Source organism: Periplaneta americana, chromosome 11 (assembly GCF_040183065.1).
Source record: "Periplaneta americana isolate PAMFEO1 chromosome 11, P.americana_PAMFEO1_priV1, whole genome shotgun sequence".
Classification (NCBI taxonomy): domain Eukaryota; kingdom Metazoa; phylum Arthropoda; class Insecta; order Blattodea; family Blattidae; genus Periplaneta; species Periplaneta americana.
Window position 1 is genome coordinate 81,335,067 of NC_091127.1, and position 144,179 is coordinate 81,479,245.

At 34.9% G+C, this 144,179-nt stretch overlaps 1 protein-coding gene across 3 annotated transcripts; it reads left to right on the forward strand.

Annotated features, from left to right (window-relative positions):
• Window positions 1-5,889: 5,889 nt before the first annotated feature.
• Window positions 5,890-117,453, forward strand: LOC138709148 (bromodomain adjacent to zinc finger domain protein 1A-like). 3 transcript variants are annotated; one of them, XM_069839683.1, is made up of 25 exons: window positions 5,890-6,318; window positions 15,844-15,982; window positions 22,237-22,376; window positions 22,462-22,533; window positions 22,733-22,946; window positions 23,406-24,094; window positions 25,443-25,632; window positions 27,855-28,032; window positions 29,734-29,832; window positions 43,975-44,173; window positions 47,285-47,400; window positions 47,504-47,669; window positions 49,700-50,570; window positions 69,013-69,189; window positions 77,340-77,594; window positions 78,939-78,981; window positions 79,545-79,721; window positions 79,804-79,908; window positions 83,460-83,599; window positions 85,765-85,904; window positions 87,015-87,178; window positions 99,642-99,758; window positions 110,964-111,139; window positions 115,760-115,923; window positions 116,010-117,453. In XM_069839683.1, the coding sequence occupies exons 1-25, from the start codon at window positions 6,206-6,208 to the stop codon at window positions 116,119-116,121; spliced, it is 4,956 nt and encodes a 1,651-aa protein (XP_069695784.1). In that variant the 5' UTR covers window positions 5,890-6,205; the 3' UTR covers window positions 116,122-117,453. The 3 variants fall into 3 exon arrangements, with proteins under 3 accessions (XP_069695784.1, XP_069695785.1, XP_069695786.1); XM_069839684.1 differs by having other exon boundaries at window positions 22,751-22,946; XM_069839685.1 differs by lacking the exon at window positions 99,642-99,758.
• Window positions 117,454-144,179: the final 26,726 nt, after the last annotated feature.

The window sequence follows — 144,179 nt, forward strand, 5'->3', positions numbered from 1 at the left end:
ATTATTATTATTATTATTATTATTATTGCCGCCACGTGGTCTAGTGGCTAGAGCGCTGGACTAATAATCCTGTGGACCCGGGTTCGATCTCCGTCTCGTGGTCCAAATAATGCAGAGGTTTTCTCCGGGAGCTTCGGTTCCCCAGTTACATCCCACCAAAAGAAACTCCAACATCTCATCTCATTTCATCTCGGATGTAACAGATCAGCCTCCTATAGTGCACCCTGGGCAACGACTCCGTCAGTAAATTGGTCTTCAGAACTGGCTTCATATGGATGAATGAGGAAAAGTAAAGTATCTGTCATTATTATTATTATTATTATTATTATTATTATTATTATTATTATTATTTACTTACTTACAAATGGCTTTTAAGGAACCCGAAGGTTCATTGCCGCCCTCACATAAGCCCGCCAGCAGTCCCTATCCTGTGCAAGATTAATCCAGTCTCTATCATCATACCCCACCTCCCTCAAATCCATTTTAATATTATCCTCCCATCTACGTCTCGGCCTCCTTAAAGGTCTTTTTCCCTCCGGTCTCCCAACTAACACTCTATATGCATTTATGGATTCGCCCATACGTGCTACATGCCCTGCCCATCTCAAACGTCTGGATTTAATGTTCCTAATTATGTAAGGTGAAGAATACAATGCGTGCAGTTCTGTGTTGTGTAACTTTCTCCATTCTCCTGTAACTTCATCCCGCTTAGCCCCAAATATTTTCCTAAGCACCTTATTCTCAAACACCCTTAACCTATGTTCCTCTCTCAGAGTGAGAGTCCAAGTTTCACAACCATACAGAAGAACCGGTAATATAACTGTTTTATAAATTCTAACTTTCAGATTTTTGGACAGCAGACTGGATAATAAGAGCTTCTCAACCTAATAATAACACGCATTTCCCATATTTATTCTGCGTTTAATTTCCTCCCGAATGTCATTTATATTTGTTACTGTTGCTCCAAGATATTTGAATTTTTCCACCTCTTCGAAGGATAAATCTCCAATTTTTATATTTCCATTTCGTACAATATTCTGGTCACGAGACATAATCATATACTTTGTCTTTTCGGGATTTACTTCCAAACCGATTGCTTTACTTGCTTCGAGTAAAATTTCTGTGTTTTCCCTAATCGTTTGTATTTTCTCCTAACATATTCACGTCATCCGCATAGACAAGAAGCTGATGTAACCCGTTCAATTCCAAACCCTGCCTGTTATCCTGAACTTTCCTAATGGCATATTCTAGAGCGAAGTTAAAAAGTAAAGGTGATAGTGCATCTCCCTGCTTTAGCCCGCAGTGAATTGGAAAAGCATCAGATAGAAACTGACCTATACGGACTCTGCTGTATGTTTCACTGAGACACATTTTAATTAATCGAACTAGTTTCTTGGGAATACCAAATTCAATAAGAATATCATATAATACTTCCCTCTTAACCGAGTCATATGCCTTTTTGAAATTATTATTATTATTATTATTTATTTGTCCACACCTGTGGAGTAACGGTCAGCGCGTCTGGCTGCGAAACCAGGTGGCCCGGGTTCGAATCCCGGTCGGGGCAAGTTACCTGGTTGAGCTTTTTTCCAGGGTTTTCCCTCAACCCAATACGAGCAAATGCTGGGTAACTTTCGGTGTTGGACCCCGGACTCATTTCACTGGCATTATCACCTTCAAATCATTCAGACGCTAAATAACCTAGATGTTGATACAACGTCGTAAAATAACCCAATAAAAAATTATTATTTATTTATTTCCGTTTTTTTTCAGTTTATTGTCTCATGTTTATCACCGTTACTCAGTTTATAATACATAAGCAGTGAACGTTTGCTACGACTGTGAACATTATTTCATCGACACACACTTGTTATAAAATTCATTTACATCAGGGGCGGCTTTCGAAGGGGGGCTGCGGAGCTGCAGCACCCCCAGACATTTGTGGCTCTTGTCTCGTTTTATGTTGTGAAATACATTTATTATACAGTCTCTATTTAGCGGCTCGGATTTTTTTTTTTTAATTTCGCTCTCATTGACATGCACGCAATCGTTAGTAAAGTCACTTCCTCCCCTGGTGCTGCCAGAGCGAAACCAGAGACAAGGACTGTAGGGTGAAGCCACTTCCTCCCCTGGAACTGCCAGTCTCGTCCAAAGACGTTATAATAGTATACTAGACTCACACAGAGCGCTGGTGTGCTGTCCAAAATTGAAACCAGTCTGCGCATGTTTACGCCGCCATGCTACTGGTAGAAATAGAGCGGTAAACACGATTGTCATACTTGTCCTTTGTTTTGTCTCGGGTGTTTTTAGTGAATAGTGTGAAAGTAATGGCAATATAATTTTGAAAGATGATATATTATCGCCGCGGACTCATGCTTAACATGTCGGCATCATACAATAACGTGCGGTGTGGTTTAAAAAAATAATTTTGCCGACCGATTGTTGCTCTGTAGGTTTCACTCTAAGCGTCACGTTGTCACGTCTACTTTCTCGATAAGAATAAGCACTAGTTTGTTATATTGTTAAATGGCTATTATTATTATTATTATTATTATTATTATTATTATTATTATTATTATTATTTCATATACGAGTACGTTGGCTTTCTTAACTCTTAATAATAACTCTTTAATAATAATTTTTAATCACATACCTTAATGTTCGTCCTCAGCACAAGACATTGCAACCTCGGGTTTAGTCTACGTGGATTAGACAAGTAAGTGTCATTTAATAATAATTGAAGCAGCTTATTGGTTGCATTATTGAAATTGAGGCGAGTGATTGGAGCGCGACACAAGAAATTGAAAACAATAATACAATTAAATTTCAAAGACCTGCCGAACGCATGAGGCCGCTCAAAGACCTGCCGAATGTTAACCATGAGAGCGCGGCGATAATACCATCCCTGTTTAATTTTCCAAGCTATTTGCAAAAGGTACGAATAATACTATCTCTGTTGTTACAATATCAATATCATTAAAAATCAATCAGTAGTTTACGACAATAAAGAATACTTAATTGTTAGTACAGGTATATCAGACTGTAGAGAAATCCCACTGAGTAAATTATTTAGACTTACACATCAGATGTTAAAACATTAGTGGAAAGATAACTTTTTGTTTTTATTATGTGAATGAATTTATCTGCAAGATAATAAACTTTCATTCAAGATCCATATATGGATAAATAAATATACAGATAATAAATAAATAAATAGCTATAATAGCTAAGCCTCCTTTGTGAATTTATGATTCAGAGTTCACCTATAAATAACTCTTTTACATTTTTCCGGATATATTTTATTAACAAAAGCAAGGAATAGCATCTTATTGATATTGCATATGTGCATAAAAATTATGTACCATCACTCCGCAAGCAATGATAATATATCTATTTTATTTATTTAAAATAAAAATACAATATGTAAAAAATCCACACATAAAAAGTATGTGGTTTTTTATCTTGCATAAAGTGATTGTTTAGTTTTTAGATCTTCACGTTACCTATTGTTTGCAATGTATTAGGTACTGATACTTTTTATAATTGATAGCATTCCCTTTATTAATTGAAGAATGAATTCAATGTAATTTGGCTACCTTCGCACATTATATTTTGCCAGATTATCTATGTCCTGTGGTCTAAAAGTACCGGTAATATAATTTATTTTTGATTCTCTAAAACTTAACAAGTCTATACTGATTATCGCATATTTATTTCACTTAGGAATTTGATTATAACAAGAACTTGTGTAATCAAGGTGCATATATTTATGTCTTGTGATCTAAGAGTTAATATGTTAATATAATTTTAGATTCTCTAAAACCTAACAATTTTCTGATTATCGTAAAATTATACAATCTATAATGTGTATTGTGTAGGCCTATTTATGGATGTATCAGTATGTTTTCTATAAATTGCTGCATACGTATTTTCTTTTCTTTAATGTTCTAACACATATCAATGAAACTTTGAATATGTTTATTTCGTCCTAATTTTACGTTAAACGTCGAAAATGGCCATAATATGTCAATTTTAGATCATCACAGCGTTAAATTGCATGATTTACGCACTGCTATTATTTGTCTGCTCTCCAACAATATGGCGGCAAGCGCAGCGTTCAATTTGCCCCGGTTTCCTCGTTTCGCGCAGCCGAGACTGTAGGGGCTTGGTCTCGTCTCGGAAGCTTTGCGCGTTAGTTTTACCCTCCCCCTGCTAGCCCCTTGCCGTGAATCCAGAGTTTCCTGGCGCTGCAAAATTTACAGCAGTTTGTCAGTAGCGCGCAGTTTTAAATACATTCCTTTAACGTTATGAGTATATTAACAAGTGCGACAATGTTTAATTCTGTACAATATTTACAATCTATTCAGTTCAGTACCTTAAGAATTCAGAAGAAATATGAAATTAAGTGCCTATCAATTGAATCTCATAATGGAAAGAGCCGCTAAACAAAATAGCCTACAAAGCTCGCATATTTTTTGCTAATGTATCCAGAATCCCTGCTTTCTTCTCTCGATCTCCACACAGTCTGTATTAAATTAATGTGTTTGGAAGACAATTCCATCAGCTGGGGCAACAAGATGGAGTTTTAAATAAGAACAGTAAATGTTGTTCATGAGAAGGAGCCATTGCTAGAATGTTTTCAAACCATAATGGAATCTGAAACATATAACAACATCACAATAAATGAGGCAAGCGCTCTGGTGCGTACTCTTGAAGATCCTGAATTCAATTTCTCGCTGTTTTTTTTTTTTCATTTATTGATGTATCATGTAGATATATTATACAACCAACTACAACATCGCCAGTTAGATATTTCTAAGGTTCAAATCTGCATATAAAAAATTAAATTATGGTTTATTTAACGACACTCGCAACTACAGTGGTTATATCAGCGTCGCTGGTGTGGTGGAATTTTGTCCCGCAGGATTCTTTTAAATGCCAATAAATCTACCGACATGAGCCTGTTTCATTTAAACACACTTAAATGCCAACGACCTGGACCGGGATCGAACCCGCAAACGATGGGATTCAGACAAGGGTTGCGGCAGCCAAGGAAGTGTGTGACCTCATTTTGACACAAGCCAACACCCGATTCCAGTTCATAGATCATCTGATATTATTTTCTCCTCTGTGCCAAGAAAAATTTGAGTGCTACAAAAGCTCATTTCCTGAAGATGACCTAAATGTATGTGTGAAGCTTTTCCCAATGTTCGATAAAGACAAACTAAAAGCGGAACTCACTGTGTTGCATCAGAGACAAGAATTCAGAAATATCAGTGGCGCAGTCAAGCTTTTGCAGTTTCTTCTTTCTGAGAACTTGCAGGCCTCATTTTCAGAAGTTGTGAAAGTACTATGCATAGCTATCACCATACCGATGACAACTTCGAAACCAGGACGTTGCTTTTCGTGTTTGAAGAGAGTAAAATCCTATCTTAGAAATACGATGAGAGAAGAGAGGCTGACCGCATTAGCTATGTTTTCCATTATAAATATTATGTTAAACGACATATCGGATTTTAATAAGATGATTCAAAAGTTTGTAACCTACAAGGCAAGGCGCATGGAACTAATCTTTAAATACAGTAAAGTAAGTTGCATGGTTTATTTTTGTATGCAGCCCCCCTTAATTCAATACCCACGAGCCTCCACTGATTTACATTGAAATCGACATTCATATTAACACATGGTTTTGTATTGTAGGCATCCGTTTGACATTTCTTTATAGCATAGACAAATAAATAGTGTTGCCGAGCCATCACTCCGGCTTTCTGTATAGATGGCTCTGCATGAAAACTTAGAATAATAGAGTTCACATTGACCGCAGAATTTATGAATTGCTCTCTTAAACATTCGTTACTAACTTCTATTTTAGAACGCTTTCCATTCGCCTCTGTGTAACCAACTGTGGCCGATTTACGGCTTTACATATGCATCCGTTGAGTTTCGCTCCCTTTTTCTTTAGTGAAGAACGGACGTTACTGTTTCCCCCCCAAGAATGTGTAATAAATTTATAAAAGTAGGTTCTTGTTAAAATATTGAACATTTGTATTCGTGTGAGTATAGAAGGACATACATAGTTTTATCTACAAGACTAATATGTGGAAGTGGTTACTAGATTCGGGAATAGATTTGTCCCGTTGAGAACTTTGCAGCAACCCTTTGGCCGTAATCATTTCCCTCCAAAGTAAGTAGTGTTGCCGATACCATGCCATTGCTGCGTAGAAAACCGTTTGTTAAGAAGAAACTACCTGAAGATCTTGACGAAGAAGAAGAAGTGTTCTACTGTGAACTAACAAACGAAGTTTTTAGGGATTACGAGTAAGTAGGTTACAGTTTGACATTTCTGTAATTAGCTATAAACCTTTACACAAAGAATATCTGTAGATTTCTTAACTACTAATAATCAGTGACCGCATATTTCATATATGTTAATATCCCATTTTAGGTTTGCCGTATATATGTATACACATAACACATTTTACACATTAATAATTATGAGTTTTATTACATCTCGATCTATGGCTTTTTGAACGACGTTATGCAATGATACAGAGCCTTGTTAAAGATGATACATGTTTTTTCTTTTGTTATTTCATTTCCTTTCCGTTGTACTTTTACTTTTGTTTTACTGACCATTGGATTGTTTTGAGGTGTAGTTATTTTGTAGTCATTGAACAAGAGTGGAGAAGGGCCTTTTGAACAGTTACTACCGTGTGCTGGAGAAATCAGATCTACACTGATTGGGTACTGACCAGGACGGTAGTTTTATGTGGAAGGGACAGAAGCTTCAAGAATACAGTACAACAGTCCTTGAAGAAAATATAAAGAAAAAGTGATCGTTATCCCTTCGTGAAACGCTTAAGACCCTCCCGAGTCCCTACTAGAAAAAGTTATCAGCAAGGTGTAAGTAATTACATTGTGTTTGCCGTAAAGTAAGCATAAGTAGAGTATAATGAACCTGAAGTATCTGAAATTAAGATGTTATTTTGAAATAGACTAATTAGGTAATTTAAGATTTTGGGAAAGATTTTCATATGGTGTCTACAAAGAATTAAGATTAATGCATTGTTTGGTAAGATCTCTTAACTATTCGAGGTAATCTTAGCCAAATTGGTTACTAATTATGGCTGCTGCGAAATTGGTAGAGTATTACGTGAATCAAATTTCCAATTGTGTTGTCACGATAGCTAACATTACAAAAGCAGTTATACAGGTAAAGAGTAACTTAATGGATAATTAATATGTCTATACTTAAGTGTATAGGAATGTACGAATTTGTTTTACATAGTAACCTCCTCGGTTTGAAAATGCGACATCCTCTTTCAGGGCCGCCGACAGGATTTATGGGCCCCTATACAATATTGTGCTCGGGCCCCGTTGAAAAAAAAGTTAAAAAATGACAAATTGTCAATTATTCTGACCATAATAATAATTATTTGCAAAATAAATAAAAGATAACCCCATACACAGATACGAATCTAAAAATATACACTTTTATTACAACGAAAACTTATAGCAAAACTTCACATTAGCACAATATATTATATTCATCACGCTTCTTTTTCAGTAGGGCCTACATATTATGTTTCGTGACGAAACTTTCGTCTTTTCGTTGTCGTTTGTTTCGTTTTGTTTTCAGAAAACATTATTCTTAAACAGCTTAATTTCTGACTTGCAGGCCGACATCAACAAACAACTCTCCTCAACTTTATTGATGCAAAATCATCAATTATATCATCAAAATTTAAAGACCTAGCAAGATCACTCTCCAGACTAAGGAGGTCAAGGCTACTCAGTCTCTCTTGACACATTGTTACTCTGAATACATTTTTATTTCCTTCATTCTGTTTGAAGTTGGTGTGAAATTGAGCGTTGCTAGTGAAGGCGCAGAAAATAAACCAATCTCAAGCCCGTCTGTTCAGGTTGTCAAAAATGAAGACAGTTCATGCTTATAATACTGATGGTTGTGGCTGTTTAGAAAAACATTCTAATAATAGTAGTATTGAATCAGAACAAGTAAACAATAGTAAAAATGATGTGTTAATATGTGCAAGTGAAACAAATTTACACACACCAGTTCCTAACTCTGAATCATTGAAAGTAACATGCAACCTTGGAAAATTAAAAAGTGGTAGACAAATAGTAAGTGTCATTGAATGTGTTGTTCGAAAAAGTACCCCGAGCCTGCCTAATAACCTTCTAAGTGACTGAACACGAGCCTTTCCAGTATTAATTTCAAAACTGAAGAATGGTGAATGTGTTTCCAGAGACTGGCTAGTGTGGAGTGAAACAAATTAGTCACTGTGCTATTTTCCCTGATTTCTTTCACTCCACACTAGCCAGAGTCTGGGAATACATTCTCCATTCTTGAGTTTCGAAAATACTGTAATACTGTTTTTGGAAAGACTGTTGTTTTCGAACAACACATTCAATGACACTATTTGTCTGCTACTTTTTAGTTTTCCAAGGTCGCTCAGTTCTACTCCCTTTCTTAATATCTTCCAATTTTTCTGTCTCTCCTTGCGCTTCTCAGCTCCCGACTTCTACTTGTCCATTGTCCACTGGTAACACTAATGAACAGAATTTACTAGAAAAATGACAACAAAAAGACGAAAGTTTCGTCATGAAACATACTATGTAGGCCCTACTGAAAAGGAAACTTAATCCTCCGGCTTGGATTTGAGAGAGTCCACTAGCATATTGTGGTGGGCTGGCAGGGGTTGGTAATTAAGAGGACAAGCCAATTGAACGCGTTCGGTACGACAGGAATATATTTCAGGCAAATCTCGGAGGCCTCAAGTGTCGTGTCAATGATTTTTAACTTGGGAAACCAATATTCTATTATATAAAAGTTAAACATTTACATAATGAAGTGATAATTTGTATTAATTCTACTATTATTGGTTAATATGTTAGATTCATGTAACAAATGTTTTTACAAAATTTTATAGCACCGGTATGTATCTGTGAATAATTATTCGTGATAATTAAAAGTAATCAGACTCGCTTAATCTGACGGGCCCATATGCACTTGTCCCCTTTCCCACCCCTTCTCGGTGGCCCTGTCCTCTTTTGTTGTATATGTATATAATTAAAAAAATGTAATTTCCGGTGTACCTATTGGAATTTAAAATCAATGTTTTCTAAAAGTTAAGAATGGAGCATATTATTCTCATTTGAATGCTGACGTATTTAGCAGCATGTTGGGACTGTAATTTATAAGTTTAAATTAATTTGTCTGCATGTTTTTTTTGAAAAATGATTGGAAATTCTCCAGAAGAACTACACCAAAGAAGGCACATCTCTCTTACTAATTATCAACATAACACGTGAGAAGTTCAACGGACATTTCCCCAGTATTGTGTCCAGAAAATCTAACCAACGAACACGTTAGTAACTGACTTTTATTAACCTTGTTTGATAAGCAAGAGATGACGTAATTGTGCTTGTAAAGAATCTGCGCCCACGTTTTAGGTTCGAGTGGATAGTATTTTGCGCCTTGTTGTATTTAAAATATTTACTTTCTATAGCTATCACGCATATAAGATTATCTTGAGTGTAGTCTTCAGTTTACATTGTTGTGGCAACAGAGAAATCGTGTTCATTGCTGATTGTTGTAGATTGCTATAGTCAGTTTTGAAGGAAAAAGAACTTTTTTTTAATAGTATGAAAGTTTGTAGTAGCTCAATTAAAGGGAACCGAGTTCAAACATAGCAGGACCAAGTGATTTCCATTTCCTCAACATAATCCTGAACATATACTTATATTCATATATGAGGCCTTGCCTGAACGTTGTGCTATGATACTGTATGTAAACTAAAGACTTATCAGGCTGTAAAATCACTTAACTAAATTATAGGTATATATGCTCTGGTTGATAAATATAAGGCTGTGGGAATGGAGTAATCATTGACTGTGGATTATGAAGCAAAATAAATCAATTTAAAAAGCTAAGTAATCAACTCAAAAAAAGAATGACAATACTTTTGTAGTTATTATAACATATTTCTTTAATTCAGGTGAGTTTTGTTACCACTTATATAGGACATTAGGGAGCATAGGTATAGGTTACAATGTTAAGTTGTAATGAGAAGTTAAAATAATTATTGGAGTAAAGAATTGAAGATTTGTTCTTAATTTGTCATTGGGTTGTGATTATCATACTGTAGGCCCATATTCAGTCATTTGGAACAGTTTTTTTTTTTAATAATCTTAGAGATGCAACAGAATTTTACAAAAAGCCGAAACTAATGATGATTTTATAGAGCAAGTTAATATGTCACTGCAGTTTTCCTCGGAATGTAGGGATAGGAAATTGTAACTATTTGGTCATCCCTTGAATTCATCACTGCCTCTAAGGCTGGAATTATTGGTTATAATGTGCAACTTTGGAATGATATGAGTTGAAAAAAAAAATTCGAAGTGTATTATAGGATTTTTTATTCAGAATATATGTTATTTCAAATTAAGTTTATAGATTATGCTGTTATATGTCATATCATCAAATAATTTCACACTCTCTAAGGAAAACTTGTTTATTGCAACATTGGAACACATCACATCACACACAGTCTGAGAATGTTTCGAGATTATTATAACTTACATGTTTGCCAGTCATTCAGTACTTATGAGATTAGACTGAAAACATTTTTCAGTGGACTAAAACCAGTTATTTTACAGTTCTTTTCTTCGAAAAGTAAGTTAAATATGATTAAAATATTGTTTATTGAAGATGACACATTCTTTAAATTTTTATGCTATTTATACAGCAGTTGAGTTCATGTTACCAGTGATATTTTAATTGTTCTTAGTCTCTTGAACTAAACCTACCCACATGATATAGAAATGAAAACATGTACCATGCACTTAAAAAAATTCTTCCTGTTTCCACATTGAACATAAAAGACATAGGCTATTTTAATAATTCCGAAAAAGGTCTTTGTAATTTATTCATTCTTAGGAACGTGTTACTTTACATAAATCTCATTGATAATATAGGCCTACCCTATATTATTCACTTCTAATACCCTTATTGTTTACAGAAATCGGAAAAAGGATGTAACATCAAATTATTTAAATATATGACTTAGATGGAAAAAGTAATTTTGAAGCATTCATTTATAACAATAAATTATTGTATTCAATAGCTGAATAAACTTGTATCTTTGATAGCCAAATGGATCTGCTAGTAAATGTAGGCCTAATGAAATATGCCTCTGAAATTGTTTTCCCTTTTTTTTTTTTTTTTTTTTTTTTGAAACATGAATTATAGTTTTGTTGATTACGTCCTTATTCTGAGGTGGTTTTCAATTATTGATAGAAATGTATTACGTGTAATTAATTTAGCATAAATCTCCTTGATACAGTTTTACGTATATTTTATATTTGCTGTTAACGAATATAAATAATTTTAATACTGATATGCTCATTGTCTTTGTCCACTTTTCTCAAAGATCAAGGAAAATTCATTCATTTATTGTATGCCTACTGGCTTATCCTTGGCACGTGTTCTTAATGTGGTTAAGTTTCGGGATTTATTTTTTTTATTTCGTTTAATTTTTATGTTAAATTGTTGTAATGATTTCAGATATAAAAAATGGGTTACGAATAGTTGGTGCGAGGGTCTAATTAAAAAGATACAAAATATTTGATTGCAAATTGCTGTCTATGCACGGAACACTTAGAGAACAGACAGTTCGTGGATTCCAATAAAAACTTGTTAATTAAAACTGTTATAACCGAGCTAGGTGGTGCAGACAGTTATGTTTGAGACTCGCATTTGGAAAATCCTGGGTTCAAACTTCGCGGCTGGTCAATCTGACTGGGATTTTCCATGGTTTCCCTTAGTCACAAAGGCAAAAGCCAGATTGGAACTTTACCGCCTTAATCACCAATAACATAAATATCAAAACAAAATCTAAAATCAGTTACATGAACACAAGCCATCTATAACACACAATAGAAACAGAATCTCAACAATAGTCTACAGCCTACTGATATACCCAAACAATCTACACACGAGATTATGACTATAGATTCTTAAGCGTAGCTACATTGTATATCAACAAAATATGGCTCCAACAGAAGAGTTGATATTGTTGCTATTGATACAAAATATCTGAAGGCCTATGTTTTTGGTTTGAAAAAAAAAAACTATTACACAAGTCGAAGAAGTAGATTGAGAGGAGAGATATTTACAGAGATTGTCTTCCCTACTTAAGCACAACATTTTTTTTTAGTTGGTTATTTAACGATGCTGTATCAACTATAGGTTACTTAGCTTCGATGAGATTGGTGATAGCGAGATGGTATTTGACGAGATGAGGCCTAGGATTCGCCATAAATTACCTTGCATTCACATTACAGTTGGGGAAAACCTCGGAAAAAACCCAACTAGGTAATCTGCCCAAGCAGGGATTAAGCCCGCGCCTGCACACAACTTCAGACCGGCAGACCGCCTTAACAAACTGAGCCACGCAGGTGGCTTTAAGCACAAAATATAAAATTCTTTTACCTAGTTGGGAAATACTGTATATGGGTTTACTGTTTGAAACCAGAGGAGATATTAATATATATATATACATAAAATCATAATAGAATTAAGTTTCATGGTAAATTCATTGCATGAAATAGTCATTGATATAAAATATACCTAAGGATTCTTCACTACCATTTATTCTTTTCTGATTAATTAATATTTTATACTATTGTTATTTACTTCATATATATATATATATATATATATATATATATTCAGACATTGAAAGTTTTATATATCTGAATTTATTATAATTGTTAAATTCATTGTTAACTTGTACAATTGTTGTACAGTTCATTTGTATTCTAGACCCTCGTGGTCAAGTGCAGTTCAGCAGCAGACAACAATTTATAAATTTTGTTAGTAGTACTACACATGAGATTCTGTCTTAATTAATTTGTCTGGGAACAACTGCAAGGAAAAATGTACGAGTGAAAATAATTTATCCTGATATTGTCCAATTTATGAAGCTTGGTCGATTAAGATTGGCTGGCCATGTACAAAGAATGCCTGATAATGCCATTCCAAAGAAGTAGGCATGTAGAAAAGTGGGACGACCAAAAGGAAGATGGTTTGATGGAGTGAATGGAGGTGCTAAAAGTTTGGGAATTCGGAACTGGTGGACTGTATCAATGGACAGACAAGGGTGGAGGAAAGATTCTTGAGGAGGCCGCGTCTCAGTCATGAGATGTAGCGCCATGGAAGAAGAAGTAAATAATTTATATAATCCCTCTGGAATATAGGTCTACAGTAAAGATCGTACTTTGGGTCACACTGAAGTTTTCTGTAAACTGATGTGTATTGCAACAAATTATTTCTACTTTTGACTTCATTGCTTATCAGAATATTCCCCTTTAATTCTTATACACTTGTCCATTCTATGAAACCAATCATCATAGGACTGCATCCACTTTCCAGAGGCACTTCATACACCAGCTCTTTGAAGGCTTCAGTCACAGCTTAATGGTGTTAAAAGGACAATCCACACATTTTCTTCTCATGATTGAGAACAAGAAGTTGCATAGTGCCAGATAAGACTGTAGGCAGATCAGATGAGTCATTAATTTCACATCTGAAGTGACTAAAAGGTCAACTGTATGTTCTGTAGTGTGGGTCACTCTTTTGGTTTTTCAGCTTAACTTCATCTGAAAAGATTCATTGTGCCGATTGCTGTTTATTTTCTGGCCCAACAGTAAATCCATGTTTTGTCACCGGTTGTGATATCGAAAACCAGAGTGTAACAGAAGTAACTGAAAAGTAACTAATGTAAGCAATTGATAATGAAAGTAACAAATTTGAAAGACATGAATGGTCGTGGGTAACAAAAGTACACATATTGTTCACTTCACTTATTTAACTTTGACACCATTGCCTGACCTGCATTGGTTGGTAGTCAGTGATTACATGTGCGAGTCTATTACAGTCTTGAAAAGGCCGGGAGAGAACTTGGATGCATGTCCATTGAAGTGAAGATCAGAGAACGACATTTATATGGCCACTTCCCGGAAAAACTAAAAGACCCATGAAAAAAATGTTTCAGACAAAAAAATTTAATTCGGACGATTCTCTACATTTTCTCCACTGACAAAATTTTACTGGGGAGGCTGGGAGGACCGAAAAAATTCTCGCTTATTGGTACTGAAAATTTCAATACACGATTTTTGAGATTTAAATTTACTTGTTCATGTTTTTGTATGTCATTTAAATAATGACATACAAAAACATGAACAAGTGATTTAGGCCTATATGGAAAATAATTATGCCATTGAAATCAGCAGTCTTTCCTGAAGCTAGTACCTGTAGTATAATTTGTTTCACAACAATGTTGGAGATATCAGGAGCTCGAGAGAGAGAACAAATTGCGTCGTGCTCGGAAATGGTGTGGTCAGTCTGTCGTTTCATTCATTCATTCATTCATTCATTTATTTTGTTCCATAGATCTTACATGAGCAATGAAGCTTTAAGATGTGGAACATGTCAACATTTTACAATATTACAATTACAATTTTTACAAATTTTTATAGTTTTACAATTTAGTAATTTTCTACAATTTTTACAATGTTGTACAATTTTTTTACATTTTTTTACATTTTGGCGAGATGTAGTGAGATGAGATGAGGTCCGAGGATTCGCCAAAATATTACCCGGCATTTGCCTTTTCGGTGGGGGAAACCTCGGAAAAACCCAACCAGGTAATCAAATCAAAGGGGGTAATCAAATCAAAGGTGTTGATGCCAAGGACTCGCCATAGACCATCCGGCTTCAATCCCACGTCTGTATTAGGTAACCTTGGCCTGATTTAATGGCTGCTAGTATAAATGTGCACAATCTAGAGAGAGAGAGAGAGAGAGAGAGCACTTGTACTTTTTGCTTCAGGAATATTAAAGAAAGATGAATTTGTGTCTGCAGACTCGACTTGAAAATAGTTATGAATATTTTTAATTTTACCTATTCAAATCGAAATTCCTTTCAAAATTAATTAAAACTGTTAAAAAAGAAAATTCTCTGATCTTAACACTTAGTACAGTAAGTACAGTTATAACAGAAATTTACCACTGAACGTAAAACGACTTTATATCTTTATAGCTGAATAATGCTGTAAGATATGTAATGTGTATACTATTGGAGAAGAAAATTTTGTTGCAGAAACTTCATCCTTTAAGTTTCACTGTCTCGTATGTTACATCCTTTGTGCTAAAAAAAAAAAAAAAAATATTGTTGCTGTGCCTCCAAAATCTGCTCTGTGCATTTAAACAGATTTTTCAGGAGAAAGAAAATTGAGTTATCAATTTTAATTCCCTTGACTTTCAATGCTACTTTCGGTATAATTTCAGTAATTATACGAGAAATGATGAAATTATAATACCGAAAGTAGAATTAAAAGTGACAATGTTTTTTTCTTTCTCCTGAAAAACTTTAGCGGATTTTGGAGGTGCAGCAATAGTATACATAAAATACGAATTTAATTGTATTTATTTGCTCTTCTCTAGATATAAAACAAATATTGATAACATGAAAATATTGTGATAAATATGAATAAAATAATTATGCTATAAGTATTATTGTGTTTCATTAGAAGTCGAAACAAATATTAAAATGTTTCAGCTGTTAAATGTTACATGCATGAAAGTACGCAACTTAGAATAGTTCTTATTTCTATATAATACTCATATTTTGCAATAGTAATATATTGATGCTGCAAAAGACTTTTTATGTAATAAAATATGTGTGTATTTGTTTGTTTGTTTGTTAATTTTTGTATTAATGTTTCATATTTTGAACTTAATTGATGGGATTATTTTTAGGGAGTTCTGTCAAAGAGTAATCTTATGCAATTCTCTGGTATGGTCCTGTTCTTTGACTGGAAGACCACAGTTGACATATCAAGAAGCATTGCAAAGTGAAGAAAACGCTCGTGCAATAATAAAGACTTTTCCAAAGAAGGTAAAATATGTTTTCAAATAGTTGCAGATCTTTCGTGTAACTACAAACTATTCTCGATAAATGCTTGAAAAATTACATTTGGTTTATCATCTGTATTTAATATTCTGAAGAGTTTTTGTAATGCTACAGCTTTTTTGTTTCTGTTAATTGGTGTAATATATGAGAAGAATGGTATGTTAGTGCTGTTTGTCTTCTATACAGTTCAGATAATAGATCTATTTCCTCATCAAAACTATGGATTTTTAAAGATTAATTTCTTTCAGTCCACTTTGGATAAAATTGTTTACACTGCAATATGTACGTGTTAGCATATTAATATAATTGTAAATACAAGCTCTGATGAGATTTGTAGGGAATAAGAATTATAATACGCATTGCTAGAAATGGGAGTTGGTTATTTTCTAAATAGTACATAGAGAAGATCTCCTAACTCTGTCAGAATAAATATATAAGTAATGTTATTCAGTGTTAAATTCCTTAGTGTAATAAATTTATGTCAATATACAGGAGTTAACTGAAGTTCAGTTACATGTTTCAGATGTGATGAGCATGAGGAAACTATTTTTCTTTTGTTTGCATAACAGCTAGAGTTACATTGATTTTAAAAGTAATTCGTGTAAGTATCTCTAAGCCATAAAATTTTTCCTAATGTTGTTTCCAGATAGAGGTATAATAAATTAAGCAAATAATTTCTCGGACACGTTTTTGGAGACATCTGTAAAACTTAATTTAGCATTGTATCTTATGTAAGAAACATTACAAAAAAATCATTACAGCCTATTTTGAATAAATCTTGACATGTTAGTGCAAAAATATATTGATCAGAGGGTGGTACATTTTAAAGTCTACTCTAGGTATCGTCTTCAACTATAATAACACTATGTAGTAACTGTGAATATAAAGTGTAAATTTTGTGGCTATCAATTTCTAAACGTGACAGTGTATTTTTTTTTTTTTTTTTAAGATTAAAATAGCCATAGCTCCTTAACTGTTTGAAAACTACCCATGATCATGCGAACTTTTTTACTCAAAATGATTTCAAGAACCATATTCTAAAATTACGACCTTTTCCCCATGAATTACTGTATAATGAAGAAGTAAAAGACAAGAAAATTACAACACTTGACAGAGACATTTTTTTTTTTTTTTTGTAAAGAATAAAGTAGAAAATTTAATTGCTTATTCATATTTTTATGAGAAGGTATTTGGATCTGTAAAGTTGAATTTGCACATTTATTATTAAGTAGTTTATCCTAGTGTATGTTGTAAGAGACATATTTATGTTGAAAGCAGAAAATGTAGATTTAATTATTAGAGTCCATTTATGTGTACGGGGTGGAAGTGAAATAACCGTGCAGATTTTCAGAGCGAATAGCTCATATTGTATGTAACGAAAAAGTGTAATACCATATTGGTGGAAAGTTCATAGTTTCCTCAGAAAAAAAAAATGTTCTTTTCCAAATGTTTCACACCCTCATTCAGTAACTATTGTGAGTAGGATCGTGATTTTTGTCCATATTGATAGAAAATGTAGTAAAGAATCTTTTATTCCTCTGGCGTATTGCCATAGCCTGGGCGGTTTTCCTGTAAATTTAATTTAAGCCACTGAACGATGCAAAGAGATTGCAACATTACTAGGGAGGGAGAGGTTCACCTATGTAGTGCAGTCTTGTCAAGGTCATTCGCCACTACAAAAGGGTTGTGGCTAGTGTGGCAATTGTAGCGGGTGTTTCCTATAAAAATAATCTACTACAAACTACAACCTCAGGATACTTGAAATATTACAACATTCTTACGTTAAATGATAAATTTATGGTCCTGTACGTAAGTCCATAACTCTATGTACAATATGTCCATATTAAAATAGATTCATATAAGCTGTTTATTCCGAAACTGTGATCTTAAAAATGCTTATTGAAAAATATATAATTATTTAATTACATAATATATTATTTTCCCCCTCACATAGTGCATAATACATTCTAAACTATTGTTATTTTTAATATTCTGAAGTATGGAAAACAGGTTCATAAAAATTCGATTTTTGAAATCACTGAAATTTAATTATCTCACACTTGAAATATTGCACAGAAAATGTCTACTTCGTTTGTAAGTATTGTAAGGCACGTAATTGTACTTAAAAAATCTTTCGGTATTCACAAGTCAGCAAGGTTGTACTTTTTTGCTTCCACTAGAAAATGGTATTATAAGGTTACAATATTGATACACCTTAAAAAAAATAAACTCAATAGTGAAACAAAAACAAAAAAAATACAATCTATGCTTTTAGTATTTTACTATGACGAGAGACTAGCAACTTACCTTTGAGCACTTGAACTCTGCTAAGCTGTCAATCATAATGGCCACTTTAGAAAAGATGAACCACGACTATGACAAATGCCATCCATGGCTCACTTTGGCATTTCTGACCTAGGAAGACAGACCTGAGTTCTTTGATCTCTTACATCTGTATTAATTTTCTAATTAACCATGTATTTAATCACAAAACATAGTATAGGTTTTCTATTAATTTAAGTGTACCCTATCGTCCCTTTCAATCTGCAGGGTTATTTCACTTCCACCATATATATATATATACACACATACGCGAAATGTGTTTGAAAGATGCACAAAGAACTATATGGAAGTTCTATCTATCTATCTATCTATCTATCTATCGCAAATTTTATTGGAGAAAAATCTTCATTTATGCAATAAAAATGAAAAATGTGATGATTCTTTTAAAATCTATACTAATAATAAATCTGTAGCCGAAATTTTTCTGGTAATTTTCGATTTTCCAAAAATAATTGGTCCTAACATATATAATTAACCACCCTGAAACCGAAAATAGCTTTTTTGAAATTTCTGTCTGTCTGTCTGGATGTTTGTTACCTTTTCACGTGATAATGGCTGAACGGATTTCGATGAAAATTGGAACATAAATTAGGTTCGTTGTAACTTAAATTTTAGGCTATATGGCATTCAAAATACTTTATTTAAAAGGGGAGTTATAAGGAGGCCTGAATTCAGTAAACCGAAATATCTCGCTTATTATTGATATTTGTGAAAAATGTTACATAACAAAAGTTTCTTTAAATATGATTTCCGATAAGTTTTATTCCAGGCAAAATTTTGATAGGACTGATATTTAAGGATATACAAAAGTTTTAAAATAACAATACAATACATTTCCACCGCCACCTCAGATTATAGTGTCGTTGTTCCGTAACTTCTATGTGCAAAATATTAAATTTTTTAGTAGGAAGAAAAACAAATTTATTCATTCTTTGGCAGTAGTGCATAGGAGATCGTTAATTCTTAACATTTTCGAAAGAAATAAATATAATTAAGTTATATATAGTAGATTGTATTATTTGTTGCATCACTAAGTTATTTAATAAAGCAAAAATCTGAAAATCAATATGTGACATAGGAGTTATTGCAGGAACGACGACGATGGCTACAATGATATCAAAACAAATGACTCCGTCTATTTAAGGCGGCCTTGACGTTTATCAATATTAATAGAGAGAGAATATTTTGTTTGTTTGTATGAAGTAATCTCAGAAACTAATTAACCTTCACTATTTGAAATTTGTAGTTTCTCTAGATGGATGTAATGCTACAAATGAGGACTGAGGTAAGATGAAAAGAAATCTGTACGCACAGAAAACTTGATATTCTGCGAAATATTGTATAACCTGATTATTGCAACTTTATTTGGTCCACATAAAATACTCTAATTTTATACACTCATTTTACCATAGAGATCACTGGAGCTGAGGTATTTTAAAAGGCGTCATGAAATGGCGTTCCTGTGCTCATAATTTACCCATATTCGTTTCCTGTGCTTCTTAAAATAATATTTATGTAGGGTATCTCATTTTTTTATTTGCATAAACAATGATATATATAACCGAGCGAGTTGGCTCAGGCGGTAGCATTTGAGACACGCATTCGGGGGTCCCGGGTTCAAACCCCGTGGCCGACCAATCTGACTGAGGTTTTTCATGATTTCCCTTAGTCATAAAGGCAAATGCCGGATTGGAAAGATACATGCCATTATTCATCACCGCCTCAATTACCAATACCAAAAACACTAATCAAAGTCTATAATCAGTTACATGAACACAAGCCGTCTACAACACGCAATAGAAACAGCCTACTGATATACCCACACATTCTAAACATGCAACATGACCACAGATGTTAAGGCGTGAATAAAATAAACTTAACAAATGAAAAAAGATGCACAGTAAGGTTAACATAAAAATGATCTTCGTACACAATCAGCTCTATTAATTTGGAATGATTTATTAAAGGATGCATTCAAGACTAATTTAGAAAAATGTTAAACGAATTATATTTGCACCAAATGAGTGGTCTCTGGACCAAAATGATAGCATTTTAATTATTTAAATACAATTTAAATTAAGTAGCATATTAAACGATTTATTCTTCTATCAAACACGAATGTTCCCTGGACCCAATGTTCTATTTTAATTATGTAATTACTTTATATTTATTTCTAATAAGTGCAGCGGAGTGCACTGGTACAGCTAGTAATAAAAATAAATACATTGTGTTAGATTTAATTTGTTATCTACAAAAAATACTTACTTATGGCTTTTAAGGAACCTGGAGATTCATTGGTTCATTGCCACCCTCACATAAACCCACCATCGGTCCCTTATCCTTAGAAAGAGTAATCCCGTTTCTATCATCATATCCCACCTCCCTCAAATCCATTTTAATATTATCTTCCTATCTACGTCTCAGCCTCTCGAGGTCTTTTTCCCTCCGGCCTTCCAACTATGCATTTCTGGATTCACCCATATGTGCTACATTCCTTGCTCATCTCAAAGATCTGAATTTAATGTTTCTAATTACGTCAGATGAAGAATACAATGCGTGCAGTTATGCGTTGTGTAATTTTCTTCATTCTCCTGTAACTTCATCCCCAAGTATTTTACTAAGCATCTTATTCTCACACACCTTCACCTTTGTACCTCTCTCGAAGTGAGAGTCCAAGTTTCACAACCATACAGAACAACCGGTAATATAACTGTTTATAAAGTCTATCTTTCAGCTTTTTTGAGAGCAGACTGGATGACAAAATGTTCTCAACTGAATAATAATAATCATTTCATATATTTATTCTGTGTTTAACATCCTCCCGAGTATAATTTATATTTGTTACTGTTGCTCCAAGATGTTTGAATTTTTCCATCTCTTCAAAGGATAAATTTTCAATTTTTATATTTCCATTTCGTACAGTATTCTGGTCACGAAACATAATCATATACTTTGTCTTTTCGGGATTTAATTCCAAATCTATCTCTTTACTTATTTCAAGTAAAATTCCCATCTTTTCCCTAATAGTTTTTGTATTTTCTGCTAACATATTCACGTCATCCACATAGACAAGTTGGTGATGTAACCCGTTCAATTTCAAACCCTGTTATCCTGAACTTTTCTAATGGCATATTCTAGAGTGAAGTTAAAAAATAAAGGTGATAGTGCATCTGCTTTAGCCTGCAGTGAATTGGAAAAAAATAGGGAGACAAATTATTTGGGAATTCTGTTCTCTTTAGTGTCCTACAGGACCATTGGAGATTGAGTTTTTATATAAAATGAATTAAATATGAATTTTTATATAAAACTGAGATAAGCAACAATAAGGCTGATTCACAAACAATTTAAGAAATTATTATGAAGAGCTTTATTTCGCCATGGATGTCCGTGTATAAGATTATTCCTATTTAATGAGTGTAGAAAAAATGATGACAATGTTATTGTCACGTTTTTAACCATAAATGCTATATTTTATTTATTTTTTCACGAAAAATTAGAAAAATGTTCTCCAAAGTAACCTGGTTCTGGTCATATCATGTATGTGTTCGTGCATATGGAATGGGACCTCTTGACGGTTTCTAGTTTCAGATATGATCTTAAAAAAAATCAATGAGAGGATTCAAACTCGTGAATTTTTTTATGCCTTTGGTATGATCACGTCCTAAGCAATAAACTGTATAAAAATTAAAATTCTGCATCAAATGGATCACACTCAAATCACTGTCTATTTGAATGTACGTAGAAGCTGCCAAGTGGTCTCTTTTCGTATGCATGCACACATATACAGAATTAATGTTTGTCAGTGTATTGGCATCTTCACTAGATTATTGTATTTGTAATTATACTATTGTTCTTGAACATGAGCATAATTGTGATACTTTGTTTTATTTTTTTAGTTGGTGGTTCCAGTATTGTACTTGGCATCACTTGCTCAGAAATCCTCTTTTGGTGATCTTGCAGACTATGTTTTTACTTTCGTAAGAGATCGATATTTTATTGGAGAAACGATTGAGGTTAACATCAATGATGATACATGGTATGTCTATTTTATGAGTATGATACAATATATATTTTCTTAACAAGTGTACATTTGTTTAATGCTTGTCATACTTGTTTTGTAGGTGTGACGGTTGTATTCTGCAAGTTACCTCCCCTACAGAAAGGGAAATTAATAAGTACCTGTCAGGAAATAGGTGCGTTCTTCTAATTAATTGAGATAAACATAATTGTTAAAGGAGCTTACTGTCTCGAAATAATCATTTAAAAATTTAATGTGGTAATTAAGACATTTCTTTCTTTCAAATATACACTAAGTGGGATATAATTCTGAAGTCGCCAAATATTTTATAAATCTTTTGTTATGTTTTTTATACTGTTTTTTATTTTATGTAGCCTATATTTTGTGTCCAGTGACTCTGAGACATCATTTCCACCTGCTACACTGTATAGTTACAAAGTGAGAAAACTGGACAAGTCTGAAGAGGGTCTAGTGGTAACAGCCAAGGCTAGTCATATTAGAAGAACTAAAGGTGTTTACACTAGGGAGAAGAATCGCTTAATATTGAAGCAGTTCACAGAACAGAAACACAAAGTTTGGGTTGTCAAGGTTAGTTTGATGTTTGTAAGTACAGTCATATTACAAATTAATGAAGCATTCTAATGGGTCCTATTTGTTTTGCATTCTACTGTTACCAGTTAGGACTTGAATGAGCAGTAGAATCTCTTTGCTTTTCATTTTCCATAAAGGTAATCAGTTGTCATGTTATGCTGTAATAACCTTAATCGTGAAATGTATTGTAATTTATAAATTGGTATTTCGTAGTAATATCTCTTGAATTTCAGTGAGATTTATTAAATGTACATATGCAACTAAAGTCACTTAGATCTTGTTTTGAGTTTTTTCGTGAATAATTTTAAATTAATATATTTTTCAAATGCAAAAAGACTTTTTGTTCTCTTGATGAATGGGTGTATAGTCATTTAATATCTCTTCTCATTTATTTTCAATTTCCATAGCAACATATGTTACGTCTCCTGATAATACTACTTTTTGCTTGGTTCACAGGATAAAATTTCTCAAAAGTACAAGATTCCAGAAATAAAATTTGGCCACATATTTTGTGATAATCTTCCAGGTTTGGAAATAACCAAGAAGGTTGCGAAAATGACAGTTACTTCACAGAAAACCGAGGTGATAAGTCCAAACAATTTAGTTAAGAAGGAGAAACGACAAGAAACAATTCAGAAATATTTTAAATCTCCTGCAAAAACAGAAGTTGCCCGTAAAAGAAGTTTATCTCCAGATAAACATAAAGTATCTGGTAAGGATACATCGTCACCAGGAAAAAAAGAGAAATCTGTGAGGAAGCAACCTGATGTACAGGCAGGAAAACAGGATACCAAAAAAGGAACATCAATTAATAAAAAAGATATACCTAAAAAAAGTGTAGGAATTGTGAAACAAGAAAATTCTGGTAAAAAATTATCAGCACCTCAACAAAAGCAAGAAAAATCACCAAAGAAGAAATTAACAGCAGGAACAGCTGCAAATTCTCAGAAATCCCCTACAAAAACTCCCAAGAAGTGTAATACAGATTCTGTTGTGAAAACACCACAGAAACAGCAGCAATTAGCCAAGAAAGTGAAAGAGAAATACAAGGATGCAGGCAATCAAAAGAAAAAGGACGCAACTAAAAATCTCTTGGAAAAACATAAAATGAATAAAACCTCTTTGACACAGGGAATTAATGATAGGTAAATTTTAATTCAGTTACTGAGATTTTTTTTCTATGCTGTATGTTTTTCTTTTTATTGCTATTAACACTTAAGGTACAGTCACACATCGCTACTTTTGCAGCGCAATTTTTGTACTGCAGCTGCAAAAGTTGCATGTCGTGTTCACACGTAAGCCAAAAGTAGCGCACTGCACGCTACTTTTCGTGCTGCGCAACCCGAGTGCTGGAAAAGTTGCAACTGGAGGTTGCGAGTCTGTTCACACACAAGGCGCTACTTTTGCAGCCACAGTCATGCTGCAGGTTTCCATCTCCGTGTTGACTTCTCAATGTACATTTTGTGGTTATGTTCGCATTATTAAGAAACTCATGAGAAAGCTTCCTTATCTATTATTTGCTTTTCTGTCGTATCTAGTATTCAGAAATTGACATTTTTACTATAAAGCTTTTAAAAACGCCTATATACTTAAATGATAACCAACAGTATATTCACGTAATCAATGTTGGCAACCCTCCCGTTTGGAACTACGCTACGGAAAATTAAAAAAATGAATTATATCGTCAGAAATTATGCTCAGACTGTGTTGTGTATTTAATAACTGTTACAAATAATTTATTTTCATCACATTTAACATTAAAATATATCCAAACAATAAAAGTATCATTGGCACATTTGGATGGTAACACTGGTTGCAACCACAGCAAAAGTTTCAATAGAACCGATATCAAAAATGCTGCGGCTGCAACCCTGAGAACCCTGTTCACACGTCGCTACTTTTAAACTGCGCGCAGCATGGAAAAGTAGCAGGCAGCAGGATCGGCAGGGGTTGCACCGTTGTTCACACGTCGCAGTACAAGAGTTGCACAGTTTTTTGTACTGCAGCGCTGCAAAAGTAGTGACGTGTGACCGTACCTTTAATTAGACTTCAGAAAAGATCTCTTGGAAAAACATAAAATGAATAAGACATTTTTGAAACAGGTAATTCAGTTACTGAGAATTTTTTCTATGCTGTATGTTTTTCTTTTTATTGCTATTAACACTTAATTAGACTTCTGAAAAGATTTGTCTTTTTGATTTGTGTTTATTTTTTAATTTTTAGAAGTTCAAATAGCTCATTATAAATAATTACAATAGCAGTATCATAAACTTGATGATTATTTTAGTAACATTATCTGGATGTCATTTGCTAGAGAAACAAAATTTTATTTTCTCCCATGTATTATAACAAATGATTACTTTTCTTCTTCCCTTTCCCAATCTTTTGTAAGGGTATTTTTTATGCCAACTTTCATTTTTTCCCCAAGTACACTATTTCTGAGACATTGATTGATATAATATGTCTTATAAATATCCATTTATATATTTATAGATTAACAGTGGAAGAGAGGAGAAAGAAGCTAAAGGAAGAAAGGAAAGAAAGAGCACAAGAAGAAAGACGTAAAAAGGTAGAAGAAAAATTGAAAGAAAAAGCAAAGTTGAAAGAAGAAAAACTGCGTTTAGCTGAATTCTTGAAACAATGGAATCGCCAACGTGAAGATTTGGAATGTGAAGATCTGAAGGTGTGTTAAAATGTTGAACCATAAGTGTAGAATTAAAGTTTGGGAAAAATTGTTAAGAATTTTAAATGAATAATTAGTATATGCTATGATGGAGATTTATTTTTTCTTTCAGGCCTTTTATATAACTCGTGATATTAGCTTATTTTATTACATATTTCCTATTTGTCAAATTATAAGTTTTCTTTTGTACAGAATTTTTTAAAATACACATGCACTGTAAAACTTTGTTATAACTTCATCCAAGGGATCTGAAGGTGACTTCCAATAAACCTGTATCGTCATAATCGAGATGTACAGGTATTCTGCTGTTAACCTACCAAGGTGAGGAATGAAACAGTTACGACAGCCACCATGGCGGTCCAGTGGCTAGAGTGCTGGACTCATAATCCTGTGGACCCGGGTTCGATCCTCAGTGTACTCCTAATATATGACTTGTGTTGGGCAAGCCTGTGGTCCAGGAAACACAACGGTTTTCTTTGGGAGTTCCGGTTCCCCTATGGTCTCCCAACAAATCTCCGTCATCTCAACTCATTGCTGGTGTAAAGAAGGGCAGTCTATTATGGCACACACTGGACAACAACTCCTTCAGCATATTGGTTTATACGACTGGCTTCATATGTGTGAATGATGGAAGAGTCAAGAACCTCCCATTAGAAAAAAATTGCCCTACTATTTAGAGTATTTTATTTATATCGATGTTATACTACATTCTAAATTTAAGTTGGGACCATAAAATTGACCAGACCAAATTTACAACACGCAACAGCTTTCTTTCATTTTCTATCTCTTATTACTTCCACTTTTTCTTCGATACTAAACACTTTCCATTTTTTAGTCATGTTCTCTGTACAAATCTGCTGTAGCCTACTGCTGTAATTGAACTATACAGTAAGTACATCAGTGTGTACTGTAAAAGGTGAGACTAGGAAACTTAATGGATATGCAGATACTATTTCTCAAGGGCAAGTGTGTGCTGAAATCTTAAAAGTCGAGTTCTTGAAAAATTGCATTGAAAATAAGAATGACAGTGACATTATATACAAGATAGATGTACTTATGTAAGTCTTATCAAAGAAGGCTCTAGCGCATGTGCTTTATGAGGAATTAATTGAATTATAGATGGTGTCATATAAACCAATTTCGTTATAACAGAATTCAATTACAATTTACCAAATACGACTGTCAAAAAATTATAACATTATACATGTAGAGTCTTAGACAAAAAAATGACTGGTTGCCATACGCTAAGTCCCCTTCGGAAGACTTCAATTGATTCCGTGGGAGCTTAGGTTTACACATGAAGGCATTTCTTATGCACGACTCTGCTCTGTTTCTTCTTCGTTTTGTTTGGTTTTTGCTTTTTCTGTCTGTTTATAGGTCAAGTGTTCATGAATAGAGAGAGAATTTCATACACTATAAAATCCCAAAATATGCATGCATTCATGCACTGTTAAACTATGGAATGTGCACAATCAAGCAAAAAAAATACATTAAAATATGCACTTTCATTTTTGTTCCAAATTTATTTCACTTCACTTTTTTGCACAGTTAACAACTAACAATAATTTCTAAATTGGTTTCTGTGAGGTTCCTGCACTTGTCAGTCAATATGTTTTTGTAGGCAGAGAGTGACCTCTCTACATCACAAGAAGTTATGAGTGCAAACTTGATTGAACATTTTTCTGTTATTTAGTTTTTTTCTTTCCCTTCTTCAATTCTGATTTCTGAATCTAAAATAAGGGACATAAAAATCGAGAAACTGATGTGTCAAAACCATTAAAACATGCATTCAAACTGAAAATAATGTGTATTATATGCATGATTAAGCTAAAAGTTGCTTAAATATGCATTAACTTATGCATGTTTTTATCACCAAAAAAAGGCACCAGAAATTAATGGAATGGATAAGTACTAAGTTTGAGCTATGTCCTATGTTTCTATAAAAACATGCGTTTGCATGGAATTCTCGTCTCTAGTTATGAATAATCTATAACGAAGATATATTCATGGAGTAAATTAAGTGCAAAATAAACATCTTTTCCCTAGTCATGTGAATAAGGTGCTGCCTGAAATGGACTTTGACAAGTTCACGCTAAAGGAGATCGATCATTTTTTGTGTCTAAGGCTGTACATCTAATTTACATCACTAAAATATAGATTTCCATGTTCTGGTGAAATATTGATTATTTTATGTGTTAAAACTAATTTTTTCTCATTTGCAGGCATTGCCAGTACCTACGAAGGTTGACTGTGCCATTCCAAATGAATACTTTGGAGATTTCATAATGGTATTGGAGTTCTTGCACTCATTTGGTGATATTTTATCTGCCAGAGCTTTCTTTCCTGGTGGTGTGACTTTTGAAATAGTAGAAAGAGCACTGTCTATTAGTGAAGTGGCTGGTAAGTTTTGAATAATTGAACACAAACTTGTGATTATTAGACTTCTGCAATTAATGCACCACAAGAACAGAGAAAGTTTCAAATTCAAGCTGCCTGATTTTTTCAGTCATAATTTAACTAAATGCCGTTTGCCACATGGTCATAAAATGTTATCTCAAGGTCTCACAATGAAAAAACCGATTTCTAACAGCTCTGAAACATCTGTTTTTGAACTGTCTTATACCCCCTACTCACACAGGGCAGCCAATAGTAGAAACTGAATTCATTGCTTTTCTTTCTGGCACCACAAGGCAAGTGAAGATAGCATAGCTACATAGATCCTTAGTACATTTGTCTTCGTATTGTAAACACTTATCAGTAATGAACACAACATTTCTGCCTGCCTCTCTGTGCCCTGGGTGAGAAGAGGGGGAATGCTGCTAGCTACAATGCTCTACTTTGGCCCTGTGTCGTCCACGTGCTTCACTACAGATGTCAGAAGTCTATTCTTTTACTGTGATGACAATATTAATGATGATGTGCGTAACCATGGGTTATGAAAACACGCTTAAAAAGTAACCATGGTTAAAAAGTAATTTCTCTGCACCATTCATAATCACCAGTTACTCAACATGATTAACTGACGCCTCATTTAACTAGGATAAAGATTGTGATGGTACATTGTTTCTACAAAGCAACTAACACAAGGATTCATACCGCTGCAAAAATGATAGTCATAACAGGTGATGTAGGTAGCTCGGATTTGAGAGTCTCAGATTAGCAAGGTTCTGCTGTATTAGGGCTGTTACTGGGCAGAAACCTAAACACGTTTCAACATCACATTGCTTACAAGTAACACCATGTATGAGCTCAACCAGAAAGCACTAAGATAGACTAGAAAGTTAACAATGAGTTAAAAACACTTTAATGCAAACATGTGATTTTAAACATTGGTGGAAAGTGTTGTTTGATTTATGTTACATACTAATCTTGTTTAGACCATTTTTGGTGTAGTGATTAATTTGCCTGATAGTCCAACAGATCCTGGGTTCGATTCCCGTCAGTCCCCAAGAAAATATTGAAAAGTATAGGATGGAACAGAGTCTACACAGCCATGTGATAGGAAAAATTGTGAAACCGTGGTAGATGGGTAATTCTGGTTAAAAAAAAACAATAACACATGTGCGAATTTGCAGCACTGGCCATGCAACCCTTTCCCATCTGGTACTTACAGACTGATTATTTAGTCCTGACAGCTCAGCGACGCGAAAGAGGGGAAGTAATAGGAGTAGTGGGGAGAGCTCCGGAGTAGAGATAAGGGCAAGCGGTCAGTAAAGAAATGCAGTGCAGCTTTAACGGTACTGGAAACACACCACTCTACCGCATGCGTTACATCCGATCGTTCTGAAGGCAAGAGACTGACTAACCTGAACACCCCTTAGTGTAACTTAATGAACTAGCCTGACCCAGGTGCACATTGTCGGCGACTGTCAGGACTAAATAATCGTACTGTACTCTATTCACTACTAGATGGCATGTGCTCAGGAATTTCTGGCCTCTCTTGCTATTGTAGTGCCATGTATCAATTTTGTTTGTGTTCTGCAAATCTGAAAGTGTTGATGTATGGTATGCTTAGTATGTATTAGAGAAATAGGTGGCTATATTGTAAGTTTTATATTATTTTTATATTTGTTTTTTTTTTTTTTTTTTTTTTAATTTTAGGTCCACTTAGTGACATAATTCAGCTTCTACTGTCAGCACTGTTTAATATGCAAGAGGAAGAAGATGATGAAATATTGGAAACCGATAACCAAACAACAGGTAAAATCATCATGTAGGATGTATATATGGGTAATAAAATGTGAACCATGATAGTAGGCTGGTAGTTCATTTAGAGTTGTAATTTACCGTCAATTAAGAGGAAGGTCAGCTGCCTCTCTGCAAGCACCTGGATCCGATAAAGGGAAAATTGAAATGCAAGAAATTGGTTCACAAGAGAACAGCTCATCATTTGAACATGTATAGGCTCACCATATTTTTCTAGTACAAATCCAGAACACTTCCGTGACTGACTTCAAACCCATTGTTTAGGTCAGGGCTTGCCAAACTTTTAATAGCGAGGGCCACATTAACCATCCGAGAAAGAATCGCGGGCCAAGTCACGTAAGTTCAAATTAAGTCTAATAAACAGAGCTCATAAACAACATTAGTATGGAAACTTTGTGTTTTATTGAGCTAAAACCTACACTTTCAAACTGTTTTCTTTTTTCATTCAACTGGCAAGTTAGGTTTTTGGCAATATCTTCCACTCTACGAGCAACTGTATGTACAGAAAGACTAAATAAATTCTTAAATAAGTGTACTTTCTCAGGACAAATCTCCTTTGCTGCTATTATCATTCACGATTTAATACTGTAAGTTCACCATCACTAAAAGATTTTGCCCTTTTCGTCAATTCATATGTTGTTGCTTTATTGTCTGATTTCTGTTTCTTGAAAATATTCTGTTGAGATAGTAGTCCACTTTTCATTGCTTCAAATTTATCACCCCGTAAATTGTGAAAATTTGAAAAAAAGTTGATTTCATAATGCTTGCGGATATTATATTCTTTAAAGACAGCAAATCAGGCATAATTACTTTATTTCCAGTTTTAGTCGTACTATTCCATTGCTGTTTAACTCTTGATGTCCCAATGTCACCTACAGGTGACGCTCCCTAACAAGCTGACCAAAATTACCAATAAAAATATTTAAACAAATCGCCGTCGATATTGCCTTATTAGACATTTGGTAACTGAATTTCAACCATTTTTGGCGACTAGCTCTTAAATCTGCAGCAGTAGAGAAGAAAACATCAGTGTGGATGCAGAAGAATCTCAACTTTGTGCGCACTTCACATAATGGCTTGTGAAAATAGTACTAAGAGTTAAGTAGTTTTATTTTTGTTTCCATATATACATTACTAAACTATTGACATTTTATATGCAATTTTCAGAAACAAGTAAAAAAGGTGCATATAGTGTATATAGGGACTACAAAGTGACATGTCACCTCCAGGTGACATTGGTCAGATACATTAAATGTCCAATATCATTATATTAGTATAGTTATGTTACTTATTTTTCTTCTATAGTCTGACTGTGTATGAAATACTAGAGATGATGGCCGAAGATACAGTTGGAGCTTCGTCTGTTATTGATATTACCATATTTCCACCGGCTGATGGACCAGTTATCGATGAGGAAAGTGGTGACGAAACAACCAGTGACATCAACCATCTTCCAGGAAGAATACTCAGATCTACATTTGAAGTCAATGTTACTTCTGCCAATGACCTACTAATAGATAATGATGAAGGAAGTAACCCAAGACTATCAACAATTGACGAGATAACAATGTCCAATTCTTATATTGATGAAATAAACACTGAAGTTTCAACAGACAAAAACAAACGACCGAAATCAGATATGAATATACATGGAAGAAATAATTATCGTCTACGAAAGAACACAGTGTTATTCTAACATTTCTCGTGATGAAAGACAATCTATTTCTAGTATTAGACTTCAGCAGAGAAAAAAAATCTACTTCTAATATTTCTTTTCGTAATAAAGAGTGGTCTGACAACGAAGAAATCTTTACTTGTAAATCTGGAAGAGGCAACGTAGATGAAACATTTACAGATTATAATGAATCAAAACTTACTCCTGTCTAATGTTTCGAGCTCCTGTTCAGTGAAGAAATACTCGCTGTCATGTGTAAAATGTCACAATTGTATGCCCTCCAAAGGAATCGTTTTATTGAATTGGACAAAAATTATATAAAAAGTTTATATTGCCATTCTCTTACTGACGGGCTACATATTTCCCCAAAGCATAACAATGTTTTGCGAAACAAAATCAGATGTACACAATGAACTTGTATCCAATACCATGAGGAGAAGTAGGTTTACAGAAATCCACCAATATTTACATCTTTCGGACAATTTCAATCTTCCTCCTAATGATGAATTTGGTAAAGTCCGAAGATACTTGGAGATTCTAAATGGCAATTTTGGCCAACAGTTTGAAAAGGTATGGTGGAGTCACAAATCTATTCATGAAACAATGGGTCCCTATTATGGGAGACAGTGACAATCAACATATTCATATTCATGCGTTTTGGATATAAACTATGGTCAGCAGCTACACGTCTTGGCTACCTCGCTAAGCACATGAAAAAGCGCAATCGTGGTGCAATATGTTTCGATGTGACACAGGATGATGCTGTTATTCGATGGCATGATAATAATATTGTCACTCTTGCTTCAAACTGACACTATGTAACTCCAATTTTGAAAGCAGATCGAGTCAGTGCTATTGCAGGGAAACGAAGCTAAATTCAAGTGGATTGCCCTTCGGTTATTGAATAGTACATCAAATACATGGGAGGAGTAGACAGATTTGACGAAAATGTACATTCTTTGAAAGTGAGCTTTCATGGAACGTAATGGTGGTATCCAATTTTGCATTTGATCTCGATGCAGCCTGTCATAATGCGTGGTTAGTATCAAGAAGAGATGCAATACAAAAAGACTTCACATATTGTGAATTCCGGCGAAATATCGTGCAAGTATGTTGTGGTCTCTATGGGAAAGCTCCATACAGACATCCAGCCAGCGATTCAGTCCCATCCAGTAGTATTATTACTAGACATCGGATTTTTAGGCACTAAAAATTGCAGTTTTAGGCGCCTAAAATAAGCTCAAAATTTGTAAAATTAGGCTCTATTTTAATGAAAATAGGCATTTTAGGCACATCAAGGTATCATACTTATTTCTTTCACTGAAATTTTTAGTTATACACTAAAATACGCACAAAAAAGTATGTTTAAACATTAAAAAAGAATACTATATTATATTTATAAACAGAGCTGCACAAATTTAATATATTGAAACTAATGAAATAATGATTATTGATATCAAGATTACTCATTTTAAGTTATTGAAATTCAGTTCCATGCTCAGACTTTATTATAATTATCTGCACAGTACACCACCAGAATTTTTTCTAAATTCTCCAAAGTTAACCTTTGCCTTTTGTCACTGAGAATCATTTTGAAAGCAGAAAAACTTCTTTCAACCGAAACTGATGTGAGAGGCAAATTTTAAATTAGGTACAATAGAAACATCAATACTTACTGGAACATTTATACTTTCCCCCGATATCACTCTTGATACTTTTTCCAACAATGAAAACCCTACATTCTTATTTAATACATTGTCCCACTTATTTTTAACTTTTTTCCCAGTTTCGCCCAAAGCAGAATGTATGTTCACTTGAGCTTCCTTTACTATTGCTATTTGGCTACAAAGAGATTGTTTTTCACGTTCTAATTGTTCAATGCTTGCAGGTATGAAAGAAAAGTTTGATGTTATGTAGGCAATATCGTTTTTCACTCGTGAGTCATTCAGACAATCTTTCACTGCTTTCACACACGCTGCACTATCAGTTTCAGGTAATTTATCAATAACTGTGACCACTTCTTTAAAATACTTAGAATAATACACCACTGACTGAATCCAGGTTCCCCATCATGTAACAACTGGCTGAGGTGGGAGTGGGATATCTGCAAAGTTCTCTCTGAATATTGAAATCCTGGATGGGGCTTTACAAAAACATTTTTTTGTGTTAGAAATAAACGAATTGACAAGAGGAAATTCATTCCGGATTGTTTCAGAAACCCTGTGAAGGCCATGTGCTAGACAGGTTAAATGCGTGAGGTTAGGATAAAATGTTTTAAGAAGTGGAGCTGCAGCAACCATGTATGAGGCAGCATCAGTACAAAACAACAGAACTTTAGAATCGTCTATATTACCTGAGTATAAAGACTGTAGGCCTTTATTTACAAAATAAGCAATGGCTTGGCTATTCACTTTCGAAAGTTCCTTAACACATACGAGGTGTGGAATCGAAGGTCCATCAGGACTAAGTTTTCCTACTACCATATTTGCTATATACCTATTCATAGGATCTGAGGTTTCATCCACAGAGACCCATATGTAAGAATCACCTATATCCTCCCGAATGGAAGCGAAAGTTTCATTGTATATTCTGTCTAAGTAATTTTTTCTTAGGGTCGACTCAGATGGGATATTTTGTTTGCAGTATTTTTGTAAGAACTGTCTTAAAACCGGATTTTCAATTGCATTCCAGGGAATGTTAGCAGCAACAAACGCTCTGGTTAAATCAGCATAGAAATTGCTGCTGAGATTGGATGAAGTAGGCTGTGTTAGTAAAGTTTGTTGCAGTTGATTTTTCTGCTGAACTTTAGCCTTATGAGCCGCTCCTTGCACATGCTGCTTTAGGTGGCACTTCTTTTCTTGCGAAATCTAAAAATGTAAAGTAAACTGAATTAAAATAAAATCCTAATTGTTGTATTGCCGTATTTCTATCACAAAGTTAGTGGGTTCGAACAATCAAAATTTTAATGACCTGCAAATACTTTAACTATCGGAATTTAAAAGGTTAAAGTGTAGTGGTCTTAAAAAGAATTATACCTCAGGATAGCTCAGTCAATGTATAAATATTATAGGCCTACTCATTAAAATTAATAGAATTTATATATTTCAACTATTGTTACATACCTGTTTGCTACAAATCTTGCAGAATATTATTTTTCCATCATAAGTGAATTCTGAATATTCTGTTAGCCATTGCCGGATCAATGTAGATTTTGCACTTATATTTTTCGGCATTATCGCGTTAAACTTTACAGGAAAACGTCCTACCGCTCAAAACTTCTCAACATAAATAAGGTGAGGGAAAGAGCAACTGTTAACGAGCATTCAAATGAACCGTTGTTATTGAGATTCAATTGGACAAAAATACACAGTTCCACTTATTGTTGCATTTCCTGGTAGTGTTAACACTAGGAGGGCCATTCTTTTAAATGTTTTGTAACGGTTTACCCTACTAATTCGCAGTTTTACGACTTTTCATAAATATTTCAAAAACACTCTTTCTCCAAAAATTGTGATTTTATGACACTCTGAAGGGCAGTACAGCTAATCGGTTTCAGACCGAAAACAGTCATTTTTATAGTATAGTATATCTCTGAATCGGTAGCAGCACATGTTGTGAATGTTGCCTGCTTCAAAACTAAGGTTGGTTCTTTGTCGGCATTTATGCCTCCAAACATGTTAAATTCGGTGAAATCTATTGCGAGTGTCGTGAGATTCAAAACATTTTGTTTCCTTTATCAATGGTTTCATGGCCGGTGTGAAGCAAACTTTCCACTTTTTAAATGCCTTAAATTTCGCAGTGAATGCATGTATAAATTATAAAAAGTAAGAGTAAAATGCGAAACTTTACAGTGAGTTAGGCATTTTTAGGCGAATATTAACAAATTAGGCTCTAATAACCGTTTTAGGGCATTTTAGGGCACTATAAAACTCTTTGAATACCTTTCAATTTCCATGAAACACAAATATTAATAATTATTTTTACTTTTCTCCTAAAGAAACAAAATAGGCATTTGCCCTAGAATCCGATGTCTGATTATTACATATATGCTATCTTAAATATTCTCCACTGAATAAAATATGATATTTCAGTCATTAAATGTGACAATAAGATTTATTGCCCAATGTCACCTACAGGTGACACCCCTACAGTGCGTTTGTAAACATGATTTTCCATGAATTCTCAATAAACAATACTCCTATAGGCTATAATAAACATTATTTAATCATTTATAAACAATTTGTACATCTGTAATGAGTTTGGGCTAAGACGGGTTAAACACAGAACATTAACTGTCCATTTTCTCTTTTTTTCTTTCCCTGCCATAATTGAAGTTAGGTTACGCTGTAAGAATTAATAGTAAATGCTTATAGATTAACTCAGAGTGCTAATATTATTCTTAACTGGACAATATTTACCACTTCACATTTCCACTGCTCTATTATGTGTGAGCGTGTACCGAAAGAAGTCGCTGTTGTCAGCTTACAGCGGTGCAATCTCTGGTTGCTCTGTTGCCACACTTCGCGCTTGGGCGGGACAACCCACAGTCGTCTGGCAGCTGAACGCTTGGGACAAGTAGTCTATATTATAGCAACATAATTGTTATAGTCGGAGGCACCGATTTTGGCAGACGACCTCGATGACATTTCCAGTAGGCGAGCCAATATTGTTTGTGTAAGCTGCGAGAATGAGATGCGATAACATTCTGAGTCGTTCATATTTTCATAACAGCACCTCATATCAATTATCCTTATTATGAAACACACCACAGTACAGTCCTATTCAAAGAATACCTTTAATAAATGTAAATGACTTCCGTTCGCAATGATTTTACAATACGTCTCCTACATTTTCTAAATTAAATTAATTCTTAATTAAAAGGAAAGAGCGTTGCATTGCGCATATATATATATATATATATATATATATATATATATATATAATCCTACCCTTACCAGATCAATATACAAGATTTGTCCAGTAATAATCTAGGGATCATCTACTGGTGGTGTGACAATTCAAGTTAATAAAATTACGATTCTTCTTAATAATCAAAATATAATTTGGTTAATTGGGTAAAATTGCATGCTGCGGAAGTTAGATTTATATAAGAGTATAATAAATAGGATTGTAATGGATATTACAAGGGCAATAATTTCTTCACACACACATTGTGAATAGAACAGAGAAGAAAGCATTTTAAAATATTCGAAATCGTACAAAATATCAGAGAAAGCAATTTTCCCTGCACAAATTGCACCAATTGAAAAAAATATAATTACCATTCACAATAAATACTGTATATTATGGATTCTAAAAAGTTGTTTATTAATGTAGAGGTATTGGCTGATAACTATTAAATTCCAGCACAACATTCATTCAGAATATGTAGAAATTACACTTTGGATTTTACTAAATGTATAGGCCTACTATCAAAAGGTCTTACGTACCTCCTAAATACTGTACATGTGTTAGCTGTGCGATATCCGATGTTTAATTTTTAAAAATATAATTCATAGTACTGAAACTGCCATATTGAATTCGCACAAATTGTATTATTCGTAATTTTTGTCTCGAAAACCCCTAAGATATCTAATTTAATTTTTCACCCATTTTTGTCCCACTCCACCACTTTAGGGACAAAGTCGGACTAAATAATACCTTATTTGTATTCTGTGATCGCAGAAATCCCCAGATATAGACTTTCATCGAGATTGGATGACATGAGATTTCCTTAGGATATGGTATTTAAAAAATCTAAGAATGTTTAACCAATATTGTAGAGAGTAACCGTCATTTTAAATTTTACGTCTCTAGTTATATATAGTATATATAGTTCAGTGAATTTTTAAAAATCGTCGACTTCTTTCTCTCTCCTCTGTGCTCGGAAGTAAAAAAAAAAAAAAAAAACAAGTTATTTCAAGGGAGTAGCCTACATGAAATTGAATTTTTTACTTTCCTTATACATTTTAGAAACAATTCTGAGAGATGAGATGAATAGTCTGACCCAATTTTATGAGTGAATCTTTGTTTTAAATTTAAAGGCTGCATGTCTGCTGATTAAAAAAAATAAATCGGTATAATTATTTTGATCATTACTGCCTCCCATTTTCCATCCCTTAATGTTCGTATTTCGTAAAACTCAGTCTTATCTATTGACTAAGGATTAACATATTTCCATATATATAACAGATTATATTTCCATTTCGTACAATATTCTGGTCACGAGACATAATCATATACTTTGTCTTTTTGGGATTTACTACCAAACCTATCGCTTTATTTGCTTCAAGTAAAATTTCCGTGTTTTCCCTAATCGTTTGTGGAGTTTTTCCTAACATATTCACGTCATCTGCATAGACAAAAAGCTGATGTAACCCATTCAATTCCAAACCCTTTCTGTTATCCTGAACTTTCCTAATGGCATATTCTAGAGCAAAGTTAAAAAGTAAAGGTGATAGTGCATCTCCTTGCTTTAGCCCACAGTGAATTGGAAAAGCATCAGATAGAAACTGGCCTATACGGACTCTGCTGTAAGTTTCATTGAGACACATTTTAATTAATCGAACAAGTTTCTTGGGAATACCAAAGACACATATAGACTACTGTAATATTTGTTTAGTTTTTGGAGGTGACTGTCCAGAGTGCACAAATACTCGGGCGTGCATGTTTACTCTTATGTCCTAACAGAGATAACAGCCAATCTTGCAGCGATGAGGAACTCACTCTCCAGTTCACGTTAAGAAAATCCATCTGCCAAAATCCCTGCGCGACCTATATCACAATATATGAGCAAATTGTTTAAGAATCTGGTTCATCGATCGAAACAAAAGTAACTCGCGGGCCTGATCCGCCCACGGGCCGTAGTTTGGCAAGCCCTGGTTTAGGTAGTTGGGAGTCAATTTATAAATTTACAATCACTATTTTGTTAATATATCAATATTAATTAACTGAAATTATGATAACTTTCTCAAAAATTGTCTACAAAAATAAAGAACAAGAATCTAAGTTTATGTTTGATGCTTTTCTGTAGATACATGTCTAATAAATTGTCTGTCAGTCTTTATCAGATCATAAAATTCACTGCGTATTTACTTGGAATTAAGTTTTACAGTTAGCAGTTCTTTAACAGTAGACACTAGAAGTCTTTTCCTTTCTGTTGACCAAATATCCTCCATGATGCTGAAAATCCTTTCAACTGGAGCAGAAGTTGCAGGCAGACCTGGCACAATCCCCAACTTAAATATGTTATTGAATGAAGACTTTGTCTTAATAAATGCTGAACTCTAAGAACCATTTTTCTGCCTTGGTTGGTGTTATGCTTTCTGATCGTGAGTTCCAGTCTGACTTTTGTTGGTCTGTTATTTGATTGAGCAATATACGCTCATCAAATAGATCATCAATATTTATGGTGTATTTCACAATTTTGTTGACCTCTGTACATTTTTTTCTAATGCAACCATTCTATTTCACCCTCTAAATTCATCCATACAAAAGAATCTACTTTGTCAAAACTTTGTGTCCACAGTTGTAAGCACTAGATGCAACTGTCATAAATCAATCTTTACAACTACATATTAGGATATTTGTTCTTTTATGACATTATTTTCAATAATTGTGTTCAATAATTGCTTAGCTGAATGTGACACAAAACTGAGAGATACTGTTTCTTTCAGTTGCTAGAATACATAATTCCTTGTATACTAGTAAAGCTTCTGTAGTGATAATGTTGTTACATTCTAGTTTTAAAACTGTATTATTAAAAAGGTAATGTGCCTAGCAAAAGCATAAGGTTCAGTTCCCTTTATGGGTTTGCAAAGAAATCTAAGCAAGAGCTTTGGACAGTACCTGAACTCTTTCATGTACCTAACAACAACTGGCACAAGTTTCTGATCTTTTCTATTACAAATATCAATGGATACAGTGACATAATTAACTAACTTCCTTCAATGAGTTTAACACATTGTTAAAAATAAATGGGGTAAATAACATTCACAATAACTGCTTTAGTTTTGGACCTAGCTGACGAGTATTTACTTTCAAGTTTTTAAGTTTTTATGTGCAGTCTGATTTATTGAAGCTTACACTATGATTTGCTGAATAGTACTGGATGTAGCTTCCATAGCATCGCAATCGAGATCATTAATGCTCAAATCCTTTGTCTTCAAAAATGCTGTGATATATGATTTAGATGCAGTTTTAACATATTCCTGTGGTGTTGTTGTCCTTGTTTTGTTTCTCTCCCCTCCTTTTCAGTTTCATTGCTACATGATTTAAAAAATTTGAAGTAATCTTGCAATTTTTCCCTGAATACACACTTCCTTTTTCCCATTTTGAATTTTCAATACATACATCAAATTACATTACAATTCAATACAAATTTCGTACAAAACAGATTGGAAACACGAATCACATGGGTGCCAGCAAACATACATGCAGTGCGTTTTTTGCTTTTGATTATGCAAATGGAGGTCACGTGATGAGACAAGTTTTACTCATACAGTGCATCAGTGTGGCCAACACCAACATGAAAATAAATTTACCACTATCGAGCACTTTCTATGAAGAAAGAGACCACAGAGCTTTAAGAAAGTCTTTGACAAAGCAGTAAAAATCACGAATTTAAGTCCTAACCACTGGAACTCAAAGTTTTTCGGACTCCTATATAAGAACATGGGAAATCTTCACAAATCCCTTCTCCACATAGAAATGAAAATGGCTTTCTCAAGGCAGAACCTTAAGTAGACTCTTTGAACTGAGAACTGAGGTGTGAACTCTTTTCATAGATTGTCACTTTGAGCCGGAAAATCTTCGACAGACCAGTAGTAGCTCTTCAGACTTTCCTATTTAGTTGGTGAGGGAGAGGCCGAGGGCGAGGGGGAGAGGGAGAGAGACCAGTCTATGTTTTAAAGGAAAAAGTGCAAATATGTTTATTGCTGTAGATAAAATCCAGATTTTTAAATGTACAAAGGGGATGTACAAAATGACAAACATGTTTTTTGGGGATAGAATAAGACCACTGATGATGTCCTAGGGAATTAGGTGCTTATTCTTCAGGATTTCACTCCAGTGCTGCTTTTCACTTTTGGTTCTGAAGTGTTTTTATGATTTTGCTTTCATTCTTTGGATTTTAATTTTCTGCTTCAAGTGATACTTCAAGGTTGGTTTTTTGCAAAATATTAGTACCTTTTTGGCAAGAAAGTCTGCATGTTCATTGCCAGTTATGCCACAGTGTAATTGAATACACTGAAACAATACTCTTTTCCTAGATTGTATAGTAGTTTCGCAGATTGAATTATTTAATTTATTCTACTGTTTTTATGTGAAGCTTTTGCTATTGCTAGTTGCCGCATGTTATATCTGGATCAAACTAAATGACCTATAAAATGTTCAAGATGTGTTTCAAAACAGAATATAAATCTGGAGTCAAAATAGTCCCTGATTCAGATCTCCAGTTGAGGACTACTTTGAGTAAACAAAATCATATTAAATAATATTAAAAGGAAAAATTGTCCTGGGATTGGGTATCAAACTCGGGACCTTTAGCTAAGCGTGCCAGTTCTACAACTGAACTATCCAGAAATGACACACGGTCACTGTCCAGTTCTTCCCTTTATGTCCACATACCTCAAATGGGTTGACAAACATCAAAGACCCAACACAAAGTGTATACTATACTGTATGACTTTAAATTGTGGTTTCATCCCACTTGGGCTGATTACCTCGTTGGGTTTTTTCCGAGGTTTTCCCCAACCGTAAGGCAAATGTCAGGTAATCTATGGCGAATCCTTGGCCTCATCTCGCCAAATACCATCTCACGATCACCAATCCCATCGACACTAAATAACCTCGTAGTTGATACAGCGTCGTTAAATAACCAAGTAAAAAGAAAAAAAATTGTGGTTTCATATTATAAAGCACATTCGCGTTGATTATGCGAATCTGGCTTCCAGGTTTAGCTTCCTGTGAAGCTGGTTTGACTAACATTAAAGGGAAAAATTGTTCTGCGACTGGATATCGAATTCAGGATCTTTGGCTAAGCGCATGAACACTCTACCACTGAGCTGTCCAAGAATGACACATGGCTATGGTCCAATTCTTCCTTTTATGTTCACATACCTCAAGTGGGTTGACAAATGTCAAAAACCCAACACAGGGTGCATACTATACTGTATGACTTTAATTTGTGGTTTCATGTTATAATGCACATGTGCATTGATTATACGAATCTGGCTTCCAGGTTTAGCTTCCTGTGAAGCTGGTTTGAATAATATTAAAGGAAAAAATTGTTCCGGGACTGGATATCGAACCCAGAATCTTTGGCTAAGCACATCAACATTCTACCACTGAACTATCCAGGAACAACACATGGTCATGGTCCAATTCTTCCCTTTATGTCTACATACCTCAAGTGGGTTAGAGTAGGTTATATGAGAGGGTAGCTAAGTGACAGGAGGCAGAGGAATGTAATCTGATAAGGTTTAGATCAGGGGTGGGAAACTCGTATTGTAAATAGAGCAGTCTGTATAATAGCAACTAAGGTAAGGGTAGAGGCTAAGCTCTCTGAGAGTGGCTGTTTCCCGGCCCTGGTTTAGTGTAAGATGAGGAGAGTGACATGAGGCTGAGGACTGTAAAAAGGTAGAGTAGATTATATGAGGTAGTAGTTACGTGTTAGGAGACCAAGGATTGTAATCTAATAAGGTTTAGATTAAGATGAGGGAGTGCTAAAGTGACATATGTTAGAGAGGTTATATAAGGAGGTGGCTAAATGATAGGAGGCCAAGGACTGTAGTCTGATAAGGTTTAAATTAAGATGGACAGCTTAATGATATGAGACTGAGAACTGTGACAAGGTTGTCAATTAGCAACCCCTCATCTAACCCACTCTAACCTGTTGCAATCCTTTGCTTTCTGTCACTTAGTGGTGTTGTGTTGTGGCCGCTAAGGGTAAGAGTTACCAGTGATTTTAATAAAAACCGTACATAGACAAAAACCATGTGTGCGTACATTGCACTAGTTGACGGAGCACATTACATGACAATGTTTTCACCTTAATTTATCACCTTTCCAAGTTCTCCACATCCTAAAGAATATTATTACTCTCCACTTTCACAAAACTCAAATCAGTGTAAATAAATATTGCAACAGTGATTTTTTTTTTTTTTGCACGTGGAGGTTTCAGTTGGTGGACACATTTAAATTCTAGAATGCTATTCGAATATTTGGAGTAAAAGAGCATTCTTGCAAAATCGAAGGCTTCACCACAGGTTAATGAGGGAACTGCATCAGTAATTAATATTTATTTACATTTACAATATTTTAACAGTTATTAGCTTTATTTATTACTTAGTACAGCAAATATGTATGTTGAAGTCTGATAGGAGCACGTAGCTCCTAATAGTAAAGGTGGATCATACGAGGTCGAACAATGAAGTAATGAGACTGATTTTTTCTCACCTGATGAGGCAATCTTGTAGCTTCCTACCAGAGATGTTTGAGCTTGGTCCTCCCTCCACCCGAATTCAAGTTGGCACCATCCTGCAAGCTGTCATTGTGGAGTAGCTGCTTGACTAGTTGAGTTGTGTGTTCACTCCTCATCAATACAACGGAATGCCACGAGAACGATGGGAAGCTTCAGCAGCCTTTTGAAAATGAAGTGATGTCAAGAGAACAAACTTTCTGATGGCATAAAATGTTTGCTGAGGGCAGAGGCAATGTTGGAGATGAACACTGGAGTGGGCGGCCAACAACTACGTGAACTGACGACAACATTGCCAGGATATGTAAAGTTTATGAACTGACAGGCCATTAACAGCCAAAATGATTGCACAAGAATTGAACATAAATCGAGAAACTGTTGACTTCATTTTGACTAAAGATCTGGGCATGAGAAAAATTTGTGCAAAAATGGTTCCAAAAAATCTCCCCAGGCAACAGCGAGATGAATGGAGAAATATGGCTGGTGATCTGTTTCAACACTGTTGCAGCCTCCATATTCACCCAGCCTTGCTGCATGCAACTTCTCATTCCTAAAAGTGAAATCAGTTGCGAAAAGACGCCATTTTCAAACAACAGAAGATGTCCAAAAGGCCGTAACCTAGGCGTTAAACAGTGTCTCAAAAGATGAATTTCACAGCTGCTAGCAGCAGTGACAGTAACGTTGGAATAAGTGTGTGCAGTCTCAAGGGAACTACAATACTTTGAAGGTGATCACATTGTAGTTGGTTAAAGATGTAAGTAAAAGTGTTTTTTAAACTAGTTCATTATTTTATTGTCCGACCTCGTACATAATGTTCAGACTTTCTAAATATGGTTTTAAGACATGAAGTAGACCAATGATTTGAAATTATAAGCAGTTAACTACAACAATAAAGTGTGTTACTGTAGTATGTACATGTATAACATTTATTGCATTCCTATTGTATTATATTATTTGTTACTTTGTTCTTGGTGACTTTTAGTGGGTTTGGTTGATGAAGTTGGTGACATTACAACATCTGAAGCCATTAGGTTGGCTACAGCAGCAGCAGGTTGGTGTCAGTTATATCAAGGAATGTCTCTGAACAAAGTGACGCTGGACTCAGTGACATTAACTGAAGTCCTGAGACTACACCTCTTGTCATCTGGAGGACGGTCAGGGGAAATGAGTTCCAAGTGGAGGTAAATATATTGGATTTGACACATGGGATGTGTATGAAGCTAGTGTTAATTATTTTCTGCACTGTTACATTTAATATTACAGTTAGCTAGTAAAAAATAATAGTTAAAGTGATAATGTTTTAGATCTTAATTTTATAACAGTTTTAGACCACAGAGATCAAACATTTGTAATATTGTAGTAAAGTTCATGGAGAAATGGTACAAAGACATTGGCAAGGAAAATGAAAAAATCCTGAGTAAACCTTGTGTGTGTGAAGAGTGTACATTTGGCTCTTATTGTTTAATTCGTCATATAAAGTTAAAGCAACAGTAGATTTTTCTTAAATAGATTAATAATAATAACCTGTGGCGCTACAGCCCATGAAGGTTCCAGACCGACCAGCCGCCTGCTGGTCTCACGCCCACATGCCAAAGCAGAGGTGGATGACCATCTAACCAAAATGGAGGTATCGCGTGGTTAGCGCGATGATTCCCCCTAGCCGTTATAGCTGGCTTTTCACAACCAGATTTCACTACCTATCGTAGATCCCCAAGTGCATCACGATGCTGGGTGGGCACCAGTCAGTGGCCGAAATTTCATGAGAAAATTTCTTCCCCCATGAGGATTCGAACCAGCGTGCATTCCATAACGCAAGTCCTAGACAGGATGCCTTAGACCACGACGCCATGGCATGGGATTTCTTAAATACATTACATTAAACGTTCCACATATATGTCCTCTCTGTCCCCAGAATGTAGATATTAACATCTTGTTAAAAATACTGACTTTCAACACTGCAATGTCTGAAAGCATGTTTTTGTTATATCTTCAGAATTGTAATGCAAAGTTAACTTCAGTATTTATTTTATCCTATAGATACATCAACAAAAAAAGAAAAGTTACCCGTGAATCGAATTACCATCAGTTAACACCAATGTAGGGGAAACATCATTGAATGTAAAAAATCTTCCCCACTGTACATTTTCCTAGTTGAATACCATATTAAGAGGTATTACCTATATTGCCTTCCCATGAGATATTTCCTATCCCTAATCACTATCTTGCGTGTTTTTTTGGTTTAATTTTATGTACTGGCAGTTAAACATTTCACAATACCTTTTAGTCGTGATGATACAAGAGTGATCACATTATTCGAAAATAGATCAAGCATTTGTTAGTGTTTAATGCCATCATTGCGTCATTTTAAGCATCCACTTGTCATATGACTTTGTATCAAACAGAAAAAAACTAAATGCCATTGGGATAATGCAATCCCCAAACTGTATGCTCTGCAATATCAATGAACAGATGGACCGTCATCACCTGGGAAAAAGTCCAGCCCTCGACTCCTCCTCCGAAGGGGACCGTTACTGGGAAGCCAGGATGAAGATGTGTTATTTTAGTTAGCTGCAATTTTCCTATTACTGTTTTTGTTGTTTGCTTGTAGTCAGTGACTCCATTGGTCATGTACTAGCCATTTGCAAAAACAAAATATATATATATATATACAACATGACATTAAGATATATGCATCATGTGCTAAAACTAAGAAGAAGCAGAAAATAGGAAAGATTGGAAAATGCTGGGTTTGCAGTGAAAGACCTGTCATTTGGCAGAACGTGTGGGGGGGTGTGTGTGCTTGCGTGCGTGCACGCGCGCGTTTTTTTTAATAGCTGGGAGCCCCCCGCAAATATATCTTGCCCCTTTTCTTACTGCCATTTTTTCCATATTGTCATAATTTTAGTTTTACATCTAATTTGAATAAAACAATTTGGCATAGCAAAATACTCCATTTTTAAACAAAATTAAGTGAACAGATATGAAAAAAATTTAAATGCTGTAACTATTATTTTACTAAGGCTATAATTACACAATAATACCTAAGATAAATTTAATGTGAAGCTTAGTTCAACAAGCGATTTTTCCTTTTGGCCTTTTGAGAAGCAAATTACTCAATCAAATCATGTAGATCAAGTGTTTGGGCCTTGAGAGCACTAAGTCTTACTTGAGTCATGGTACTGAAACACTGGGATTCGTTTCACCACAGATAGTTTGTGTTTAACTACTGGTCGAAATACTGAGTCTATTTTAGTCCATTTCGAAGCAGATTTTTCAAGTTCTGTTTTCCTTCTGCGTTTTTCTGCGTCACTTAAATGTTCAGTAATTACTTTTAAAAGGTTTCCTTGTCACAAAGCACAAGAAAAATGACGAATTAAATCTAGTAACAAGCAGACGAGTTGCTATACAAAACTTCTTTATTTCAATGTGCGTTTACTGTTTATATGCTGCGACTACAACTGCCAACCTGATGACATGAAAATACACCACGAGAAACAATGTCTCCATCCATAAAAATCGGTCATATTTTCAACCTTGGCATCACTAGAGTATAGTTGTGGGCGAGTCTACTGAGGCAATCGACGGGAGTGTATGATGCGAAGTACTGCCAGTTGGATCATAGTATGTGCATCCTCAGATCCAGTGATGGCGGTCATTACCACAGATTTCCAATGCCAGAGAGTAAAAAGAGTGCCTATGCCTTATGAAAAATACATAATGTAGACCTTGAACTGTAATTCGAACTCATTTTCAAATATGCATCAGTAACAACTGAATGTTTTCGGGTCCCTTGGCCTTGGGGCCCCCTTACAACACAGGGACTGCGGGTTGTAAGTTATGCCACTGTATATATATATATATATATATATATATATATATATATATATATATATATATATATATATATATTTATTTATTTATTTATTTATGTAATAGGAACAGCTGTTCCCTTTTCATAACTTGCATTGACATGAGACAGTCATGCGCTGCTTATTAAAAATTATCTTACTCAGATTGCTGATGTATGCCAGACACTAAAGATTATTATTAGAAGGCAATTGGCTCAGGTTATCTGCCTCACAGAGCTATTTCTTGGAGTCTCAAAAGAAGATGGAGCAAAATCACCTTGCTGCATACTCAGCCTCAACTGATCACTTTGTATAAAGAAATGTACACAAAGTTTAAATCTTTGAAACTCACTATTAGATGAAAGGAGTATTTGCCACCTTAAATATTAATATTATTGTATTTCAGACATAATGAAGATGGCATTTGACGTAATTTTGTTTCAGATACCAGCAACGTGGTGGCTATACCAGTCTGGATGACCCAGGGTTGCTACTAAGAATTCAGGAGCCTCATATACTCAGGTCTCTGAGTGTCATGAATGTATGTGACCTGCCATTGGGTATGTTTCACAGAAAAGTAAATTTTACTTTGCTAAAAAAGGTTGTGTTCAGTTTTTAAGATTTAATTCTTATTACCATGTTTAAGAATATTTTCTTTTCCAGGTGATAAATTGAAAATAGTAACATGTCTTATTAATCAAATTTTGACATATGCTACTGTAAGAGATGTAATTGATGAACGTTGGGAGAAACTGAAGCAACTTCGGGGTGAAATAAAAGTTCATCAGGTAGCAGAACTGAAAAAGGAAAGGGAAGCTGCAGCCTTAAGGTACAGTTATGTTGTGTGTGAACTACTCTGTGTTATATACAGGGTGAACCAGACAGGACTAGACCCCTAACTGCTCTCACGGCGACTGATTCATACATAATGACACTACCATATGCAGAGGATTCGTTTCGCACTTCTTTGGTTAGTATTGCATAATGATGTACTTACTGAATTCACAATTCATGTTCGAAATGACGTGCTTGTGATATCTGGCAGGCTGCACATCTGAAGACATGTCCATCAACTCACCGTCGTTTGTTCTCTGAAATGGCTTGAATTTCGTGACTGATATTTTGAGTTCCTCAGGTGAATGTGGGTTATTTGCGTAAGCTTTACTTTTAACCAATGAGGTGGAACCATGCTTCAACACTATAAAAAATTAAGGTAAGGTCAAATAGTCCATCATATACTGACTGTTGAAACAAGATGCAAAACCTAAGTCTGCTCTGGTAACCAGGTTCTGTTTATCCTTGAATTACACGAATTGTGTAAGGTTTTAATTTTAATTGTTTTGTACTGCTTATCACTGAAGATTTTGACCCCCTCCCCCCACCCCAATGATGTCGTAGAACTTCTCTCAAGTCAGTGGCCAATTTCATCTAACATCTCCTCAATGAGAACACGCTTCACACATTCGTTTCTTATCCAATACTGATCGTTGTACGAAATTTCTTCACTAAATTGTAAATCGTTGCTTTAGAAAGCTCTGGCAAATCAGGAAATGACTAATGGAAGTTTGTTACAACTGTTCTCCAAGATTCGTGACAGACGAAGTTTATTACAACTGTTCTCCAAGATTCGTGACAGATGGAAGTTTATTACAACTGTTCTCCAAGATTCGTATTTCACAAAGTTGTCGTAAATAAATGTTCGTTGTTCAAGGCTATATTTCATAATGAACACACTACTGCTTTCTAAATGTATGGCATAGAACTGCACCCTCACTGTGTGAACGTGTTTACATAACTGAATGCGAAACATACGTGAGCAAGAGGTCTGATCACTGCGATGACGCAGCAGTTACTACATATACGACTTTCCGCTAATGCCAGTCTAGCCCTGGCTGATTCACTCTGTATTTTTCCCGTCTGATGGTGTAATGGGATGACATTTTTTTTACACTTTGGCATATTGAGAAAGAGAATGATGAGTTGTTCCAAATTAATTTTCATAGATCAGATTAAACCCTCCAGAATCTTCGTAACTTAATACTTTTAACTTTTCAGCTTGATTAAGAAATTAATTATGATAGTTGCCAGTGGAAAGGATTGAAAAAAACTGTAATGTTCATTAGTTCTTTCTTCTTCCTTATCTTTAAGATTGTTTTTAATTTATTCTTACTAATAGCAGGACACTTAAATTGTTTATTTATAAAATTGTTAGTAAATTTTGTGGGAGGAATGCTATCAGACTTAAAACATTCCGTAATGCCCCAGTTTCGAATTTGTTAGCATAATGGCTTACCATTTGATTATGATTATATAGAAGTTTAATTTACTATCATCTATCTCGGTTTAGTGTCTACTTTACTTGTGTTGATAGTGGAGTGTTCAGACATGAAAGAAAATCTAAAATTGTGTTGAATGAAGTAAAATAGTGGGTTTTATGTCACACTAAATTTGTGGCATATATAAAGAGCCTTACAATTTCAATGTAATGTCAGCAGAATTCGTAATTTAATAGAAAAGATGCCTTTAAATAGGCCACTTTCAGAATAAATGGCTATCTTACAGAAAAGTAGTTATGAGAATGGGAACAGTGATATTATAAACATTGTAAATAATCGTAGCTTTATTTGTATATTGTGTAATTAGTTTCCTAATGGAACATAACACACACTCACATGCACACTTACAAAGAATACTGCTATATTTTGAATATCAGAAATTCATGAACTGAAAAAGAATCTGACAATGTTGATGAGGTATCTCACTTATGATTAGACAGGAAGCACACCACTTTATTTTATTGGTGACTACAACAAAATTACAGTTGTAAAACTTAATGCAGTTCCTTTTTTTTAATTTCAGGTTGAAAAAGCGAAAAGAAGCAAAATTAAAACTGAAGGAAGGTGATGCACCTGTTACTGCAGTTACAACTGCCATGCCATCAGTTGATACACCAATTGTACCAACTGCAGAAGAAGAGGAGGCGGGGGAAATTCGACGACAGAGGCTTGACCGGGAGTCTTCAAGAAGGAAACAGGAAATACAAAAGAAATCTCGTGAATTGTACCAAGCAGTATTTGGACACCAGGTGTTGCCACTGGGATCAGACCGAGCTTATCGGCGATTCTGGGTGTTCTCATCTCTTCCTGGTCTTTTTGTAGAACATGATGAACGGTGGGCAGGTTCTTGTCTGTCAGTGCCAACGCCGTACAACCCAACCCTGTCCCGTTCAGAAGATACTCTTACATACGTGCGAAAACTGTTTGAAGAGGAATGGAATGGTGGCAGTGGTAGTGACAAAGAGAATGACATTGGTGATGAGGCTCGCCCTGTAGCTACTTCTAGTAGCAACAAAAAGTTGTTAACTGAAAAAAACACAAGTGGTGATTCTGGTGCTGTGGCTAACATGAATAACAGTAGAATTGTTAGTGACAGGACAGGTTGGACTAGTAGTGACAAAATGGACGAGTCTGAAAAAGTGACAGTTACTAAGGAAGAGCTTTTGATTTGCACTGCAGATATCAACACATGTCCAGTTCATGGGCATTCCAGTTCTCTTCAAAGGACCAAGTGGGCTTTCTTTAGTAAAGAAGAAGAACTTAATCTCTTGATTGAATGCCTTAATCGGCGTGGTATCCGTGAAAGTGAACTTCGACAAACGTTGATACAAGAAAGGACTCACATAGTACAGAATATGAGTAACTGTCCAGTACATAAGTTGGATCCAACTCAAGTAAGTAACTAATAAGATGAAACATTAGCTGGTGTTATATATTGTGTTTTAAAAATTGAGATTGGGAAAACTTCACTTTTGGATCTTGTTAGTACATTATAAAAATCACAGCATACTTAGATCATGTGTCGAGAAAAAAAAAAGATGTAATGTAGGCTTTTACATGTCCAAAAATTGGCCCATTGATGTACAAAACAATTTTACGATTAGATGATACCATTTGATGCAATAGACATTAAGGACTATCCTGACTCTTATCTTGCTGGCTTGTTTGGTCTTTGAAGCCATATAAATTGGGGAGAGGGAGAAGGTGCAAAACAGGTGGTTCATAGTGTTGTTTGTTCTATCATGCCTAATGTCAGCACATATCATGAACGATTTATTGCATTTTTTCTGTCCTGTTAAATCTAATTCATTACATCATATCGCTGAATGTTAATGATAGCTGCTGTTGAAGTATAAAGAACAATCTTAAAAAAAAAAAAAAAATTCCGACTACTCTTTGCTTTAGTTGTCACTTATGTCTCTTCTGCTAACCACACATAATTCATATAACAGTGAAACCTTTCAATAACGGACAACATTGGGACTACAAGAAATGTTTGTTTCGGAGAGATGTTCTGCATAAGAGAAGTTTTGAAAGAGAAACTTTTTTCATTTAGAACTACTTTAGTAAGGAAATGATCATTCTACTGTCTTATCACACTACTGAATTGCATGCTGAAATCAAAGTTGTAATACATACTTACTGCCCTTGTTTCACTTCCTGAGCTGAGGACTCCCTAGTGCTTATAGCCACTTCCCTTATGTCTGCTTGGATCGTCACGGTAGCTGGAGCATGTGGCATAGTAGCATATTACATGTTTTGAAAACATCCTATGCCACTGCAGGAATCTTTACTGCTTATAATACTGGAGACTCTAACGTTGATTATCATTATCGCTATTATCTCTGATGGCGATTTCCGAAAAGGTATGTGCACACTAGGCCACTCTTCGTTCAGTCTGAAAAACTGCTGAATTACCATAGAGCAGCATTTCTCAAAGTATGTTGTCGGGATTCTGTGAGTGCTATATGACTTTAATTTTAATTTTATATATATATATTTTACTTGGTTATTTAATGAAACTGTATGAACTAGATTTTTTAGCGTCGATGGGATTGGTGATAGTGAAATGTTATTTGGCGAGATGAGGCTGGGGATTCGCCATGGATAAACTGACATTTGCCTCATTGTTGGGGAAAACCCAACCAGGTAATCAGCCCAATTGGGAATTGAACCCGTGCCTGAGCAAACTCTGGATCAGTAGGCAAGGGCCTTAGCTGACTGAGCTGCGTCAGTGGCTATTTTATACTTAGTGGGTACTATAAAAGTATATAAATGTTACGAAAATATGAGTCAATAATAACATGAAACCATCGATGCTGCTGCTGCTGCTGCCACTGCCGCCTCCCCCCCAATAATATGCGTAATAATATTATTTTTGAACATCTAAAACGAAAAATAATACTTACCACTTTCGTCATTGAATTTTCTGTGTATGTGTCCACTAAAATAAAATACCGAAACAGACAAAATGCAGAAGTAGAAATGAGACAACGTTTCGCAATAAAACCAGGCATAAAAAGCAAACTCATTCGTCCCACTGAACAGAATTATTGAGATACTACCTTTCACTTATCTGTTAATTATTAAATACTAATAAAATATTACAAGAATTCCACAGTTACACTTTAGGCTAAAAGGGGTTTCACGGTGGAAAAAGTTTGAGAAACATTGCCATAGAGGAAAGAGTTTATGGATGTATGCACACGACGACCACAGTCTACTATATACAGTCGCAAAGCTCAATATGTAGTAAAAATGCAAACATGGGTAGTTGCCCACCATTAGGATCGCTACTATCGCCTCAGCATCGCAGATCTCTCTCCTAGCAGACGAAAAATATGTTACACTTTCGTTGTCGTGTTCTTTTGGAAAAATTAACACCTTCCTTCCATTATTGAAATATTAAATGCATAAAGTTAATTTATTATTTTAATGAAGTATATTAAATTCCACCATAAACTCGAAGATACCTGCAAGAAGTTTTATATATAATTTTTGTTTGTGCAAAACGAATTGAAATTTACTATAATAGCTTCACTCATTCAATATTATAGTGATAATTAACTATGAAACCAATAAATATTACTTTGCATTTCCCTTTACAATAATAATAATGAAAATATGAATTAATGGAGTAACTTACGTGTACCAGTACTTGTAGTGTAGGCTTACGTAGGTAACAAAGTGGATGAGGTTAAGCAATAATAATCATACCAGAATTGGAAATGAAACGTGATCAATAAATTTTATTGTAACAGACTTTTTCTACGTCTCTAGTAAAGCAACAAATAAAAATAACAACAAAATTAACAGCTATAAAATTAAAAACATATCCTTTGAAAAAAAAGTAGGCCTAAGCAATAATAATCCCACCAGAATAGAAAATAAAACGTGATCAATAAATTACATTAAAACAAACTTAATTTTTCTACGCCTTTAGTAAAATAACACATAAAAATAATAACAAAATTAATAGCTACAATTAAAAATATATCCCCTAAAAAAAAAAGTAGACCTAACCTTTATTTCTCTGGAAATTTAGCAGCCTAAGTGACAGAACTTTAACCGGTATCTAATGTCCTTTCGGTTAGACTGAAACATTTCATTGTGAAATTTAAGGATATAATATATTCTAACAGTCACAAAGAACTTCAAAATTAAGAGTTTTGTTTTTGCACAGCATTCTTGTGGAAACCCAGGAACCTTTCTGAATCTTTCGGAAATCGGAAAAAGAATAACTCTGGCCTCTTTCTCTTTCTGTTGCTATAATTTATAGCACTACAAACGTCTACTCCTTGTCCCATATTATTATTCTAATTATTATATTTTAGCCATGAACATTTTCATTACAACCAATAACGAACATTTCACAAGCATCAATGTGAAATACGCAACGATAGAAATACGACACAGTCGAAAGTCGACCATGGACAGTCTATTGTTTCTAGTTGCTAACCGCTTGAAGCGCTTTATCACGAGATTTGCAAAAAAACACCTCAAGCTTCGCGACTGTATATAGTAGACTGTGCAACAACCGTGATCGCGAGTAGGTCTATATTCTCGAGTAGGGACTGTAGTCTACCACTGGTGTTACTATTTAGTTACAGAATTGATGAGAAGAACATAATTTGTTTTGTGAGGGACAGCCTATACATTCGCTTGTCAATGGCTGATCTTGCTCCATAGCTGACAAAAGCAATCCTGAAAATGCCAGTGTGTTGAATGTAGAATAGTAGGCTACTAACTGCATAGGACATCCCACTTTCCCTCTCTGTCTCACCCCGCAAAGAAACGGCTCGGAAAGCGAGACACGGGCAGTATTAAGTTTTATATGTTACACGCTAGTACTGTACCCACATGAAAAATAGGAATTCTAGCATCTATGTATATTTAATACATTGGCATAATACTCTCTGCAAAACTATGGAAAGGTTGGTGAACTCAACGTTAAACTGGTATTTGGAAACTCAAAATCTAATGTTACCAGCACAGACAGGATTTAGAGCCATTATACAGCTTCCCAATAAACCTTAAAATTAAGCCAAAAGCTGATGTGAATTAAAAAAAAATGTGTAAACTCAGGAGTCAGAGGTAGTGAGTGGATTGAGTGCTCAAGATCCATGTGATTAAAACTTGTTGAGTGAAGGAGATTCGGTCACGTACAGTGATTGAAGTATCTGCCACCTCCGACCTTGCATTGTCTAAACAGTCTGGTTATATTTTGGGGATTTAAAACTGTCAACAACTGTCAAATATTATAGATATTACAAACATAACTAATAAATAAATCGATTAATATTTATATCCCCATCTAGAGTACGATTAGTTTCAGCTAAACAGGAAGTAAATCAAATTATTAGGGAATTCGTTCTGGCTTTATATTAATTGGTTTTATATTAATTGTTGTGGAGATGAAATTAACAGCTCGCATCCCACACGTAGCCTGTAATGAGCAAATGAATGAAAAGGGGAGAAATGGGAGGAGAAACATTAAAAGATACGTTTAAATGCATCCTCGCAAGGGGTTTTGGGGGCTGAGCTCCAAGCCTGTTGGCCACTTGTTTCACTCCGAGTTTCGCTGTTCCCACTGAAGGAATTCTAGAGAATTTGAAAGGGAAAGCTGAAAATGAACATAATCTAATAGCTACTACATACAGGAAGGAGGGGAGAGTAGCACGACAGAACAGCAGGACAAGGAACACTGGAAGTTGTAAAAGGCTTGTACATTGAAAGGTACAGAATACTTTCATGGTGCTAGTGGAACTCTAGTAAACTCACCAGTGTACCAAAGGCAATATGCGAAATCCATGGCTCCTATTTCGAAGCCTTTAATTTGGGTAAATGCCAAACTTTCTTGGGAGGGGGAGTGGGTCTGTGGCCCATTTCTTTCGGGTCTCACCCCGACATTTGTCTTACTGCCTTAGGAAAGCCATGGAAAAACCATAGGCAGGGTGAATGTAATGTGTAAATTTGGAAAAATCCATTTTATAATTTTGTAACAGTCGAGCATATGGCACGGCAGGGTTCACAACTAAAATGATCGCTGCTACATACTTCTATGAGTAGATGTCAAGAAAGGAAAACAGAAAAAGACATATGAGTGTTCAGTGAACTGAATTAATCTTGATACCATACAGGAACAAAAAGACAGTGCAAAATCCTTCCGCACCCCAACCACTGATAGAGCAATGTATTCATGCCAGAAAATGAAACATTGATACTTGTGGAGCAATTACAAATATGACGTGATATAAGAGATAATTATTTTAAACTAACTACCTAACATAAAGCATAGAATACATTTGAGACTTCTATGAGTGTACTCATGTTATGAAGTATCCACATTACTACACTGCTTATAAAAGTTATTATTAATAATAATAATAATAATAATAATAATAATAATAATAATAATAATCCAGTGCTCCAGACTATTGGAACTCAGCCATCAGTCTTCTAGCCTCCCAATATATTTGTCCATTCGTCCCATTCCAGAATTTGTGAAGTGCAGTACATTTCCTAAGGTGGTCGCAGTTCATGATTGCATTTTTTCTGTACAGCTTACAGTTCGATGAATTGAGAAGCATCATTTTGAGCTGTATTATAGCCAGTTTGTAGGGGCATCAATTTTTATACTTTGGCGGTTATATCACCCGCCCACCTAAATCGGTAGGCGGAGGTAATGAAGAGAAATAGTTCCACAAATCACATTTTTATATCTCTACTCTATATAAATAATAATAATAATTATTATTCTTTTGTCGCAGTTTATTATGTTATATTATAATACTGAAATAAAATACGCAGGCAATATGGCATCTGAATAAAATTGGTGACATTAGGGTAGCTGTCTTTGCATGATAAATATCTCAAATTGTGCCAAGATAACAGTTGCAAAATTACTATTATGATATCTGTAACATGTGCGTACTTCAGAAGTGTTGCCAGTAGTGAAGTGAACCTGAAAGCTAGAAAATCACTAAATTTAAGCAGGTGATCAAGTAATGGGGGAAAAATGTTGGACGTTGTAACTTGGTATCTCAAGTTACATTGCACTAACTTTGCACATGACGTACATTAAAATGGTACTGTTACATAAAATTTGTATTTCTTTATCCATTTAATCACATGTACACAGTTAGGCATTAAGGATGACCCATTTTGCTGTAACCATATAACACTGAGTGGTACATTTGTGTTTAAATTCAATGGCAACAGGCAAATTATTGTAATTTAAAAATCAACAATCAAAATATTACAAACACCTCATGCCTTTCTTCACCCCATACCTAAGAATGCTATCCATGTCTATGTCGGAGTGTATCAGAGTTTTACTCTTTGGCACTCATACAGACAAAAGCAAAGATCAGTTTTGTGCATACACGGTTCATGCTATGCGAGACCACGAATTTGTAGCTGTGTCCTGAAGAACAAAACAAAATCTGAAAAGAAAAATGCGGTAATGTATTTTAATATTGATATCCTTTTTAAATTCCTATTTTCGTAAAAAAAAAATAAAAATAAATAAAATAATGAATAATAGCTTTATAGATATATTTATATTCATTTGGTAGAAGATAAAACAATTCTGAAGCTATTTTCGGTTTAAAAAACTTAGAACACTTTGGAATCCACCTCTTCAATTTTCAAGAGATTTAAGAAATAATATTAAAAAAAGTGGTAAGCCAACCACCCTCTTGCCCTCCCTAATCGTCATTACTCTTCATAAAATAATTAAACCATTTGATATTAAAATTTTAGGTGGGGGGGGGGGGGGAGTAAAAAGAGTATAATTAAACTCACTGGGTAGGTTTTAAAAAGGAAGTCCGAATTTTTCTCACCTCTGTAGAGTAGGTGATTGCTAAAACCGAATAGTCTAAAGATAGTGAAGTTAGTATCAAGCAACAAATTATGTAAGTGAAATTAATTAGTACTGTACTACTTTCAGACATTTGTTTTTTCGTTGGGAATTATGAAAGAGGTACATCTTCAGCCATAAGCAAGTAAGGGAGAGGTGGAGACCATCCTATTGTTGGAAGATAACAACTTGGTCGTAACTGCATTTTGTCATTGATTTTAGAAAATCTCCTGTGATCTATGTGACAGTACAGAAAATAATTTTTCAGGAGGAAAAAAAAAATTAATTAAATTAAATTAAATTAAATTAAAGCCTACACAGATCCTCCATGATGTGACAGCTTTTTATGCCAATTTACTTTATATTCTTATTTAGATCCATTGGTTTTTAATCAATTTTTTCTTCCTTCTGAAAAATTATATTCTTATTTAGATCCATTGGTTTTTAATTAATTTTTTCTTCCTTCTGAAAAATTATATTGTGTACTACCACATAAGTGGTTTCATAAAATCAACAATGATTTGCTACGTGAGTGAACCACTGAAGCAAGATCTTGAGGGTTTAGAAAAAGTTAGGAATTTGATCAGAGTTTCATTATGAACCAGTACTGTCGCGCGGGGTGACTTTGTGCCATTCGCGAAAAACGTATGGAAGTATTCTTTAAGACCGTAACAAGGTTTTAAAGTCTATTTCCTTACGTTTAGTAGTCTTTAAAACCTTGTGACGGTTTTAAAGACTACTTACGTTTCTTTATGAAATGCGCGAATGGCACAAAGTCACCCTCCTAGCACAAAGTCACCCTGCGCGACGGTAATGTATTTTAATAAAGGCACACAAATGTGTGCTTTCCACCATGGCGATCCTGGTTTGATTCCATCTGGGTCATGAAGGAATTTGTGGACAAAACAGGCGTGAGGGATTTTTCTTGGGGTTTTCCCATTTTCCCTCACTATTGTCATTCCACAATCACCCTCACTCTGTGAGGTTCCAATCCATGCCTTCAGAATAAATAAAAAATGGCTGAAAGTTGCACACATTATGCTTAGTAAAAACTACTATTATGAAGTTTATAGATGGAACCCAATATCTTACTTTTGAAGTGATAAAAGAATACCTTTTTGTGCAATCCAGGAAACAAAGTCCATTTTATTTGGGTGCATATTAAATCATTTATATGTGTCTTTCGAAACTTGTAACAGAGGTTAAGGGTGTTTGAGAAGAAGGTGCTTAAGAAAATATTTGGGGCTAAGAGGGATGAAGTTACAGGGGAATTGAGAAAGTTACATAACACAGAACTGCATGCATTTTATTCTTCACATAACATAATTAGGAACATTAAATCCATATGTTTGAGATGGGCAGGGCATGTAGCACATGTGGCCGAATCTAGAAATGCATATAGAGTGTTGGTTGGAAAGCTGGAGGAAATAAGACCTTTGGGAAGACCAAAACGTAGATGGGAGGATAATATTAAAATGGATTTGAGGGAGGTGGGACATGGTAGAGACTTGATTAATCTTGCTCAGGATAGAGACTGATCTGATGGTGGCAGTGAATCTCCGGGTTCATTAAAAGCCATAAGTAAGTAGGTATGTGTGTCTTTCGATTAATACCTGTAGTTCAAGATAATAAACTGTGAGCAGTAATATCATTGGTAAATGAATAAATTGTTATAAAATGCTTAAAATAAAAAATGAGAAACTGTCATGTTTCTTTTTTATGTTTAAATTACTGCCCGTGTCACATGTCCTGAGCCGAGAGTTCCCTAGTGCTTATAACCACGTCTTAGGTCTGCTTGGACTGTCATGGCAGCTGCAGCATGTGGCACGGCAGCATATTACATGTTCTCAAAACATTATCCTAAGCCATTGCAGGGGTCTTTACTTTTTATAATACTGGATACTGTAATCATGGTTACCACTATCGCTATTATCTCTGATGGTGATTTCCTAAAATGTATGTACACACTAGGCCACTCTTCGTTCAGTCTGGACAACTGCTGAATTACCATAGAACAGCATTTCTCAAAGTAGGTTCCGGGGTTCTGTGAGCCCTATATGATTTTAAATTTTATTTTAACTTTTTTCCCTTGGTTATTTAACGACATTGTATCAATTACTAGGTTATTTTGCATCGATGGGATTGATGATAGCGAATTTGTGTTTGGCTAGATGAAGCTGGATATTCACCAAAGATTACCTGACATTCGCCTTACGGTTGGGGAAAACCTCGGAAAAAATCCAACTGGTAATCAGCCCAAGCGGGAATCGAACCTGCGCCCGAGCGCAACTCTGGATCGATAGGCAAGCGCCTTAGCCGACTGGACTGCACCGGTGGCTATTTTATACTTAGTGGATACTATAAAAATATATAAATGTTACGAAAATATGAATCAAAACTACCGATGATGATGATGATGATCAAGAATATTCGTAATAATAATAATAATAATAATAATAATAATATGCGTAATGATAATAATAATAATAATAATAATAATAATAATAATATTCCAAGAATATGCGTAATAATAATATTCCAATAATAGGCGTAATAATAATAATAATAATATATTAGTTTAATGAACATTTAAAATGGGAAATACCCATAATACTTATCACTTTCATTACTGGGATTCTCTGCGTATGTGTTCACTAAAACAAAATACCGAAAAGAGAAAATGCAGAAATACAGTAGAAATGAGACTACAAATTTCCGCCATAAAACCAGATTGTAGGCTTAAAAGCAAATACATTCGTCCCACTGAACAGAATTATTGAGATACTAGCTTTCACTTGTCTGTTAATTATTAAATACTAATAAAATATTACAAGGATTCTGCAGTTACACTTTAGATTAAAAGGGGTTTCGCGGTGGAAAAAGTTTGAGAAACACTGCCCTAGAGGAAAGAGTTTATGGATGTGTACACATGACAATCATAATCACGATTAGGTCGATAATCTTGAGTAGAGACTGTAGTCTACCACTGCTATTAGTGTTTAGTTACAGGAATTGATGAGAAGGACATAATTTATTTTGTGAGGGGATAGCCTATACATTCGCTTGTCCAGCAATCTGAAAAGATTGATTTGTTGAACTGAGGTTAGTAGACACATGCGGTACCCAGGATCTCCCACTCTCCCCCTCTGCGTCTTGCCCCACAAAGAAACAGCTCAGGAAGTGAGACACGGGCAGTATACTTATCTAGGTGTGTTCAGAAAACTCACATCTGAGCTGCATTCGTGATTTCGCACATACATGCTGACCTCTCAGAGATGCGAGTATGAGAATATCAGATTATGTTTGTTCTGTGCTTTTAACATGCGTAAGATAATTTAGGGTCATTCCATATCAAATCAACAAGGCACTCAACCCGACCGACTCAGATTTCTTTCAAAATTTGAGGGTTTGTTTGACCTGCCGCGCTAACTAAAACTGCCGAGTTTCATATGTCCTGTGCTTTTCGTTTTCTGTCAGTGGCGTTTCAAACATGAAGAAAAATCACATTTTTGTAAGCATGCCACTTCATTTAAAATTATATATCTCAACAACGTCTCCAGATAAATTTACAAAAATTGGGTGATACATTCTTAATATGTGATAGTTTTTATTACTTATATTGTTTTCTGCATTGAATTCAATTACACTAAAAAAACATGGTGAAACAATTTTCATATATTCATATTTAAAAATGCGGGGGTTCTATTTTAATGAAAAAAAAATATATAGTACGCCTCAATTAGTGATATAATGAACTGATAAGTTTCAACTTGGAATCTTCATAGGTTATAAAGATAAAAATTATTATGTCACAGCAAGCGTAAGCTAACCGTATAAGTCGCGATAATTATGTCCCACACATTCGTTGTATTTAATTATATTTGATCATATTCTTGAATGTCGCTATGTAATTTAACATGTAGTACATAATTCGAATTTTTTTAATTATTACCTGAAATAAATTATTGTCACATGGATTTTGTTAAACCTGAAGTTCTGTAAGAAATGCTTACCTTTCATTGCTGAGATGAAATAGCCTGATCATCTTTCCGGACAGGATGCTGTGTTGTTTCAACTGCATTTTAAAACTGCTTAGCAAGTATAATACCCATCCTAAACAGCAGGACTGTATGAAACTTGTGTTCCAGGCACTGCGGTGGATTTTGCAAATCGAAGAGCAAGCATTTTTTCCTCTTCAGTATAGCCTTTTTTAGTCACATAAACAGTATTAATGTTTGGGAGATGATGCCTTGTCCAGTCGTACAATTCCCTAGGTGTAGTTATTTGTTTATCGGATGGCCTCTGCAAACTAGCACAAGCCGCAAACCTTTTAAGTGTCCCACCTACAATGTCGCATGCTCTTTTGCCATGTGATATACAAAAATAATGCAATTCTGTTGGAAATCCAAAATCTTCTTCATGTAATGTGAGGTTCAGGAAATTTTTTTCTATTTTTATACTGAGCAGAGAATCCATCGGAGAAATACATAATTTTTGTGGTGAATTACAGATGTTTGTTTTAATGACTCCATTAGATATTTTTGAAACAGATTTACAGCTGTAGTGTCATATTTCGGGCAGTGTGAAATTATTACCAGATTTTTAATAGAGACTGTATCGGATGACGATTCGTTATGATATATTACGAAAGTATGAATGGTTGTCTGCACATTAGTCCTGTGATATGACTGAATTTCATCTTGGATTACGAAATAATAGTTTTCAGCAAAGTCGCATAACACAACAAGCAGGCATGGCTGTAGAAATGATTTCATATCACGTAGAAACTTACTTTGTTCAGATGATATAAATGAGTGAGTCAGTAAATCACCAAGTTTGTCCAAGAGACAGTCGAAAAATTTGTCTGTGGGTTTCATTATAGTCTCAAGTGTTGATTGGTCAGTCGTCATCCACTGCTTGTAGGTCACCGATTCACTGCAGTTTTATACGAAACATTTCTCTAAACCCTCTCTTATTTTGAATGGTTCAGGACATTGTGTATATTTCCTGAACAAGCAATTTATATGAGGAGGATTGCACACCATAGTAGCCAAGAAATGTTAAGTTGGAAAGTATAAAGAAAAATTTTCTTGAAATCCACGTAGACCTGAAACTTTAATAAATTGCTTCCGCATAAGTTTTAGATTCTGATAGGACACAAACACAGACAGTATAGTCCACTAACTCCAGCTAGAATACAATTTCTTGGTCAGGGTTAGAATTTTTAAACACTGCATATAATTAATTTCTGCTCATGTGATTTACTCCCTGATTCTTTAATCACAACAAATATTTCTTACCAGGCATCATTCTGCTTATCTCGTCAGAACAACAGAATTCTTTAACTTTACCGGCAACAGCCGCGAGCAAGGGTTTTCCAGGTTTCGGATTTGGTGAACACAAAATTCCCTTTCCCTTTGCCAGGACTTTGGCTTTCCGAATTATGTATTCGAAAGCTGAAAGAAACTCTTTTTTATATTATTTACGCTGCAGCTTTTAGGTAGTAGTGTTAAAATGGTGATTTTCTCACTTTTACCTGAATTTTGAAAATTTTCCTGCAACTGAGACAAAATTTCAGAATCAGAAAGGTTCTGGTTTCTCGGCATCTTTATATCGAAGACTTTGTCTTTTACAATATTTTCAAATTTCTGTCTCTTATATTTCTCTTGTTGTAGCCATTCTTGTTTAATAAGGAACACACCTTGGTCAAAAAGACTTGTATTTAATGAACTTACATTTGCTGTAGAGTCGACGTATTCTTCCTTACTAGAGTCATTATGAGGATTCTGCGTAATAGCATCATATTATATTTTTATTTCTTTGCGACACATAGCACACACCTTTTGTTCCTGTTTTAAATCAGGAAATACATTAAGCATCCACGATATAACACTTCTTAAATTTTTCCTCTAATTACAGTGCCCTGATTTCTCAAAGGGATTGCAGCAAACATAGGCCTATAACTTAAAATGCGACTCCATTACATCCCACAAAACTACCACATACTACGAAAACTAACGACACTGCACTTGAAACAGATTGCACGTTTTGTATAAATTGAAGACTGTATTGTATAAACTGCCACTCATGACGGCCTGACAGATCGATGACGCAGCTTATCAGACAAGTAGGAACTCGTGCGCATGCAGTGTTGGTGTAAGATGGGGTTAAGTGCTACAAACCAATACATTGATATATTTTTTTACTGATATTCCTGAAACGTTTCCAAAATGAAACTTACACCAAGGCGAAAATACTCTTACCTCTATAACATACATTTTTCGCGAAATAATTTATGTCCCACATTTATAGATATTCAATGTTAAAATGTGTTTCGCGTGACTATTCAATAAAGAATTCATTACTTTGATGCAAACCTATTTTTATTGAAACGTATGATCCCTTAGCTTTAAAATAAGCCCAAGTTTAAGATTCTACCTCAATTAGAAGAGAAGTTATGAATTATTTTTGTTGACATAGTATGCGACATTTTTACATTTTTTCTCGTATTGACAGAATTGCTGTAGGGATATCGTGCATTATTGAGGGCTAAAATTTTACATAATTACTTAAGGTTCTTTACCATCCTACCAAATTTAATGAAAATCTTAGGTGGTCGGGTTGAAAAGTCCACTTTTTTGTGTTGGTTTGACATGGAATGCCCCTTTAGTGACCCACCAACTGTGAAATATGGTCTATTATCCATTTTTAATGCAAAAAATATGAACCAGGTGGACATTCATTGTCATATTTGTGAGGTTTACAGTCAAAATACCATGAGTAATGGAATAGTGAGGAGTTGGATCAGGTAGTCTAATGAAGGTCTTGAAAATGTGTATTAAAAGTTGCATGGCCATATATCGTTGGTGAAGATCTGATATGCATGGTCGATGCAGAAGTTTGTGAAAACAGATGGTTCACAATTTCTGTACTTGCATTGTATTTCCGACATATTAGTATTTCAAGGACCGTTCTGTACGAAATTATGACATTGTTTGGACATTCTTCAGAAATTGTGCTCCCAGTGGGTGCCCTAAATGCTCTCTAGAGATCACAAGAAGTGACATTTCATGTGTAATACATAAGCAAGGTGATGGGTTGGGTTATTCCATTCATTTAATATAGTTTGCTAGTACATTTGTGTGCCTTTATTTTGTTGAATAATATAAGCATTTGAACATAAACAGCTTATGAACGTGTACAGAAACCTGAAGAGATTTTACTGAACAGTTTATAGGATAAGTGAAGCTAGCTATTCAGTAAGCATATATGTATTTGAAATACATTTTTATACCATTTGATTAAAATAATTTTGTTAATTTGTTATATACAAAGTTTTTGTATCATGCAAACGAATTATAATTAGGTTCGGACTAATAATAATTAAATATTAGTAGTATGTGATGGCAACATACTGTAAAAATACATTCAGTTTTAAAACATTGCACTTATTGTATTTCCTACACAACTAAAGAGACTGGGTTCACAGAATGTACACGTCAGTCATTTCCAAGGAAAGATACAGAAATATTCAGTTCTATCTACGGTAGGTTATGCTGCTTTCTCTTCTATTGTTGGCCATTCACAATGTTTACATTTTCTGACTTCATGCCACTTACCTTATGTGTGTCAGCCCTTGAGCTTCCGGTCTTTTACCAAGTCATCATGGTCTTACGGATGGTGGTGGTCTAAACATACTGGTACTCAAAATGAAGTAACTCACAAAAACTCAAATATGAATGTTGGGTTGATCCAAAAGTTCGTAATGGTTTTTTTCTCTGACATAAGTTTTTATTTGATATGAATAGAAAACAAATTAATCAGTAATATATTCTTCTACACTATCTTTGATTCTTTAGAAAACAAATTAATTGGTAATATATTTTCCTACAGTATCTATGATTCTTTGCCAATGCTTGTGAAATTTTTTGATTCCACGTCTGAAGAAATCTGCTAGTTTGCAGTTAAAGAAGTCGTCAAGCAAAGTTTGTAAAGCATCTTCGTTATCAAAGGAGTTTCTTTGAAGATTGTTCGATAGAGAATGGAAAAAGTGGAAATCTGAGGGCACAAGATTGGGAGAAATTGGGGATGTGAAATCGCCTCTCAACCAAGTTTCTGGATATCTGTTTTTGTCGTGTTAGAGAGGTGCGGGCATGCATTATCAATTTACAGCAGCACTTGATGCAGTCTTCTTGGTCATTTTTCTTCAATTGCAGCTGCAAGACGTCTGAGTTGTTGGCAATAAATGTCAACAGTATTGTCCTGGGAAGTATTATGTAGTTCACGGTGCCTTCTTTATCACACCAGATGCATAACATCGTCTTCTGTGGATTGTACAGGGCATTACTTTTTTGTTAGAGCTCAGCCATTTCTTTCTTTTTTTTTATGTTAACATAAAAGCACCATTTTTCGTCACCAGTAACAATCTTGGATAGGAAAGGTCGATGTCGTTCACAAGCTAATCGTTGATGAGCAAGCAGAGAAGCATAAATGGCCACCTGCTGATTTCTTTTGTTTTCACTTAATGTGCGGTACCCATACACCCAATTTTTTAAACTTGTCCATGGAATGTAGATGTCGTATGTTGGTTAACTGGTCACAATTCATCTGCCAATTCTCTCATTAACAGACGTGGATCACCATGGATTAAAGCTTTCAGAAGGTCTCCATCAAAGCCCTATAGTCTTCCTGAATATAGCAAGTAACTCACGTTAAAGTGGCTGTTTTTGAAATGGCAGTACCATTTTCCTGCAGTGTTTTCTACAATTGCATTCTCCCTGTACACAGCACAAATGTTTGGAGCTACGAACTTACGCATGAACCTAATATTTAAGCCAAATTAAGATTATTATCAATTGTGATTATTGTCCATTTTTAATTGAAACAGTGACTGTAAATTGCAAAAATAAATTATTCGTTAGCCAAAAAAAAAAAAAAAAAAAAAAAAAAAGAGTAATTTTCAATTTTCACAGCTTGTAGAGTTTTCGACTGAATTTCATTAGGAAAATTACACTAAGCATTCAGTATTGAACATTTTGACACACCATATGAAAGGTGTCAGGGGGGGAAGACAAGAAATGTCGATTTTTAGCGATTTTATAATATATAGTTTATTGTATAAATGACTGTTGGGACTATAGAATGTCTAATCACAAAAAAATTTAAAATCGCGAATGTCCGTATAAGGTAACTTTAAACATTTGGTACACTTGTTAAAAACCAAGAATGTTCAGCAGGTATTAAAACTTGTTTTTCTCGATAATGATGTTTTGTGGCATTTCATGTTTTCCCCTGACACCCTTAATTTTTTTTAAGCGAGTTTCTGTTATTATATTATGTGTATGTATCAGTGCTCAAAAATAGCATTTTGGAGTCTATAAAAGTAGTGGGTTTAATGATCAAGGCGAGAGGTGCCATCACAAACGATTCTTCTAACGTCTGCAAACAATTCCAATTAGATGCCAAGTTTATAAGGGATATTGGGCTCTAAAAGGTTCACTAACAATATTTTAAAATCATTCATATTTCTTATAAGTAGGGAGCGGATTTTTATGTGCTAAAAAATTTAAATATATTTATTTTTTATGTGCTAAAAATTTAAATGTATTTATTTTTTATGTGCTAAAAAGTACGGAAATATTTGCTAAAAATAAAAAAAAAAATTTTTATATGACAAAAATACCTTACTTAGCTTGAAAACAAATGTTACTGATACTCACCAATCACACTTGAGTATCAGTTGCTAGTAGTTGTCCGAGAATTGTGGTGAACAACAAAGGTCTTCAAATTCTCCATCAGAAATGCATGCCGATTATCTCTGAAAAACGACATACTGTGAAAACGATCTTTCCACATCACAGGATGTCAGACATGCATATTTAAAGAGAGGAATGTCACAAACACATACACCAATTTCACCTACAGGCACACCCTCTGATACTTGAGCAACTTTACACATTTATTTATATCCACTGTTTTGCCGTGAATGCACACGTGAAGCAGCGGCAGTGTGCTTGTTTCCAGAGAAATGTTGAGTTACCTGAGAGCTTTGATCTGCACTTACTGATTTACCACATGGTTGGCAAAATAACACTTTTCCGTCGGTAGTAAAAATGTTTTTAAATTGATCTATATATTGCTGAAGACGCGATCTTAAACTCTCTTTGATTTTAGGCATCTTAAGAGGCTAGTGTACACACGTCTTAACGTAAATAATGTTTCTAGCTACTGACTGACAATGTCGGAGAAAGGCTTCCTATAGTGATGCCACTACATCTACACTATGCAGTTTATGCTTATGGCCCAATAATGGGGAATCACAATAAGATGTATAGCTTTACTTCATAGGCATGAGTGAGACGCGAGAGATTTGTTTAAATTAAATAATGTTTATACCCGAGCTCTTATCCGTTGTTTCACAAACAAAGTGCAGAATGAAATCATCTTCAGCAACAATAAACATTCCTAATTATGTGTTGCAAGATCTCTCCTTCTTGCCCATGTTAATTTATTCTCTAATAATAACACTGATATGCTACCTAGCTGTTCTCAGAACTTCAGGCGATACTATCACAAAAATGGATCACGGATACACCACACAGCACATAAAAACACGAAGCAACCAAGAATTCTTAAAAAGATAACGCACTTCTGAGTGATATAATTGATTTAGTTTAAAAATATTTTAAAGTTCTTGTAAAAAAAATTATTTAAGGAAAAAAACTCCAAGATTTATGTGTTTATAATAGATTTCCTGAAAATATGTATTTACATAATTTTTTTGTGAAAGTATGTGTTTTTATGTGAAATAAAATTCGGATTTTAAACTTGGAACTTCACATTCGAAATTTTTAACTTTGTTAATTGTGTTTTATCACATACAAAAAAAAAAAATATTTAATTACATAGTAATCCGCTCCTTACTTATAAGTTATTGCTGATTTATTTTACTACAGTCTCTTATGGATTTGCCCAGTCAAATATTTAAATTTTTTGGGGTTTCACTCTCTTGTTTAATTTTTTGTTCTTAAGATATGTTATGTAATCACTTGTATGAAAGGTTGTCTTTGGCAATCTCTGAATGGAGGAAGCAGAAATAAAATTTATTTAATGTATGCATCTTGATTACATAACTTTTAACACTATATCACTTAATGTGTATATATTAGGGACCTTGGACACTACCAGTTTTGTTAATAAAGAAGTAGAAGAAGATTAAAAAACTATGAGTTTACTGTACAAGGACTTCTCTTTGGTGCAAGAGTAACTGTGTATCAGATGGTTGTAGAATTCTTTAAACACCTTGGCATGCAACGAAATGATCTTTGTTTTATCATTGAAATTATAATCGCGGATCCTATTGAAATTTTGGACCATTGTATATCCAAAAATATCAACTAAAAACATTGATTACAAGTTCTCCATATTCAATTTTAATAAAAAAATTCTGTTTGTAATTTGATATTTTGTCATAAGTTATTTTTATTTGTATTGTTCTTTAAGAATTGAATGGTAAGCTGTGCTTTTAAGTTACTTACAAATAATAAGTAGCTCCATTATAGTTTTCAATAAATGTGTTTCTCTCTAGCAAAGCAAGTTAGTTCAGGAAGTTCTGTCATCTGTTCAAAAATTACTGTTTTAAATATACTATAACATTAAAACTTTTGACAGTCTTCAAATTCTACATGTGTCCAGCAAAAAAGGACACATTCATTCGTGGGAAATGTAGTTATCATTTTCGTAAATTTTACAGCTTGTAGAGTTTTCCTGTGGATTTCATTTGCAAAATTGCACAGAGCGTTCAGTATTAAACATTTTGATTATCATATGTAGGAAATTTTTTAAAGATACGGTTGAAATAATAAATATGAATATTATTATTGAAGAAATAAAGACAATTATTTTCATCATTAACAGTGGCTGTGAGAGTGAACTTCATGCATTAGATCACTTTAAAGGTACTTAATTTCTTACAGATTCACGACGTTTGTGTTCCTGAACCAAGGAAATCATCTCGTTCACAAAAGCATGAGGATGCCAACTTGAACTTCCCACCTGGAACCCCAATAGATGAAATTTTGGAAGTAACATTACGAGATTTCATCTTAGAAATGGAAGAAAAAATGCAGTTGGGTGGTTTAGGCTCTCTGAAGGTATGTCATTTTCAAAAAAGAAGTTAGGCTCTCTGAAGGTATGTTATTTTCAAAAAAGAAGTGAATTCTAACATTTGATGGACATCACTAATGCAATAACAGCAGCAGCAATTTTTGGTATGCTGTCTTCCATTCTGTCTGTATGTGTATTTTCTTTCCTGAGAAAGTTTAGGATGTCTTTCTCTATTTTTTTCTTTAAGTCTTCACAACCATTGCTAGAGTACAGTACTGATTTCTGTTTTGAGCATCAGAGACTGTTGGAGACTCATAAACCTTTAGACACATCTATCCATAAAGCAGGAAATTATAACGAAAAATTCTGTTAAATTTTACCTATAGCTCTCATTCATAGATGGGGTTCTTTCATGTATTATTAATTTTGCAATGTGGAACCCATAACTTCCTTCCCAAAGTAGATCATGAAAAGGATTTTTGTCACCTTTAAGTACCTGATAACCTCAGCCAGGTGTGAACCTACGAATTTCGAATGCACAGATTTTGTTGAAATAGAATACAGTGGAATCTCAGTACGTTCCTCATTACCGTTTTTTTTTATGTAGGACGTCTATGGAAGTTCCAGTCTCAGTTCCACAAAATACATGCTAAAACCTTAGTATGTTTTCCCATTTTTTATTTGGTCCCTACAAAAATGTGTATGGGATACAAGGGAAGAACTTTGAAGTCACATATTTGTTAAAGGAAAAATTTTCATCATATAAATTATCTTTTTCCAGGTCAAGTTCATCTATTGTAAATTTGAAGAAAAATAATGGAATGTCTCTCCAAATTTTTCTCTCTCTGAAGGATATCTCGGCTATATTCAGTACATTACCATATGTAAATTTTTTTCTTGTGAATGAACACCCCAGGCACTTAGATATTAACAGCATTTTCATAAAATTATAATTAACACTAAAAATCCAGAAATATTTGGGGACAACAAATTTTGTTTGGATTAGTATCTCCTCCAGTGCTACATAAGGCAACATAAATGTTTCTACACTTAGTGGCATCTGAATCACATTTGTGCTTAGTGTTGCCAGTGCTATCTTGAACCTTCTGGCCAGTGTTCTTAATCCTGAAGCAGGAATTGTATTTATCTCATGAATAATCTTCACCTTCTCATCAGTCACTGGCTTTCTATTCTGTACATGATTTTGCACAGTACTGGAGTTATTAATCTAAACTTTTTGACACTCAACTTTACTTAATGAAAGTTTAAACTAAAATATGTAAGCAATACACTTGCTGCTTGGCTTGAGTTAAATTAAACTTCGAGCATTGAAAGAGTGAAAGGTGTTTCTTGAAGGTACTGGATGCATTAAAAAAAAACTCGGATTGAGGTGAGGGGAGGAAAAAAGAAAAAGTTAATGCCAGGAGCACTCTTGAATTAAAAAAAAATTGCAATGGCGAGTACTTGACTATTCATCATTCAGCCATATGAAGCCAGTTGTGTAGCCAATTTACTGATAGAGTCGTTGTCCAGAGTGTGCTACAGGAGACTGGTCTTTGCTACACCTGTAATGAGATGATGATGGAGATTCGTTGGGAAGCCACAGGGGAATCAGAGCTCCTGGAGAAAACTCTATGTTACCTGAACCATAGGCTTACCCAACATAAATTATAAATCGAGGGTATGCCGGGGATTGAACCTGGGTTCACAGGATTATAAGTTAAGCATTACAGCCACTAGACCACCATGGTGATATAATTCCAGTTTTATATTCTAAAATTTTCGAAGGATTCTTTTGTTAAATGGAGTATTCTATTGAATTTCCATGCAGTAGTAATAGTATTTTACATGTGCACTATTATCCAAAAGAATAGTGTGTTTGCTTTCCATGCTGCTAATTCAGGTTCGAATCTCAGTGGGATCGAGTGGAATTTGTAGTGGACAAAGACTGTTCTTGGCTGTAGGGTTTTGCAGTAGATGGAGACTTAGTCTCTGGTACCTCCATGGTAGATGTGAAGGCCTAACAAGAAACATGAATGAGTGAGCTAAAGGAGCTCCGTGAAGCCACATTCAGACCAGGAAGTTGGTGGTGGATGAAGTACATGCTTTCAAGAAACATGTATGCGTCAGAAATCATGACTTGAATAGAAGACAATGAAGCACCAAAGAAAGAGCACTGATTCAGAACAATAAAATTAATACATAGAATAGTTCAAGAAGAACTGGGGAACTGATAGAGGGTGATGAAAAACAGGAAAATTAGAATTCTTGGAATATGAAAAAGAGAACTGGAAGGTAAAAAGAAATTGAGTTAAAGATATAAAATGTATGGAAAAAAAAAGAGCAGGAAAATGGATTAGCAATTATAATAGCACCAGAATGGGTATAAAATATTACAGATGTACATATGATACTAATCTGTAAAAGTGTTGATAAGAGGAATTGAGATCTTTTTCTGCAAAATATGCCCCACAAGCCTGCTGCTCAATATAAGACGGAACAAATTTTAAATGGACTAGAAATAGTTTCATCAGATGAAAGTATATGTGCAATTCGAGGCTTTAATGCCCAAGTTGGTACATCAAGAGATGGGTACGAAAACGCACCTAATCCACGTGGAATAGGAAATCGAAAGATAAAGGGGAACGATTATTACATATATATATATATACACAGGTGCCAACTGTTATGGATTTTCCCCCATTGTGGAATTATGGTCAAAAGGAAAATTATTACAGAATATATATATAAATGAATGAAGAAAAAATATATTCATTCATTCATTCATTCATTCATTCATTCATTCATTGTGTTTTATCCAAGGGCAGACCTTTCACTACAAACCCAGCATTCTTCAGTCTTTTTTATTTTCCACATTCCTCTTAGTCTCCGCATACAATCTGATATCTTCTTCTGCCTCGAACTTTTCTTCTATTCACCATTCCTTCCAGTGCATCTTCAGTAGACAGTTTCTTCTCAGCTAGTGACCCAGTTAATTTATTTTTCTCATCCTGATCTCTTTCGGCATTATTATTTCTTCATTCACTGTTTCTAGCACAGCTTCATTCCTTTAAAAAAATATATAATATTTTAATTTATGCCACAGATAGGAAACGAGAGAAAATATTTCAACACTGCTTGCTTCTAGTTCTGTGTGCAGCATTTGGTAGCTATGCAGATGAAATCGTTACTTTTATCTGATACAGTCGCTGGTGTTAAACCAGGAAACCAGTGAATTTATGGCATTACATCATTGGTGTGTGGTGTGGTTTGTGAAACTGCAAAAAGGCTACTAAATTTGGCACTTTAATTCTGCTTTTATCTGTTACATACACTATATGTGACTGTTATTTCCAGTATTTCAATTTCCAGTGATTGATTTTCTGAAATGAAGCATGTAAGTTCTCAAACTACATCCACTAGTAAGAAGACATTATTATTACAAAAATATTGAGATGGTTACACAAAGGAATGGCCATGTTTTTAATTGTATGACATGTTAGTGAAAGCCTGTGTGTATTGTAGTGTGTGCTTATAATATGATATTTATGTAGCTCTTGGTGGCTGAGATGACTTAGAAGACACATTGATTCAAAGGAACACAAAACATATGTATAAGTGAAATATTGGAAAACAAGCACACTTCGTCATTCTTTTTTAATAGCACAGTAATTACAGAAAAAATGTTCAGTGTTGCAAGGAAGAATCAAACAGAATTCAGGCCTGTATAAAAAAGCACATCAACACTGGAATCACTTCTGACACAGAAAATCAAGGAGAAGTATGTTTCAAGAAGAAGTTCGTAGAAAAGCATCTCTTAGTTGCAAAGCATGCAACGAAGAATGTTTCATTACAAAAGTAGTAACTGATAATATGTAATTATTATATATAATATGGTTCAGATTGACTTTATGAAGGCGAAAGGGGTTGAATAAGATGGGATTACGGATAACCCACTTCAAAGATTATCACCTCTGGGTATGTCGACAAAACAAATAGAAAATCGCAATGGTGAAGTAATATAATCGCAAGATATTCATTGGATGGACAGCTTGAAACTGTGATAGATTATTATTTTATGTCATACACTCTGTGGGAAGAAAATGTTAGGTAATCCTAAGTGAAAATCTAAGAGAAATAGTCTATTAGTAATTTATTTTAGACATATGATTGAGAAAATATTCCAGAATAAAAAGAAAAAAAAAGTAAAAACACTGGCATTAAGTGACAAAAAATTACAAGAGGACTGTTTGGAAAAAATTTAAACTGAAATCCTTAAACATGGTTTAAAGAGTCTGTATATTGGCAGTAGAGGAAATATGCCAGATGAATAAAGGAAGAAAGAAGTAGAAACAGACACACCTATAAATGAAGCTATAAAGCTAGCAGTAAGAAGAAAGATTGATGCTTGGTGGAAATGGTTTAAAGATAACTCAGAGGTTAAGAAGGAAAATTTAAAGAGACTGTCTTTGGCAAACAAAAAAATGGTGATATTTGAACAATGAAGAACTTGATTAAAATTCACAGAAGAATTAGAAAAAAATGTTAGAGAAAATAAAAGGATATTTTATGCACTAATAAAGAACAAAACAAAAAGCAAAGGAAATTGATAAGCTAGGGTCTTCAGTATGATCAACAAATCAAGTTTGAAAATGTTCGATTGAATTATTTCAGAAATTTTTTTCTGTCAAATCAGTCAGGAAAAAAAAGTCTTGTGCTGAAATGGAATTCCAAATAATATTTTTTTTGTGTGAGTGGAATATCAGGAAATAATGCTTGAAGATTTGGAAGATTTAGGAAGTTAAGGATCCTCCATTACAAAAAAAAAAAAAAAAATTCTCGTACTGCATGGGAATTGCCAATTAACGAAATACGTGAATATGTTTGAAACTTCAAGTACCTGTCAACTGATTCAGTCTCGAAATTTTTTTTTTATCAAGTACCACATAGAATTTCGGTTTGGTCAAGTCGAATTAGAAAAGTTCCTGATGTTTCAGTTTCACACTTCGTAAATTCAATTGAATATTTTATCATTGTGATTGGAAATATTGCAATTGAGGTGTTCTCTTGAACAAGAGCTTACAAAATCTTGAATTTGAGATACAGAGCATCAAAGATTTTAGATTTGATATAATAGCATTGCGCAAAATGACATTCAAATGTATCTAGAAGACACTGTGTTTTTTTGGAGGGAAATAATATTTTGTTAGGAGAGAGATGTGTCGTTAAGGATTCAATATATGCTGGAAATATATAGTAAGTTGTTACTCCAGAGAGTTGAGTTCTATGTAACTGTAACAAAAAGAAAACTCTACTTCAGGAGGAAGCTTTTGCTGTGATGTGATTTTGTCAGATTTTGCCTTTAATATCAAGCTTCAAATCACTTGCTGATTGAATACATCATAGGGCAATGACACCAGTGATTGATACATACCAGTAAAATTACTTGTAAATGGCACTTCAACTTTCATTTGGAGCAGGTGTTTGCTAATGTTATCTTTGGATACTACCAAATGATTCATGTGATTCAACTTTGAAACACTGGAGGCACACATGTGGTAGGAGCTAAATTGTTGTGGCTTGTGTGGTGTGACACTAGAATACTAATTTTTTTTGTTAAGAAGCAAGATAGAGAATATCTTTTTACATCCAACAACGTCAACAACAACATTCCACGTATTAGACCTAGTGGTCTGTTATGGTCTCTACCCATCGGTTTTTAGGTCTTCCTAAGCTTCTGTGACCTCTTGTAACATACGATAGAATTTGTTTTGGTAAACTAGTATAGGACATTATGGCTACATTCCAGTTTGTGGTAAGTGTTCTAAGTAATGTTTTACTTTATTTGCATAATTAAAGCAGAGTAACATCATTAAGAAATAATGCCTGACGCTAGAAATAACAATTTAAGACAAAAACACGTGGTGTCAATTCTATTACTAGTTTCAGTATCTGCTTTCACACCAGTGACTTGGGATGTCAAACATTGGATAAAATTTGTCATTTATTGATTTTCTTATTATTACGTTATTTCCTTCTGGTTTTATTCCAGATTTCCTTATATCCAGTTGTTGATTATGCTTCCTATGCAGTCTAAGCCAGTTTTGAAAAAAAAAATCAAATAAGCAATGAAACACTGTGTTCCTTTAAAAATAATTTCAAGAGCAATAATTCTACAAATTGAAATGACGATGAATCTTTCATTGAGTTATATAAAACTTGGAAAATGTTTAAGGATGATGAATCCACATCTAACTCTGTCAACCCTTCTAATTCTGTGAACTCTCCTAATGAAGTTGAATTTCAAACTGCAGCTCATGACTGAAGCACCACCAGCTAATGAAATTGAGCCATCAAGGACCCTTAGGACTACGTCGACTTTTGATGAGAACTCTTTAGGAAGAGGAGAAAAACTTGCTAAAGCAATTTCTCCTGCTACAAGTGGTAATGATGTGCCATCCCCATTTAAAAGAGTGTTATTTTGGCAGGAACTTCACAAAAGAAAAAGCAGAGGACCAGAAGATGTGCCAAGTTACTTGCTGCTATTTCATTCAGAGCTTGGCAGGAATATTTTGAAAAGAAAGAAAAGGATAAGCAAAAAGATAGAGAAAAGAAACTACGAGAACTTGAAACAGAAGGAAAGAGAAAAGGTGGTGCTAAAATAGCAAGGCCTCCAACTCCAAGTGATGTTTCGAATTCGAATTTAGAGATAACTATTCATGACAACAGCAGTGAACTCGCTCTTCATGATCTTACAGAAGAAATTGAAGTTGAAAATCAGGTTTTCTCAGAAGAAACCAGTCTTCAGTTTGACAAGTGGGTGTTTTCAGCAGTGAAAAATGCTTCTCCTTCTTGTTTTCCTTCTTCTTCTTCTTCTTCTTCATCTTCTCCTCCTCCTCCTCCTCCTCCTCCCCTATCAAGGTTTAGGCGATTTCACCTGTTCTGGTCAACAAGGTCTAGCCATCTTTTCCTTGGTCTACCAATATTTCTTCTTCCCTGTGGATTATATGAAAGTATTTGTTTGGGGATTCTTCCTTAGGCATTCTTTCTATATGACGTAACCATTTGTTTCTGTATTGTTCTATTTTATCATTTAGTGATGTAATCTGTAGTTCATTCCTTATATCTTCATTTCTAATTGTCTTCTCGTGTACATCCTTTCACGTATCTAAGAAATTTCATTTCATTAGCTTGAATTCTACTCACATTCTTTTTTATTGGTACCCAATTTTCGGATCCATATAATACAGTAGGAAGAGCCGTAACCTTATAGAATTTCATCTGCGTTTCTTTCATTGTTTTTCTTCTTAGAGTGTTTCGTATTGTTCAACATATTGAATTAAATTTTGAAATTTTATTATCAATATCACTGTCAAAATCTTGGCCAATATCGTATCCTAGATATTGAAAATGGGAAACTATGCTAAAAACACTATTATGGTGGTCTCATAGTTGGTAGTCCGTGTTCAGAAAAAAAAAAAAACATTACTTGCCTGTTTGCAATATTGTGAACCATGTCTATTACTGGAGTAACGTCTGCCATACACTGGCTTCTTGAGTGTCAGTCAATGGTTGTTTATTTGATTTTTTTTTTTTTTTGCAGAAAAATGATTATGATTTCCTAATTTGTAAGCATCTTATAAATATGGCACAGTGAAGAAAAATTATAGTCCTATCTTTAAAAAATAAAATTGTACAAATTCTTTTGTAAATATGTTGCCTCAAAGTGTCAACCAATGGTGCCATTGCCCTATGTGATTCATATTGTACCCATACCCTTGGTGAACATTCTCGGTAGTCTAGTGAAGGGATAGGGTTCCAGGTAAAATAGTTCCATCAATTCCTCATACATGTCAAAATTCAGCTCTTTTAGTCATCATTTTAGTTATTATCTTGGCATTGATAGTAACAAATTCTGCTTTATTGCTGTTACCCTTCAAAAATAGAATTCTCCATTCTGCTATGCTAGCAGAGATCAGAACTATACCTGGAAGCATTTGTAATCTACTTGTCATTAGATGCCTTGACACATCAGTAAAAATTGTAGCTTTAAATTAATAACACATTGGTGATTTACTATTTGTTATATGATCAAGTTTTCATGATCGTTTTCTGGTTGTCCCTTGTCCAGGAAAGCTACGTTAGAAATAAGAATATTGTTAGCTCTACTTAATAATGGAATGTATGTGTGATGCAGGTCTACAGTCGTGAGGCGTGGAGGACTACTATTTATGCTAAAAGTTACGATAAGCAGTGTGACAAACTTGTATGGGGCATACACGATCATGTGAAAAATGAAGAAAAATCTATGAAAGAAGAAAATGTTAAAAAAGAAGAAAATAATATGGATGATGAAAGTAATACAAAGAAAGAAAACATTACTGAAAATGGAGATATTACAAACGAATATGATGATGATAAGAAAGAAGTAATAGTGAAGAAAGATGAAAATGTAAGTAATTTATTTACGCATATCTTAATTTAGTCACGGAAATGATACTTCTATTTTTTATATAATTTTAAGTAATATAGTTTTATAGTCACATTTATGTTGTTGCATGATGGCATGTTTTAAAAATTAGAAAACGTCTTCTGTTTCTGAGAGATGGATTGTAGTAGGAAATAATACTTACGAAACTGCAGATTTATATTAAACATATATAAATATAGTCTAACTTCGTTTACATTTATGTTGATGTATGATGGCATCTTTTAAAAATTGGAAAATGTCTTCTGTTTCTGAGAGATCGATTGTAGTAGGAAATAATACTTACGAAACTGCAGATATATATTAAAAAATAAATATAAATACATTCGAACCTCGTTTCAACAATTTTCTGGGGACTAGAAAAATTGTTATATCAGGATTATTGTTGTATGAGGGGTCACGAAATCTTGTCCAAATTTGTGTTCTGAAAGAGAAAATAGTGGAAATAAGTATACAACAACATCACTGAGTATTGGTACATTGGCAAAATTAAGCACTTTTTTTTTACACACATTAGGGCTGTTACAAGAATGTTAAACACACATTAGGGCTGTTACAAGAATGTCAAATACCCCCATTTCATGAAATCATTTCAGCATAGCAATGTCAACACCTTCTGTTGCAGCAGTTTTTGTGACCTTGTCCTCTATTTCCTTGCATTTTTTCATGAATGTTGCGAGTGTTGACTGCAGAAACCCATATTTTTGGCCACATTAGTATGCTTTAATTCTATATATAAATCACTAAATGCAGCTAATTTAGTCTCCAAATCTTTTTTTTTTTTTCGTGTTAATCTTGCATCATTAATGAACAGTCTAATGTTAAAAATGCCAGTGACAGAAACCATAGAGGCAAATCCTGTTGAGAGTCATGCAGTTGAAGTAGGTAGAATTCTATTGTAACGCACTCCTCATACAGAGTCAACAGAAGTATGAAAGAGGATAGACGAAATTAAAAAAAAAAAAACATCTAAATGAAAAGTGACATAGTATTGAACATGAAAACCAAGTATTTATAAAGTTTTCATCATGTCATAAAAAATTTGACCGTCATTGTAACAATAGTAAAAACATATTTAAAATATAGATTATATGCTGGGACCAATAAAATTTATCGTTGCAAAAGGGTTAATCGTTACATCGATTTTTGTTGTATGGAGATTCGACTGTAATGTATATTGAATTACTTAATTTTTAGCACATTTAACGAGTGTGTATGTTGTGTGTCATTGGCTGTAGTTGTGATAAAATTTTTTTAAACATTTTGAGCTCTACATACGTTGTGATAACTGATAGTTGTGTGTTACAGGAAAGAGACTCTAGTGACATTCCGATGGAAGTCGATGAAAAGGGTGAGTATTATTAAGTCACATCTCAATTTGAAATAAAAATGCTCAGCACTTTCAGCATAAGATATACTCTTCCCCTTCTCCTCTCCCTCCCCTTCTCCCCCCCCCTCTCTCTCTCTCTCATGAGAAGTACCTGAGGAGATTTCTAGATTCATTATGTATCTGAGTGATGGTCTTAGACCCTATATTAATGCTTTACTGCGGCCTCCTAGGTTGATTGCTAGTTTATGGGGTGTACAATAGACCATTTGTGAATAAGTGCTTTAGTAGTAGTAATCAGCGCACTTACCGAAGTGGGGGGGGGGAAGAGGAGGAGGAAGATGATGTGGAAGCATGTGTGTGCATACTAAAGATTTTTGCTATTGACATGTGGCTATTGAAACGTGACATTATTCCCTTTGAATGTAGCTATATGTATTACTGGAATGTAATTTGAAAACCCTGGTTCTGTTGAGATAACTGTTTTGCTTGACAGTATTTGTAATGTTTATGGTTTTTTATTTTTACTTTGATAATTTTATTATAAATATGAGGAATCCTTAAAAATAAAAATTAATTTTGTGTAGAGAGAAGTCGCAGTCCAAACATAACAGATACAGAGATTGGCTACAGAGATCCAGGTCGATTACTTCTGGAAGATGGCGAGCAAAGCAGTCAACAAAATCCTGTAGTTCACAATCTTGCTAGCGCCATTCTTCAAATTGCACAAAGTGTTGAGAAAAAATATCTGCAGAAGCCACTTGGTATGTACAGTTTAAGTTTAAATGTCGTTTACTTTGTCGTTAGTTATGAAATGTCTATAACTTTCGTATACATTTACATTAGGTGCAGAGGATGGCTCCAATGATAACACTTTAATGAAAAGATGGGAAGTGAGCTTAATGGCTTCTACAAGCTTTTCGCAGTTGTTTCTTCATTTTTCAACACTAGGTAAGTGATATTTCATAAAATATCAATAGTGAAAAGTAGTGTAGCAAAGAATATTAAATTTGATAAATATTTAATGTTTGAAAAAAATGTGTAAAATATGGTTTGTGCTTACAAAATATTCATCAACAACAACTTCAAGGATTGAACTTATCAGTGTATCCCATCCTCAGAGTTTCTCCATTTTGTCTTTAACTTCATTTCTGTTGAATCCAGTCACATTTCATCTGTTTTTCTGATGGGCTTAGTTTCACTACTATACATTAGACAAGATAATGCAGTCGCTTATATAATTTGAATGGGTCTTTCCTTGTTTTACATTCGACTGTTCTTTTGTTGGTTCCCCACATATATTGGAATTTTTGTAATTTACTGTTCAAGTCTTGTTTATTTTTCAGTGATATTTCACAGTCTAAGTATTTGAAAGTAAAGAAGTTTGGTCATTTGCGAAGAGAATGATATTTAATATTGTTCCATTTGCTATAAAATTAGTTTTAATTTTATCTTTCAATTTTATTATTATTTAATATATACATACATACCAAATAATGTGTGTGAATTGTGTGAGCAAGGTGGCTCAATGGTAAGTCACTGGACTTGGATTCAGGAGGTTCTGGGTTCAAATTCTGAAGCCAGCCGTCTGAAAGGGTTTTTATTGGTTTTCTAGATCATAAAATAGATCGTACATTGCAAACTGTATGTTAAATGGCAGGGGGGTGAGCAAACTGGCTAATTGATGGAAGCAATTTTCCTCTGTATCAACAACAGTTTTTTGCTCCACATTGACAGTTGACTGTTGTGAATTGACCTCAAAGTTATAGAACCTGTAAATAAAACCTAACTTTTTTTAAAATTCATGTATTTTTTTTTTTTTAATTTTAATTTCAGTGGTGCTGACTCTAGGTGTTATTCCATTTTTCTAGAATTTCAGTAGATTCTTGGGAAGTTAACTACAGTTGTTTTGTCTTCCTCTTTTATGGGTACATACAAGACAGAGCCTGGCTGGTTACCGAGCTGGTCGCTAGTAAGCTAGCTGATCGCTGAGCAGAAAGTCGGGGTGATCAGAACGAAGCTTGTTTGCGCCTGGCAGTCATATAACTGAACTTAGGCTACTCTGCTTTTTCAAAATTGTCTTTAAAAACGGTAACAATTTATGAAAGTGCCAGGATGGATTATGTTGGTCTTCAAGATATCCTAAATTTACCTTAGATATTTGGGCACTTTTAGTGTGGAAATAACCATGTAAATAATTCCACTTTTCTGGAAAGCGTCTTCTGTCATAATAACACCCTTTCATTAAATTCCATATACAGTGAAACCTCTCATTTAAGGACATCGAAGGGACATAACAATCTGTCCGCATCTGGGAGGTGTCCTTTATTGGGAGGGAGGCTCCCCAATCTGACGGTAAATTTATAATATGCATTATGTATAGGGAGCGGATTTTTATGTGCTAAAAAATTTTAATATATTTATTTTTTGTGCTAAAAAGTACGAAAATATTTGCTAAAAATAAAAAAATATATATATTTTTTAAAATTTTACAAAAATACTTTACTTATCTTGAAAAAAAAAAATGTTACTAGGTACTCACCAACCACACTTGAGTGCTAGTAGTTGGCCGAGAATTGCAGTGAACAACAAAGGTCATCTCCAAATTCTCCATCACAAATGCATGCCAATTATCTCTGAACAACGACTTATACTCTGAAAACGATCTTTCCACATCACAGGATGTCAGACGTGCATATTTAAAGAGAGGAATGTCACAAACACATACACCGTCAATTCCATCTACAGGCACATCCTCCAAGACTTGAGCAACTTTACACATTTTTTTATATCCACTGTTTTTCCCAAACACATTCTGGAATTTGTCTCTTAGTAATTGTGCTTCTGAACCTGGTAGCGAGTCTAGTTGAATTTCCACGGCACGCACTTCCCTGTTTCAGATAATAGGATTTTGGATGTTTTGAGTTTTTTTATGGTGTCACACAAAAAGCTTAAATTTGCTAATAGGAAAGCCAAATCGTTTTTTAAATAACCATCTTTCAGTATATATCTTGAAGGATATCGATTGACGAAGCCCGATAACAGGGAATCACAGGATATATTGCCTTACTTGATAGACATGAGCGAGAGGCGAGAGATTTGTTTAAATTAAATAATGTTCATACCCGAGCTCTTATCTGTTGTGATTCACATACAAAGCGTGGAATGAAATCATCTTCAGCAACAATAAACATTCCTAATTATGTGTTGCAAGATCTCTCCTTCTTGCCCATGTTAGTTTATTCTCTAATAATAACACTGATATGCTGCCTAGCAGTTCTCAGAACTTGAGGCGATACTATTACAAAATGTATCACGCATACACCACAGAGCGCTTAGAAACATGAAGCAACAAAGAATTCTTAAAAAAGATAACATACTTCTGAGTTTTATAATTGATTTAGTTTTAAAATATTTAAAAGTTCTTGTAAAAAGTTATTTAAAGTAAAAAAAAAACTCCAAGATTTATGTGTTTATAATAGATTTCCTGAAAATATGTATTTACATAATTTTTTTTGTGAAAATATGTGTGAAATTAAATTCGGGTTTTAAACTTGAAACTTCAAATTCGGAATTTTTAACTTCGTTAATTGTGTTTTATCACACGCAAGAAGAATATTTAATTACATAGGAATCCGCTCCTTAATTATGTATCCTTTCATGCTTTAAATTAAATGTATTACTGTAGTTTAATTCTAAATACAGTATACTGTACTACAGTAAATTCCTTGCATCTTTGAACTACAGTAGATAAGATCGAAAAAGAAAGAAACAGTACTATGCCATGCAATTTTATTCTAGGTCTTCAGTTATGCAGTACTGTAATTTACAGTTTTCAACTTAACCTTTACGTTTAGGTGCCATGTCTCTCGAAACAGAACAACTGATTGAAGTGAAGAGAATAATCCAACTAACCCTACCATGTATCGAATACAATTTCACGATCGCGGAAACCTTGGACCCATCAGACAGGTTAAATTTTATGACTTTGTTTATCCACCCGCTTCCAGCTAACAAGGGCTATTGGTAGCCTACGAGACCCTTATTGTATTCTTTCATATTAAGGAATTTCTGTACAGTTCTCAAAACTAAATTTTCCAGTATTTCCAATTAGTACTCTGCCTTCATGCGTATTTTGGTATAATGTTTTATAGTAATTCATTTGCCTACAAGGTTTGGATTCATGTGACTGTTCTGCATGCTCACTTAGTGAGAATTTTGTTTTTAACAAACATTCTCTTTCCCTGATCTGTGTTCCATTGATATTGTGCGAAACTTCTTTTTGTCAGCTTGAAAGTTTGTCTTTGACCTATTGCAACTGTCCTTGGTCATGTAGTTAGCATAACACGAAAGACAACACAGGACACTCATATATAGATAAATTTCCATATCCTTTTTGGAATTGGAACCCATGTCCATTGAATTTGTGATTATAGATGCATGAACTGAAATGTGTGCAAAAGTATTTAGATACTAACTTTATATCTTCTTTCACTTTTCAGATAACAGTATTCAGTGGTCCAGATCGGCTTTGAATGCACATTGTCGTTTATGTAGACGACGTGGTGATGCAGAGAACATGCTTCTTTGTGATGGCTGCAATAAAGGACATCACCTATACTGCCTTAAACCTAAGTTAACTGTACGTTTTCTTTAATAGTCTTTATTGACACAGTAATCCTTGGACATTACCTGTACCACCTTAAACCTAAGTTAACTGCACGTTTTCTTTAATAGTCTTATTTCACAATAATCCTTAACTAAACTGACCAGAATTTTTAAATATTAAAGCAGGATGGAAAATTTGTGACCGTCACCAAAGTGCCTACATCAGCATTCTCATTTTGACCATCACATCATTGTTACGTAATGGATAATGGGAATCTGAAATGTAGTCTTTAACATGTTACTTTGTAATTAATCCTAAGCTGAAACAAAGATGATGAATAAAGGTTTTAACTACTGTCATATGCATAGGGAAAAGAAAATCAGAGTAATTAGCCGAAGTAGATATTATTTTTAAGTTTCAATATATATAATTTCAATTCATTGAAAATGCATAATATTGAAACATTAAATAAATAAATGAGAACTTTATTACTTGCTTGCATCACACAAATTATGAGCTTTTTAATGATTTTTCTGCTGTTACATCTTCTTTAAACATAATATAAAAGTTCTTGTATTTTATAATTAAGAAACACATCAGATTGTTTGTAGATTTTTCTGCTGTTACGTCTTCTTTAAACATAATATAAAAGTTCTTGTATTTTATAATTAAGAAACACATCAGATTGTTTGTAGCAGAAATTTTTTCTCAAATGTAGAATCTCAAATCACTTCAACTACACACATTTTGTCACCTTCAATTTTTTTCACAACTTGGTGAAGTTTTATTGTCTTAGCATAAACGATGATGCAGATCTTCAAAAAGAATCTTCCATATTACTGGACATATGGGTTAACTCAGAAAGTACTACTTCAGTGCCGGATGCTTTTACTACCTATAGTAGTGTTAACCATCATATCCTAACAATTACTGTATACTCAGTATTAACAAATTCGCAAAATTATTCTAGTGTCTCGCTCATTCAGTGTATATTTAAGAATAAGAGTAAACTTTCACAACTGCTTCTGCCTACTTACACTGTAGATTATGTTTCCTGTTAAATGTGCACTAAAATATTTTTGTGATACACCCCCAAAATTAGTGTTCATATTGTCGCTAAAAGAAGCTACTGTATTATGTGTAATGTTTATATTACATCTGCTAGATACAGTATTTCAGAACAATGATTTTTTGCCCGGCTGAGACTGAATATCAAGTAGTTTTATTTGTATGCCTTTAAGTAAGCAAAGAAATGAAGTGCAATTGAGAATAATTTTACATTCACATGATTTGATGCATTTGCCATTAATGCCGCACATTTTCTTTTGCTTAGTGATTGTACCTTGAGAGAGAGATGTTTGTTTAAAAAAATAATTAACCCTTCACATGATTCAGTATTGTCTCCACCATGAGTAACACTAACATGTGTCTCACATGTTTTACAATGAACATCACTGTCAGATGTTATTTCCCTCAGAAAAGGATACGTACTTTTATTTAGCATTTCTATGTTTAAAGAAAACTTTTTGTCATGTTTCTGTATCTCAACTGAATGATTACTAACAATGCAGACGTGCATTGCAGTAGCACACAGAGTCGAGAAAGAGTATCCACCAAACCTATTACCCATATTTACTGCAAGATTTTTTTAAAGCAATTGTTGCATAATCTGTTACAGTAAAATATAGTCAAAGACAGAATTAGTGTTAACGAAATCTAAGATTGAATTAGCGTGTATGAAGTCACAGACGAAAATAATGTACAGATAGAAATCTGAATTTCTACAGCCTATTTTGAAAGTGGGACATTTTAGCATCCCTAGAAACTTTGATTGAAGAAATGTACTAAAATCAGGAATGTTCCACCAAATTTAGGATGTCTGTTCAGTTTATCCTAAACATGGTAAAACATGAATAATTTCAGAAATATTGTTGATATTTTATTTTTTCTGGCAACAGTTACGTATAACCAGCATGTGTGCTGCTTGTTAATGTGATGTGTTCAATTTCTGCCCTCCTAGGAAACAGAATTTGTAGTGAACAAAATCACTTATTCTGAAGATTTTTCTTGGAGTACTCCCTCTTGTCCTGTCATCATTCAAACCAGTTGTCCAATGCCATTTTTACCAATAGTCTAAACTGTAGAACTTCTTGCATTCTAGAGATTTGTATAAAAAGTACAAATTTCTTTGTTTATAGAAAGTTCCACAAGGTGACTGGTTTTGTCCAAAATGTCGACCACCAGAAAAGGTACGTGCTTCGAGGAAGACAAGACGCCTGTTTTCTCAAGAATCTGACGAGGATGATGTTCAGAAAGACAAGACACAGGATTCTCAAAAGTAAGAATTTTCTTTAGCCCCCCCCCCCCCCCACCTTTCAGTTGAATTGAATGATTTCGAGTCACTGTCTTTGGGTTATAAGTAGTATTTTAATTTATCATATTAGAGTTTCATTTTCAACAATGGCAGGCAGGGTCCTTGCTGTTATTCATCTCGACTCTAAAAGCATGATTCATAGATGTCACTAGTGCAGAGAAACATACATTACTTAGTTTTCAAAGACTCCAGAGTGTACCATAGGTGATGGGCCTATAGTGCTTCATAATAAATGATGATTATTATGATGGAATGTCATAGGGGAACTGGAGTACATACTTGGAAAAATCCCTGTGTTGCCTGGACCATGGGCTTGTCCAAGACAAGTTGTAAATTCAGGGTGGACCGATTAGGATTTGAACTTTGTCTCCTTGGCATATAAATTCAGCATGTTAGCTCTGAGCGACCTTGTCAGTTACGTGTGTTATTATATTGTTTAAATTGCCAGCTGCAATCCATGCAACTGCTTATGCATGTTCAGTGGTACCAGCTATTACGGATTTTCCTTAATTATTACGAATTTCTCCCCTCCCCCAAAGTATTACGACATTATTGCCAGAAAGAAGATATTACGGAAAAACAAAATAAATTCAGCATAAAATATATGCTGCATAATATTTATTCCGAAGAGAGAAGAAAAAAATATATAAAGAAATTTTCAATTGAGATTGAATGTCTTAAGCGTGCAGAAGTTGTAGATATTTCACATAAAAAATGTTTCATATTCATCTTTTCAATTCAAATATTCCAAAATTTGATTAATGAAGGTGAACATGGCATGTGAGCTGTGCGAGAGGGGAAAGAATGAGCTATCAGAAAGAGAGTTTATTTCATAATGGTAAATATTATACGAATTTACTGGCACAGAAGTTCATCTCAGATTAAAACCTATCTTCCTCCTCCATACCCATTGGTGGATATAGCCATGGCATGTGATAAGGTCGGAGGACAGTGTTGTCTCCTCTACTGTAGTGAATGATGTATAGTAGAAATAAAGATAGCTATTGAAGATGACACACTTATTCTCTAGTTATATTTCCAAATAGTAATTTGTTGCATTCTTTTTCGCTACAGCCCAGAATCTGAAATTGTGGAAGTATGTAATGCTTGTGGTTTGGGTGGCCACGTGATTTGCTGTGATGCATGCCCACTTCTGTACCACACAGAGTGTGTTGTACCTCCTCTGAAGAAAGTTCCAAGAGGGAAGTGGTTCTGTCCTCAGTGTAAAGTGGTCAAAGGTGAGTCTTGAGCTAAAATTGGAGATTACTATTTGACAGTGGTTCATACTATGTACCAGAAATGTTATATAGATTCATTGGTGACAGATACTTAATTGCATATTTATATTTTGAATGCAAATTTGATAAAAATTAAAATTTTCTACACTTCTTGGTGCAGAATGTATAGTACCTCATAAATGTTTCATGTATTATACAGGCACCACAGAGACGACTTGTTATACATTAAGTGGTCTGCTACAAGGAGTTTACTAAATGTTTAATGTTATTGCACTCGAGAACTCTTTCTGTGTAATTGTCTTCCAAAACTTTAGTTCTGTATGTAGTGTGCAGTACATGTGATCACATTTCAGATTAATATATAAATGCAGTATTCTTACATACTCTGTTTATAGCATGTTGTGAAGTTTCAATTTATCATTATTTGACTTTACTTTCATTTCTTTCCATTTCATTTGTAATCTGTTGACATTGTATGCCACCTTCGGTTACCTTTCTTCATGTCTCACATATATTATGTTCTCTTCTCTTAAATTGAAGTATGTAGAAGCACGTATATCAGGGCTGGCACTGGGAGTGATTCTAAACTCTAAACGGGAATGCTTAATATTCATCCGTTCAGCATCAATGCTGCACGGTGTTCAGAAGGGAAGAAAAGGAATGAAGAGAAGTCATATGGCTCCCCATGAGAGTAGAATTGGCTCTTGGTGCTCAGCTGTGACATTACTAAAAATAACGCTATTATTGTTTCTTTATATTTATGTAAGTATGATGAGACTAATGTTTAGTGTTCTGGATGTAGTATAACATAAACATTGTAAATTTAGAAAAAGAAACAGCAGATTTGGGTTCTGTTACTTAATTTTAAATAACAATGGTGGTAGCTGGTTATTACAAAAATATTGTTTCATTAATATATCTTTATAATAATTAGTAACTTATATGATTTCATAAACCATACATAAAACATACACAGAAAAGGACCCTGATTATCTGTCATCTACAAAATGTCTTTCTCAAAAAACAATTGTGAAAAGGAAACTTGTAGTGCTAACCGTTGAAAGTAAAGTGAGCATAATAGAACGATTTCAATGATATGAAACTGTGGTAAGTTCAACATTGGAATATGAAGTTGGCATCACAACTGCATATGATATCATAAAAAAACCAAGATAACGTATTGCAGTTTGCATCCTCATCAGACAATTTGAATATCCTAAAGAATGAAAAACAATAATTATTGAAAAACAGTGGTTCTTCTTTTAAAATCAAAAGCACGTAACTGTAATCCACAGTGAGGAGCATCACATTCTTGTCTTTGTGATTATATTTTGTACAGTAAATTGAAAAATGCACTGGTCAAGTTCGTATCAAGCTCTCCCCCCCCCCCCCCCAAAAAGTTTCCTTGATAGAAATAAATTGTTATATAGAAACATTTCCATTTATGTTGTGAATTTAGTCCTAATTTTCTCTCTCTCTCCCTCTCCCTCCCTCACCCTCCCTCTCTCTCCCTCCCTCCCTCTCCCTCTCTCCCCCCTCCCTCTCTTCACCTCTCTCCCTCTCTCTGTGTGTCTCTCCCCCCTCCCCCCCTCTCTCTCTCTGGAAATGTTCCATGGTAGTTACAAGCCTTGAAATATGTAGTCATGGTATCCACTTAGTATGGAATTTAATAGGTATTTGTAGTTTAGCATATTAATGTTTAAGTGCACCAATATACTCGGGTTAAATCCAAAATCTCTCTGCAGTGCATATTAAGAGCAAACATATGTATGTATTTATTCACACTGCAATTGGGTAAATACCCGTTGGCAGTGGTAACTAATTACATACTGCACTGGAACTATGGCACATTTCACTGACACTATCCTGATTTCACTAACACTTCAAATACTTTTCATTACCACTATAAACTATAAAACTTCACTAACACAACACACTTCTTCACTGATACAACACTTTAAATAACAAAACATCAATTACACCCTTATTATTCCGTAGAATTGTATTTACTATATTAACCTCAAAATCACTAGCCTAGACCCTAGTGCAAGCTATTTTAGCACATTCACTATAACTCACACCCTTTTCACTGTAAATCAATCTCTCTTCTCTGCCACTATAACTCAGAATTTGCTTGAAGCTCACTGCACTTTGACTACAACATACTGCACACCCAATATAAATCACTGGAGATTCACCATGTTTCTCTGCTTATTCTCTATACTTGTAAAACAACAAAATAGTGTGCATAATATACTACCGCGTATTAGTAAAGTCCTTAAGCCTATTTTGAAATACATTTTTGGTTATTGGTAAAGCCTTTAATAAGTCTGCAAGTAGAGCATTCCAGTCCCTGATAGTATGATTGAGAAAAGAAAACTTTCCAGTGTCTGTCCCCTGTCTTCTTTCCCTCATTTTAAGTAAGTGGTCGTTCCTTGAAGAGTAATTTGGCGCTGCAACCTATTTTTTATTTCTCTCCAGGCAGGCTCATCTCTGTTTTGAACATTGCGCATAATCGAATTTGCGTTCTTCTGTCCGTGTGTCCCATTTTAATGTTGAATTATTACGACAATGCTTGAGAGCCTGTTTTTTTGAATCTCACTGTTGATAGTGATTCGTCCGTCAGACAGGGACGTTAAGCCTGGTGGCCCCCTTGATGCTATTCGACAGGAGTAGGTTACATGCCAGCACTAGGTTTCCCCTTCTCCCTTTGTCATCTTCATCGTCATCACTCATTCCATACACTACACTTACATGAACACATACACATACACTCACCCTAGTACAAGAAATAACTCTCTGCAGATACTACACGTGTACAGCGTGGCCCGCCAAAGTGGTGTGCAATTAGAAAAATAGGTCACAATCCTACCATTTATCTGCAATATGTGGAATGCAGAACCCAAATCACGTATTTGTGAATAAACTTTGTAATAAACTTTGTAATGTTTACAAAAATCATTAGGGAAACATCATGACATACATTGAAGGAAATAAAATTATTTATCTCTACCTGACCCTACAATGTTATATAGATTAGCACACACATCATGTTCTCTAATTACGAAGTGAAATGACCCAATTTGGAAAAAGATGATTCTACTATAGCTCGTGTTTTCTTCAATCTCTTTGCAGCCTCCTTGTCACTGGGTCGTAATTATGTTCCTTTTGATGGAGAGGTCAATGCCACCTAAAATGCCTTGCTCTAGCTTTTATGTAGACTTAAATCATTTTCAAAATGTTGTTATCCTTAGCAGTATCAACAATTGTCAACTATATGAAGTCTCCATCTAGCCATGGTGTTTTGGAATGTAGAAGACTAAGAAAATGACTTAGGTCCTTAGTAAAGAAAGAGACTTACTTCTTTTAATGTAATTATAATCCATTTTTGATGCAGTGTCGGTAATATGGGATTAGTATCTGATATCAGATCCAGATTGCACAAGATTTTTTTGTCTTATAGGGAAATTGACTACCCTAATAAAAATACACTTACATGTAACAAGTTCTTACGAAAGTTAGAATGAAAAGAAATCAGTATACTTAAGAGTTTCATAAATCACTAATGTGAATATATCTGTCGTAACACTTCTATCACTTTTAAATGCAGATTTTCATAAATAGAAAAATATTAGAAATCATAATATGCAAATAGCCTTCTTATATGAATTTTAGTAGAATGACATACATCCTTTTAAATCATACAGTTCATAAATTAAGTGTTTTACTTTTAAGATTATAAAGAATCTTTTGTGGGCTATCCAGAAAAAGAAATGTATCTTATTATTTGGGTTCATAGTAAATTATGTGCCGTTAAGTTTTTTAAATAATAGGTGAAAAAAAAATTGACTGGGGATTTAAAGAAATCCCAACGATTGCATCAGACATTTATACTCGAATTAAAGCATAAAATACAATACAGTGCTGTATGTACTTCCTTTAACACTGTAGTTTAGTGTATTTTGATATTCATGTAGACATACACCCAATATTTTCATGACTAATGTGTGGAAAATCTCGAGGTACAATAAACAATGAAGTGAGATACACTGCATGGAAGACCAAGATGCACGAAGTTTGTTTCCATAGTCTCACGAGTAACATCAGAGCATACTTTTCATGTCAAAATATTACAATTTTTCTCTTCTGTACATATAGACATAAAGCTATTAACGGTAATAATATCACATCTTGAGAAAGAAGAGTGCCACAAGTGCAAAACTTCCATGATTTGAGATAACACTGCTGCCAAATAGAGAAAAATTTTCTCTGCTTGTTTCTATATGGCCACAAACAGTTAGTTAAAATTTGGTGGCAGGGCGTAATTGTGTCTGTATGTACTACTGCAAATCAAATGGACCTATTACATATTAAACGTCAAATATTTCGTTAGTACAGTTTTTGCACTTGTGGCCATCTTCTTCCCAAGGTGTGATATATTTGTAACACCTGGCATACCCCTGAATTATGACTTTTGGGTAATCTTGTGGTCCAGGTAACACAAGTTTCCTTTGAGAGCTCCGATTTCCCTGTGGCATCTCAACAAATTTACATTATCTCATTTCATTGTGGGTGTTGTGTAGACCAGTAAGTCACCTATGGCGCACCCTGGGCAACAAACTGTTGGTAAATTGGTCTACACAACTGGCTTCATGTGTGTGAATGATGTGTGACTACCATTAGTAGTCTTTTTAATTGAATTTTGGGAGTGGGACACTTCAACCTTCCGAGATCTATTGTACTAACCCTCAAGTTAAGTGCATTCCCAACACACACTGGCTGACTAAATAAGATTTGCTGCATACCCAGGTTTCAAGCAGGCAATCCCACTCGTCCCTAGGTCAGTTCCCTCCTTGCGTTGTCATCTGGTGTTCAGAGAATGATATGGAATAATGATGGAATGGAGAAGTGTCGACAAAATGATGTAGATTCCTAATACGGGGAAATGGGAAAACCCCAACAGCGATCTTGTCTGTCCCAAAGCAGAGCGGGTAGAAGAGAAAGTGACGTTACTTCCTCTAGTTCAGTGGTTCGTCACCATGTGGCGCTAGCCCTATTTTCCTTGCCCAGTTTCAGGATTGCTATTCAAGTGAATGCAAAAGGTTTTTAAAAATAACCCATTAGATAAGGATGTATTGCAGAGTACTTAGTTACAATATTTTACTTTAAAAAAAATGTAATATTACTACATTAACAAATTGTGAGTTATATAACACAACCCTGAATATTAAATATAATAATTAAGCTAAAAATGGAACATTGTGCCTTCTTCAGCCAGAAATATGCAAGAAAAAGTACAGCATCGCAAACTTAACATTTTTTATGGCATTATAAAGTACGCATTGACATGAAATTATAGTTTTTATACACAAGAAAGAATGTAATATAATAAAGGAGACACTTTATTTTCACCAATAGTTTTTATCTACTATTTAGTCATTAGTTGCAGTTGTATCTGGTTTATACGTAATTCAGGGGAACAAAAAATATTGCGTGAAACTTAGACTCATAAATTAAGCTTCGATATTATATCTATGCTAATGTAAGTTTTGATCTTTTGAAATGCCTAGGTTATTTTGTGTTTTGTAAAATTAAAACAATTTGGTAGCACTGTATTAAGTAGTTGTATGCTACTTATTGGAGAATATTAAATTAACGACTTCTCCATGAGATCTATTACTTTCTCATATGCTCGATTAGAAATCTCTTATGATATGGAAATGTAATAAACAACTGTAATATAATTGTAAACCAGATTAAGTTCTAGCCTAGATGCAAAGTAGAATTATACTGTACTTTTGTTGCCGAACTAACTTTTACGTTAATTACGACTAAAGTGCTATTATCTATACTAATAATAAATCTGTAGCCGAAATTTTTCTGGTAATTATCGATTTTCCAAAAATAATTGGTCCTAACATATTATATAACTAACCACCCTGAAACCGAAAATCGCTTTTTTGAAATTTTTGTTTCTATGTCTGTCTGTCTGGATGTTTGTTACCTTTTCACGCGATAATGGCTGAACTGATTTGTATGAAAATTGGAATATAAATTAAGTTCGTTGTAACTTAGATTTTAGGCTATATGACATTCAAAATACTTTATTTAAAAGGGGGGTTATAAGAAGGCCTGAATTAAAAAAATCGAAATATCTCGCTTATTATTGATTTTTGTGAAATATGTTGCATAACAAAAGTTTCTTTAAAAATGATTTCTGATAAGTTTTATTCTTTGCAAAATTTTGATAGGACTGATATTTAATGAGATAATGAGTTTTAAAATTAAAATACAATGCCATCTAAGGCAGTGTAATGAAATGAAAACAAATGACTACGTCTATAAGGGGCCTTGGACAACAACAATCGAAAGCTATGAAACATAGCCTACAGAGAATGTTTCTGTGTTTGTATGAAGTAATATCGAAAGCTAAATTAACCGATTTGTATAATTAATTATTATTTCACCATTGGAAAGTGTAGTTTCTCTAGATGGACATAATGCTATAATGTTATTACAGTAACTTCTGAGTGCTCTCTGGACCAAATGATCGCATTTTAATTATTTAGGCCTAAATACAATTTAAATTAAGTAACATATTAAACGATTTATCCTTCTATCAAACACGAATGTTCCCTGGATCAAACGTCCTATTTTAATTATGTAATTACTTTATATTTATTTCTAACAGGTGCAGCGGAGCGCACGGGTATGACTAGTTAAAAATAAATAAAATAATTAATAATTAAACATGCATATTTAATTAAGTAGGAGCTAGGTGCTTGGATTCAATTAGGAGTTCACAATTAGCACTTTAATACAGCACATTTTTTAACCGGCACATAGATTGAAAAATGTTCAGATGTAGAAAGTCTATAGTAATCATCACATGATAATCATTTTCTAATTCCAAAATGTCGCTCTAGTGGATCCTAGTTCATTTCTTTCCGTCAATATATTTAAATCTGCTATCCCACAAGAATTAATATATTTCGCTAGTGCTCTGAATTGTCACTCTAAATAATTCAAGGATTCTTTCTTAGGCAAACGTATTGTCAATTATGTGTCATATATTTTCTAAAATCGTGTAATGCTAGAATCCTTTTTTTCAGGGCAGACGAGAGAGTCTTTGAGTTCAGCGCATCTGCAAGGTCTTTCATTCACCTTTGAATTCTTTTGTATTTTCACTTTCCTCGAACCCATCATAGTTTATGACTCTAAAAAATGTATCGATTTTGAAAAACTCACACTAAACAGCTGAAATGATGGTCTGGAGTTCATTCACTGGAAGGAATTATGGTCAATGTAACTTTGGGTATTCAGGTGTGGAGTAATGGACACATAAATGCATACAAGCGCATGATTAGCTAAGGTGTTCTTCTGATTTTCGCGTGTCACATCCAGTTATTTTTTACTCGGATATTTCTGTAGTGCTCGGGAAAAGTGACACAAGTCAGTTTCCACCAACCTTTTTTGATAATTTATTGACAACTTACGGAACATCTGTTCGCTTGGAAAAAAATACATAGGTATTCCTCCCATTACAATAATTCATATAGAAAAAAATCAAATCGACATAAACCAGTGTAAGTTGTCAATAAATTGTCAAAAAAGGTTTGTGAAAACTGACTTATGTCACTTTTCCCAAGCACTGCAGATTTAACGATGCTGTATCAACTGCTGGGTTATTTAGAGTCAATGGAATTGGTCATAGCCAGATGGTATTTGGTAAGGGTCCATTGTTATGAGAAAGGATTGATGTCCTCTTCATTGGATATTTTCTCTTCTTTTCTTTTTTTTAAGATATCGAGGCAAGTTTGGGAAAATATGTGTTACGGCATACGGTATTGGTCGCCAGTTCTTGCGTGGAAGTCCTATCTCTTTACTTACTTACTGGCTTTTAAGGAACCCGGAGGTTCATTGCCGCCCTCACATAATTTATTGGCTCTTACAATCAAAAGTCGCCCTTGGTAGCGCAGTTGGTATAGCGCTGGCTTTCTATGCTCGAGGTTGCGGGTTCGATCCCGGCCGAGATCTATGGCATTTAAGTGTGTTTAAATGCGACAGGCTCATGTCAGTAGATTTACTGGCATGTAAAAAAAACTCCTGTAGGACAAAATTCTGACACACCGGCGACACTGATATAACCTCTGCACTTGCTAGCGTGGTTAAATAAATCATAATTTTAAAAAATCGCAATCAAAACCGCAGAAAAATGGATATCGCAGATATAAGAACGAGCATACAGTTTTCTGTGTTCGTGGAATTGCTCTACACCACTTCTGAAAAATAGTCTAGTCTTTGGGTGGATAAAGGATTCGTCTCTTCCTTACAGATTATATAAGCGGATTTACATCAAGAACAAAACAGTTAGGCTTATTACTACTCGCTCACATAAACGGCACAATAAAAATCACCTGAACACCACAAGAAATATCTCCTTAATTCATTCCATAGCAGAATGAGTTCTACCTGCTTTGTCCACAGTATTAAGAAGAAAACTGCAATCTTAAAATGATTGCCACACCAATGTTTTGCTCAGTTGCCATGGCGACACTAGGGGGTTTAAAAGTCCCATTAGACCCTTGCCGAGTTACCACACTTTCTATTCTAAACGCTCTGCTACTCTGTCTTCATTTGTGTTCTCTTTCTTCTAACATTCACATTTTTTGTTACAACTAAAATATAAGCATATTGTTTTTTTTTTATGTGAAACACCTATATATTATGTTCGAGATATAAAACAAAAAAATTGTAACATTTTGAGATGAAAAGTTTCTGATGTGACTTATACCATGGAAACAGGAGTGTAAGTGGTATTCCACGTGTTCTGCTTCTCTCCGTTTCTCCATTTAATGTGCTTCGAGGTTTTCCACACAATAGTCATGGGAATATTGGTTATATGGGTTATGTATCTTGATTTGGCCCATTGTGCACCCTTTATACGTATGCGATGATTGTCCAATTCCAACAGGTGGGCTGGGTGGAATTTGTGAATCTGATATCTACAGATGAGCCTTTCTGTCTCAGCCCAAACAACCAAGTTCCATCCTCAGTTGTGTACCTGATGAGTACCAAGCCGGAGCCCAAAGCCCTTCTTATATCAGTATTTGAAACCCGTACTACCTCAAGACTTCATTCCAAACTATGTTTAACTATTGCAGATGATATTTGAAATGAGGGGAAGGTATCACAGTCCTCACATGATAGAGCTCGCACAAAGTGTGGCTTCCATGGCTGCCAATTCATTTCCTTTAGAAACCGCTGCACGGACCCATAGGATACACCAGATTCCCCACTGATACTGTTGAATGGATTTTTAGGACTTCTCTGAAAGGCCTCAGTAGTGGCTGCTTTGGCCTCTTCTGTGATCACTGTTTTTGGTCAGCCAGCACTCTTCTGTTGCGTAACTGAGCCAGTGCGAATCAAGTTGGCGTGAAGTCTCTTGATAGTCAGTGTCGCATTTCTTTCCCTTTCACCATTCTTCATCATCTCTGCACCATAATTGGGGACTGCCACACCTCCATTCGAACAGCAATTCATGTTCGATCGTACACAGACAGTCTTGTGGCCATGTTAATGTTTTAAGTTTTGCATTACATTTTTCTGATTATATTAAATATTCGGACCATACTGAGAACACTAAAGTAAAATAAAATGACAGCTTCTTTTATGCTTTTAATGGTATGGAACACGGTACATTTTAGTGGTGGAATGGGTCACTTAACCTGATTGGTTTCACTACTACAGTGTAATAATAATAAGTTGGACATAAATATGGGTTGCCCTGTAATGTATAGTACGTCATATTTTTTCTGCGAGAGAGAAAGACAGTCGGATAATCCACCAATCGGTTAATAAGGTGACGGATAATCAGGGTTTTACTGTATATTAGTTTTAGGACCACCACTTATCTCACCAACTGAGAATCACACAAATATGGGGTTTGGACAGTCACCTTCATTAAAAATAGCTCTTTCTCATGACATTATCAAAAAAAAGTCCTATATGTAAGTTTTGTGCGCATAAAGAAAGAAATAAAAAGGCTTTATCACAGAAAGTTAGTGCAGTTGTTAACTAGGCAACATTACAGCGATTTCAATGGCTGATTGCAGAGTAGTGACTGTGTCTAGTGTCTCCCCATGTTCATAGTTGTTGTGTGTTCATTATAATGTAATTTTTGTAAGTTCTGAAAATCGTCAATTACTGTGATGAGGCAACTGCAATGGACAATTTTTGCTGAAACTTTGACCATAAATAATGTTAAATACAATATAGATTCAGGTGCTGCATAGACAAAATTCATTATAAACAAGCAGACTGATAGATATTAATAACATTGCTTTAGCCATTATATCAGAGTAATGTAATATTCATTTCTTACTATCCCAAATTATCATGTAATACTCATTTGATATATCTGTGCTGATGGACATTTCTAGAACTTACCCACTGTTCTGCATGACAACACTGTCTTGGTTGCTATATAAGGACACTGCTGGTGCTCTCCTTAGAAAAGTGAACTCGCACATCAAATGATGATTAATAACTTGCATTTGTTATTGAAAGAACAGCCACTGTATTTTATTATGTAAAAATATATTGCAATATTCTGTATTGTTGTCTTACCATAATCACATAAGTGTTGATACAAAGCATGTCTTATGCGCGAATTTTATGTTGTGGAAAAATAGGAAGAATGAAATGTCCAGAACGCGAAATTGTGTTAACTCATCTTCCCTAAGTTGACTATTTGCACTGCCAAGTAACATCAGGCTAACACAGATAGCACCACCCGACATAAAACACAAAACATAAAACACTCATGTTTCATCTTATTTCTCACTCATTGATGTCGGTGGTATAGTGGTTACCATGCCTGCCATTGAATCTGAGGTTTGTAGGCTTATATCTGGCTGAGGGTGATAAATTTTTAACTTTAAGAGAAGGAAATTCTTAGCATAGTTTTCTTTGGAGAAAAATAAAAACTAAGAGACTTGTGTTTTAGATTTACAGCTTGTAAAAGAAACCTGTCTTTAATTAAGAAGATTCCAGAAAAAGTTTGCTGGCTATTAAGGCTGGTCCAAAATAAACCGGAAATGGAAAAAAATGTTAAAATACATATATTTAAATGTGAGCATTCACAATTAATGAGAAGCTTACTGGAACCTGGGAATGGGAATATGAAGGTTGGCCAACTTTTAACTTTGCCATTTTCATTTCCGATCACAGCCCACTAGTTTCATTCTCTTGTCATCAAAAAGCTATTTGGTTGTATATTTTGTAGCAAGGAGGTTGTGACATAATTATTTCTTTTTCTTCCAGAAATTCAATATATGTTACGTCTATATGTGACCAGACTACCACAAGAATTGAATTTTTAAATATTATGTGCCATAAATTTTGAAGTTGATTAACCTGTCTGTGTGTTGGCTGGCTTGTATTCATGAGAGAATGCCATTGTTAAATTATACACAAATAACATCAGAATGCATAGCCGTTTCCCATTCTCGTTCCTGGTTTATTGTGGACCAATATTTACTCATTCACATCAACATCTATCTCTGAAGGTAGCATTGGGTCCATATGGGTGACTGAGTGTACATGGGTTTGTCTCATTCTCCATCTGTAATTCATTTGTCTTACTCCTGTCCATTCATGTGCTTTGCTCATATCCAAAATTGAAAAATAGCAATACTTCACTATTTCACAACATTCACGTTTATCTAACTGCATGTCTTTTTTCAAGACAAAATGCCATATTGACTAAAGTATTAATTTATTAGGAATTAATATGTTTTAAATTGTGATTGAAAATTTTTAAATTATATTACTTGTGACACACTTCTTAGGTTCTTTTCTGTGTTCTGTTCCTAAAACTATTCTTTTCAAAAGCTCTGTTATTTTTATTGCACGAAATCCTGTGACACTGGTTTTTAGGAATGCATTTACTACATTGCAGGAAAAACGTCTGTGCTGTTGCTTCTCTGGAAGAATCTTCCTTGTCTTGCCAGAAAACTAAATTTACCGAGTTGTTTATATTAATCACAATCTCTTCATACAGAAACATATTCTTAGGAGGTTTTCACTTCTTCTTTGATGAGTAATAAAAATAACATTATGACAATTATAGCATTAAAGTTGTAACTGTCCTGGAATAAGTTCTAATATACATCTGTTCAATACAACATGCTAATTCTGCGGTGTACATATAACTTGGTTTTGATTATTTCTTTATTTGTATTTGAGGTTTGAGAAAGTAATATAGTGGTAAGTTTGAGGAGATAGTGCTTAATTTTTCTGTAAGTACTAATGGAATTGATGGAGCATGTAAAGCAACAATGCTGGTTTTCCATATTTATATGCTAAATATATAATTTTAAAGTATTGGGTGTAGATTTGTAGGACAGGTTTGTATATCTGGTAGTTGAGTAGTTATGTAAGACCTCTGATTGGTCTCCAGATGGAGTGAGCGAGGTCACAAGGGAACTGGCATTTAAGCTGCGTCGCTGCAGTGCCACTGCAGCTGTGGCTAAGATCTCCGTGTTTGCCAAACGCCTGCGGAGTAATTCCTGGGACGGTGTGTTCATATACATTTTGATTATTAAGCGTTCAGACATTCTGCAAGTGCCATTGTTTTCTATTGTTGGGTACATTAATTAAACCACTAAAACTTTCCATACCTTTTATCCATTCTTGATTTATGCATGATTTTTTTTGACAAGCTAACATACACAAACCATGTTTCCTACATGCCTGTTACCTTCAACTTCAGATGGGCGAACTGGAGTTGCAGTGGTGGCCTGTATTGGTAATACTGTGGGTTATATCACATCCAACACTTTGGTATCTAATTTAAATAGTACATATGTTGAGAACCATTGCTAACTCGAAGTAACTCTCTTGCAATATGTGGTGCATGTACACATTTACATAGTGTTTATGTTTATATTGTAAAACCTTTCCATTCATTTACACTGATTGATTTTTTGTGAGTTGTTCAACAGTGAAAGCTTTCCATTAAGTTTATTTATTCTTGGTCTTTGCGTAAGGATAGAAATTGTCATTTATGAAAGAAACAGTCTTCACATATGATGCACAGACTTCACTTATTTCCAAAATCTGCACAATGTTCGATAAAGATACCAGGATAAAAAAAAGTAATGCTTCTTGAACAAGGTAATTAATAGTAAAATCTTTCGATTGAGTCTTTTTAATAATTATTTTCTAATATTAAAGTTTTTTTCTAATGTTGTTAACTAATGCTGAGTTCTTGACAATGAAGCCATTAACTTTCTGCTCTTCAATATAGGAGAATCGTGTAACAAAAAGTATAATCATTTTAATGTATGCACAATACATGGCTTTCATTTCAAGACTTCCCAGATTGAATAATTATTTATTTCAATTAAATTTAATTTAAACAAGAAACACGTCAATCTAGATACTGAGGAGGAAATTTAAAACCAGTGTTAATTGCATTTTAGGTTTCACCCTTCATTCCCTTCGAAATTTTAAATGGCACCCCTATGGTATATTATGATACATTTCAAATTATTAATATTTGTTTGTGCATCTCGTTCATTTGTTCTCGCATATTTTGTTTTTTGTCATCACCTGGCAAATTGAATTGTTGTTACAGTTGATTAGAACTGAATAGAATGAAACTACAAAGAGTAGTGTTGATTACAGGTTATTTCAGGTTGTAACACAAACTAATATTATGGTTGTGTATCATAAATCTATTCTTTAGAAAAATATAAAACATGATAGAGGATAATAAAAGCCGAAATTTGGATACTTGTTTCTATCTAGCCAACAATGGAGCACATTTTGAACATTTAATTTAGTAAATTAATCACATTTAGAAAATTACCCAAAATAAACTATGCCTTCATCCTACAGTCAATTGACATGAACTATGATTGAGATGTATGATGGCAGGTTCAGTACTTCGAAAATTCTGGACAAACAAGATTATGAATTGACGTGTTTTCACTCGTTTGTTTTTATCACGTGTCTTCATAATCTTTATTCTGGTGATATCTGCTGAGAAGAAATTTGGATGGAGTAATGGAGGACCTATATGTAAATTTTACCATCATTTGTGAACTAAGGCATTTTCTGCTTGCAATTTTGTTGAAAATTGGACTTAAGATCTTTTTCCACCAGAAAATGCATTATTCTCAGTTGATGTGAATAAAAATTCAGTTTGATACATACGAAATTAATCCTATAAAACTTATTTCGTGTTACCAATGGTTCCGAACTTTGTACTGTGTGTGTGTGTGGTATAATTTCTTGTATTTGTGCTTTAATTTATTATGTCTCATGTTTTTTGTGCAGCATGTAAAACTAGTATAAAATCAGATTTACACATTTGGGCCGAAGTTTTTTCCCCTCTCTCTATCTATAATCTGCATGTAGAAAAAATATTTGGGGTCTTTAGTTCTGTTGTGAATAATAATGACTTGAAATATCTTTTTGTTTTAACTTCATATTGCTTCAAGCTTGTAGAAAACGAGTTCAGTAGATTTGATGTAGGTAGATATTGTTACTATAGAAGACATACAACAAACTAAGGAAACTTTGCTGAATTGCTTTGCAATACATACTAGTGTAATTGAGCGAGTTTATCTCAGTGACATCAGACACGTGTGTATACGAGACAGCAGTGAAATATGTGTTTCTATTGTGCAATTTCATAGTGAAAATGTTAGCTTATATGTAATTCGTGGAAGATATTAGGCTTGTACTAGCATTGTTGTACTCTGACATAAATACCTACAAATTGAGATGTTCTTAGATGTCAGGATTTTATGCAAATACATTAATACAGACTTGGGGTGTGGAAGCTTGCAGTAATATTATGTGATATAGAAATTAAATAGACCAGGCATGTTTGGTAGTATCTGAGTATTATACTACTTGGAAAGGTTTTTGAGGTCTGTAGTGAATAGCAAGCATGAATTCTTGCAGTGCTATCAGCTTTTACAGTATTATCTACCTACCCAGAATAGTTCTGGGTGCTGTATAACACTATTGGAAACAAATCATGTATGAGTATGTGTACTATGTATGAAACATCAAGAGCCATGCCAATTAAATTGAAGTCCTTTTTTCTCCAAATGTATTTTGCAATATTTGCTATTACATCATATGATGTGCATACAACTTCCTATAGCACGTTTTCCAGAAATATAATTAAATGAAAGTAATTTTCTGTAGTTGGTATTCCAAATAAACATGCCTTCGGAATATCACTCGATATATGTGTGTGTGCATGCATGCATATTGCATTTTAAACTTTCAAGTGTCTTATCTCATGTAATATCCACGAAGTTTGTCATATGTCTAGTTTCCTACAGTGCTAAATGGATTTAAATTAATTTTTTAATTGTTAAAAATTGGAGGAGCATTTGATGTAAAGTAATTTGAATTCCTTCCCCCCCCCCTTTTTTTTTTATATAGCAGAAAGAACATACCAATTCGCTTTCTCATTATTAATCTTCTGAATTCTTGGATTAGAACCTGTCTTCTTATTCCTATGTTGTTACTCTCAAAGTTTAAATTTCCTTTTATTTTTTCTAAATATGGAGATTTCATAGGATCTAAAAAAATGTCAAATTTTTGAAGTTGTGACTTAAAATATTGGAATCCAATATTTGAAAACCACGAAATCCTAACTGTTGGTTTCACTATATTTATTTCTCTGATTTATTTATTTAAAGATAACGGTTTATTGTAACAACGAAGTAACCTAATATGCTTGGCACCCTTTTCCTTGTTAAGTACACTTTATTTTAAGAAAGAAACTTCACCCACGAAAATCTCTGCAAGTATTTTGATTACTAGTTTACAATGTGTCAGCGAAATATTGTATTACTTTTAATTGTTTAAAAAAAAAAGTCGTTTCAGTGGGGATCCGAACTTTAAGTATCAGACAACTCGCATCACAGACATTTCGTCACACAAAAGAAATATGACACTGGAACAATTCATCACAAAAAAAAGAAAATGAACCTATCCTATTTAACAATTTCCAGGCATTTCTTCACAACAGATGTCCTGTATGTATCCTAGGTAACACTGTCCTAAATTGAGGCGTTCAGAGCTAAAGTGGATCAAGTCACAAATTTTCATAAATTGAGTTCAATTCATTTTCTGATAATCTGAAGTTGGATCTTTTCCGAGCAGTAATGGATCAAGTCTTAATTCCAAGCATTTGACAATAGGTGACACCAGTCACTTTTGCCTCAGATTATTTGTTCACTTTGTGCTGAGCCATAGTGGATCAAATCACCAAAGCATTGCATCAATTAACATCACAGTTGTTTATATTTTATAAATCTAGAGTTTGAGAATGGAGCAATAAAATTATTGCTTGTCAAATTAGATAATCCACTAGAGCAAGTTAACTTTAAGTCCTATTATCTCAAAACTACATTTCGCGACTTGATTCACTGTAGCTCTGAACGCCTCAATTATTAGTGACGTTCCACGTATTATTTCTACAACTGGAAGGGGAAGAAAAATTGTTAAACATCAGTGTTTTCGTTTCCTTATAGAAATGTGTAAAATGTTCAATTTTTAATTACTTCACTATGACATTGTTTCTTATGCAATGGTGTGTTTCAAGCTTCCCCATTCTTTATATATGTACGATATTAAAAAACTTTACGCAAAATTTAAAAAAAACTTACTCAAAATATCCCTCTTGCTTTCCCTGTGTGCATTTCGTATCCCTCTGTTTGGTTACTTTGTGTAATTTTGAATGCAATGTCAGTTGCATTTGCCTCCAAAAAATGATTATGAAAGAGAGATTTGTCAAAATTGGAACCCTTACACCAGCTCTTGGTTTTCCTATGTCGTGCTAGGTTATCTGAGAGGTTATGAAGAGTATCAAGCATCATTTCAGAATTCATATCAATTTAATCGACACAAATTAGTTCAGAAAAAATAAGTGATAGGGCTTATTTAATTTGAACTTTCAGGGCCAAATTAATAAACTGATAATTTAAAGTGCAATTTAATCTACTTCAGTTAGTAATATTCTTATAACTTGTATCAATTGAGTGAAACACATTTATTTTCTGTAACAGTTTTATCACCTTTTGCAAACCCAATTTGACTTAGTTTCTGACATCCATTCATTATTTTCTTTAATATCTGTACATACTTTCCAGACGGATTTACTCGTTATTTAATACAAATAGAATCCAGCTAAGTGTTTCAAAGAAAAGACTGTAACACGGACTACATGTAACACACACTATTGTTTCTGTAAAAATCTCCAATTCTTATTATTATTACGTGATGACTACATAAAGTCATTGATTACACAATATTCAATAGAGGACGGCAAGGTCTCAATAAGGTGTAATTAAAAAGTAGAAGTAATGGAAAGGTACTTTTGTTAAAATTGTGAAACATAGAGTGAATATTAAATCTTTATAGCTAGAAATTAATAGCAAGTGATTAATTCAGTGGCATTAATTTAGTAATTATTGTTTTCTTAAAAAAATAACTATATAATTCTTGCAAACTATACTGGTCGGCAAAATGAAGTGGATCTGTTTGTAAAAGCTGAATCAGTCAATAAACATCAATATACAGATGGCATTATTGCATCTTGATTTAGTTTTTCTTTCACATGCTTCTTAACTGAGAATAATCGTATGATGACGCAGAATATCTGCGTGGAAACTTCATATGTACAGTTTCCCTGGAAAAGGATGAGACGATTGAATATTCCTAAGTCTCAGATGTAAGACACTGCGCATGATCGGAGACTAGAGCACCGATACACAAGATAACGAATATTGAGTTACTTAAATTCAGGCTATTTGGTTTGTTACTAGCATCGTTCCGAAATTCAATTAAAAAACTGCAAAAAATATGATATTACGTAAATAAAAGATAAATATATACATAAATCGTGTAGTTAAATCGACAATGGACCTTCATGACTAGATCGACACTCCGCACAGAAAGGAAAGCTTTCATGTCGTTTCCATAGCTCAGACGGTAAGACTTCTGCGTGTTGTGTAGAAGAGTGCGAGTTCGATTCTTAGTCTACACAACAATTTTTTTTGTCTAAATAACATTGAAATAGCTAAGTCACGTTGAAATATAGTTTTACAAAGTCCTGAGATTAAGTGTTAATGATCGCAAACAATACAAAATTACAAGTTATAATATTATAAACGTTAATCTAATGAATGCATTTATACACACACATATATACAATGTAAATGCATATATATTAAAAACTAACAATTAAAATGAAATTAAAAAAATATATAATAATAGACAAACTTTTACAAAGGTTTAGAGTCCTTAGGTTATGTCATTTGTTGAGTAATTATTACAATAATTTATTAATAGCTTTCCCATATGTGTAAGAAATGCACTCGCAAAAAACAATTTTTGTTAAAAGTATGGCTTTGGATTATTTCATTCTAACCCCTGCAGTTAATTTTAACTATTTTATCTACGTGTTTGCATTCAATTTTATTCATGTTATGATTGAATGTATAAGCACTGTTGCAGTTATTGACTAATTACATATATTAATAATAATTATTAAATACATCTGTTAAGTAACCAATTGCAGTATCTTTTGCAAAATCTTGAATGTTTAAGTTGTCAATAATATTTCTGTACTATATACTATAATACGTTAAAAGAATTTGCAATAGATTTGGGATCCTCTACTTTATAATCATTGGTTTTAATGAAAAAATATTTTCTTTCTTAGAATATCTACAAGTTTAAATTTAATAATATTACGAATAGGTTTAATTGCATTATCTGAATTTTGTACTTTTCTACTCAAATATATTCTATTTCCCTCTTTCATAAATTTTGATAAATTACACTGTACTTCTTGCAGTATTTAAGAACATGAAGATCATTACATTGCAACTCATTACATATAGATTCTTCTTTTTAATACATGAGATTTTGAAGTCCCTGCGTTATCTAGATGTTTTAACTTTTGAATTTTTTCACAACATTGAGTGGAGAACATCCACTGAAGTGATTATGAAATTAAGTGAAAAATTCAATATATTTACTCTTAATATCAGTAGTACCAGTATCATATATGTTTTTCCAAGATTCATTTTGTAGACATAAATGTAAATAATCACTAGATACAGCAATTACGATCCTTTCTTAGTTTTTAAATTAATATTTTGAAATTGTTCAGTGACATTGGAAACACATAGGATTTGTTTATCATGGTCAGACAAGCCATTGATTATAGGTTCTGTCGAATAGGAATTCAGTCTAATTCTGTGTACAAAACGTTTATCAATGGCTGTGTTACTTCAGCTTGTATGCTATGGGAAAATGACCCTACGAATAAGGTTTCCAGTTTCAAGGAGTGAATTTAATTTACTTTTACGGAAAAGTTCCGAGAGATAATCTATGTTTATGTCACTACAGATCACAAATTCCATATGAGATTTCTAAAGTCTTTTCTTTACAAATTCAATGTTGGCTATAAATATTAATAAATAATGTAAGAAATATGAATGATTGTAGTTATAAGTCTGATTTACATTATAAAAAGCAAGAAGTTACAATCCTCGGCAAGATTCGAACTTTCGATGTTTGGTTTTGTCGTCCAACGCACAACCACGGACCTATTCAATGCTTATGTTAATAACATACAATTTAGCTGTAGCAATGTGGTATCATAACTTGGGGTTTGTTTATTTAATGTAATTAGATTTAATTTGATTAGTTTCGCAACAATTGGACTTCCTGATATATCCTGTTATTTAGATATTTAATTTAGGGTTGATTTATTAACTCTTACTATGCAAGATGCCTCTTATTTCAATAATTCTATATCATGTTAAATAGTCATTGTCTACACTAAAGTATTATCGTCATCTCTCATTTCTCATCGTAATGGCGAACCGACGTGACATGAGACAGCAAGTTATAGCTCTAGTTGAGGCTGGATATGGGGCTAGATCTGCTGGCCGTTTGGTCGGTGTTCCTGGAAGTACAGCCGCGAGATGGGTTAATCGTTACCAAAATTTTGGGGAGGTCGAAAATCGCCCTATTCCTGGGCGTCCGCGGATTTCTTCATTGGAAGAGGATGCTCTTTTATTCGAGACAGTTCGACAGGACCCCTTTCTGACTGCTAACGAAATAAGAGCAGCATCTAACTTTCCCGGCTCTTCACAGACTGTGATCAGCAGGTTGAGGAACCGCAGTATTAGGAGCCGGAGGGCTGCGCAAATGGAAATATTGGGGGAAGCACAAGCTGTCGACCGTCTTGCCTTCGCTACCAATCGAGTGGATTTCGATTGGAGAAATGTAATTTTCTCCGACGAAACAACCATCTCGAGTGATTACGAAGGTCCTGTCCGTGTCTATCGTGAGGATGGTCTCCGACATGATCAGCGCTATGTGCACCGACGTGAAAGATCAGGGCGCTTTAGCATATCGTGTTGGGGGTGGATGTCTTACGATGGACCTGGCGTTATAGAACGCATCGGTGGCCGGTTTAATGCGGAAACTTACGAGCACATTCTGGAAAATATATTCCTTCCCTCCGCCCGAGAACGTTTTCCCGAAGGAACATTGCAGTTCGAGTAGGATAACCATCCCGTGCACTATGTTGCAAGCATTCAAAGATGGTTTCGAAGGAGACCCGAGATCGAAATCATTAATTGGCCTCCGAAGTCACCTGATTTGAATGTCATCGAAAATTTATGGGCCGAATTGAAAAAGAGAAGGATAGCCACCTATGCCCACCGACGCCCTCGAAATCGAGACGAATTGTGGGATCAAGTTGTTGACACCTGGGAAGATCTCGCCGGAGATCAGAACTTATTCCACAATCTCGTGACATCCATGCCGGATCGACTTAGAGCTGTAATAGAAGCTGATGGCATGTGGACAAGATTTTAAGTTAACAGGTCTCTTTTTGTTTCTTATGATTTTTGTTTGAGGAAGAATACTTTTAACTTCCAAGTAAGATTTATTTTTTTTGACGAGGTTCAGCCCACTTGTAAGACCCAGAAATTGGGCATAAATTATTCCATATTTTTCGACAAATTAGACAGTCGAGGAACTCTGAACAAATTAATTACACCTCAATAAAAAAAAAAGTTTTACCTGGGATCGAACACGAGACGTTTCGGTTATACAATGGAACCGGCATGCTACTATATGAGCTACCGAGACAAGACAGTGATAGCAGCAGTCCAGAATGTAGATCCCTTAGCAGGCATTTGCCATTCGGTACAGTGAAGCAATGATATTTTGGGACTCGAGCTATGTTGTGAAATCCTGGCCTTAAATGGCAGTCTTCTTCGTGATCCTTATTCTGGTCCTTGTCCTTGTTGTGGTCCTTGTAACAATTCTTGTACTATCTGTCATGTTATGTATCCCTACGTCGATATCGAGTGAACCGCGCTGTAGAACTTTAACTTCCGACGACCAAGAATCGTCTCATTCTTTTTCAGGGTAACTGTACTTTGGTACATTAAAATAATATACATGATATGCGTAAATCACTTTGTGATTTAAGACGGTGCTTATTCCATCGGATCCCGGTCAATCAGTCACTCATATGAGTGCACCTCCGGACATATGTGGACATTGTCCTACGTTCATAGACATCTATGACGTAGTGCAGAGGGCAGGCCACTAGAGAGAACCCAAGAGGTGGAACTTAAACTGAGACGATTCGATCCGACACCGGGATGGGAATCCAGTGTGGCTTAGTGGATAAAGCATCAGCACATCGAGCTGAAAACCCAGGTTCAAATCCTGGTGTTGGAGAGAATTTTTCTCCGTTCCACTACTCTTTCATCGTACGATGACGCAGAATATCTGCATGGAAACTTCATATGTACTTCGGTACATTAAAATAATATACGAGAAGAATTAAGTTCAGTACATACCACAGGCAGCCATGAACCAGACGTTGCAGGTATACATCTGTCAGAGTCCTGATCTTCCAGGTCTTTTAAAACATCCCATGGCTGCAATCCAGATGAGAAATGATCTCAAAGCAGTAAGATAGTCACTGTGAGTGAGAGGATTGTCTGATGAAGTCAGGAAACCAATTTGACTTCCTGAAGACCTGCAGTTACTCCATAGCTCACTTTCTAGCATGAAGCAGTGTAATTACAGTTCACTTGACAATGTCAGAATCAGAATTGAGAACTGGACTGTGGTCATAGATGTTTTTTAGTTCTTCTGGCAGTGGAAAAGGCCCGGGAAGCGATATCAAGAAGATGCTATTTATAAGTGGCTCTGATATGGGTGTGTGTCTGTTTTGATATCAGCTTTAAATGCTAAACAGGGCTTGTTTTTGTCAGTGGAGGTGTTCAGAATGTACACCGATACATAGTGGAAATTTTACAAGAACATTTGATTCCGTATGCTCCTTCATTGGCGAAAATTTCACCTTTATGCATGACAGTACCTGTCTCTATGCTAGTCATTGCATAACATATCTTTACGACATTAGGATATGAACCTGGAATTAGTTACCATGTAGCTCAGGCCTCAACCCTATTGAACAAACGTACAGCATAAGTTTAGTCGAAGTACTTATTTACCCATATATCCTGAACGAAAAGCAGGTAGAATAAAATTATTGGATGAGTGAATATGCATCTTTTAGGAAATGATCCAGGACCTTGTAACTGGAATGTTGTGACACATGGAAGCTGTTATTGTCATTAGAGGTGGTAACGACAAATATTAGTGAAAGAGAAGTGCATAGTAACAGCTTGGAAAGTTTGCCATCATTATGTGTCAGTATCCCAATAACTCTGTGTGATGCAATCCTTAAATTTGCAGTCATTACAGAAGTTGTTAAAAATTGCAAGCAAAAGGATTTTCATAATGGGAATATGTAGTACAAGGCATTTGTTAACTTTGTTTCATAATAAGTTATGTTAATACAGAAAATATAGGTTTAAGGTGAGAAAATTATATTTCAAAACATTAGTCGGTCCACTTTTTTGCCAACCAGTCTATTTAAGGGAAAATATTAATATTGGTTTGTAAATATGTTAAAATATGCTCTATATGGCATTACAGATAATGAATATTCGTTTTTAAGTTATAAATAATATAGTTATGTTCAGTTTTCTTAATATCACTTATGTTAAATTTTATCTTTTCTTTTTCAGTCTAAAGCACTGCAGTTTATTTATGTTGTTTTTATTTTTTCTGGTTTAAAGCTTTGCTGTACATTTACATGTGATTTATTCTTGCATTGTGTTAATTAATGTGCACTGTGTGTTACAAATGATTCTGTAAGGATCTTGTGTAACCAATTACATAACTGAGCTGTAAGCAATCTATAATTAAAATCTGATACAATTTTCGGTAATGTTTTTCTAATCCAATGCCACCAGGTTGTCTTTTCGACATTTCTGGTCTTCCCTCCTGGGCATGGCTTAGTTGTAATCCACTTCTGAGGTTGGGGCACCTGGAAGGCGGAGTTACATTACCCCGATGATGTGATAGGATGATTATGATAATGATTTTCGGTAATGTAAGAAGGGTGCTCGAAACTTACGTGGATAATTGTACATAAAGTTTTTTTTTTTATCTAGTGTAGGGGAAAATTACTACGTGTATTACATGATAATGTGCAAATTTAGAATTGCTAGCAAACATGGTTTATTTTTATATATGTGCACATATATTTCCTCATCAAATACACACGTGCGTAGTAGTTACTGAGATCACTGGTTGTACAAAAGAGTATCTAATTTTGGTTATTGTATTTATGCAGATACAAGTAGTGTCCAAAGTGACAGTGAGTTACAGCCAACAAGGCGAAGTGGACGTCGCTCTCTTGAAGTAGATTTGGATCTTCCTCTCAATAATGCTGTTCTGCAGGATCTACTCACTGATGTAATGCATCATAAAGATTCGTGGCCCTTTCTCCGCCCAGTTCCACGTGCACAGGTAAAGTGTTCAGCACTTTCACACCTCTTGAAAAATGTTATTAATATCAACATGCCCATTCTCAGGCAAAGGTTGTTTGGAATCTACACTAATAATAAATCTGTAACCGAAATTTTTCTGGTAAATTTCGCTTTTCGAAAAATAATTGGTGTTAACATGTATAATTAATCATTCTGAAACCGAAAATCGCTTTTTTTTAATTTTTGTTTGTATATCTGTCTGTCTGGATGTTTGTTACCTTTTCACGCAATAATGGCTGAACAGATTTCGATGAAAATTGGAATAGAAATTAAGTTCGTTGTAACTTAGATTTTAGGCTATATGACATTCAAAATACTTTATTTAAAAGGGGGTTTATAAGGGGATCTGAATTAAATAAATCGAAATATCTCGCTTATTATTGATTTTTGTGAAAAATGTTACATAAAAAAAGTTTCTTTAAAAATTATTTCCGATAAGTTTTACTCTTAGCAAAATTTTGATAGGACTGATATTTAAGAGTTTTAAAATAACAATACAGTACATTTTCACTGCCTCCTCAGATTATAGCATCGTTGTTCCATAACTCCCATGTGCAAAATATAAAATTTTTCAGTAGGAAGAAAAAAACAGATTTATTCATTCTATGGCAGTGGTACATAGGAGATCGTGAATGCTTACATTTTCGAAAGAAAGAAATATAATTGCATATAGGAGATTGTATTATTTGCTGTATAACTATTTAAGTTACTTAATAAAGCAAAAATCTGAAAATCGATATGTCACATAGGAGTTATTGCAGGAACAACATCGATGGCTATAATGAAATAAAAACAAATGACTCCCTCTATTTAAGACGGCTTTGATGTTTATCAATATTAATATAGAGAATATTTGTGTGTTTGTATGAAGTAATCTCAGAAGCTAATTTGGATAAATCCTTCATTATTTGAAATTTATAGTTTGTCTAAATGGATGTAATACTACATATGAGGACTGAGGTAAGATGAAAATAAATCTTTACGCACAGAAAACTTGATATTCTGTCGAAATATTGTATAACTTGATTATTGCTACTTTATTTGGTCCACATAAAATACTCTGATTTTATACACTTAAATTTCTTTTTGTTCACAGAACATAATAGTTAAGAGTTTTGTCATAAAGATCAGTATTTTTACTGGACCATACACCCATAATAAATAAGCATTTTACCATAGAGCTCACTGGAGCTGAGTTATTTAAAAAAAAAAAGTTTTCACAAAATGGCATTCCTGCACTCATAATTTACCCATATTCGTTTCCTGTGTTTCTTAAAATAATATTTATGTAGGGTACCTCATTTTTTTATTTGCATAAACAATGATACACAACTGAGTGAGTTGACTCAGACGGTAGCATTTGAGACACACATTCGGGAGGTCCCGGGTACAAACCCCGTGGCCAACCAATCTGACTGGGGTTTTTCATGATTTCCCGTAGTCATAAAGCCAAATGCCGGATTGGAAAGATACATGCCATGATTCATCACCGCCTCAATTATCAATACCAAAAACATTAATCAAAGTCTATAATCAGTTACATGAACACAAGCCATCTACAACACAACAGAAACAGGAACTCAACTCATGCGACATGACCACAGATGTTAAGGCGTGAATAAAATAAACTTAACAAAACAAATAAATAAATAAAAATTTAAAAAAAAAATGCACAATAAGGTTAACATAAAAATTATCTTCGTACACAATGAAGTTTATTAATTGGAGTGATTTATTAAAGGATGCATTCAAGATTAATTTAGGAAAATGTTGAACGAATTATCCTTGCACCAAAAATGGATGTTCTCTGAACAAAATGATCATATTTTAATTATTTCCATGTAATAACAATTAAGAAACATGTTAAAGGAATTATCATTGCACCAAATGAGTGGTCTCTGGACCAGAATGATCGCATTTTAATTATTTAAATACAATTTCAATTAAGTAACATACTGTATTAAACGATTTATCCTTCTATCAAATACGAATGTTCTCTGGACCAGATGTCCTATTTTAATTATGTAATTACTTTATATTTATTTCTAACAAGTGCAGTGGAGCGCATAGGTACGGCTAGTAAGAATAATATATTTCATTCAAACATGAACAAAACTATGACCATTTAAAACCTAACAGTTTTTTGGCTTCATAACCAATAGTTACTCCAACAGTGTGGTCCATGCCAATAGACTTCTCCCAGCTGAATTTTCCAGGAGTGCTTGTTGTAATAAGCAGTAAATCAGGTTTGGTCAAGTAGACTTAACCATCTTTAATGACTGTAACGAGCAGAAAATGCTTTTCACCCACTTCTTTTTCGTTCATCTGAAGACGAAAGTAAAGCCAACCTTCAAAACATCGTGAATTCCTATATCCATCGTCTGCAATGAAAAAATCCAAGCTACACCTTTTCTAAATTAGTAATAAATATTGGAAAGAGTTTATTATTATTATAAATTACATTTTTATTTGTACATAAATCTTACATGCATTAAAATAATTAAAAAATTTGAATGTTCAGTATAGTAAATGTGTGTGTATCTAATGTTCAATATTTATATTTAACAGTAAAGTCGTTCTCCTTCTTGCGTCTCAATCTAGATGTAAGGTCCATAAAATTTTCCAGAGATTCACAGATTTTTAGATGTTCCAAAGAGTAGTGATATGTATCTCATACCTCTCCTATTCAAATCCCATCCTCACCTTCTCACAGTGCAACCTGTTTCAACGAACGAGGTTCTGGGGACTGAGTCACAGCGGTATAACAGTTCTACCAAAATGGAGGAAATGCCATTAATCTTATGCTGGCCTGTCACGCATACAGAAGCATCCCACACATGGCAGAGGTGGGAATGGTCAGTGGACATTATCATATCCTCCTGACTAGGTCCTATGGACCCACTGACCAAAGATAGGTGTGGCCCTCCTTTCAGATAGAAGTTGAGAGTGGACAATACAACCGCCAACTCATAAAAACTGAGTGTCCTTAACGAAATGGTTGAAACTCGCTCATGAAGATGTTGCATCCCAAAGTATAGTAAATGTAAGAATTCACAAGTGAGTTTATTCTTGGTAGGAATAAATTCTGCTGAGAAAAAAAAGTAGATGAAATTATTTCTGTTAGGAATAAGTTAGGAAAGTGAAATGTATATTTTTTAGATGAAAGGAAGTTAGTTTGTTGAAGTTGTTTCCTTTTAGAAGTGGTGGATAAATGATTTGTTTCTTCATTTTTTGCAAACCCCAGTACTAAATGAAACATCATACTTATCTCTCATAAAAAAATACTTAAGGATTGACAGTTTATGTGGTAAGGGAAATGAGGGTTGCAAACCACCTAGTTAAGTTGTTGTGTGATATGGTAATGCAAGTCAAATTGAATTGAAATCAATCTTCTTAATGTATCCAGCTGTTTGCTGACAACATAAAGTCCATTATAGTCCACTGTAGTCTATTCAGTTGTTGTTTTTCACGAGAAATAAGGGGTATTTTGATCGGTGTTCATTATAGATGCCTGTTGCTAGTAGCCAGAGGTGGGGTGTAATGAATATATACTGCAGGGCTGTGTCTTCTGTAACTGGTACTGCTGATTTTAATGTACTTCTTTTGTGGTTTATGGATGGACAATATAGAAGAATGTGTCCCAGATCTTCATCATGATTATTACACCACAGACAAGTAGGATTATCAGAAATGTGAAATCGGTGTAGGTACAATTGAGTGACAATATGACCTGTTCTGGCTCTTGTTAAAAATATTTGAAAATGTCTGGGCAAGTTTTTGTATATTTCCAGGTCATTTGGTTTCTTTTGTACAGACTGTAAAATTTTTCCTTTGTCAGAAGAGAGCCAATTGTTGATCCATAGGTTTGTAAAATGAGACTTTACTGAAGCAAAAGCATTGGATAGAGATATCACTTGAAGAGGTCTTGGTTGGAAATATGAATTGAAAGATATGATAAAATAAACTAATTTTCTTCATGGCAGGCCTAATTAAAAGATATTGTTAAAAGATTAGACTCAATTGAGAATTTACTTTTAAGCAGTGGTCGAAGTGAAAGAAAAGTTATACTCTTTCAAATGTATGCACTGTATACACTTGGTTTTACAATAGGTTATTAGTTAAGGTGTTATATTTTAAATTATTTTAAGAAAAAATAGCCCCTTCTTTCTATCACTGCCTCTGAGAATTTAACAAATTTTCCATTCAACACAAACGTCGGAAGAAGTATTAAGTAAACCCAGATAGACTAATTATGTGAAGTAAGGGATGGATTATTGTTTTGTGTGTGGCTATTGCAAATCACATCTTTAGTTCTTTTTGAAAGGAAGATTCATTATGATTTGTAAGTCAAATTTTTTTAATTGCATTATTTGTTTATTAAGATAAAATAGATCCCGTCTTTACCTAGCAATCACATAAAATCCAGTGTAGCTGCCTGCTTGGAGAGTAACTCACGGAAAGTTCGTGGACCACATTGTGCAAAGTGCATGCACTCTGTCTACATATATGCACGTGTGTGTGTGTGTGTGTGTGTGCGCGTGTGCGCCCCCTCCTCTTCTCAGTGACACCAATATGATAAACCATATTTATTTCTTTACAGGTTCCTGATTATCATCTCATAATAAAAAGACCAATGGACTTTGGTAAAATGAAGTACAAATTAAACATGTTAGAATATAGAAACAACAGTGAATTCATTGCTGATGCCCTCTTGGTCTTCGAAAACTGCCAGATGTACAATCAAGTGGATGCTCAAGAATACAAGTAAGCTATGTTATAAAGAGTTAATTATTGATTTTGGATATTGTAATAATTACAGTAATATTAATAAAAGATGAATCTGATCACAGAGCTGGTGTGCGGCTGGGTCGCTACTTCGAAAAACGATGCAGAGAACTGGGATTACAGCTGAAAGAAGAAGAACTTCGACCACCAGAAGCTAAGAAAGCAAGACTCAATTAAAGTGGGTTTTTGGTAACAAAGAATGAAATTTCTGCAGTAGCCAGTAAGCAACTGCAGTGTTAATGAAAAATTCACTGTTGCTTTTGGTACTTCTAGGTATGTGTTGTGGACATCTGGTTATATGTACCACATAAGTAACTTTTTTAGTATACTTTACCAATTCTAATTAAATGAAGGAATTGCCATTGGTGGGATGTAGTTAGATGACTTTTTTTTTATTATTAAATGTTACTGCTATAGACCAATATAAATTAAGAATTATTTGTGGACTCTCATGTGGGAAGGTCTTTTATCTTTGATATCCTGGAATGGTTATGATTGTGCAGTTTCAGAACAGCTTATCTGCTATACGAAGTATTGTAGGTAATGGGTCCTGAATCTTGACAGTTCATTTTTAAGTATCTCTTATTTCCCATGGGACCAGTATTAACACATCAGCATGAAATATATCATTGGCTTCACATGGTTTATGTTCATGATGCAGAGAAAGTAAATATTGTAAGTTTCACAGGTAGTGTTGAGCACTTAAAAACAAAAAAATAAAAGGATATTTCACAGAATGTACCTCCTTTCTCAGCCTCCTGCATATATGGTGTATTTTTATTACTATTAAATGCATTGTCCTTCATTTGCTTCTGCTTTCATGTAGTAGCTCTTTTGTCGTTGTCGAACCAGTGCGTCTATTAATGTCCTGCCTTGTTTGCTCAGTTGTGTTACACCTATTTGTTTTAAGGTTAACATCACTGTCATCCCATGGTATGGTTTAGAGTGACAATTGCTCAGAGAATCTACATTGTTGATAAGTTGAGCAGTAAGATGATTATTCATATTTAATATTATGAAACATATCCTACTAGGACATGAGGTCATGAGCTCAGTAACAGATGAAGAATGATTAATATCAACGTATGGGGTAAAAGAATTTTGGATTTTTTATTTATATATAATTTGAAGTCAAATGTATTTCAGTGACTCTGACGATATGTTAACAGTATTAAAGATGATAAATTAAGTCTGTCATTGGCTGGAAAGTTGATCTGTTTCACATTGTCATTTCGTCTCCTTTAAGTGGAGGGAATCTTAAATGGATGGGTTTTTGATAATTTTATGCTATATCACTTTGTAGATTTTATTAAGATGTGAAGCTTAGTGAGACAGAAGTGCGAATAAAAGTTATTCAGTTACATAAATTATAATTTTGGAATATTTCTAAATAATTTCTCTCCTTACGTGGTGTAGCATTCTATTATCACCCACAACTATTATAGAACTGAATTTTGTATTCACTCATAAACAAAATTTAAATATATTACGGATAACCTTGCCTTTTAATTCATTTGTGATGCTGTTTATGTAGAATAGTTAATATACCAGTAACAAGAACTCCCACATATTTCCTTCTCCAGCATATATGAATATGTATTTACATTTTGATGAAACCTTTAAACGATGGTCTCTCTTTCGTTCTCTTCCCTCTTTTAAATTAGGTTCGGCTGGGCAGAGATTTCAGAAACGAAGAAGAAAGTTTGACAACTATGCTGCCCTACTAAAGCAAAAAATTGTGTTTCAGAGTTAAGAGGTTTATGTGCTTAAAGGAAACGTTTTGATTCATATTACTAAGTCAGAAAGTTATAACTTAAATGTTACGTCTCTAAAAATAAAAAAAAAATAAAAAAAAAATAATAATAATAATAATAATAATAATAAACTTCCTGTATGCTAGACAGACAAATACACTTCTTAATTCAAATACTGTACACAATTTTGCAGATACGACCTTTTGCTTTAGCAGGGCAATATGTAGTGAAGTATGCAAAGTAACTCATGGTATTATATGCCTCCTATTCTACACAAGATTGTGATTCACTGTGATTAGGTAATTCTATCAGCCATCTTAGCGATCATTATATTATCTAAAGAAACACAATGTGAGAAAGTATCACAAAAGTCGTGCAAGAATTTCTTCAAGAAAAGACAATATGCAGAACATTTTGAATATTTTTCTTGTTAGCTTGGATCCAGAATTCCAAGGATTTTCTCATTTCTATAAAAGAAAGAAGAGTTTGTACCATAAGAAGTGCGACAACTTCCAAGCGCAGAAAAAACTATAAAGGCTGAAGAGAAAGAGGAATGAGAAGAAAGTGTTGGTGATTATGGAGATGATACTTAAAATTGTGGCAAGGACAAATGTGAAGAAAGTGTAATACCGGTATGCATCCTTGTTCAAACAAAATGTATATGATTATATTTTATATACGGTGCCTATCATTCTTAGAGACAAAGCATGAACTAAATAAGTGAGTAGTCATTTTTTACTACGTCACTACCACCGTGACTACTACTGCTGTGCGGTTTTGACATTCAAATCTGTATATCATTAATTTCTAGTTTTCTGTCCAAGGTCAGGTCTTTCATTGCAAATCTACCATTCTCCAAACTTTCCTATTTTCCACCTTCCTCTTAGTCTTTGTATACGATTCATGTATCTTAATGTTGTACATCATCTAATATCATCTTCTGCCCCAAACTTTTCTCTCATTTGCCGTTCCTTCCAGTTCATCCTTCAATAGGCTGTTTCTCTTAAACAGTGATCCAGTCAATAATTTCTTCTTCTCTTCCTGATCAGTTTCAGCATTATTCTTTCCTCATTGAGATCATAGTTATTTCATCATATGAAGTGAACATTTTTAAACATATAGGCACTGCTGTTTAGAAAAATCACAACACACGTTTAGAACTCAATATGTAATATACATTTTTATGTGGACAATTTAAGACATAATCTGCGCTGTAGTGTTGTGATCTAAGGTAGTGGTTTCCAACCTTTTGAGTGTCATAAACACTTTGAAGTTCATATTTAATTTTGACAGACCCCCAAAATATTTTGTATAATTTAGGCTAGTAATCATGTTCTGTTCATTAAACATTTGCGCATAAAGTAATAAAATTCACTTTTAACTTTTGAATATAATCTGATACATAAATACAAAATTAGTCTAGAATATATGGGTGGTGCAGCCAAGATTGCAACACGAGTTTTAAGTTCAAACCAGAAACTAATTTTCGTAATTCTTACATCCTCTCCTCTTTTATGGGTAAAGTATAACTTGTCACCAAGAAGGGATTTTTCATACAGTTGCTTTTTCAGTTATAGAAAGAATAATATCCCCGTAATTTTAATGTAACTCAATGAAGATGTTCTTTTATACTTCCAAAGATATCAGATGAGAGTTAATCATTAAGCATTGCTAGAAAGTTGGAAATGAATTGAATTCTCAACTGATAACTCATCAAAATCAAAAGTTTAATTTCTTTTTTGCTCAAGTCTTATTCTGAATGGTGAACACAGTTCAGGTTGAACCCTGAAGATGACAATTTAAAATGCTGAAAATATCTGATATGCAAGATTTTCAAGTCAAGAGAAGTCCCTCAGGAACTCATTCTTGTTAAACTTCTGGTCTGTGGACCACAGGTTGGGATCCACTGGTCTAAGTCATCATCCCTGGACTCACATTACAGAATGAGTTCTGTTTTGAGTCCTGATGAAGGAATTTTCTCATTTTGACCAGTATATGGAACCGGTGCCCACTCAGCATTGTGATGAATTTGAGAAGCTATGCTAGGTAGAGAAATCCTGTTTTGAAAACCACCTACTGTAAGGTCACAAAGTGGGTGTACCTCCATGTATTCTTATTTTACTTACTATGTGAAGTTCTGACCTAACAGTACCTGACAATACTCTCTGGGGGTTCGTCAAGGACAAAGTGTGAAATCATCACTATAACACAAGGCACTATTACAAGCAGCTGTGGAAGATGCCTTCAACGAAGTGACCCTTGATTATCTCCGCAAAACAAAATTCAAACTAATAAAGATCTAGGTCATGATGAAATTTCAATGGCGATGTTAAGAAATGCAGCTTCCAACAGCATCCAGCAGTTGTATAGAGTACTTAGAAGAATATTGGAGAAGACCATTCCAGAGGATTTGAAAAAAATGTTCATTGTGCCAGTTTTTAAGAAAGGAAATAAAAAGAATTGTTGTAATTACAGAGGTATTACTTTATTAAGCCACATTTTAAAAATATATGAAAGAATATTGGCAGGTAAATTAAACAGAATTATTTAATCAATCGATCTTCTTAATGTATCCAGCTGTTTGGTGACAACATAAAATCCACTATAGTCGACTGTAGTCTATTCAGTTTTGGTTTTTCACGAGAAATGAAGGTTATTATGAAACAGAATTATTGAAGAAAGGTTAGATGAACTATATGCATTCAGGCAGGTAAGATTAGCCATTTATTTAATTTTCAGAAATAATTTTAAAAAGCAGAGAAAGAAAAGATATCATTTTCATAGCTATAGAAAAAAGCATACAGTAGAGTCAAGAAGAGAGAAAATTTGTGAAACATATTTAGAAGTACCAGACTATATAATAAACAGATTGAAGGACATCTATTACAACTGGAAATACTATGTCAGAACACCAAATGGTCAAACAGATTGGTTTGAATCAAAGAATGGGGTACTGCAAGAAAGTGTCTTATTACCTATCCTTTTTAATATTATGGACGAGATACGAAATAAAGTATTAGAGGAAAGTTATATAGCAGATACAAAAACACTGATTTATGCTGATGCTGTAATGATTTGGGGAGATAATGAACAAGAATTTTAAATGAAATTGATAAATTGGAATACTGTAATAAATGAACATGGACTAAGAATAAATGAAAAAATTGTAGCATTAAAAATAGCAAGGATATCAAAATCAGAACTCAGAATTAAATTAAATGGAAAATTCTTAGAGGAAGTAGAAAATTTCAAGTATTAGGGAAGTGTAGTGGATAATTATAAGATACAACATGAAATTATAGAAGAATATAGTATAGTGGTAGATATTACCGACAAATGAAAGGTTTGCTATGGACATACCTGAAAAGTGCAAGAGACTAATGCATAATTCATATTTTAAATGAGTATTAATATATGCAGCAGAAACTTTGATTATGACAAAAAAAGATCAGAGCAGAATTCAGGCGACAGAGATGAAATTCCTTAAAAGTATAGTACAGGAAACTCGAAGCAATAGAATTAAAAATGAAAAATACAAGAAATATTTTGGGAATAATGCAAAATTGCAGGATATATTGGAGGAAAATAAAATTAGATGATTTGGGCGTGTTATGAGGATGAGTGAAGAGATTACCAAAGAAGGCACTGCAACTGAAAGTAATAGGGGGGAAAAAAAAACCTAATGGAAGACCTAGAACAATATCAATCAATCAAAGGACATTATGGAGCATGTTGACTCCATGTCAATTTCACAAAATGCTTCCACTCTGTTCTGTCTTTTGCTAGTTCCTTCCAGTTGGTAATTCCCATTTCCATGCATTTTTTCTGAATTTCATCTTTCATCTACTTCGAGGTCTTCCCAGTGGCCTTCTGTTATTAAAGGTGTTCATGTACATTTGTTTTGTGCTGCTGCAGTTATCCATATCTGTAACCTGTCCTGCCCAATTTAATCTTCTGGTTCATATTACATCTAAGATTGACAGTTGATTATAAAGTTTATGAATATCATCATTATGTCGAATTTTCCACTTGTTTTCACGTGGGTCAAAAACAAGATGAGAAGATCAATTAAAGAGGAATGTTGTAAAAAGAGAGAAACCGACGAGAAGTTGTGGAAAAGAATAACTACAAGGACTAGCTCTTACTCGACCCCACAACCAGCGACACGAGTCTAGATGAAGACAACTTCTGATACATGTACAAGCATAACTGCCAACTTTCCAGATTTAGGTGGGAGACTGGATTTTTAAAGCACTTTTTGGATCTTCCAATTAATAACATTTTCTCTATACTTATTGTATTTATTTTTTACTGGTTTGAAAAACTGCCAATTTCATCTCGTGACATATTTTTCTCCAATATATTGACTGTAAATGAATATTTGACTATCGATTGTGAAAGATCGTTATGGCAGAAGCATTTCGGTATCTCTTGGAATCATGTTATTAAAGATTGTTACTGTAGTGACATCTTGAGAGATGTAGGTGATTGAAGATAATTATTTTATGTGCCAGAATTCATATTGTTCTATCACAGGTTATGATGAGTTTTCAGACTGTGAGACATAGCTCACCTGTCAACATATCTCACTTCAAAAAAGTAAAGGAAACTAAAGAAGCATTATGTTGAGAACACTACCTGACGTGCAAAAGATGGCTAACACCTAACGAGTCAGTTATGGTTGGGTTGCCATGGCAACCAACTTACTTCCTGATTCGTCCCCCCCCCCCCCTTTTCGCTGGATATACTGCTCATGGATGCACTCAGTTTTGGTGCCATTTCTCCAATTATAGCTATTTATGTTCTTGCTATTTTTGTGATTATAATTTTATTATAGTGTAATGTGCTGTTGTTTGTAAGATTATAGTTATCTTGAGAATTATCTTGAATCCAACGGATAATTTAGTGTTCCTTCCTCCAGACACATTTTTGTCTGTGGAAAAGAATGGAAGACCAACATCCAGTACTGTTGCTTTATTTGTAAAACGTTTGTGGTAATCAAAATGCGAGTCCTGGAACTTTCACTAGAAAATTTAAACCTTGTTGGTATTAATAACATAAATGCCATGTGACAGTAATTATCTCCAAAAAGCTTTATTGTTGGTCGCATTTACTAATCAGTATAAAAAAGAATGCATTTCGCACTAGTGTTCTTTAAATCACATTATGAAGAATTGTGTTGGATTAAAAAAGCTGTAAAAAAAACCCGAATAAAATTGTGGCTGCACACACATTGATGTACGAAGGGTTTTTGAAAAGTTCATAGCTTGACATGGAAATTAAACTAGGCTTATTCTGAAACAATCTTTATTTCTCAACATAATCTCCCCTGAGATTTACACACTTGGTTCTCCAGTGCTGCAATGCTGCCATACCCTCCTGGTACACAGATTCCTCAGGTCTCCAAAAAAGCCTTCTACTGCTGTGGTAACCTATTATTTGACGAAAATTTCTTCCCAGCCAAGTGAGTTTTGAGCTTTGGGATAAAGAAAGAAGTCCGAGAGTGCGAGATATGGTGAGTAAGGGGGATGTGGGAATAATTCGAATTGTGGTTCGTGTAATTGAGCAACTGTGATAGCAGACTTGTGAGCAGGTGTATTGTCGTGATGAAAACACTTTCTTCTTGGTTTGTCATTGGTTTGCTGTTTGGCAGTAGAGGTTCTGTTACAAAATTCACATGGAATTATCTTAAGGAACTTCACATTCCTTTTGATTATGTAATGTCTATTCTTATAATACGAGGCGCATCCAGAAAGTAAGTTTCCCGATTTTTTCCCCTTGAAAGTAAACGTAATTAGCCGTGTCAATTGCACATGTGTAACAGATCTATGACGTATCAATCATATGCCAGCAGGACAGGTCCCGCCTGGTGCCAGTAGCGTGGCAGCAGTGGTCCGAAATGGAAGCTCTTATTCCTTCTCCCGCCACCTGCGAGGTTCGGTCGGTGATAAAGTTCTTGAATGCACAAAGCATTGCGCCAATTGAAATCCATCGGCAGCTCTGTCAGGCCATTGGGCTGAACATCATGAGTAAGCAGATGGTGCATCGCTGGTGTAGGCAGTTTTCCGAAGGTCGTCAAAGTGTCCATGATGAAGAGTGCAGTGGGCGACTGTCCCTCATCAATGATGATCGTGTTGAGCTGGTGCGGCAGTGCATCATGGAGAACCGTCGCTTCACGATTACAGACCTGAGCAGCCATTTTCCGCAGATATCGTGATCCTTGTTGCATGAGATTGTCACTAAGCACCTGCTGTTCAAAAAAGTGGGTGCCGAAAAACCTGACACCCGAACACACAATGCAACGTTTAGGAGCAGCACTGACATTTCTGCAACAGTATTATGATGACGGCGACGAGTTCCTCGACAGGATCGTCACGGGCGATTAGACTTGGATTTCGCACTTCACCCCGGAAACCAAGCAGCAGTCAATGCATTGGCGGCATAGTGGATCTCCGGTCAGAACGAAATTCAAACAAATGCTGTCGCTACGGAAAGTGATGTGCACGATGTTCTGGGACAGGACGGGCATTCTGCTCATTGACTTCCTTCCAAGAGGTGAAACAGTGAACGCTGACTGTTACTGTGAAACACTGCAAAAATTGCGATGTGCCATTCAAAACAAGAGGCGTGGAATGCTTACTGCAGGTGCTGTGCTCCTCCATGACAATGCTCGTCCACATACAGCTCGGCACACAGCAGCTGTTTTGACGGAATTTGGCTGGGAGTTGTTTGATCATCCACTCTACAGTCCTGATCTTGCTCCCAGCGATTTTCATGTTTTCTTGCACCTCAAAAAATTCCTGTCCTCCGGTGAGGGTTTTGGCAACGACGAAGAGCTGAAGACGTCTGTCACACGCTGGTTCCATTCACAGGCGGCAGAGTTCTACGACAGAGGGATACAAAAGTTGATCCCATGATACAAGTGTCTCAATTCTGATGGTGGCTATGTTGAAAAATAGCTGAAACATTGCTGTACCTGTTACCAATAAATGTTTTCCTGAAAGTGTGTGTTCTTTTTTTTTTTTTTTTTGAATAGGGAAACTTACTTTCTGGATGCGCCTCGTATTATTAAGCATTCTCTTCAAATATTACATTATTGTCTGTATTTCAGCTAGTTCACTTATATTTGCCTTAATTAACTTTTTTTTTATGTTTCATGTATCACATTATGTTCTACTTGTTTATTGTATTGAGGACTGACTCTTGTGGTCACTCAAATTCTTTGAGCAGATGTCTTTAATGAATAAATACTACTAAATGTTAATATTGTTATGTAACACATGATGAATATGAACTTTCTTTGTAAATTGTCACATAAAGCCAGTGTTAAGTGTCCTTTTTACATAAACCCCATAAATTTAGTACAAGCAGTAATTGCCAATTAAATTAGACAAATGCATCTGCCGATAGCTTTTCTAAAGTTTCTAAAAGGCACTGATATAAATACTCCACTTTTTTTGGGCTTCGAGATAATTTCTTTAATGCATTTAACACAGTTTACAAAATGCATCACATGAATACAATTGAAATGCAACCAATCATATTTAATTTTCCATCTTTTTTTAATTTAGTTAACGTGTAACTCTTTTATTCACTGCTAACAGCACTAAACCTTTTCCACATTTATGTCAGAACTGGTCAATTTAATTTCAGAAAGCATAATTTGTATTTCAGAACCCGTCAATTGCTATATTCTAACATTCATAGGATTATGAATATAGTAGTTATTTTGAACTACTTTAAGTACCTTACTTTAAAAATTACAATACACATACTGTAGTTTGTAATTCACTGTTTTTCAGTGGTATATACATATTTATTTATTTATTTATTGATATTGACAAAATACATTTTAAAATACAGGAAAGTCAAAGACAAAATTAAGCCTAAAAAACTCGTTATTGCAAACTCATGATAAACAATTACATAGTATCCATGATAACAAAAATATAGGGTTCAATTATCTGAAATACAATTGACGGGTTCTGAGATACAATTGACGAATCTGAAATACAAATTATGCTTTCTGAAATACAATTGACTAATCTGAAATACAATTGATAAATCTGAAATATAAATTATATTTTCTGAAACACATCTGGAAAAAGTGTAATGTTTTTTTTTAATCACAGATGGAATTACCATTCACAGGTTTCTTTCACTTGAAGCCAATTAAGAATTTTCTGAATTAAATGCAAACGATGCGTGTTCCACTGACTACTTCATAAATCTTTTCTTTTTAAGAAAAGTAAACAATACCTGTTGTTTTGCCATCGTACACTGAAATATTTATATTTACTATATATGCTAGAACTACTTTAGTAAACAGAATTATACAAGATGTTCCAGTAGAATGTGACGGTTTTCATAGTCTTATTGTGGGATAATCAAATTGAATTTTATTAACAGTCAACAACTTTTACTGGAAACATAGTTGTAGAATGCAATTTATTAATCTGTACTTATTGTTTTTATTACATTTTTTAAGTGACCTCCAAAACAACGAACACATTCTTGCAATCTGCTCTGAAAGTCATTATTACTCTGCAATAAACCACTATCAGTGGCTCTAATTTCATTATTTATGTTTTCTTTTAATTGCATTATGATGCATGGTGTGTTGCAGTACACTTTTTCTTTTCAAATATCCCCCTAAGAGAAGTTGGCTGCTATAAGATCAGGAGACTTGTGGCAGCCAGGTGATATCTCCAAATCGCGAAATTATGCACCCAGGAAACAAGATTTGCAGACAGTTCATTGATTCACGTGCAGTGTGTGCTGTCACCCCATCCTGTTGGAACCAAAACTCATTATGGTGATCCATCTCAGTCAGTTTCACTGTTCCCAACATTTGTTGGTACTGATCTGAACTGACAGTCACAGTGCAGTTAAGTACTTCAAAGAAGTATGGGCCGATAATTCCAGAGGCAGAAACGCCACACCACACTGTTACCTTCTCACTATGTAGTGGTTGTTCGTGCACTTGCATGGGTTGATCTTCACTCCATTACCTACCGGAAATTATGTTTATTAATGAACCCAGATGTAAGTGTGCTTCATCTAACATAATGAGTTTGTTCAGAATATCCGGATCAGCATTTAACATTTCACTGAACTCTCTACAAAATGCTATCAAGCAGGTTTATCAGTGATACAAAGGTGGTTCATAATTTGTATTCTGTCTGGATGGAATCTGAGATCTTCGTGTAAAATACGGCACATGCTTATGAGCATAAATTCAATGCAGCTGATTTACGTCTGGCAGAGCAAGATGGACTTCTATGCACGTTTCTCTAACTCTGGCGACGTTTTCCAGCATACAAACTGATCGTGGATCACCAGCAAATCTATCACAGACATTCGCAGTATTATTGAATTTACTCACTCACTTCAGAATTGTGTTACGGGAAAGAATTCTTCCATGTTATGGAACATTAAGTTCATTTCTAAATCTTCTCTGAACATGTGTGATGGATTTAGACCCAATATATGCTGTTACTGAAAATACATATTCTGCCACCATCCATTTAGTCGTGATACAATTTCCTACAATCACAGGAGAAATGGCATGTTTTGAAGGTTGCATAGCACCAATATTTCCACCAAAGCACAAAATTGCTAGAAATGGCAGTGTTCTGAAAACCGTAATATTCTACTGAAACATACTGTATATATGCTAAACAAAACTAACAATGAAAACTACCCCAATAAAAACAGCACATCTGACTTCTTAACTTTATCAATCAAAACTGAAAATTCAGATTGTTTAGGCTGGCACACTCAGCTGTGCAACTTGTGTCACCAACTAGCCTTTCCTAAAATCACATTCATTAACAAGAAACAACCAACCTTCAAGGAAACAATTACCTGAAAACCAGCATAACAGAATTTATTTTATAGTTAAAAGAAAGTTTGAAATCTCCCCCTTGAATTTATCACTGATTTTCAAATGCTTCTTAAAGTTTGTCATGTTCATTTTCCTTCAGCAAATTTGGATATTTTTTAATAAAATATTCATGAGATAAATATGAAACATTTTTTTGTGTCAAATATCTACAACTTCTGCATACTTGAGAAATTCCTCAAGTGGAAATTTTTTTAGAATGTAGCTACAAGCTACCATGTAAAAATGCTCTAACATACTTCTGCTCATCACACTCATTTTCTTTTAAATATTCCCTGGCCTTTGTTCCAATTACAAAGTCCTTATCAGCTTTCTGGTATTTCCTTTTTTAGAATTCAACATTAGAAAATATAGAAGTAGAATCAGACTGAAGAGAAAATGGCTTAAATCTGACAAATAGGTCAGTAAGAAGGCCAAGAACTTTCTTCTTAGAAGATGCATAGCTGAAGCATCTTGTTGCAGAAACAAATTTACAGAGTTAAAAAAACAGGAAGTGTACTCTGAAGGAAATAACAGTACAATTTTATGTGTGGATCCTCTAAGAAATGTCTTCACAGTTTCAAACTGCTTAGTAGTCTCTCATTTTTCTGTTGCGGTCCACTACAAAATAGAAGCAACAAGACTTCCCACTGCTCAAGAACTCTATTAAGTGATTCAAGAAGAGACAGCCAACAGTATTAACAAACTTCAAATCTGCCACTCAAAGATTGATTGATACACTTGCATATAATTTTGTCTTTTAGAATTTTTCCCAAGATATTGATGTATCTGAACCAAAAAGTTTTCTATATTTATTGACAATTGAAAAGCTGACAAGAAGCATCCAGAACATTAATAGATGAATGCTTCTGTTCCACAAATCTGGCAGCACCTTTTATTGCACCTGTCATTTATTACGTTTTCATGGAGTATTCAGATCGATTACATTGTCCTTACTGTCTTGAATACTATCCCTCTGAACCCTGTTTTCATGCAATTTTCGATGCGTATTGAAAACGAAGTTTCGAAAGTAGTTATGTTAGTATGTTGGCCTTGGCTGTGAACTACATTGTGTTCGTAAATGAGGCACATGAAAACTTATTATTGTGGATGATAATGTAGAATGTTAATAATTGCTTTTAGGAACATACAAAATGTTGTGTGTTATAACACGACTTTTCAATATACAAAATTGAAAAGGGTGATCCCAAAACGCATTAAGTCCATTTTTATGAAAGGACTGGCTAGTTTTTTATCCACCGGTCTACTGATTGAGCGAGTTTTCAAGTGACATGCACAATAACACAACCTTTTAGATAAGGACTGATGTTTTGGAAGAAACATGATAGAGATCTCAAACATAATCATATATAATGTATAAATCATAACATGGCTAAATGAGTTTTGGAGTTAAGTGAGTTTTGGATCACACTTTTCAATTGCACTCACTCTTGGTAAAACAGATGACAGATAAATAAATGTTGATCGTCACAGGCTTAGCGTACTGTATTGAAATTGTTTTGGATACGACACCTGTTTTCATGCAACTCAGTCTAAATTGAAAATGATCCGATCCCACTTTTTAGGTGTATCGACTTTGAGACTAATTGTTTTGAATTTGAGTTATGATAGAGATCTCAATATGGTAACCACATTCAAATTGATTTGAATACTCCATGAAAACGTAGTAATTGTATAAGCATTGTCACAAGAAAAACCATATGCAATTTTCCCAAGGAATACCTAGGGAAGTTAATTCTTCATCATTGCTTGAGAAAATTCCTTCTCCTCTATTGTCAACTCTGTCTATAGTCCGTGCATTTCGAACTGGCAGCTCAAGGTCAAGCAATGGACTGCATTTGCCACGTGTGGTTACCACAATCCTGAACCATTCTCAACTAAAGTCAGCTGGTACAGCCGGAATTACCAGTGTTTCAGTTCTGTGACTCGTGCATGGTTTGTACTTCTGTATGTGACCTTGATCCGTCAGTTCGAAATGCACAGATTATAGCACTAATAAAGAGGAGGATATCTGACCTTGCTTTGGTTTGAACAGAAGCTACAATTAGCGAACGTTTTACTTAAATTGTATCAGTACTACCATCAGTAGCCAAGGAAAATGGCGTTCTTGCAAAAGTTCAACTGTTGTTTCTTTGTCTCAGCTGCAATGTACAGATACGGAATTAAAATCTGGAGCGGGTTTTGATGGGAGTCCACCTGTATGTAGATAACAATTTCGCAGGACTGTCCACAGTAGCATATATACAGGGGCTCTTGTTTACTGCACATGCGCAGTGTGTTGTAAGCGAAACTTGGAGCTCCAAATTTTATTTCCATATCTGTACCTATTTAGTGCAGCAGAAGTTTTTGACATTGCACAGTCATACTTCTGTGCTATTATAGAATCAGAAAATACTGCTCTGAATAAATTCCCTGCATGGTCAGAAATAGATAATGAGCAGGACCGCCTACAGGATTTATGGGCCCCTGTGCAATATTGTGCTCAGGCCCCATTAAAAAAAAATTTTAAATGACAAGATACCAATTATTCTGACCACAATAATTATTTGCAAAATAAATAAAAGATAACCCCATACACAGATACGAATCTAAAAATATACACTTTTGTTACATTGAAAACTTATAGCAAAACTTCACATTAGCAGAATATATTATATTCATCACGCTTCTTTTTCAGTAGGGCCTACATAGTATGTTTTGTGACGAAACATTCGTCTTTTTGTTGTCGTTTGTTTCATTTCGTTTTCATAAAACACTATTCTTAAACAGCTGTAATTTCTGACTTGCAGACCAACATCAACAAACAACTCTCCTAGACTTCAATGATGCAAAATCATCAATTATATCAGCAGATTTTAAGATCGCTTTCCAGACTAAGGAGGCCAAGGTTACTCAGTCTTTCTTGACACATTGTTACTCTGAATACATTTTTATTTCCTTCATTTTGTTTGAAGTTGGTGTGAAATTGAGAGTTGTTAGTGAAAGTGCAGAAAATAAACCAGTCTCAAACAGTAGTATTGAATCAGAACAAGCAAACAATAGTAAAAATGATGTGTTAATATGTACAAGTGAAACAAATTTACCCACACCAGTTCCTAACTCTTGAGTCATGGCAAGTAACATGCGACCTTGGAAAACTAAAAAGTGGCAGACAAATTGTGTCATTGAATGCGTTGTTCGAAAAAGTACCCCCAACCTGCCTAATATCCTTCCAAGTGACGGAACAAGAGCCTCTCCAGTATTATTTTCAAAACTCAAGAATGGAGAACGTGTTCCCAGAGACTGGCTAGTGTGGAGTGAAACAAATCAGTCACTGCACTATTTTCCCTGATTTATTTCACTCCACACTAGCCAGTCTCTGGGAACACATTCTCCATTCTTGAGTTTTGAAAATACTGTAATACTGTTTTTGGAAAGCCTCTTGTTTTCGAACAACACATTCAGTGACACAATTTGTCTGCTACTTTTTAGTTTTCCAAGGTCGCTCAATTTCACACCAACTTCAAACAAAGTTCTACTCCCTTTCTTAATATCTTCCAATTTTTCTGTGTCTCCTTGAGCTCCTCACTTATGCTTCTACTTGTCCACTATCCACTTGTAACACTAATGAACAGAATTTACTAGACAAACGACAACGAAAAGACAAAAGTTTCGTCGTGAAACATACTATGTAGGGCCTACTGATCCTACTGAAAAGGAAACGTAATCCTCCTGCTTGGATTTGGGAGAGTCCACTAGCATATTGCGGTGGGCCGGCAGGGGTTGATAGTTAAGAGGACAAGCCAATTGAACGTGTTCGGTACAAGCAACGGGAACATATTTCAGTCAAATCCCGGAGCCCTCAAGTGTCGTGTCGATGATTGTTAACATGGGAAACCAATATTCTGTTATATAAAAGTTAAACATTCACATAATGAAGTGGTACTTTGTATTAATTCTACTACTGTTGGTTAATATGTCACATTCATGTAACAAATGTTCTTACAAAATTTTATAGTACCGGTAAGTATCTGTGAATAATTATTTGTGATAATGAAAAGTAATCAGACTCACTTAATCTGACGGGCCCTTACTGCTCACGGGCCCATATGCACTTGCCCCCCCTTCTCGGCAGCCCTGATAATGAGATATTGTGCTCTAAAAGAAATAAGTAAAACAAATCAGCATTCGTGATCATTGTTTCATCATTATTAATAAATACTGACGAAATATATTTGTTTTCCAATTTCATTTGTCTATATATTTTTATGTTCTTTTGAATCAGTGTGTCATCCACAGTCATCTCAGCCACAATGAGAAAAATCGCATAACTTTCACTAACATGTGAAGCAATTAAACATGGTCATTCTTTTGTGCAACAGTCTTTATATTTTTGTAATACTGCTGTCTTCTTATTAGTGGATGCAGTTCGAGAATTTGCATGCTATTTCAGAAAAACAATCACTGGAAATAACAGTCGCATATTTATTTATTTTTTAATACTTGTAACACATAATATACACAGATAAAATTTTAGCTCACCCCAGAAAACTTGCTTCCTGGTTTAACACTAGCAATTGAAGTGTTCAGAGCCATAGTAGGCCAAGCGTCATTTTTTAAAATCTGAGAAAGCACGGGTTAAACTGTATACCATAGTTTAATGAATGAATGTATAATTTAGTTTTAATGTGCATACTTTATATTACTTGCTATATGTTTCATTGAATTATGGTATTCACTTAATTTTAACCCTTGTTTTCTCCATTTTTAATATATGGTGCTTGGCCCACTATGGCTCTGAACCCTTCAATTGTAATATATAGGAGTGACAATTTCACCTATATACCTACCAAATATTGTGCATAGAATTAGAAGCAAGCATTAATTGTTGACATATTTCTTCTTGGTTTCTATCTGTGGGTTAAATTAAATTTTTTTTCACCATGATGTTTTTCCATGATCTTTCTTTTGGCCATAATTCCGGGACAATGGGAGATATCCATAATAGTTACAGAAAATCCGTAATAGCTGGGACCTTTGGAGTAGGAATTTACATAGAAAGCCCAAACTCATCAGTGAACAATACATTTCCTTGTTGAGCCACGAAGTTCTCGCACATAATGCAGTCAAGCTATGCGATGCTGTCAGGTGATATCTGAAGAGATTACTTTTTACAGCCTCCTTCATACAATTCTCTTGTTGATGTTGACCTCTTGAACTTAGCTGGAATCGATTTTGAACTTCAATGGTGGTTGTGTGGCAGTCACATGTAGTTATAGGAACTGCATCACTGCTAGCAGATATTGCTCTTCTTGGGCCTGATTCTCCTTGAGTAGGATTCAGTTTCGTTGTACCTTCGTTCGCTCTTGAAAAGTGTGGAAGCTGTAATTTCTGACACTCATGTAACAATGTATACTGCATCCAACTTCCACCAACACATCAGCTCAGGTAGCATGTTCAGGACTAACATGTTTATTGTTCAAATGTAATAAACTGAAATATCTCGGAAATCATTTCACTGAGAGAAAAACACCAAGCGATTAAAGAGTGGAGAAGCAGGGCAATAAACTTTACTTCATAATTTTGGGGACAAACTCTTTCAGGCACAGGGTGGGCTGATGTAATGAAAATCACAAAAAACAATTTCATAAACCTCCCTCTAATGTACTCTCACAAAAAACAACCGAAAACTATTTAAAAAATAATAATAAAAAATCAGAAATGGACATTACATATAATTTTTTAGACGTTTATCATGGTTTTCATCTTCGTGCTAACCTCTTTTATCTTTGTTTATACAAAACAATTGCTATTTGACTGTCTATTGTATATTTTTAATGTTGCTAAATATACATTTTTTTCCCCAATCCTGTGTCTAGGGCCAGTGCCACTCATCAGCATAATAACTTTGTTAATGTGTTACAATTGATGGGTCAGTAGGTTGGAGTCTTCTCTTAGTCTTAATGTATTAAATTCTTCAGATTTAGTTGTATTTTCCATTCATGACTTAAGGTACTACAAACTGTACAGTTTAGAAATTCAACTAGTGATCATAGCTTATTAAGCTAAACAAACTTTTCAAAGTACGATCTCATATTATTGATGTTATTGAGCACTGTAAACAATGCTTCATTGTTCATGTTATGTCTGAATACTGTTTACACTATTAATTTCAATGAAAAGAGGATATCGAAGAGATTTGTATCAAGTGTTTTTCTTCACCTCTTCCTGGATCTGACTGTCTCGTTCCCATCATTTTTACAGAACAATTTGTTCTTCCTCTCTATATAGCGTACACTGATGCTTTTCCCACATTCTCTCTAACTTTTTTTTTTTCCATTAGGAGATTTGTAAATTTTTCTGGAAGAATTGAAACACCATAATATATTAATGTAGAAAAATGACAGCAGAAAAAACAAAATCTGTGACTTATCACAACACCAGATACTACAACTCCTAAGGTCGAACCTGCTACTTTCATTTCTGATACTGTACCTGTAATTTTTTATTATGAAAGAGCTATACATATTATGGTTGGCATGAGCAACTTTTTTGTAAAGTGTCAAACACATTTTGTCAATTTTGCTTTTATTTTGTAATGTGTTAGTATTGTGTTCTTTTTACTTTTTGTTAAATTTAACTGCTTGTGTATTTTGTGAGCTGGTGGAGTGTAAGAGAAAGCCCTATGGTCTTAACTCCGCCAGTATAAATAAAACACTATTGTTACTGTTACCCAGTATATAGAAAGTATGTATGCAATATCAGCAACATATTAAATCAGTTGATTGTATCTTTTTGTAAGCTATCCAGCTTGGCCAAGATGTAGTGAGCACAACACAATATGCTTCAGGACTACTCAGGCATAAGTTCAAATCTCATTTGGACTGATTAGCCCCCCTCACTCCCCACAAGGGGTGGATTTCAAGAAATTCATAGGAAATCCTTTAACTTGTTTCGCCAATTCAATTTATACTAGGTAATCACACAATTAATACAGCATAATTAAATAACTCATTAAAAGAAATTAATATCGTAAAAAAAAGTAACATTAATTTTGTTAAACTGAAATGTGTTATGATATTTTGTAAAACTTTTGTTTCTCGTCTTAAGATTCTGTCCCACTGCAGCACTGTATACTATTATGTTTCATATTTTGCACTTGATTTTGAAGTGTATTTTATGTAATAAAAACATATCAGACTGACTCTTACTGGACTTTAAATAATGAAAAATGTTGCAGGTAATTAGCGATTTTCAATATTTCACGAAAGTTCGTGCATTAATTATCGCGAATTATCGGGAGTCGAGATTATTATTATAAGGAGCATTCAAAAAGAAACGACCCAGAGGCCTAGGTACAGAAACCAGTACCTATATGTCAGAAGTATTGGTCCTGGCTGTTGAGGCACTTGTCCCACTGCGACACAAGGCGGCAAATGGCTGCCTCGTAAAATTTCCGGGGCTGTGTTGTAAACCAGTTCCGCACGTCGTCCAAGGTGAATTGTTTGCCCCTCAGAGCCTTTTTTAGAGGACCAAAAATGGCGTAATCGCAGGGAGAGAGGTCTGGACTGTATGGAGGATGATCGAGAACCTTTCACTTGAATTTCTGCAATAGTGCCATGATTGTGTTGGCCGTATGAGGCCTTGCATTGTCTTTTGCCATTAGCTTTTTTTAGGGGACCAAAAATGGTGTAATTGCAGGGAGAGAGGTTTGGACTGTATGAAGGGTGACCGAGATCCTCCCACTTGAATTTCTGCAAGAGTGCCGTGATTGTGTTGGCCGTATGAGGCCTTGCATTGTCTTTTGCCATTAGAGCCTTTTTTAGGGGACCAAAAATGGCGTAATCGCAGGGAGAGAGGTCTGGACTGTATGGAGGGTGACCGAGAACCTCCCACTTGAATTTCTGCAATAGTGCCTTGATTGTGTTGGCTGTATGAGGCCTTGCATTGTCTTTTGCCATTAGATTCTTTTTTTAGGGGACCAAAAATGGCGTAATCGCAGGGAGAGAGGTCTGGACTGTATGGAGGATGACCGAGAAGCTCCCACTTGAAATTCTGCAATAGTGCCGTGATTGTGTTGGCCGTTTGAGGCCTTGCATTGTCTTTTGCCATTAGAGCCTTTTTTAGGGGACCAAAAATGTCGTAATCGCTGGGAGAGAGGTCTGGACTGTATGGAGGGAGACTGAGAACCTCCCACTTGAATTTCTGCAATAGTGCCTTGATTGTGTTGGCCGTATGAGGCCTTGCATTGTCGTTTGCCCCTCACAGCCTTTTTTAGGGGACCAAAAATGGCGTAATCGCAGGGAGAGGTTTGGACTGTATGAAGGGTGACCGAGAACCTCCCACTTGAATTTCTGTAAGAGTGCCGTGATTGTGTCGGCCGTATGAGGCCTTGCATTGTCGTGAAGCAGAATGACCCCACAGGTGAGCTTGCCTGGTCGTTTCGATTTGATCACTTGGCGAAGTGTGGTCAAGGTTTGCGAGTAACACTGGGGATTCACTGTTGTCCCGTGCTGCAGGAAGTCTATCAGAAGGGGGCCGTCTTGGTCAAAGAAGAACATCAGCATAACCTTTCCTGCACTTGTGTGGATGGCCTCGGATTTTTTTGGTGGTGGTGACCCAGGATGCTTCCATTGGATACTTTGTCGTTTCGATTCTGGTTCGAAGTGATGACAAGACTTCCTGCAGCACGGGACAACAGTGAATGCCCAGCATTACTCCAAACCTTGACCACTCCTCGCCAAGCGATCAAATCAAAACGACCAGACAAGATCACTCGTGGGGTCATTCTGCTCCACGACAATGCAAGGGCTAATACGACCAACACAACCATGGCTATCATGCAGAAATTCAAGTGGGAGGCTCTCGGTCACCCTCCATACAGTCCAGACCTCTCTCCCTGCGATTACGCCATTTTTGGTCCCCTAAAAAAGGCTCTAATGGCAAAAGACAATGCAAGGCCTCATACGGCTAACACAATCATGGCACGATTGTAGAAATTCAAGTGGGAGGTTCTCGGTCATCCTCCATACAGTCCAGACCTCTCTTCTTGCGATTACGCCATTTTTGGTCCCCTAAAAAAAGGCTGTGAGGGGCAAGCAATTCACCTCGGACGTCAAGCAATATGTGCAGAAATGGTTTACAACGCAGCCCTGGGAATTTTACAAGACAGCCATTCACTGCCTTGTGTCGCAGTGGGACAAGTGCCTCAACAGCCAGGACCAATACTTCTGACATACAGGTACTGGTTTCTGTTCCTAGGCCTCCGGCTCATTTCTTTTTGAATGCTCCTCATATTATTATAGCTGTTGATCGACTAAAAATTTTGATTGCCTTTAACCGATTAACCCACTGGTCAATCAAATTTTAATCGATTTTAAGTTCAGTATTTGTAAGTTTTAAAACACATAATATTTTATAATAATTTCATATGCTATAAAGAACATACACTTTTACAAATATTTTATTGATGTATAGGTCTATCACAAATAATTATTATGTCCTGATGATGTATAAAAAAAAAAACTTAGAAAAAAAAAGTTTCCAGTTTACACTTATTTACAGTTACATCTCTTTGCTCCAGCCAAACACATCAGTATGTTGATGATACTTCATCAGCTTTTTTTTTATTTCAGTTGCTTTAACACAGAATACAGGCTTCATTATTAGGTGTTCCAACGATGATTCAGAAGATGAACTGGAAGTAGAAACTTTTGTAGATGCAGATCCACTTTGGGAAGGATGAATGAACATGTTTAAGATGATATTGGAGACTACCAGTACTTGTGCTTTCATTGTAACTAAATGATTTTCCGTATTTCTTACAAAAACATTGTTTTCCTCTCTCACTTTTCTGCAATTGTTTAATTTAAATCCAAAAATACACTGACCTCTTAATAACCAGCAATCACGGACAATCTTTGAAACTGAACTTAAAATCTATCCAGAGCCACTGAAAGCTGAGCTTTGATAGTTTCATAACTAGGGGGAGGATGTTGATGACCTAAAAATCTACTTAAAATGATCACTAAAAGGTCCTTAAAGTAATGGAATTACAATTAAAAGAAAATGACATTTAAATATTATTCAAAATGAGGAACAAATTAAAGATAAACACTGGAAGGATGCGCTAAACTCCACTCTCCTCGAATGGCCCAGAAGAGAAGCTGTTGCGACATTCCGCACCGCAGTAGGTCATGACTGTCTGGCTAATCACCTCCACCGCCTGGGTGTATTATCCAGCCCCCACTGCATGCTCTGTGGATGTTCCGACACCATGGACTCAAACCACATGAAGACTTGTCCAGCACTTTCATCTGTCAGCTTTGTGGATAGGTACTGGGAGGCCAGAGAAAGAAAGCAGCAGTGCTGACATCCTCTCCTTCATAATTTCACTTGCACATTGTTCACTTTATTTAGTTTTCTTTCCTTTTAAGTTTTTATCGCCATTGTACAGCCAATGACTCTAGTCAAGTGCCACTGCACTGAATAAAAAAAAAAATATATATATATATATTATTCAAAATGCACCACAACTTCTTAAAAATTAGTGACTTTGTTTCAATGACTACCCACCAAACTCGGAGAGAGGAAGCAACTTCCTGGAATTTGACTAAGATAAAGGAAAAGGGCATGCAACAAAATGAATGTTTCAAGGGAAAACTATTAGATTTTAATGAGGGCTTACAATGTGTTTCAATCAGGAGTGGTCCATGTCATTACCTTTATTCTCCATCTCTTCCTCCTTCTGCACTTCACTTTTGTTACCAGACCTTCCAGATGAGGGAGTGTGAATGACAAAAAAATTGTGGGCACAGCGTGCATTCTTGCAATCTTTGTGTTAAAAATACTGTCGACTCTCTACTACAGTAGATTCTTTCCGAACCATATTGGGAACACAACGTCCTATTGTCCAGGAAATGGTGAAAGCTTCCCACCTTGCAAACATAGATTCTAAAGAGACCCTCATACCGATAAAAGAATAGTAGTGGTCAAAGTCCTCAAACTAAGCTGTTGTGAAGCATTTTATATTACTTCCGTTGAGAGGGATGGACTTTCGAGTTTGTTTCAAACTATATAACTCAAATTTCACTGTTATTCACTTATTCAATAGGCAATTACTACTGATCTATTTGCTTAGAAAAAGATTTAACAGGCCTATCTATAAAGAAGAAAGTAAAATGCATTCCAAATGATCTAAAAGATCCTCAAAGTATTAAAAATGACAAAAAAATGCCGAAAAAAATATAGAAATGACCTATTAGCTCAAAAACGTAAAAAAATGCAACATAAATTAATTTTTAAAGTCAATGTTAACATAGAAAGGATTTCCATAGTAATAGGCATCATCCTAATGTGAAAAATAAGAAGACTTTTCATGAACATCCGCCTCCTATTCATAACCAATGGGCAAAGTCAGGTGCATGTGAATGAAACAAAAGTAGTAAAAAAAAAAAAGCTATTACTGGGCTCATTAACCCTCTTCTAATTGCAAATTTGCAGTTCCCTTCAGGTTGTTATTTTGATAAACGAAAACATGTCCGTATAGTATATTACGATACAAGGTTGGGAAGTGCTTTTACAAAATTGAGGAAAAGATTGAAAAACGAGCAGAGCGAGTTTTTCAATGCATTTCACAAACGTGTAATGTTGAAAAACAAGCAGTGCGAGTTTTTCAATTTCCGAGATTTTGTAATGCACTTCACAAACGTGTATTGTACAACATCTTTTGCACGATCATATTTTTAAAATTGCAAATACAATATATTCTGCATTGAAAATTTAGAGCAATATTATTCCAAAGCCTTTGCAAAACTGTACTACAATAGTAACTAAGTAGCAAGTGCACTGAAATGGGTCTATTTCAGGAAGTTTTATGTTATGAAGAATGGTTTCCCTAGCAACAAGTTTCTGTGTAGGAATTCTAACTTTCAAGGCCTAACAACAATAGCTGTAAATACAACCCTAGATCATACGTGGTGTGTCTAAAAAGTTTGGTGAATGGTGTCATATCTGAACGGCAACTTGGCGCATGTGCTTGCGCATGCGCATGGTTCTTCAGAGACTTGGAGAGAATCGATACACAGCATGCAATGCATGTGACTGGCAGTGTAAACAGAGTGCGACCAGTTGAACGTAGTCAATGTGAGAGGTAGTGTCACAGCGCAATGGAGCAACGTGTAAACATCAAGTTCTGCTACAAATTGGGGAAGACTGCAACGAAGACACATGGAATGTTGGTGCAGGTGTACGGGAGGGAAGCCATGAGCAGAAAATGTGTTTATGAATGGTTTAAATGCTTCCGTGAAGGGAAGGAAACATTTGAGGATGAGCCACGTTCAGGTTGGCCATCGACAAGCAGAACCCAGAAATGATCGAGAAAGTACGACAAATGCTGGCACAAGATCGGCGACTGACTCTAAGGTTGATTGCGGAGGAATTGGACATTAGCAAGGACACGGCGCACACCATCGTCCGCAATGATTTGGGTAAGCGGAAGATCTGCTCCCGATTTGTGCCGCACAAGCTCACAGACGAGCAGAAAGCAAAACAGATGGAAACTTCTGGTGATTTCATTTCCATGTGTGACCAGGATCCATTGCTTCTGAAAACCATCGTCACGGGATATGAAACCTGATGCTACCAGTTCGATCCGGAATCAAAACAGCGATCGATGTCATGGTGTTCACCGACTTCCCCGTGACCGAAAAAAAAAACCGTCTGCAAAAGTCCAAGGTGAAAACACTGTTGATCGCCTTCTATGACAACAACGGTATCAACCACAAGGAACTTGTTCCTACAGGTCAAACCATTAATGCTGCATTTTACCAGTCCGTTTTGAACCGGCTGCTACAGCGTATCCAGCGGGTTCAGCCAGAGTTGCACAGGACTGGAAAATGGATGCTGCTCCATGACAATGCCCCTGCACACTGTGCGATCCGTGTGCGCCAATTCCTCTCTCAGAAGATGGTAACTGTTCTTGAACACCCTCCGTACTCCCCTGATCTGGGTCCTGCGGACTTCTTCCTATTTCCCCGCTTGAAGGCGGCCATGAAAGGTGAATGTTTTGCGGACGTGAATGCCATCAAAGATCGTGTGACAGCTGTTATGCGATCGATTCCACAGGAGGCCTTTGCTGATAGTTTCCAGAAGCTGTACGAACGTTGTCAAAAGTGTGTTGTAGCGGGTGGCAACTATTTTGAAGGGCAATAAAGAAAATGTGTTTGTATCTTTGTTTTGTTTGTTTTATGATAGAATTCACCCAACTTTTCCAATTCCTGGCTCAGAAGATGGTAACTGTTCTTGAACTCCTTCCGTTCTCCCCTGATCTGGCTCCTGCGGACTTCTTCGTGTTTCCCGCTTGAAGGTGGCCAGATCAGGGGAGTACGGATGGTGTTCAAGAACAGTTACCATCTTCTGAGCCAGGAATTGGCGCACATGGATCGCAAGTGTGCAGGGGGATTGTCATGGAGCAGCATCCATTTTCCAGTCCTGTGCAATTCTGGCCGAACCCACCGGATACGCTGTAGCAATCAGTTCAAAATGGACTGGTAAAATGCAGCATTAATGATTTGACCTGTAGGAACAAGTTCCTTGTGGATGATGCCGTTGTTGTCGAAGAAGGCGATCAACAGTGTTTTCACCTTGGACTTTTGCAGACGGTTTTTTTTTTGGTCGCGGGGAAGTCTGTGAACACCATGACATCGATTGCCGTTTTGATTCCGGATCGAACTGGTAGCACAGGTCTCATCTCCCGTGACGATGGTTTTCAGAAGCAATGGATCCTGGTCACACATGGAAATGAAATCACCAGAAGTTTCCATCCATTTTGCTTTCTGCTCGTCTGTGAGCTTGTGCGGCACAAATCGGGAGCAGATCTTCCGCCTACCCAAATCATCGCGGACGATGGTGTGCAGTGTCCTTGCTAATGTCCAGTTCTCCGCAATCAACCTTAGAGTCAGTCGCCGATCTTGTGCCAGCATTTGTCGCACTTTCTCGATCATTTCTGGGGTTCTGCTTGTCGATGGCCGACCTGAACGTGGCTCATCCTCAATTGTTTCCTTCCCTTCACGGAAGCATTTAAACCATTCGTAAACACATTTTCTGCTCACGGATTCCCTCCTGTACACCTGCACCAACATTCCATGTGTCTTCGTTGCAGTCTTCCCCAATTTGTAGCAGAACTTGATGTTTACACGTTGCTCCATTGCGCTGTGACACTTCCTCTCACACTGACTACGTTCAACTGGTCGCAGTCTGTTTACACTGCCAGTCACATGCATTGCATGCTGTGTATCGATTCTCTCCAAGTCTCTGAAGAACCATGCGCATGCGCAAGCACATGCGCCAAGTTGCCGTTCAGATATGACACCATTCACCGAACTTTTTAGACACACCACGTATATCTGTAGTGCTTGGGAAAAGTGACACAAGTCAAAAATGTTAATTTTACAAAAGGATAAAAACTGTCTTTACACTGGTTTATGTCGATTTGATTTTCTTGTGTATGAATTATTGTAACGAGAGAAATACTTATGTCTCTTTTCCCAAGTGAGCAGATGTTCCGTAAGTTGTCAATAAATTAATAAAAATGTTTGTGGAAACTGACTTATGCTACTTTTCCCAAGCACTGCAGATATGTAACAGATAACTCATCCCTATGTTAAAATCAGCAGCACTTTGAAGAGAACAACTGCCAGGATCACCACTCGTCCACTGTAGATGAACATAAGATGGCAGTACACTCTGTACGCAATTCAAATGGGAATTATGACGTGACTCCTTATGTAACAACTAGATGGCAGCATAGTAAACCTGACTAAAGTTGTTACCATCAAAGCCTATAAGACCGAGCTATCTGGGTATATATGATCTAGGATACAACCAAAAAACCACGATTGTGCAAAAAATAATTTAATACAATATATAGTAAATCCTCTCCATAATTTGTGAAAGTAAATAGTTGCTCAAGCCGCATCTTCGAAGAAGGAACGATTAACGAGGTTTTGTGCATAGTTGTACTTACAAGATTATTGATTTTAGCTTTCTAAAACAAGACAAGAACATCAGTTTAGTTACACTAATGACTAGTCAATCATAGGTTAAGAGTTTAGCGCACCAAATGATATAGGTAGATTTTGCTACATAGACTTCAGAAGGAAATTGTTTTTTTCTTCACCACACGATAATTTTCAATCAGTTCGATTGATTAAAACACATTTCTGTAGTTAATCGGATTTTAAAATCAGTTCAATTAATCTATTAAATCAACAGCTCTAATTATTATTATTATTTCTAAAACTCCAAACTGTGGGCTTCAAGTATCAAATGAGATACATTCAATAATATAAGCAAATTTTCAGCATATAATAAAGTCCATATATATATATATATATATATATATATATATATATATATGTGTGTGTGTGTGTGTGTGTGTGTGCGCGCGTGTCCAATGCCTACCCACTTCACTTGTGCGTGATTTGGGTTTATGTGTAAGTGTAGTGTAGGAAATGGGTGAGGATGAAGGGAGAAGGGGAAACCCAGTCCTGGCATGTAGCCAACTCCTGTCAAATAACACCAAGGGACTGCCAGGCTTAATGTTCCCAATTGACGAACGAATCACTATCAACAATGACATATGCCTTCTCTTCATATGCACTGCGGAGAGATTTGAGATTTAAGCCAGGCATATTGGTGCACAATTTAGTGATTAGAAGTTGTGCACCACCCCTCTTCTAGTTCCAAGGTTGAAATCGAACCTGGACTGGCTAGTCTGGAGGCAGATGCGCTACCACAGAGCTAATTTAGCGGACATTCCATAAATATTTAACTTTCTATATTAGATATTAAATTATGTAACACTACCACCTCTTCTAGTTCCAAGGTAGAAATCAAACCTGGACTGGCTAGTCCGGAGGCAGATGCGCTACCACAGAGCTAATTCGGTGGACATTCCATAAATATGTAACTTTCTATATTAGATATTAAATTATGTAACATTACCACATCTTCTAGTTCCAAGGTAGAAATCAAACCTGGACTGGCTAGTCTGGAGGCAGATGCACTACCACAGAGCTAATTCGGTGGACATTCCATAAATATGTAACTTTCTATATTAGATATTAAATTATGTAACATTACCACCTCTTCTAGTTCCAAGGTAGAAATCAAACCTGGACTGGCTAGTCTGGAGGCAGATGCGCTACCACAGAGCTAATTCGGTGGACATTCCATAAACATGTAACTTTCTATATTAGATATTAAATTATGTAACATTACCACCTCTTCTAGTTCCAAGGTAGAAATCAAACCTGGACTGGCTAGTCTGGAGGCAGATGCGCTACCACAGAGCTAATTCGGTGGACATTCCATAAATATGTAACTTTCTATATTAGATATTAAATTATGTAACATTACCACCTCTTCTAGTTCCAAGGTAGAAATCAAACCTGTACTGGCTAATCTGGAGGCAGATGCACTACCACAGAGCTAATTCAGCAGACATTCCGTAAGTATGCAACTTTCTATATTAGATATTAAATTATGTAACACTACCACCTCTTCTAGTTCCAAGGTAGAAATCAAACCTGGACTGG

What these genes read in the sequence shown, in the direction of transcription:
- LOC138709148 (XM_069839683.1), top strand. Translation starts at nt 6,206, where the DNA reads ATGCCATTGCTGCGTAGAAAACCGTTTGTTAAGAAGAAACTACCTGAA. An exon ending in AAGTACCTGTCAGGAAATAG is followed by an intron (nt 22,534 to 22,732) that starts GTGCGTTCTTCT and finishes TATTTTATGTAG; the next exon opens with CCTATATTTTGTGTCCAGTG. An exon ending in TCTTCATTTTTCAACACTAG is followed by an intron (nt 79,909 to 83,459) that starts GTAAGTGATATT and finishes TTCACTTTTCAG; the next exon opens with ATAACAGTATTCAGTGGTCC.